This window comes from Magallana gigas, chromosome 9 (genome assembly GCF_963853765.1).
Source record: "Magallana gigas chromosome 9, xbMagGiga1.1, whole genome shotgun sequence".
NCBI classification, from domain to species: Eukaryota; Metazoa; Mollusca; class Bivalvia; order Ostreida; family Ostreidae; genus Magallana; species Magallana gigas.
Genome location: NC_088861.1, coordinates 5,018,094 through 5,132,424, shown reverse-complemented (window position 1 = coordinate 5,132,424; position 114,331 = coordinate 5,018,094). Strand labels below are relative to the sequence as shown.

Here is a 114,331-nt window from a genome sequence, read left to right as displayed (position 1 = left end):
CAATTGATCTAACTTTCCTATTAATGATTGTTCCTTTTTTTTTGATTTTTTCCCAAATTAAGTGTCGCCCCATGCCAGTAGAGGCCAGTGAGAATGGCTGACCATACCAATGTCGTGTTTGACATACGTGCATTATATCTTTAGAGAGCAAACTCAATTTCGTTAATAATGATGTAATGTGATATTATCTTGTTTTTGTTATTACAAGGTGTACATGAAAATTAAATACTGTTTGTTTTATATTTGGACATACAATTTTCCATGGCTTGGCAGATTGTCCGGTTGGTTACTATGGGATACACTGTTCGAGATCATGCAGATATCCAAACTATGGGATAAATTACCAACAGGATTGTTCAGGGTGTGACCGGGAAGATTACAGTTAGAGCTTTGGTTGTATGACAAGTGGTAAAGAAACTCAGAGTGGTACAATTAAGATTTTATATATGCACTGACTGTCAATTTAATCTTCCCTATCGCCAATGAGAACAATTCTGACATGCATATTAAAATATCAAAATACTCTATACCATATCAACTTGAAATAGACGAAAGTCTCCATTCATTTAGTTGTTATTTGTCTGTCCCAGCACACAAAAAAAATTGTATACTTTTTTTTCATTATTCATCATCACAATGTCTTATCCTAGATAAATTATATGGCAATTGACAATAATCAAAAGGATATTATTGATTAAAAGAGTGAATTTTTTTTGTAAATCTTAGTCAGTATTATTTACGCATGTAATGTTTTAAAAGATTTGTAATTCCGATTCCCTATACTGTTAAATCCGTCCGCTGTCTAGGAAATGTCAGTTGTCTTGAAAACGTTCTGATTTTATCTCTCACCGGTCCAATATGCATAAAAAAATCTATATATTACTTGAATATACAAAATTAAAAAAAAACTATTTCACAGATAAAGGCTTTTGCAAATCTCTGTGTAATACTATGTCTAGAAGTTGTGTCTTTCTTCGTTGACACTATCTTACCTAAAAGAATCTGACGAGAATACCACAAGCTTAAGCTCAAAATGTATCTAACTGAGATCATTTTATTGCAAAAATAAACCATTTTTTGCTGTTTTGCAAAGGAAGCATATAGACATTAACAGAAAATGATAGGTTTGATGTAATGATCATAGCAGATTTGTTAAGACCATAACTAAGTCGTCTACTCCTGCTCAAATCCGGATCATATTTGTCAAAAACTCAAATACTCTGGAATCATCATTGTTCATGGGAGACCAATGTTTGTAGCTTTTGTGGGTAACCATTGCACGCGAATTAACATCCCGACGAAGATATACATGTGTATGCAAGCATTTCTTTAGTATTTGTTTATAAATGGAACTTGCTACATACGAAATTACGTCCCCACGAACTAGGTAAATTTTGGCTACCGAAAAGCATTGACCCGAATAAAAATGATTCCTCAGTAAAAGTATCCGCTGTTTCTCTTCGTAATACTCATACATTTCAAAAGAATTATAAGGTTTTCTCAAAAGAGAAGTCTTACATACCCTTTATTTAAAGCGAACCCCGCGTGTTGTTACGTTATCCTAATATAATATTGAGCTCGACCATGGGATTTGCCCTTTTTATTATTTTAACAGATTGTCCAGATGGCTTCTATGGAATAAACTGTTCAAGACAATGCAGGTATCCAAACTATGGGAAAAATTGTCAACAGAACTGTTCACATTGTAACCGGGTGATGTGCAATTCAACTGATGGTTGTCTGACACAGGATGGAACAATCGACAGAGGTATATATATATATATATATATATATATATATATATATATATATATATATATATATATATATATATATATATGAGTTATAGCATACCAAATGAAACATGTATAAAAGTATAAAAGCACCAAATGGTATACCCTATCATCCACAAGGCGAAACTTTTTTCAAATTGAAAAAAAAAGAAAAACACCATATATTCTTTCTTCACTTGTTTAAACGTTTATGATAAAGCGATACGTTGCTTGCTAATAACTAAGTATCCACAAGCACGTAGTCCGTTACCGTAGAATTTGATATTTTTTATCATTAGGGATGTTTCAATTTTCTAACATATTTACAAGCTTGAATAAAAAAATCAAATAATTCAAATAAACCAAGAAGTATTTATATTTTTTATGTTTATATACCCTATTACTATTTGTCTTTAATATCTTTCAGAAAATGTTACTACAGTCTAAAGATGAGCAACTGCGCTAAAATCAAACATAAGTCAAAATATTTTTTTATCCATATGCGATCTGTTTTTATTCAGAATCACAGAATATGATACAAGGTTTGAATCTCCCATTGGTTATCGGAGTTTTCGTTGGGGTTGCAGCTGTAATTGTGATTGCAGTCCTCTTGGTCATATCTTTTGCAAACAGAAGATTCTACTCGAGACAAATAAGAGAAAACGCCTATTACATGTATGTTGGATCTGCCGTGTCAGAACACGTCACTACCACACTGTGTAGAGTACCTGAACAACGCAGTGACATTTGCGATGAGAATATACCTACTGACAACAACACATACATGCTAGCGAGCTCATTGCGATACGAGAACATGTAATTTTAGTACTTGTAAATATGCATTTTTTTGTAAAACCCTTATTAAACCAAGCGCAGCGAGAGGCGGGCGAAGCCTGCCTCGCGAAGCGAGGATTAATGGTAACACGTATATATAAGAAAATCAGTGAAAAATGAATGTTGAATCCGGGGTACTAAGGCCCAAAAAAATTTCTTCCAGCACTGGTCGCCGCCATATTGGCAGCCATTTTGTTTTTAAAAAGTTAGTTCGATCATTGATTGACTGGTACCTATCGATGTTTATTGTCCCTAAACTCGATTAAAATGTTCCAGTGTTTCAATAAAAGGTAATTTGAATCAAAAGAACTAAAAGAGGACACCAGATAAGTTTCAATAGTGCTTCAATCAAGAAATACGACTAGTTCTATGTATGTCTTATCAAATTATCAGATGGCAAATAAAAACGTTAACATCAAGGAACTGATCTTTTAGATACTGAATAAAGTATTCAATTTTATTACCGCGGCATTTATCACCACGTATAACACAACATGCGGGGTGTATGTTATGTTGTTCACGGGGTGTATGCTTCCGAAGCGAGAAAACGGTGTCGAAGGTCCGATATTTGTCCAATTATTCAATTAAAGGACTTATTTTGCCAAAAAGAGTATGCTTACGGAAGAAAGCATGAATTACGGAATGCATAGACACTTTTTATTCCATTGTACATGTTCTAGTTTTCTCAAACACCTCAACACAATTGCGACTGTCAGGGTGAGTTTGACCCTGACGTACGTTAATGATCAAATATCTGGACAAATGTTCCGTTTATCATCACTGTTTTGTTACTAACAATTACATACCATCAGTGTTTGATTATTCATAAATTTTCTGTGAATAAAATCAATCTAATACAGAAATATTTGCGAAAAAGTGATGTTGTACACGGGGTGTATACAACGTGTTGTACAAGGGGTGTATACAATCGGTTTTTATAACGAGTTAACGACATTCTAGAGTCTTGACAAGTATATTAGAAAATATCTGTAAATGAAATTATTAAACTAACTGCTTAACAAAATTGTCAAATTCCCATTTAATAATTTCGAGTTCTTATTCTGTTGTAGAACACAACAAAAATACAGGTTCTGATATGAGGATTAATCTAGTCAAAATACTCAAATACCAGACCTTGAACACGCCTTCTTATGTCTGTTGAGAGAGGACCTGTATTTAAACAATTTCCCACCACAGCAAGGATATGCAGGAGTGGTTTCATGGGTTTTTTTTATGTGCACTTTCAGCCATCTTCTCAATGCATATTTTTTGTCGCAATGATGGCAAGAATACCTCTGTTCTGATTTCTCCTTTGTGCAATGTTTCGAATGTTCTTTTAAATTTTTTTTAAGTTTTTATTGCAAATGGAGCAGTGCTGTGCCTTTTCTTCATGAGATGACAAATGTCGTTTTAAACCGTAATTGTCTTTGAATTTAAGTTCACATATGCTACATTCATTACCCCCACCCTTACGCTTAAACCTTATATGGTTTGACAATGCACATGAAGTGTGGTATGCTCGACCACAATGGGGACAGAGGAGGTTTCTTGGCTCTGTATGGACATTGCTAATATGAAGATTCAAGTAATGTCGCGTGGCAAATGTTTTTGGACATTGATTGTATTTAAGGAAGGAGTCTTTTCTGGTTTTCGACTTGTCAAACGTAAATTTGATTAATTGTGCATTAAATCAAGATAAAAGGAAATTAAAATGGTATATTTTTCTTACATTTTTACTATCATACAACTTGGCATAGAAAAGGTAATCAATGTTTAGAATCTAACAAGGACTATATTTTTGGCGTAATATTGGCGTAAGAAAATATCACATGTTTTGCAATTCGGAATTGCTGCAGATTAATGAGTCTGTTTTAGCATTTAAAAAACAATCACATTAATGTTGGATTTTTTTTTTTACTAATGTGAAATAATGATATGATACTTGGGTTTCAGAATATGTTTTTAAAATACGATTTGCCTATCAAATTACATTTTTATAAGCTTTATAAAGCGCCCATTCTATACATTAATTTTTGTGAAAAAATCACTAAAATCAGATTTTCTCTCTTATTAAATGGTCAATATATTAGCTTTTCTGTCAATTCATATCTTTATATAAAGTCGTCATTTTACATAAAAATCAGAAATATTTTATAATTTGAATCATAAAAAAAATAATCAACATTTTTTTCAAAATGTAAGAAAATTAGAGGAAATGCGGGCTACGCAATATCAATTTTAGTATAAATATTTATTCCAATTTAGTAGTATAAGCTGATAGACCTTCTGATATTCTATCATTTCATAGAAGAATAGAATCTTCAAATCTTAAATAAATGTCTACAGAACTACAAAGAGCTACACTTATTTTTATCATCCTTTACGTTGAGGAAAAAGGTAGTGACCTTGACCTTACCTTTATGCGAAAACAAAAAGGTCAAATTTGATTAAATTGATAGAATCATTTGGTAATATGATCCGTTTGACTGTGTAAAAATTTCATGAATTTCTTATGATAAGAAATATGTTTGATAACGAGAAGACTCCTTCTTTAAACAGTTAATTTTTGTGAGCTTCCAGGTGTCTATACAAGGACGACCTGTGTTTAAATGACTTTGAGCAAAATTCGCATATTAAGGATTCTTCTTCATCATGAACTTCCTCTGAATGATCAATTTCTATCTCCATCTACAAAGCAGTTTTGGACTAATTTAAAACATTTGATCAAAAGATTTATCAATATACACTGTTGAAAGTCTGTACCTACCGTGTGCTGTGCTAACCAAGCTCTATACATGATAATCTAGAATCCAAGACAATATAAAGAGCTACATTATCAAAATAAATAAGCATTAAACATTTTCCATTGATATTATGCACTAGTTTCTGCAAGAAATACCGATTGTATACACCCCTTGTACAACACGTTGTTTACACCCCGTGTACAACATCACTTTTTCGCAAATATTTCTGTATTCGATTGATTTTATTCACAGAAAATTTATGAATAATCAAACACTGATGGTATGTAATTGTTAGTAACAAAACAGTGATGATAAACGGAACATTTGTCCAGATATTTGATCATTAACGTACGTCAGGGTCAAACTCACCCTGACAGTCGCAATTGTGTTGAGGTGTTTGAGAAAACTAGAACATGTACAATGGAATAAAACGTGTCTATGCATTCCGTAATTCATGCTTTCTTCCGTAAGCATACTCTTTTTGGCAAAATAAGTCCTTTAATTGAATAATTGGACAAATATCGGACCTTTGACACCGTTTTCTCGCTTCGGAAGCATACACCCCGTGTACAACATAGCATACACCCCGCATGTTGTGTTATACGTGGTGAATTAAATTGATAAACAATGAAAGAACAAATAAAAAAAAGTTCGGAACAACGTAACTCTCTTCGGCTATTTCCGAAGACAAAACGTGTACGTTTTACGTCTGAAACATGACGTCATAATGTACACTGAGCACGCGATGTTTAGTTAAGCTTTGGCTAATGATTTGAGTAGGCAACTAGGCGGATCCTACTGTGTACGTTTCAGATAAATTTTGTTCTACAAAAATCAAACTGCATTGTGTAAAATCTGCGCTCGGTCCAACGGTCACACCGTTTAGATATTATATACATTTCTAATTATTGCATGAGTACAAAAATTATGTCGAAAGCAATGTGAAATAAATCTTCGATTATGTAAAGGCTTTTTTTCCTGCTAAATATTACAGATTTTTTTTCTTCAACATTTTGAAAAATTGTTTCTTAAGTTCAACAAATTTCAAAGCTCTCGTACACAGTATATTTGTCGAAAGGTTTTACATGTGTATATCAAATTTTACAATTTATTAAATATTTCAAGTTTTGCTTTTATGATTTAATTTTGATTACACATCGTACATTTAATACTCTATTACCGTATATGTTTGAGAGGATAATAAAAAGGCATAAAGACGAGTATTAGGAAATTTTAAAATTTATTTAATGACTTATTTCGCTATTACCACAGCATATTTTATATAGTATTTGCGACTTGCGCTGTTTTCTTCACTTTTAGAAATTTCACCAAGCTTGCACATTATTTGTTCACCATCATTAAAGAATAAAGGTACTTTCAAATTGGCACACGGACACTTAAAAAAACTTTGCTATTGAATTATTTTAGCTTCGCACGAACTCTCGCATACGTTGCACGATGTTTCACATTCGTTGCATGCACTTTAGTGGTCGCATCAGGTCTCCCCAAAATAGTGGACATGCACACTATTCAGTCGCGACCGAATGCGATCCAAATTATCACAATTCAACGCACAGACATTGGTACAAACGTCTTTTAATGTTTTTGTAGTCACAAAAATGATGCATCGTCTGTAAGGGTCGTAAGATGAATTGCAGATGTCTTTGCATGTGTTTTTAACATTAGAAGTTGTTTCACGTGTCTCATGTAATCTTGCAACGTTTTATTATCATTGCACGTTTTATCACCTTCAAGTTACCATGTTTTGCCCATTGTATATATACCCTGTATAAGTATCCCTGTTTCAGACCACAATTGGCCATGGCCTTTAGGTATAACAATTTGTTTGGATAAAATTGATGTTGCCCGATCGAATTTATTAACTATTAGAAGTCAAACTTCATGATTTCAAACTACCATTTTGATGAAGACATTAACAATTTCGCCAATATATTTATAAAATATATAGTTTGAGGGTTATATAGATTTGCAACCATGACGTCACCGTTTGTCTTGTGATTAGTTTTCATTTATCTCTAAGGAATAATTCTTTAGTAGGCTACATGTAAAAGTGGACACAAGTCAACATCTCGGACTTCTATCATTTAAGATAAAAAAAAACCCAGACAAACAAACTTCTCCAAATACTACGATTTCGTTAAAAAATGATTTTATTATTTGACGAGTAACATGGTGTCTTTTTTAAAAAGCTACATGAAACATACGATATTGAGTCCCATTTTATCGAAATTGATAAGTGCGTGATATTTACAAAATCTCATGATTAAACATGACTGTTGATGCATTGAAAATACCGTGGATAGTGTTTTAACTGCGATTGTACATCTAGCAGTGATGCTCAATGAAAAATTAAAACATGACACTGTTTGCCACTTTTTCCGTCCGCATGTATATAAATCATTCACGAATTACATCGATTTGTTCAGCTGCATATAGAACACAGTTGATTTTAATTTCCGTTACGTATAAATCTTCCGGCTTTAAATATAATCAGAGAATGATAAAGTCTAGGAGAAAAAACCAGTTTTCATAATTAGAAACCGGAAAAATATTGTTTCAAGACCATAAGCGATCAAATATATAATTTAGCAGAATGAGACTCCAGAATTATGTTGTAGTCTTGCTGTTGTGTATTTCAACTTTGCACGCATCTTCAAATTGCGAAAGGTAAGAATAACAAGTTTGTAATAATATATTTAGGAAAAAATGTATTTGTAGAAAAAGATATAGCATCTGCATCTGGACATGTAAATGAGAGACGATCAATAAACATAGTCCATTTCTTGGCAATATATATATATATATATATATATATATATATATATATATATATATATATATATATATATATATATATATATATATATATATATATATATATATATATATATAAGTTTAGGTTTAAATTTATTTATGAAATATTGTTCTTTTGCAAGTCGCAGCTGATCACTTTCCTCGCGTACTTTGTAAAATGGAAAACTTTCAAACCGGCCTCTCCCGCACACATCAAAATGTTCACTACACGGCATGTTACGAACAGAAGGATCCCTTATCTGCTGCTTATGTACCCTCACACGGTCGGCTAATTTAGTCCCTGTTTGGCCAATGTAATTTTCTCCGCATCCATCGCAGGTCATGCAAAAAATGATGTTTTTGGATTTGCAGTTCATATTGGAGTTGACTTTGAAAATTGTACCGTTTTTGAATGAAATTGTTTGTCCTGTCTGAATATAGGCGCAAGTCCCACATCAAGAATCCTCGCATTTAGAAACCCGAAACATTTCTTTTGTCGAAGTAAAGTTGGCTCTGGTAAGAAGTTTTTTAAGGTTAGGGGGCTGTCTTCTGCTGTAGATAAGATTGTTTTCCTTTATGATATCCTTTAAAATATTGGACTGATGTAAAACCGGTAAACAATACCTAGTGGTATTGAAAATATTATGATTTCTAGGATTGTAGGTTACAACAAAACATCATTTATTGCATGACCTGCGATGGATGCGGAGAAAATTACATTGGCCAAACAGGGACCAAATTAGCCGACCGTGTGAGGGTACATAAGCAGCAGATAAGGGATCCTTCTGTTCGTAACACTCCGTGTAGTGAACATTTTGATGTGTGCGGGAGAGGCCGGTTTGAAATTTTTCCATTTTACAAAGTACGCGAGGAAAGTGATCAGCTGCGACTTGCAAAAGAACAATATTTCATAAATAAATTTAAACCTAAACCTAATAGATAATTGCATTATTTATTCTGCATTGACTTCATTCAGCTTTCATTTAAATAACCTCTTATTTTAAAACAATATCATCTGTACATATTTTATTACGTTTACATGTGTTTGTAAAAAATAATTTGCCGTCATCTCCAAACATTGTTTACACTGTTCGTGACGTTGTCTACTTTATGACGTCATAATAACGACGTCAACGTTTGTTATTTCTGTTACAATTTGAAATCCACTGAAGAGCCGATCAGGCGAAAGCGCTCTGGATTAAATTAGAGAGAAATGGATTATTGTGTTATCGTCTACTGAAAACCTTTTTCTATGTCGTTAACTATACCAAGGACTTATTCGTTTATATATATATATATATATATATATATATATATATATATATATATATATATATATATATATATATATATATATATATATATATATATAATTAATCATCAAATGAATATACATTTCTCTGCAAAGTATCAAGTTAATTACAGTGAAATCATCATTGTTCGTGAGGGACCAATGTTCAAGGCGTTCGTGGGAAACCAATACCCACGATTTTACATTCCCCAAAACTTATACACAAGCACCTGTTTTATATTTATTAAATTTATCCCGATTACACTACCAAGGAACTTACATCCCCTCAAACCAGGAAAATTTGGCTTCCCATGAACATTGATCACAACGAATTAAAATGATTCCACAGTATCTATTTTATTTTTGACTAGGTTTTCTGAATTTCATTGCCGAGAAGATTGCCAATGGAGTAAGGAACTTAACCAATGTCATGGTCAGTTTAACATAATATATAGCCTATCAATCGGTAGTTTATTAACATATTCCAGTGTCTAGATCTTTTTCTGTGATAACAATACGAATAAGGTTTGTGACACATAGTTCAATACCATTCATAAGTATCGAAAATGATGATGGCAGGGTTTGTATAGCTATACAAATTAAAAATCAAAGTACTGAAGAACTGACGGGAGTTGATTTTGTCAATGTTTATTTTAAAATCAATGATATGTTATTTTGTATGACAAGTACATGTAGTTTCTAATTTGAATTACGCACATTTTTATAATATGAATTTTTAGACTTTTTCGACAAGAATGTCGAGAAACCCCCATATGAATCATGTTAAATAAAATTTAAAGATAAGATAAATTCAATCAAGCTATGTATCAGTAAAAGAAATATTTCTCGAAAATTGTATGGATGCAAGCAATATTGAACTCTAATCTCGTTCAACCAAACGCTCGGCTGACACCGTAAATCTCCGACAAGGATTTACGGAGACAGTCGAGCGTCGAGTTGAACTCTGGCGTAGGAATACATACGACTACAAATTTTTTTTTAATTGTTCGTACCATTTAAAATCTGACTCTTTTCTAGGTATTTATAAAAAAGTTTCCTTGAAAAACAATGCTTTAGCATACATTACATCGAATTGATCGATTATTTTCAAGAACTAAAATTTGTCAGTAGCAATGGTCTGTGCTGGTGTCCAAACACTGTTTCACTTTCGGTTTGTTTGAGTAACTGCATAGGAGAGTTGAATAAAATCAACTCCCAATAACGTACAAATATCAACAATTTCATATTTTATTGGATTATTTGTTTAAAAGTATATAGATATAAGTAATAAGGAATCATTTAAAAAATATTATTAATTGATCAACTACGGTTGAGCAGTTGAGCATGTTCAAATCTATCATTAAGCCCTTTGTTCGCTCCCGACCATGCTTGATCCCTCATAATACTAAATGATTCCCTATTCCTCGAATAAAACAGTTGTTTATTTTATCAAATACAACCAAAAATAAAAAGCAATAAGGGTACATATTTTAAAGGAAAATCAACAATATATATCAAATATCTTTTTTTGCATCTCAATATATTTTTTATATACATATGTCGTTCTTGTTGATCCTAATGATTACATAGCTTTTCATTTAATGATAGACTGTCCGACTGGTTTTTATGGAACTAATTGTTCAAGACCATGCAGGTATCCAAATTATGGAACAAACTGTCAACAGGATTGTTCACACTGTGATCGTCTTCAGTGCAATGCAACATTCGGCTGTTTGACAACTAGTACTGATGCACCATTTCATCAGGGTACATTTAATCTATATCGAAAACAATGTATTGATGTATGACTTATTCATGATTCCTTAATAATGGTCCTCAACCAACAGAAAATCATTCAATTATAAGGTACCCGATGTAGAAGGAGTAAACAGGTCAAAGAGGCTAAAAATATGTACGTTAGATTTAAAAGAGTTAAAAAATGAAATATGAATAAAAGTAGATATAAACAAATGCTGATTAGAAATCGCGATCTGCGGTTCACAAGTTCTATACTTAACCAATTATCAACCAAATCGATACATTCAGGCAGATTAACAAAACATCTAAATCGCTATTTTATGACGTAGGTTCATTAAAAGTGAAAGCCTTAGAGTAGTGAGCTACATTAACTGACCGATTGTTTCTTTTCAGGCTCCTTTGGCCTTGATTTTGTCATTATTGGATTAATAACGTCTGGGTTTTTTGTCATATTTGTTTCCATGACTTGCATATTCCTTGGAAGAAGGTTAAAAAAGTAATCGAGTTTTTATCTTTTATATTCTTTTTCAAATAAGAGTTTGATTGAAATAAGTTGTATCAAGAAGGTTAAATATAATTTGGAAAACATTCATTTCGAAAACTAAACTTTAATTGTAAAAAGTAATAAAAATGTGATAAAGTTGCTTGTTTACAATTCTTTATATGTATACGTTTTAATTTACAAAATTTTAATGTAATGTTAGTACACCTATGTGTACTCTATCCATCAGTGTAATGATTAGGTTTTGCTATTGCAGAATTTGAAATATACAAATTATTTTATGTAGTTAAATATTGAATAGGTAAATCTACAACAAACATTAGAATCAGAAAACATTCTTAAAAAAGACACTTATTCCGACTTTTCTAAAGAGTACTATGTCTCTCCTGAATTTCATGTTCTTTGTTAAACGAGTAAATATATTTCAGTTCCTGCAACATTGTTAAATGTGGAAAACCCTTGTCAACAAACTTTATAGTAACTGATTGAAAAGAAAATGTTTATTTTTGCCTGTTCAAAGACATCAATGTAAACTTAAACAAACTTAGACTAATCTTTAATTGAAATAAATATTTCTTTTGACTTGAAACGTTCATCAGCGAAATTGTTTTTTAAGGTGACATCGAACCTTCTAAAACTTAACCAAGATAAGAAAAAATGAATCATCTTTACAAGGCTGCATCAAATGCGTCTTCAAAATAACAGCTGAAAAAATGGAATCATTTTTATTATAAGAACACTGTTAAATAATGTGTAGATGCATGGGTATTTTGAATATCCTTTGAAAATCAACCATTGCTACATACACAAGTGATAAAATATTACCTAAGGACACTTTTGATACATTGTTTTGTTTTGTTCTTTAAATTAGGGATATTTGTTTTAAGTCAAAGAAAAAGTAGTTCAATCAGACAGAGTTAAGGGGGAACAATGCGCGGATCCAGATTTTTTTTGGGGGGTGGGGGGGTGGACGGGGGCTAAGGATTATCCGTGTTGCCTGAGTTTGATTTATAGCAATTTGAATTTTGCAGTAGGGGAGGGTGGGGGGGGGGGGGTTCCGGGCACCTGCTTTCAGATCCATATATGCTATTGAACGAAAATAATGTGACGTTAGACTGGTACATGTATACAAGTGATTGTTACTGTAGTACATATAAGTTCTGAAATGCGTTTGCCTTTTCCCCACACGTCCGCAAAATTAGGAAAAAAGTAAATGTAAATCACAAACAGAATATGTCCAAACCAAAAGTTATGATGTGGTGTTAACCAGCACTTTCATTGCAATCTTTCTGTTTAATACAAGATTATATGTATTTGAAATACAAAATGTAAGGTTGTTAAATGTCATGTTAGCTGATCACAATTTTTTTTACCTCTTAAAATGTCTAGATAAACATTGAGGTATCCTTTATTGTTATAACAGTTCGTATTAAATAGTATTTAGTGAGAACAACTACAGCATTTTTTTAAAATTCAGTCCATCCAAATATTCTTCTTTTTTAAAGCAAATGAGGGCAAGCTAATTAGACTTCAAACGGTGACTGGAGAAGATGAAACTCCACTGATGACTTAAGCATCAGTGTTTGCCGAACGTATGTTCATGTGTACTGTGCGATTATATTTCTTAAGTGATTAGGTGACGTCGTTGACCTGGTATGTTACTATACGATTATAACAACAAACGTTGTAAATTCGAATTAATCGTATATTTTTCAATTTACTAAACACTATCATTGGTTATGTTACACATTCAGGAATTTATCAGACTACAAATAAATCATGTAAATAGAAGAGGACATTCAATATTCTTGCACCTCAATATGATTATTCTATATAACGCGTCATCTGATTGGTCTAGAAAGTCATGTGACTGGGCGAAAAAAACGTCGTGTCTCCCGGGAAATAAATATCGTGTCTCACCTCTTCTCAGTATTTTCTTATCCAAAAGGTATGAAAAAGCCAATTTGAGCATACCATATTGACAAAAATGATAAAATCAAAAATGTTCTCTTTATGCTGCAAAAATCAATTTTACTATATTTGATTCAAATTTATGAACACAAAGAGAAACAATCTGAAAAAAAAAACCAAAATCACGACGTTTTTAATTTCGGCAAGTCGAAAAATTTGAGAGGTTTAGGAGACCAACGGGTACGCTTACTTGCACCTGTAGGTTACAAGTTAGAACTACGCGTACCTACAGATGAATAAAATAACAGAGTCATTGCATGTTTTGGAGAAAGAGATACGTGTATTAAAACTCCAATGACATACTACATTTTAAAAAAAAAAATTTATGTTTGGTGATATCAGTATTCGCATTAAATATTAAGGCTTACGACAAATAAACATATTTGTTAAAAAAATAGCCAACAGGGAAACAGAGGCCACAAGCTTGACTTTATTGGTACTTTGCAATTTACACGTATGTTCATTCGGATACATACGTGTAGAAATTCGTCATTTCACAAACTGATGACGTAATGCACATATTTTCCTTTCTACACGTACACGTACGCGTACACGTTTGTTTGCTAAACCTCTCTATTAATACAGATTGACTATTTTGTATAATCATTTGTTGTAAGGTATAATAAAACTTTTATTGCACGAATGTTTGGGAAATATGAAAGCTTTTTACTCCAAGAAAAATCATATTTATATATGATTTTTCTTGGGGGAATAAATCTTCATAATAAACTCATCATTACACAATAAATGTATAAAGTTGTTCAGTAGATATCACATGCTTAATTTCCATCACGCATTTAATTATATATCTGAGAATCATAATGACTGTAATCCGAACAATAAGAATGTTAAAACGCTTATTACCAGAATCATAATTTGATATAAAGGCTTTAAAATTCAAGATTCCCCGAGATACGATTTACTCTAAAAAGCGCAACAATAAAGTCACACCACAGTACAGATGGTCTATGCCACTCTCAGATCCATTGCGCTTATTTAGGTCCGTCACTTTGAGAAGCTAAGCAAGGAAGATATATAACCAAATCCGACTGTATTTTTTAACCGAGTAAAGCGGTAAAATTGTTAAATGACAACTTGTTCTTTTCTAGTCGATGAATTTAGCATTAGAATATTCTGATAACACCCAAGAACGATGTTCCTGTCATTTAATAATGGAGAGCTGTGGTAATTCTATCATTTTACTGTTAAACTCTTTTTCCTTGTTTCAAACTAAAATTGAAACATGCCCTAGTTAATAAAAAAAAAAAGGAAATGTGAATCACATTCTGAAACATCAGAATGTATCAACCATGCAGTACAGGGGGATACAATACCAGACGTATGTCGCAGTCACTACGGTTTGCTGCACCATGTTATGTGCGTCTTTAAACTGTGAAAGGTAAAATTCTTAGAAATGAAAAACCTAAACGTATAAAAAATACTTATCTTTGTATATTCATTTATGACACATATATAAGTTTTGTGTCCAATGATTGGGTTGAAGAAGATGCTTTTGCTCTTCTTCGTGTTTTAATAAACTATTCCCTCTTAGAATGTATTTTTAGTACCAATATTATCAATTTGACATACACTGTTTACACTGTATATTTCTTAAAACAATGATTGTTTTTTTTATTTATATAAAACAATTAATTTTATTGTCAAAAAGGAAATCAAAAGAAAACTGTCTTGAGGATTGCCAATGGAGCAAGGTGGACAAGTGCATTGGTCAGTAGATGTATATTCTTTGTAATGTTTTGTTATCGTATTGTTACGTTTTAAATGTTCGTTATACAGAGATACATTAACAAAAATATATGGTTATGTTAAAACTATTTTGTGTTACTTATCATAGTACGACACAAAAATATTGTTTGATTTTTATCTAGTTACCCAATGAAAAATTTATTTTCTATGATTTGACAGATTGTCCGGTTGGTTACTATGGAATAAATTGTTCAAGACCATGCAGATATCCAAACTATGGAATAAATTGTCAGTATGATTGTTCATTGTGTGGTCAGGAAACTTGCAGTTTGGCTTTTGGTTGTATGACAACTGGTAAACAACCTCAGAGTAGTACAAGTAAGATTCTACATTTGCACTAACTGTCATTTTAATCTTTCTAATACTAAAACAGAACAATTTTCTAACAGATGCAAATTAAACTATCATAATTCTCTCTATTTTATGAACTTAAAGGGGAAAACGTATCCATTTATTTAAATGTTATTTGAACTTTTAAAGTTGATGTATACACTTTTTTTAGAATAAAATTAATGATAATATATTTTTTCAGTTAGAGATTATCACATTGTTTGATCCTAGTTTATTAATGTGGCAATTTACTAAAATGAATAGAAGAGCTTATATCAAATGAGATTTGTTATATTTATTTTAGTTAGCAATATCAATATGTGTATTGTTTTTTAAAAATCTGTTTTCCGATTTGCTATTTTGTTTTATCCGTCCGCTTGTCTTTGAACTGTAACTTTTCTAGAAAGTTTTCTGTTTTTATCTCTCGTCGGTTCAATGTAAACTATAATGCAAATCTTTGTGTGAATCTATTTCTTCAAGTATAGTTTTCTTATTTTACACTGAAGACGTTACCATGAATAAATCTGTAACTCAAAATCTACCTGTCTGATATCATTTTTTTTGCTATCGCCTAATTTATTTCTACAATTTATAACGTTAGTTATATTCTGCTTATACTCTGCTCCTGATCTTTATTTTTCCTTAGGACTTTTGATTTAGAACACTGCTTGTAATTTCTACATTTCATTCTTTAGTGAGATCGTTTGATGACTTTAAAACAAGTTTTACACTAATAAACCAGTCTCGTATATTCTTGCTTAAAACATATTTTACCCCCTTGTCCCTTGTCCGTCGCTGGTTTTTGCTTAATTCAAATAGTGCTCTTTTTGTAAAAGATGCACAGATACACGGAAAGAAGCTGATAAATTGGATGTAATGATTATTGCAGATTTTAAAAGAATCCGGTTAAGGATCGCATGTCGTCTCCCCTTAGTCATATGTTGTTCATTCTTAACCAAAAAAATTGTTTTCGGACATAGATCAAAATAAAAGGTCTCTTCTTTATTTATCCTTAACACCAACTCATTTGTAAAGGATAAAGTGGTTCTCTCAAAAGAAATCAATCTCGTTCTTCATCCTTTATATTAAGCGGACCCTTTCAGTTGTTGCCTTATTATAAAGTATTTTTAAAACTGATCATTAGTTCAGGATTGTTCACATTGTAACCGGGAAATATGTAATTCAACCGTTGGGTGTCTGACACAGGACGGGACAATTGACAGAGGTATATATGAGCTATAGCGTACTATAGTCTGTTCCAAGATATTTATTCCGCACATTTTCTTAAATTGTTCAACATTTTGTTTATTTTTAAGTACATATTTCCCTTTTGAAACGCTTCCTTTAGCTTGTCATGATTCAATATACGGATGCAAATATATAAAAAAAAAATCCACGGGGATTTTCCAATCCAAAAGAATTGAAAGTATCCGGACGAAAACGTTTAAAAAATTAAGCGAGGTATTCCTTGTGACTTCGAAATGGAGAAAATATATTTGCATTTTCCTTCGTAATATATAGTACCGATCAGACCCAACCTAACACCAGAGTAAACCCCAACTAAACCCCGGGTTTACTTTCTGGGTTTACTTTGGGTTTACTATTTGAAAATTTGTGTCCACTCGGGATTTACTTTGGGTTTACTAGGGATTTACTTCGGGTTTACTCGAGAATTGATTTTGGAGTCAACTATATGCACTGAAGTGTGAAGCAGACCCGTCTTTATCTTACCATCCTACTGCCTGTGATTCCTGCCCTTTGTATATTCCGAATACACATGTAGCGTCTGCTTTCAGGGTATACTTCTGATCGGGGTTTACTATCTGTGTCCACTCTGGGTTTACTTGGGGTTTGCTTGTGGTTTACTCTGAGTCTATTCTAGTAAACCCAGAAAGTAATCCCAGGGTTTAGTTGGGGTTTACTTTCTGTTAGGTTGGGTCTGATCGGTACTGTAGATAATCAGTTTTCGTTCCTGTGATATTTTGTGAGTAAAAAACTATAAAGTGTCAATGAAGATAAAATTTTCCGTTTTGTCGACTTCAATTGCACTTTTCTCACAGGTATTTTTAAAATGTTTTTTTTTTAAATCGTCTTACTATAAATGTGCGACATAATTATCTAGGGGCAGACTATAAATAAAACATTTGGGAAATTATTATTTATTAAAGCACAAATATATTTTAGATCTCCACAAGGCAAACAATGAGCAATTTTATATTACACAGGATGAATGACTATCTTTAAATTCTCCATAGAGATAGCTCAAAGGTGCTTGATTGTAGCTTAAAGACGATTTTTAAGCCACCTTTAAGCTATATTTGGTGTTTAAAGGTGGCTTAAAGAAAGCATAAAGATGGCTTAAAGGTGCTTAAAGGCAGCTTAAAGACTATCTTTAAGGCACATTTAAGCCACCTTTAAGGACAACTTATAGGTCCTTAATGTCCAAACTTTTTATAGCAACCTTTAGGGCACCTTTACGCCATCTTACGCCAAGTCAATAAAAGTCTTTTAATTCAATATTGTGCTTAATTTATTTTATCAACAAAATGTATTAACTTTATGACAGAAAGGGTATTAAAAACGGTTTTTGCTATAGAAAAAAGAATGAAAAAAATTAAAAACGCCAAAGACGAGGATTACACCCGGGACCCTTCGTTTACTGGCATCACCTCACTCCCTCTGCGCCACAGCAACTTATATCTAATAGGAGGTTTTTATATCCTATAAATTGGTGGCTATTGAATCAATGTAATGAGTGTGTATTTTTTACTTGAAAAGATTTTGACTTCCATTAGGTTTGTACCAATCAATTATATTCAATTTATCCATAATTGATTTCCGTATGAAAGGGCTTTAACTTATGTAATTTACTTTACGTATGACCATCACCTCTATATTTTGATTCATAATACAATGTACATGTACAATGTATATAAACAAAACAAGACATGGTATATGTTGCTCTTTGCCACCTGCATGACTTTAATTGTTACATAACATTGTAACACATTGCGTAAAATTATATAAAATTATATTACGTAACACTACAACAGATGTACAATTGAATTTTAATTGAATTATGTCACAGTCATGCATTTGATCTTAATATGATGTAACTATAATTAATTTCCGAGTAGTGATTAATAATAATATACAAATATGAATAAGGTTTCATATATCACATACCCGGCCGGGTACATCATTATCTACAAAAAAATACATGCATGAAAAAAGAAAAGGTGAAAAAAAAGAAAAATAAAGAAAATGATATAAAATATTTAACACTGGAAAGGTGGAGGGGAGGTGGTGGATTTTTTAAGAAGTGGTCCGAAGGAACAGAATCAGTATTCAAAGATGTTACCCGTGCGGCGTCATGAAAGAAAGTGAATTAGCGCGTCTTTCTAAACAAAGAGAGTCGCTAAAATTTCCGCGTTTAATTTCATTGGTCAAATGATGACACCAACATTACGTGACCAAATAGAGCATTCTCTTCTTCTTGATAATGCACATTTAAAAGTGCGATAACTCGTAGTGCGAAAAATTGTAAAATCAATATATATATCTAAAGCATTTTAAGTAAACTTAAAATTCCTTTATAAATTACATGCATGCATGTAGAATGAAAAACGGTACTTAGTCTTCAGTGAAAAAAAAAATAGATTATACCTGAATGGAAACTGTTAGGCTTACTAGTACTTAGTTAATAAATTTTTACCAAGTTGATATACGTTCACCAAATGAAACTATTTTTAAATGCATTGAACCTCTTATAGTATTAGTTCTACGCAAATTCCCGGTTTTCATGATCACGGCGCCGTTCCAGCATGTGCAATTTAAATAATATTGATTGTTATACATTTACAACAGATCTAGAATAACAGATTAAATGATATATGTTTAAATATTTAAATGTATACATGATTTTTAAACTATCAATTCTATAACAAACAATATTACTAATAACCGGTGGCGTATTTACTGCATGTGGCAATTGCAAATGATGTATACATATATATGTACATGCAAGTGTATGATGTACCCGGCCGGGTATGTGACATATGAACCCTGATACATATTTTAAAATAATTAACCCAATTTATGATCACCAATACAGTAATTAATTAGCTTCTAGATTTCACTCTTACTTACTTGTATCTTTAATTTGTAGACGTAACATTTTTAAAACCCAGAATTAGGAAATAATACTTTGAGAATGAATTACAAATGTAAATAAACTTTCATTTACTGGATTTATCGTACTAAGATTTCAACGCCTATAGAAACCTTGACGTGCATCTCAGCACACGACAAACCTGTTGTGTATATCTTGTAAATTCTGTGTTTGTTTCAGAAGTTTTCCTAAGTTGGACAAACAATAGATTCTAACTAGATTTACAAAAACGAAGAAAACTATGTCTAGACAAACAAAGCAGTATACTGCCCGATATAACAAAGGCAGTTGAGAGTCTTTTCATCTTTAACATGGATCTAGCAGATCTGGAATAAGAGCTTTCACCGGTTAATTAATAATAGGAAACAAACATACCTAATATATAATTTCATGCGCAGATTTAGATACAGAGACTGCGCTCAGCCCTACAATAATTTTGAAACTAAAAAAATAATAATAATAAAGAATTCTATAATTGCAATCTGTGTCCATTTGAGCGGTGTTGATGATAGCAACCTTCATGCGATGTTCAACTGAGCGACAATTAAAACCGCCTGGAACACCAGCCCCCCCCCCCCCCCCCCCCTTGAAAATTATGTCATCACTCGGAACACCCCTTCCCATCCCTATAAAAGAGCTTTGGCATTTAATGTATGTTTTTAAGATGAATATGTTCAGTTTGATCAACTTGAGTTAAAGGGAACTTAAAGAAGGTGTAAAGACAACTTAATGGGAGTGTAAATGCCACTGAAAGATGACTTAAGCTTAAAGGTGAATTAAAGGTGGCTTATAGATTGTATATTCTTTAAGCCACCTTTACGCCACCTTTAAGTCATCTTTACGGACTTGCTTAAAGATTGTATTTCGCCCTGTGTTAGAATAAAAAAGAAAACAAACAAGGCATCTACAATACACTCTTTTTTACTTGCCTTCAACGTTTTTCATCACGAAGCTGCGTTGCTTTTAAATAAGAAAGACGTTTTTTAGATAATTGTTTCACTTTTGCTACAGTGTAAAAAATTGACAAATATGTGATCTAAAGTTGGAATAAAAGCCACATAATTTTAATAAACCAAACAATACAAATATTTGTTTTTTTTTTATCACAACCCGATATAATTAAGTATGCCTTGCAGATATGCAGTTATTCTTATCTAAAATGTTTGTAAACAAATATATGCTGTCAACGGATTTCGTGTTTGGCCTTTATACAAGATAAAATACTCTTAGAATTAAAAACAATCCAAAAGGTTAACTGTAGCCGTCTATTCTTCAAAACAATGGATTAAAAAATATCCATTCTTAAACATAAAGGACAGAGACAGGTAAAAACTGCTCACTTATTGGACGGCTACAAGTAAGATGAAAACAAGAAAATCAGCATCACCTTTGCACATAAACAAACATATTCAATGTTTAACACCTTGGGAATTAGACAGGCACTAGCATGATACAGGAAGAAATATTTAAAACTTGACTGTGAATAGTATCCAGACTTATATAAATGTAAATCTACTCCATTTTTCGGAATCACGAATCAAAACTTATCCACTTTATCACATTAATAACTTGTAACCCCAAATCCATTTAGATATGATCAGAACTTTGACAAAGAAAAAGGTACATTTTCTTTCATTATATAAATACGATCTGGAACACAGGCGAGTATTGTAAAAGTACCATGTTATGCATTTTGATTATGTTTTCAAAAGAGAATATTAATTACGACATTATCTCATAATTCTAAGATGTAGTCAATAATGATGAGAAAAGCTCAATTTCACATAGTAAAACTTGACCAACAACCTCCTTAACACTTCTAAAACAATTTCTGCATCAAAGCCGGTTGATGTATTTTTTTGTTTTGCTGGCTTAAGCATTTCATGAAATGATCTTGTAATTATATTAAAATTTGACCCAACATTAACCCTTCATATCCAAAATATCACTTCAAACACTGTCATCATATACTTTAAATATGAAATGCTCTCCCCAAAGAAAATGAGATGGTGTTGCTTAGTAGAATAGGGAATGAAGATAATATTTTTTTACCCTTTGCATATCTTAATCTTCTTTGTCTCTTCTTAGAATATCAGAAATTGCCAGGTGATTCAAATCTCCCAATGGTTATCGGAATTGTCGTCGGGGTTTCAGCTGTACTGGTCATTGCAACTCTTCTTATCATTGAATTAGTAAACAGACGATTCTACTCAAGACAAATAAAACTAAACGCCCATTACGTTGGATCTGTCATGTCAGAACACATCACTAGCACCCTTTGGAGACCAACTGAACAACGCATTGATATTTGCGATGTAGATATATCTACTGACAACAGTATCTACATGCTAGCAGACTCACGTCGATATGAAAACATGTAACTCCAAGGAATATGTATATCTTTTTTTAAATGCCAAATTTTTACTTTTTGAATGAGTAAAAAATGATGATCGTGTTTCGAAACCAATGTGAAATACATTGTAGACTATCTAATGTATGTTTTTCTATAAGATATAACAGGTGTTATATTTTGTATCTGTACTATTTCTTATTTTTCATTTAGTTCAATGCTTTTCCTCATGATCAGCTCTCGAGTACAGTATAATATAAAAAAAACCTTTTTAGTAACATTTTTGCATATAGTTACAATTGATAATTCACGTTTCGTTCGCTTTTATGATTTTGTAATTGTATTTGCATACTCAAAGGAATATGTATATATTTTGTTAAATGCCAAATTTTATATATATTACTGGTGTTTTATTTGGTATCTCTACTTTTGCTTTTTTTTTCATTTAGCTTATAGTTTAATACTTTTTCTCATGATTAACTCTCTTATACAATGTAATATAAAAAGACTTTGTAGTAAAATTTTTGCATATAATTTCAAATTCATATTTCACGTTTCACTTTTATGATTTGTATTGAACAAGTGCTTTGTTAGAGATATCAAAGTATGTTAGAGAGGAAAAAAATAATGCAATAGACAGATATTAAGTTTTAAATCGATTTATTGACTCAGTTAACTGGTATTACAGTATAATTAGGCTAAGACTTCTGACTTGCATTTTTTTTTTATTTTAAGAAATTGCATCAAACTAAAAATTTTCAACTATAAAAGATCAAACTTACATTACCTTACCTTACTACACGTACCTTGTGTGAATATATTATTTTCGATCAATACCTTACTATAAAGAACATACATACCCCATCGCCATGCCTAATCATATCATTTCCAGATAAGCAAAATTGGGTGTATATGGTGCTTTCCTGCAAAAGAAGTAGCTAGGTCGCGGTTATCACTGCCAGATCCGATTTTTTTTAACTATCTATTTACAATCAAAATGAGATCAGTCCATCCGACTGCGCATTCGCAAAGAATAATAGGATATTCATGTGCGGATCCATAACATTTTTCCTAGGAGAGGCGTTGAAGGTTATCTATGTTTGCCAGATGGGTGCAAGGCGTATTTCAGATAATTTTGTGATGCCTTCTAGATCCGCTCAAGGTTTCGTATATTTATTAGCTTGATGTAATATTGTGATTTACACAATGTAAATTTAGATTGTTAAACAAGTTATCGTTAATCTATTTATAGATGTTCTGATTGCTCTTGCTTGTTATCCCCACAAGTAGGCAAAATTTAAAAAAAAAAGTAGAATCAACCTGTCCATAATGTGTAACACCAACATAATATGTCTAACACAACAAGTGTTATGATACAGTGTTTACCAGCACTTTCAATCCTTCTGTTCTATACAAAATTACATATACACAGACCGCTACTGTAAATCATATGGTATGCAGGATTTCTGATTAAAAAATATATTCAATGACGTTTTTTATGCTGCAAGATTCCACTGTACAGACCACTTTCTGTTTTGTGTCCTGAAGAACTACTGTAACATCAATGACTGGTCGATAATTACATTAAGTCTTTATAAATGAGAAGTCACAATTAAAGCACCATTGAACAAATCACATGTTGGCTAGTAATTCTTTGTTTAGTTCGAGTTTAACGTTTACGTCCTGAAACATTTAATGACCAAATCAATTGCAAAAAATTTGAAACCATCGATCATACAATTTTTTCTCCGACGCGTGCCTACGGGTGTATTTTGGTTAAAAAGTTTAAAACTGTTACTTGTAATATGTGTCCACACGAAAAACAAGTCAAGCTAAAACTATTTAAAATTGCTCTTTATTTTCTGTGGGTTTTTTTTTTATTTTAATTTCAACATGCACTATTAATTGCAATAAATATTTTGTTTCTGTTAGGTGTTATTATTTAAAATGCTGTTTCTATTCTCTGGAGAGAACAATTCTTCAAAGGGAACTCAAATTTCCTCTCTAAATGTTAACTACATTTTAATACAGTAGATTCGTTTAGTTTTTTTTTTCAGTTTTACAATAAAAGAAAATGTTAATGGTCACTAATTGGCTTGTCCGAAACGGTGGCCTCGTTGGGCTCCCCAACCATCCGTCCAAGTATGACAGGCCAAAGTTGGTGTACTGTTGGATAGTTGAATGAATATTTAAGATTAGGATGTTTCAATTGTTCTTGAAAAAATGGGTTCCCAGAATACTAGTTCTTTGTTTAGGTAATACTGGGATACTGCAAACTGGGATCTCTTAAATAGTATACATATCATAACGGTATATATCAAACATTGGGATTGCAATGCATTACTTTACATGTACTTTACATGTATTTACTAAATTATACATGCATATTTTTACTCGTTTTTTTTTTTACTTATATAGTTTTAGTTTTGCATGTATACAGTACTTATCCTTTTACACATACTATACATATTACCCAAAAAGCTAATTACATATACACCAAATTCACATTATTACTGACACACTTTTTACAATGCTTTCATAGCTTTTTTACTCTACGATTACCTTGTCTACACTATGAGCATTGCCAATTTTCATGTTTCCAAAAAATATGTTAATTTTACGACATCTTTAGGAAACAAGTCAACAAAACACAAAAGAGAACTTGACTGTCATTGCAATTGAAAATTAACAATAATCTATCTTACCTCAGAAGGGAGAAGAACCTGTTAGGTTTTGCTCATATCAAATACTTAACTCAGGCACGTGGCATGGGGGGGGGGGGGCAAGGGGGCCTCCCCCCTCCCCACTTTTCTTGCAGCAACAAATTTTCTTAAATTTACATATAAAAAATTGGAGTTGCCCCCCCCCCCCCTCTACTTTTTTGGGAGCATGTAAAAAATTGGAATGAAAATAAGGAAATGAAGTGTGAAATTAAAATCATAGATAGACGACGCCACAGATTAGGATTTTGAAGAATTTGGAGGGTTTTTGTTGTTGCTTTTTTGTTTGCTTGTCAAGATTTTTTTGTAAGACTTTGACCCGTGCGTGTACGGGTTGACATTGCGTATGATATTGGACATTTAAGAAATAGATACATCGATACACCGTATTGCTGACATTTACATAACCAAGGTTTAAGCCAACAAAAACGTTTTTAGTTACACTACACTCTGCCTAGTTAGAATAATTTTACAGTTCCTCGGGACAGGCCTTCGCCACATTTAAAATATCTCCCATATACCTGTACCCGTAATGTAGCTGAAAATTGAAAAATCGCTCTGAAACGATTTTGGAAAAAAAATAATAAAGCTGCATTGAAAATAACAGTCAAATTATTCATAACAAACCAATTTGAGGCTGTAAATACCTTTCATTTAAAACTTTAATTCATATTTTTTAAGAATTCAACACTTTTTCACAATTTTTTTTTTTACTCGCTTCGAATTTATTTTCGGGATTTTTTTTATATTAAATGCACCGAGCTATTGTAAAATCCGAAAAATCCACATGATTTCCAGATTTTTAAAGGAATTCTTATTGATTATTGATTAGCGAAGCTTGAATGAGAAAAAACAAAACAAATTGGTAATCTTCAAGTACCAATAATGTTTAAAATATAGAAAACAAAAGACAGTACTCTTTCCGATTTCTCGGTATTAAAGCCCAAAATTCGAGTCTACTATCTTAATAAAGTAGAATATATGAGTCTTGCCCCAGACTTTCAAAAACGATGCTACGCCTGTTACTTTAAGATGAACAAACTCTAGCACAAGAAAGCATGTCCTTATTAGGTGCCTGCTACGCCCAAACCTACAAAACCATCACGGGTATTTAAAAACATTTCTAGTTGGGTGAGTGTAAAGGTACTGATTCAGAAATAAGATTTATAGACACCTGATATGGATTAAAATATATGCACAGGTGAAAACTATGGGAAACAATTTGGACATTAAATTAAATGTGACATCTAAATGTAAATAATTCATGCATTTATTTCTTGCCAATTCAGTTGACGTCTTTACTTGTTCTTCAGTTACATACATGTATCTGTCGTACAGTTCTTCCAATATTATACAGCTGAGCATTCGATTTCATAATTAGATGCTACTTTTTAGTTTATCGTGCTTGCTTACTTTGTATTTACGGAATCAAATAACATATATATATATAATTACGTTATATTACAAACAGGAAACAAATGTAACCGAGCAGTGAAGATGGAGATGGTGTATCTGATGGTTTCACACAGATAAATATTCAGCTTGTACGTAATTAGTCAGTATCAACCGCCTCATCTATATTTCATGTCCTCTTTTAACTTCCGCTTGTATTAACTTTCCTTGTAACATTCTCCGCCAACCCATTCTCAGATAAGCAAAACAAATCTTTAAACAATATTATATATATTGGTATTATTAGAATAAATCGGCGCAATGAAGTATCAGCTTTATGTTGTCCTCTGTTTGTATTGCAGTACTACATGCGCATCTTTGAACTGCGAAAGGTAAGTTTCACACGCTGAGTGAGTAAATTATTTTGTTTCCGTTTACAACAGCTAGCGATTTTAAAAAGAAATATTTAAACTGACTTTATATTTCATTAGTTATTTGATGAAATTCTTGTAGATTTGTTGTAAATTTTAAATACCTTCTGATATATTCGATCACTAGTGATTTTAATTTAAAAATTAATATTCTTGAAAGGAACTCGGATGAAAATTGTCTTGAAGATTGCCAATGGAACGAGATTTTAAACAAATGCGTTGGTCAGTTTTTATTTATGAAATAAAACCATATGCTTTTTGTATTGCGACAGTATATTTTTTCAAAGTCAATATAACTTAATGTTCACCTAAACTTGCCTTTTGTATCGTTGTTTAATATTTCTGTCACATGACAGATTGTAACGTTGGATCATATGGGAAAAACTGTTCCAGTCTATGCAGGTATCCGAATTATGGAAGAGATTGTGAACAAGATTGTTCGTACTGCAACCAAGAATTGTGCGATTCTACATTAGGTTGTCCGAAAAATTATGGAACAACTCAAAGGGGTACACAACTTAAAGATAATATGTAGAAAAGATATAATTAATTTCATTAGGGACAATATACTGTGGAATCATTTAATTTCATGGGGGGGGCAATTTTCGTTGATTGTGGTTTTTTTTTGCTGATTCGTGGGGATGTGATTTCGTAAATGCGTCGGATTTCAGTTTCAGTATGTAAACTAAATCTTTAATAATTAGTTTTGTTGAGGATGTTAATTGTGGGAGAGGGCTACCCACAAATACCACGAAAATTAAGCCACCACGAATTATAATGATGCCACAGAATTGTAAGGGCCTAAATTATCCCCATTATGAAAGTCACAGTGTTAACTTATATATTATGTGCTTAAATTAAGCAAATGGTATGTCGCCTTATCTAAGAAATTCTTTTTTAAACTACCATAACATTTTGATATTTTTATTTGTTTCATCTTTTAATGAAAAATTTAGGTTCAAAAGCAACAAAGAAAATATCTTTTGGTTCAGTTCAACTTGATTACGTCATCATCGGAGTAATGGCATCCGGGTTTTTAGTTACTTTTATAGCCATTACCTATTTGTTTAGAAGAAAACAACAATGGGTCCTAAATATCAGAAGATCATCTTTTGTCGACAGACTTATTTACCTCTGAGAATGACTTTGATTCGAAATCTCACAAAAAGAAAAGAAAATTGCTTTTATGTTTTACTCATTGGTTGGTTGAAATTGAAGGACAAGTGCGGAAAGTGGAGGATGATGTCAAATCGATGTGTTGATATAAAATTACTTAATTGATTGTTGGTTTAAGCAAACTGGTATTGATAATTATGTAATGAGTTGTTCAAAATCATTGTATTACTTATGAATGTAATGTTGTATATATTATTAGATGTACATGATTGTATGTTTGTAAATAATCATTAAATGGAATAAACAGTGATTTTTGTCTTGCTAATATATTCAACTGAGATAGATATAAATTTAATAGATAGATAACAATACAATACAAATCAATATTACGATAATAGAAATAAAACCAACTTAGCTGTAAGCAGTATTGCAGTATCAACGTATTACTGCATATACATGTAATCTTAATTTTAACGTACTTAGCTCTACTGTAGTCACATATATTTTCTCTTTCTTGAAGTCAATAATATATTTATGTTTGTAAACAAAAATTATGTTCATCAACTCTTGATTCTAAGGTCTTTTTGCTGGTTAAATGTGTTGCATTTATCATAAACAGGGCTTACAGTAAAGTTTAAATGATATATTGTGTATTTATGGCGCAATCAGTATGAATGGCAAACGTTACTTACATCATCAAATGGACCGGACACATCCCCGAATGTATTGTGTGTTGATCACATTATAATTACATCTACCGAGTATGATTCCCCCTATTTCTTAGATAACTTATGGTTAATTCATAGCTCTATTGAAACGGACAGGACTGGTATATGCACACCCTGTAAAATGATTAGTCTAAACCTATAGCGATCTAGGAAATATCGCGGACTGCAGGGCCTAATACTGATGTAAACCTCGAAATTCCGTAGGAGAGATCTTGACTGTTTCTTTTACCTAATAGACTGATGTACATTAACAATAATTTAGTGAATTTAATTTATTTTTAACAATCAGTTAACACTCAGTTAATTAATTTGTTAAAAAAGATGGAAATATAAAAAAATGAAAAAATGCTTTCTTTTGTGATTCATGAGGGTTATAAAGGTAGCGATCTTTGCAGGACAAATTAACCTAACCCGCTAATGCAGATTATATATTTTTGCTGCAATGTCCCAACTTCATATCCCCAATCAATCTCCAAGCAAAAGATTTTTTTTTTTGTTCAAATATGTTACCTTTAAAATTGTCTAGATAGATTTCGTATAACAGATATTTATTGAAACCGACAACTGCTTTAAAATGATTTCGGTCGTTCAAAGTGTTGTTTTGACGGTGGAGATAAGTTTTGTCGATTATCATTTGCCATCATATCAAGGGCCGTCCTTCAAAGTCCTTAAGTCAAACAAGACTAAAAAGAGTTTGCAAAAGATCCGGGTATTTTTTGTCAGTTATCTTTAAATTCATATCTAGGGGTATATTTTATTAATACGTTAAGCAAAACACCAGATTCGAAAACCAGTAATGAGCAATTAATAGCAGGAACCTAGGAATATATTGTTTAAATTATCCGCGTTTATGTTCAACTGTATTGCTCAAGTAGTTGACATCTGTAATGGTGAGTATTAGCAGTTTGAGCGTTGTATTTGAACGACCTGGGTAAAGGTAACGCTATAACAAACACTATAAATATACAGTTTACGATTAAATACACATACACAGATTAAATACAAAAATCGTAATTTGCTGTGTATTCTATAATGTACATATGTGATGAAATCTAATAACATAAGCTATTTGTACCACCTAGGTTATTATTTTTCTAAACGACGTATATACAATTACTAATAGTTGGTATAACAAACAATCTGAAAAAATGATACTGCTTTTTTATTTATAGCTGTTCACGATTTAACAAATCGAAATGGTCTAATGTTTCAACATGGAATTTGTAAACAATTAGGCATAATCCGTTGTGATTTTTGCGATTTCTGTAAAATAAAGTCATAGGCACACACTTAACAGATATATTAAATTATTATGGCTCACTAGCTTTGTCTTTCCTTATACGTATTTAAAGCATCAAATCATTTTAGTGGCGTGCTAACAGTAAACGGAAAAAGGAAACTCATGTATTTTGAGATAGGTTCCAATTACTATTTTCTGCAAATAACATTTTGTTGCAATGGTATTCCAACTCTTTGTTTGTTTTCATTTGCTCTGCAACATCACATCATTTGCAAAAGGTAAGCCTTATAAGTTTCATACGCTTCTTTTTCTATGAACAAAACAATGACATGTTATTTCACTAGCATTTTAAGAAGGCAGAAAAGCACAGTTTTGTCTAATGGTAATTCTTTCCATATTGTAGACAATTTCCTTCTTGAACGTGTAATATTGTAGTAAAAATTAACAGTATCGTGATTAATAAAGAATGATGCAGAATGGTAAAGATTTAAGGAAATGTTATTATAAAAAGTAAATTAAATTATCCATTATAGACATGTATCGGTTTTTAAACGTGCAATTTATCCTGCTCTGTTTTGATAGAATGTAAAATCGGATATATCGGAAGTAACTGCTCGAGTCCATGCAGATATCCAAGTTATGGAAAAGGTTGTCGATATGAATGTTCGAATTGTTTGAAGGAAATGTGTGATGCAAGATTTGGCTGTTTGATTCCTGATGTATCAATAGACAAAGGTAGTAACTACATTAAAAAAAATGTTGAGTTTTTGCTTTAATCTATTTCATATAATTTTTATATTATATATATTATTGTAAAATCATATAAGTATAAAATCATAAATCCTATTTAATTTAACCATAGCTGGTTGAATACAGGTTTAAGCAAATTTTAATTAATCAAACCAGGTTGTATTCAGGTTTTACCAAATTTAGTAAATCACCTATTTTATATTTAATCTCTAAATTTATATTATCATCATCATTTTTTACTATGATTTATTATGATTTTAATTTTGATTTTTGATATGACCTCGCTTATATGCTTCCGGCCACTGAAACAATAATAAAACCACTGTCACCAGACTTGGTACACCGGTGGTCCATTATTCATTTATATTTATTTATTCTTAAACTGCAGGACAACCCATACGTCCTGTACGGAGCATGTAAGTGTACCTCATCACATCTTAATTTTACTGTGTCAGTGCATTTGAGAGGTGGAGTAGGTATGGACGCCGGATCGTATCGAGATGGAAGTACTATGGTATACCATAATACGTTCGCCATAGGTTAACAAAATTAGTTAACCGCTATACTATACTATATACAAACAAACAGTCATATTTCCAAGGTGATCCATCGAGATACGACGGTTTCTCTGCAGACTGATGACTTACTGTAGACATTTTTAGTTTATTTTCAAATTTTAATTTTTTTATTTCTAAAAATAATTTTTAAAAATTACATCATAAATATGTTTTGTTTATCATTATTTAAATTAAATTCTTTAAGCTCCGGAGGCATCATATTTCAGGATATTATTCATCGCCGATCTGGTTTGCCATAACGGTTATTGTACCAGATGTCGGGCAACCAAAGATAAAATTGCACGCTTTCTTCTCCCAATGAGAGCAATATTGTTGGCAATCTCTTCCATCATTTGGATATCTGCATTGACTTTACAATTTATTTCATAGTAACCAATCGGACAACCTATTAATAAACAATAATCATTTTTACTGACAATTAATACTTTGCGTGTAGGATGATTAAAGGGAGAAGAAGATCGTCTACTCTTAAAAGTTATTACATAGAATATTTCTTAAAGAAAATCATATAATATACTTACATTAAATATTTGAAATGAGATAATTTTAAATTGATAAAAATTAAAAACTTTAGCCGATGCCTTAGTCCAAGAAAATATTTACTAACCTATGAAATCGCCATTCCGCAAAATGCAATTAATAAAAAATATTATGCCTTTAATAGATCTAAGTGTTTATTTAAATCTACATTCTTATTTCACTTCCCTTATTTTATTTTCACTATATTATTTTGAATATCAATGTTATTTTGATAAAGTCTCTATTTTTCTCACTGGGGGCTCTGCAGTTGTAACTTTTACAGATTGTTATGTAGCAAAAAGGAAAAATAAACCGAACGCATTGATACTGCATTGCATCCATGAGAAAATTAGTTTCCCTATAGCCATGTGTTTCTGCAATGCACACATGTGTATGGAAACGAGGAAGAAACTTGGTATAACACAATTTTCAACTAAAAAGTTTTACTCCATTCTTTGATGATTCATACGGATAAATGCATTTTAAATGCCATTTAATTTGCATTAGTTTATACGTATGTACAAAAGGTATAAATTGATGAAAACAGAACAATACATGATTGGTTGTAAGACTGTATGTTATACCAAGTATATTATGTGCGAATGCGGCGATCCAACTGCACAGAGTAGTAAACAAAGGCATCATGTATTGGAGAATCCGGTAGTATAGAACTAAATGTTTCTTTCAAAAATTTGAATTTTTTTTCATTCTTTAATAATTTAATTCTGGTTGAAACGCTCTTTCTGATTTGCTAAAAAAATTTTTGATATCGTATAAAGAATGTTGCCTACGTCATTGTAAGACTAACGTCATAAACGTATCAATACGCGTGACGTTATGTTTGAATTTTGTACAATTTTACGTCTTTGAAAGGTCAAACGCCCGTTTTTATCTACAATGAAGAGTAAAAAGAGTAAACAATTTAAATTATAAGCAATGAATTCAATATTTATTTGTTTTATACGACATAAAATGGTTTAGAGCAGTTCACGCTTTATAAACCGCGATGTATTGGAAAATCAAGTAGTATAGAACTAAATGTTTCTTTCAAAAATTTGAATTTTTTGTTTGTTCATTCTTTATTCACTTTAAGATTTACATCAAATCAGTATTCATATAGATACATTATATAATCAATACATATAAGCATTTAAATTGAGCAGGAGAATAGACAAAGTACTCAAACTAAGCAAACAAATTATTTCGTAATTTTAAACTATTTTTAATATTCGTTCCAAGATTGTTCATGATCTGATATTTTCTGAGCCTAAAAGTTGAACAAGTTTGACAATTAAAGGTCATTTACTAAGGCAAGGCACGGCAGGTTGTATCGCCGCATCTTGTTTCTTGGTTTCTTGACTCGATATTATGGAAGAGAATATTGTTGAAACGATATTAATATTCAATGTTACGGAGGCTATACTGTATGTGATTATGGAAGAGTTCATTTTCCAAAAAAGATCTTTTAAATGTTTATCGGGACGCAGTTCTTGTTTGAGGTCCTCTTAATTCCATGAATTCTGTAATAAAGATGTTAGATTGTCTTTTCGGTATTAATACTATGACGTATCTCGTTGATGTCTGTTATATGACATGTACAGTTGTAGCCCTAACACAGTTTGGTAGAATGTCTTAAAATATCTTTGTCATCGCCTTCATCCGTAGTGCTTTTGTGCTCTCGGAAACTTATTTCATCGGCGATCTCGTGATTTGAACTGCCTTTACATATACATACATTTTATTTCACGTGGGACAGATGGACGGACCTTCAATAGGTTAGTTATTGTTAACATATGGCAAAAGATACACAAATTTAAATAACACAAAACATACCATTACAATATTGAACATAGTTTTGATTTTAAACACTGAAAGACTGGGTCGTCAACGGAGTCGTACTTATACCACTTGATCTATAGTTAGCATTGAGGAACATGTTGGATATGAAAATGATTATGTGCGCAAAGTAAAGATGCTTTAGAAATTGTGATTTATTTCAAAAACTACATAAATGCTTTTCTAGTCGATAGATAAGTTACACGTAGATAAGCTTAAAACAAGGCATCTGATACGTGTGCACAGGTAAATATTTGATTTGCAAAACCTATTACGTAAAAGAATTTTGTGAACGAATGTTATATCAATGAATTTTTTTGCGGCAAGTCGTCATAATGTAACACTATGTGTAACACTATGTCTACCACAGGTTAGAATGGATATTAACAAATTTATAAGAAATTATATAAAGATGTGAGACACATCTATTTTCTTCCTTTGTGAAAACATTCATTAACTTCGACTTGTAAGGAAAATAACTTTTAGAATAGAACACGTGATAATAATTAAATATAAAATGAGGAAATGTAAAACGGGAAGAGGCAGTGCAAAATTAGTGGAATGAAACATTAGCCCTCTCTAGCAGTTCGCGTCCTTTGCTGCATCTTATTTTGTTCATCTTAAGACTGCATAATGTGTCAAGCATAAATTTTCAATAAATAAATAGTTCTATGCACAAATAAAGATAATGTATTTAGAGAAAAGCAGCTGCTGCGTCAATATATAAGGCTGAGTTCGATGAATTAAATACAATTTGAGATTGTCTTTCCCATTGTCACCTGATTTGCTCATTTTAACTTATTTCTGTTAGCTAATGTATATATCAATGATTTACCCTATTTTGAAAACTTCTTTAATTATACTTTTTCTAAAATTATATTATTTCTGAAAAGGAACGACAAGGAAAATTGCCAAGAAGATTGTCATTGGAGTGAGATAGACAATAGATATATTGGTTTGTAGTAAATAATGCATTTTTCATGTGTGCGAGCATATACGTAGTACTATACCCTATACAGTTAAGTTAGTTTAAAAAAAACCAACCCATTATGAACCTCAATTGTATAGTTTGTTAAGAATACGTTTCTTGTTAATATAATTTTACAAACTGTCCGCTTGGCTTTTTCGGAATAAATTGCTCAACATAGGATGAAGCTCTGCCATTCAGTCAACTGAATGATAACTGAATGGTCTGGAAAGTGGCTGAATGGCATAGCTATGCCATTCAGTAATTTTTCAGTTACCTTTCAGTCACCTTTCAATTGACTGAATGGCAGAGATTCATCATGTGCAAGTCCATGCAGATATCCAAATTTTGGAAAAGATTGCCAACAGGAATGCTCCCACTGTGAGCAGGAAGTGTGTAATGCATCGTTTGGCTGTTTAAGTAATGTAATGATATACAAAGGTACCCTTGATTGATGTTATGTCTAATTTGCAGATATACAATAAATTAAATGTATGCAATTAAATCAATTTGACAGAAAATAAAGCCTGATGCTAGGTACCCACTGTAATGCGATTTGTCGTCTAACACTACGATTGACAACTCGTACCTGATCGTGGAACTTCACTAAAATGATTGACCTACGTACGAGGTGATGCGAGGCGATACCACCTTATGCGTTTTGTTGAGCGTTGAAAAGGTAAGGTCACGATAAGCGTATTTCAGGTGACGCGATCTGTCACAATTTCATTGCCCGTTTAGATACGACAAAATTGGTTCTGATAATTTGTCTTACATAGAATTTCCGATTGAATCTCGATCTGATCCGAACATCACGACATGATTCTCCGACTCTTAAATACTTGCAGATACGTTAGTAAACGTTACGATAAGTTAATCATGAGCCAATGTGCTCTGTTGCGATGGGACATGATCATGATTACGATTTTTCACGATCAAGATGGAAGATGAGCTACGATTTGACCCCGACAGATATATCTATTTCGTACGACTGGCTATATTGACAGATCGCATCTGATCGTAGCGCAGTGTGTTGTTTGACTCCTCTAAGATTTCTTCAGATCATCACAATTAGGACAGCACTATTAAATACGACATGCAGCGCTCAGAAACGATACAATGCAATCGGATACAATGATAATGAAAATTCACCGTTGAAAATGATCATGTTGATAGTGGAAAATGTTTTGACGGTCAAATTATTTTCTACGAATACCACGATTGCACGACACACCGTAAGAGCCAGTGAGATTTAATCAATTACGAACAATTTAAAGACCACAATTTCAGCCGCGCTGCGAATGGTGATGATGGGTACGTATCAGTGACAAATAAAACCTTCGTCTAGGGATTGCTTCAAACAAATGGCTTTGGTCGCGTTTTTCGATCGAACAAGAAAGGCAAGGATCCATAATCCTTCCCCCGAAGGAACTTTTTAAAACTATTACATGTATCTGAAATTTATAGTACAAGTATAATTCATTTCTCATAACCTTTGAATTCTAAAATTGATAAAATAGGTTTTTTTTTTAGAAAGCGAGAAGGAGGTTTGGATTCAGATCTTGCTTTTATTATTGGTTGTTCTGTCGGATTTGGAGTCGTGGTGCTGATTGAAGCTTTCTTAATTATAACAATAACAAACAGAAGGTTTTTCACGAGATTTTTAAGAGAAAACGCACACTGTGTTGGGTCTGTGGTAACAGAACACACTTTTTCCACGAATCGTAGATCTCCAGAGCAATATACTATAATTTGTGATTATAACGACCCTACGGACGGCGGAATTTACATGCTAGGAAGTACACTTCAAGTCTGAAAAAAATTTAATGTATTCCGTTGATGATACTATCGATAAAGTATTCAAAGAGCAATTTGATGCTTTAAATAAGAGTAAGGTTTTCTAAGATAATGAAAACTAATGTAACATTTCCTATTATCATTATACTACCTAAACGAAAATAGCTCGATTTTTATGTGGTTTTTAAATACCTTAAAGCTGAACAATAATACAGATTTGAGTCTTACATTTTAATAATTTTCTTCATAGTCTTAAAACTACTCAGTACATGGAACTATCCAGTCTGATATTACTGAATTACAATGTATATCTAAATATAGCATTACATTAGATTTCATTCCGTATATGTTTTATAAATAGAGCTTCAGTGTAATTATACCAGGTATATATCTGCTATTTTGTACTATTATATTAAGTATATTTAAATAAAAAGAATATTAATGCTCTTTAAAATGAATGATGTTTTTGTTCATAGAGAAATGCGAGGTGTGTCCGAAAATAGCGTATACAAGTGGCGTTATTCAGTTTAACGAAGACACAGGAAGATGAAACTTCTGCCACAAAGGGTTCACGTAATTTGCGTTATATGCTTTGATATCAAATATTGTATGAAATTAAATTAGTAAAATGAAAGCATGTTTGTTCTTAATTTTGACACGCGGCGCAATGTCATATTAAAATGAAAAGTTAAAATCAGCATATAGAAATGAAAATCGCGATGACGAATACTTTTCGAATAAAAATTCAAATAAAAAGGGATTTTGATTTGTTAATTATTCTATCACATGTATTAGGATATGTATAAAGGATTTTGCTTATAACGAAATGTTTGAAGATTTTATATCGCGTTTAGTGACAAGTTAAAGTGTGAACTCGTATTAAAATGACGACATCAGCGTTTGAGGCAGCGCACCCATAAATACTAAAAGTTTGAAAAGACCTTGAATAAAATCTTAAGAAAGTATCTTTATCTTGAAAGTAAATAAAATTATAATATAATAGTATAATGACATCAAATGAAATTGAAACCCCGACCGATAAAAAAGGATGACAAAATGCTGAGCGATACATTTCAGGAAGAAAGATGTTATACAACAAGTAATACAGGGCAAGTTGGAAGTCGAAAGATCGTTTTTTCTTAGGAAATTTTTTAAAAACAAAGCTAGAAATGCATAGTGAATGTAGACTCAGAGTACATGTTCAAAAAATATTATTTTCTAATATATTTTCGGAAAAAGAACGTGAATGTTCCCGTAAACGATGTGATGGGTTTAACAACGACGGCTGACGTTTTTTCTACGTCACACATTGCGCTGCTTGGCAAAACCTGCTGATATAAATTATTTTGTTTCCTCCAAAAATTATTATTGAGCATGCAATTGGAGTTTGAGGTACTGTTTGTCAAAGGGTCTTTGATCAAAATACTGTTGAAATTATAGTGAACAGAACCTAAAAATTGCCCTCGTAACATTTTTCAATTTTAAAGAATGACGTTTTGTGTTACATAGGATACAGTATGTCAACAGTTTATGACCACGAAACTCCTCAGAGGGACTTTGGACTAAAATGAAAATATAAAGTATAAAAAAATATATAGAATCATTTTAACAAGTGCTTGGACTGTGGGTAATTGTATGAAACAGCAATTTAACGTAGGCCTGTCTATTTCATTGTTGGCCACTCAGCCATGGCTCTTAAAAATCAATAAATTTTTTCTGGTTTTTAAGCTAAGACTTACGCATTCTATGAATAGATCATTAGACCAGCGCCCTTTTTACCTTGTTTTGATGCAAGAAATAAACATTTACGTCCTACCAAAAGTCCAAGGTCTTGTTAAAATGGACCCGTAACTAAAGAAATATAACATTAGTAACGTCAAAAACTTTCGCCATAGATAAAAATCATGTTTTCCTTTTAAAATAGTAAAGTTTCTAAATGTATCTAACAACACTTAGTTTCAAAATGCTTCGTAATTTAGAACAACTATTCTATTTTGAGGGTTGAGGCTTTTTGCACAGATTAAATACAGGAAACAGGAAACATTGACAATTTCCTTATTTGTTATATGATCTGCTGTACAAATGCATTTTTATCGAAGCAAAGATGCTTGTAAAACAATTTTGAAGTCTTAGATATTTAGTATTGTAAACGGTTTTGAATTTTCATAATATCCACAAAAATGATAAACAACGCATATTCTCTATATCACAAGGTAGGAAAAAAGTAAAAAAAAAAAAAGGTAAACATTATGAAAATTAAATAAACCAGATTTTCTTGTAAGTTGCCTTGGAGTATTTTTTTAATAATATAATACTAAAAAATATTTTCTGATTGATTTCTAATGATATTCAAATAAATCATGATGTAATTACAACGTTGTTTAATAGATTACTAGATACCCTCTCCCTTGTCTCCAAATTGTCCATCCATTTGGGATAAACTAAAACCTAAATATTGGAAACAGCCTTGATTATCTAAGCCACAAAGTATGTATGTTGTCCTCATTCTTCTGGAATTAGAATAGTAAGACCAAGTCATGAGCAAGTTAACCGCTGTCCTGTAATTGCCTTTGTTTAGATCTCCTATGTTTGTCATTGTACGCCATAAACATACCTTAGACAATACAATATAGATATATGATATAGATATATAACAGAAAATTTAAGCAAATATCATAGACTCAACAATACTTTTGTTAAAATATAATTACAATTTTGGTGTGTGTCAATGAAAAGTTCTCTGTACTAGAATATATATAAATATTTACAAACATTGGCTAATTTATGTACAAAGAACTGTTTTTATTGTTAGGCCATGTATTCTACAGTTACAATGTATCTTGAGTAAATTTGATTCTGTATACTGTATACTTGCTACTGATATATGGAAAGTAGGAACATGATTTTTGCATATAGTTAAGATAATAAAGAGAACAAAATATAAGAACATAGATAAGAACATAGATACACGTAAATGAGAATTGTAAAGGAGAAGTGGTGTTTTAAATCAGTTTATTAATTGATGTCTACGATGTACATTCAGTAAAAAAATGACTTTGAAAAAAATAATTTGCTAAAAGAATAAGATATGTTTATTTCTAGAAGATCTATTGCACTAGCAATTAAATATTAGATAATCAGTTCTTAATGAGACTTCTTTTCTTTACCACAGGAAACCAAAAAAATTACATTATTTTGTATCATACATTCTGTACGTGTTGTACTCCTCTTCCGGCATATGGTGTCACATACCACGATCTTTTTCATTCGGCCGCGTAGTAGAAGATTGACCTGTGATGAGTCCTTTGGTTATTCAATTTTAGTCAACATAAAATACATGTATGCTATGAATTGCTCGTATAGACCAAGACCACAGCAAGTAGACAACATTAGTAACGTTAAACGAAGGAACAGGTTATTTATGATTAACCCAATGGTTGCTGAATCAATATGCATATGTATTAAGAATTGATATTCTTACTTCATGTACTTTTACAAGATAAGAGAGTAATAATGTTGGTATATATATTTGATAGAATTAAACATTTTTGAAGATAAAGATCCAGCTAGAGAGTCATGTCTGACTTCCTCTTTTGATAATATATTTTACGCCATATATTTGGTGTCAGTTGGATGTAACCATTTGTGGAAATGACGAATGTCATTATGATTATAGGGAAGAAATGTTTATCAAATGTTATAAATACAAGAAATATCAGAAATGTTTAACAGCGTCATGGTATACCAGCTTTCTCTTGCCATTTCTCTGTTTTGCTGTACCATATTCTGTGCATCTTTTAATTGCGAAAGGTAATGCTTTCTTACATTGTGTCAAATATTTATATTTTTGTGATATGTTTGGTAAAGATATGGAAATTAATTGAAACGAAATGGCCGCAATTGAAGTAATGATGATTCAAAGAGATAATTCTGATATTTTGTTCTAATTTCCTTGTATTTTAATTGAAGTACTATTTGTACATGCATCACATAATATACTGAAACAACAAATTAAAATGAAAGTACATTGATTTTATAAAGGTCACATTCTAAATTCAAACACGATTAGATGTGAAACTTGTAAACTGTTTATGAATTTTGTAAAATTAAAAGGAGTTTTACTTTTCATTCCTTTTTGTTCACATTATGTGATTTAAAATCTCTATGTTATTACATTTAAAATAATATTCTAATTTTAAAAAATTAAAATTTATTTAAAAGAATATGACACGTTATCGTCTTTAGTTGTGTTACATATAATCCTGATTACTGGCGTCGGAAGCAAATTGAAAGGGGGGGGGGCTAGTATGCCTTTTACTCCAACGTCTCAATCCTTTAAGGTGAACAATTACATTTCCGACGAGAAAAAGTGGGGGGGGGGGGCTAAACCCTCTATGCTGCTATGTGCCTAACGGTTAGGTCCAACTTTGCAACCCCCCTAGCCCCCCAGGTTCCGACGCCTATGTTGATAGGGCAAGTAGGTGGTCCTATCCGGAATCCATTGTAATATCATTGACATTTTTTATATAAGTACGCTGCTTGTACAAAAATATTTATAAAAAGATTGTAATTTAAATGTTTGTGGGGTGAAGTTCTCTGGTTGCTCTATACTGCCAGGTTCTCTATTGTGTTCAAATAATTATATTTTAACAAAATATATTTCTCCCGTCTTAAAAAACCATTGACATAAATTTCTTTTCGACATTAAAAGATCTTTATGAGATGAGACGTATGTAATTAATCAAGCCCCGACGTTTAAAAAGAAAACAACTTTTACGTTTTTACAAAATTAATTTAATTTTTAATTTTTGGTTAAATCTTGGGTCGATTTGAGCTTGATCTCCCCTATCACATATCACATAACTATCATTCTAGCTAACGTAAGCCAAATAAATACAAAAATGTAAAAACAATTCGAAGATATTGGGACTTAAATCTTAAGAACAGGAATGTCGTCATAAATAGTTTAGTCAAATTTTCCCGAGAAAAACGAAATATTGAAAGATTCAGAATAAAAAACATTGACCGATAACATATATATGAAGTTCAAAACCAAACGATTTACATTGTTTTATAACATTTTTTGTTAATTTTACACGAAAGGACAACCTCAGAACAAACCTATTTACCTACTTATTATACATGTGTAAATGTATATCTGGAAAATCGCAATGTCTTTGCAAATACGTGTTTATACCATATATGAAATCTATTTATAAAAATGTTTTTGCAGAGATTGTGAAATCATAATGAAACAAAACGTAATAAGTTTTGCTAATGAAATAAATAAAGTAACCTTATTAAAAGTGTGACGTAAATTCATTGTTAAAGTTAATTTTTCAAATAGATTTTCAGAACAGAAATGTTATAAAGACTGCCAGTGGAACGAAGCATTCAACAAGTGTATTGGTCAGTTAAATTTTCAAAATTCATTTTCGTAGCGTTGTGTATTCATTTCACCGATTAACAGGACGTACTTATAACAATATAAAATGATATTTGATTTTGCTTTGTTCATATTCGTATTTTTTTTATCGTTGGTAAAATGAATGCTCATGGCTAATGTTTATCCTTCCTCTCACTTAAAAGACTGTGAAACTGGTTTTTATGGAGAAAACTGTTCAAGTCCATGCAGATATCCTAATTATGGAAAATATTGTCAACATGATTGCTCACACTGTAACCTAGACGAGTGCGATTCAAAACTTGGTTGTATGTCATCCGATATTCCAACTAGTCAAGGTATACTTAATTAAGATATTGGTAATTGCTAATATTATTGTTAAGCACGTTTCATATGCCAGATTTATTAAACTTAGAAATATTTGTTTTTAAGATTATAATACATCAAAGGAAAAATCCATTCAACTGAAATACATCATCATTGGATTAATAACATTTGGATTTTTTGCTACTTCCATTATTATTGCTTATGTGTACAAAATGAAAAGATGATCTTTTGAAAATGAAAGGAATTGGTCCTCATTTGTGCAGAGACTTCGTTATTATTAACTTTGTTTTTGCAAAACTAAAACAATTTGCTATTTTTAAAATCATTTCATATAATAAAAGTGTCAAAACAAATATGGCACAGAGGAGAAATTTAATCTTCCAATGCACGTATGTTTTTATGTTCTATTCATTTGTTATAACTTACAACTTATTGGCTACAAAAAGACTAGAGAGTAAGTGACAATTTTTTTAAAGATTAATTGTCTTTAATATAATAGTTATCACGTTTCCTCCATGTGTTATTGGTATGAAAGATCCCTTATTTATTGATACACATATATAATTCATTTTTATGACTGCATCATACCCTTTGATAAGTTTTCATGCAGGCAATTACTTCTTGTCCTACGTCGTAATGAATTGATATAATGATCCATTTAACAATGTTGTAAACTCTTTATGAATTTTGTTACAAAATTCTACTTGAAATTGCATTTGGGACTTATTGATAGAAACTTAATAGTATAAATATACCTTAAACCAAACAAATATTTTCCTGGTTGTAACAGGTGGCTCTTAAAAAAAGCTTGTCGGTTAAGAACGTTTAAAAAAAGGCCACAAGTATACTTTCAACTAAATTTTAGTTAAGTGTTTTTAAGAAACCAGATTGTTATTGTTACATAACTCCTTCCCTGTTCAATTAAATTCTTTTAAAATATTTTTTTTAGTATTTTTATAACACAACTACATGTATTATCGAACTTAAATTACCAAATTTTAGCGCGTAATATTTGGTATAGAAGAAATAGCGACATATATTGAAATGGTAATCCATTGTCGTCCAGACAATATGGTAAATGCTGTGTTTCAATTAATTAGCATTAACATTTATAAGAAAATATTACGGTTGGTATTGTTTCAAAATTATTTTTGAAAATCGGTACTGTGTGATCCCACACATAAAGAAAATGAGTGACAATTTGATTTTCATTTTTTGCATGCGTTTTAGTGATCGAATCGAATCTTCTCTAAATAGTTGACATTAAGACTTCAAAGACTGCGATCCAACCTATGAGAATGCACTGCACGATCATAAATACGAACATCTTACAACGTTTTCTTGTACTTGCAAAAAAGATGCACGATTTCTAAAGATTGTAAGATGAATCGCAACTGTCTATGCGTGTGGTTTTTTTTGCAACCATGCGACTGTTGCTTAACGTGTGTCATGTAAATTGCAACGTTTTATTATTATTGCACGATTTATAATGCAGCTTCAATATGCCATGCTTTTGTCCCAAAGTATATATACCATGATTAATCATCTATGTTGCACAGTTAACCATGGATGCTGCTGCATCAAGTACCTAGCTTCTTGCCGTCTGTTGTGTTTATACATGTATATACCTCTTATATATCAGCGCCCATATCAATCGGTGCATACTCTATCGTCTGATCATCTGATCACTCGTGCTACCCTATCGCATTATCATTTTACAGTCGCATTCATTATAAAACAATCGCATGTAGACCTGAGATTTATCGCAAGATTTAATCATTTGTATAACATAATAGTCGCTTTAGATCGTGTGAATTTCGTACGAAGCTTCTTCTTATGCTATTTTTTGGCATAAATTGACCATGACAAGAAGTGATATCGAAACGTGTACAATAATTTAAAGTCTAAACGAAAATTTTAATGGCGTCAATATCTATACATGGCATGCTGGTCACTGTGTGATGAAAATATCTCCTTCCAAACTCAAGGACGCTGAAACGGTTGATATTAAAGTGACAACAGGAGCAGAGCAAACACGGACCTCTAAAAAATAGGAGAAGGATCAGGTGTTATGGAGGAGTGAGCAATCTCTGCAGACCGGTCACAACCGCCGTGTGCTTTTTGTTATAATAGGGTAAAACAGAAAAATCAGTAGACAACTACATTATAGGTGATTAATTATGGTCTAACAATAAGTATGAAAAACGCCAGTCAGGTGCGACCCAATAGAAGATTGTATTTGCTGACTGTATCGTTAATCTAAATCTAAATTTTTCGGTTGCATGGATATTTTGTAGCTTCTGGTTTTGCTCCAGTTGTGAAAGGGCCTTTATGAAATGTCATACATCATAAACTATCATAAATTCAATTTAATATAGAACATTTGAGAATGCTTGTACATGTTATGTAATGCTCATCTCTCTCAAAACATAAACCTTTTAAATTACGTTCTGTATTACAATTCAAGCTTAATTTGGTCATGACTCATTAACTAAGTAAAAAAACCAATAACAGTATTCTTGTGTGACCCAAGAAAATTGCATTATATGACACATACAATTTTAGTCTTTTATTGAAGCAGCCGTTAATAGGGGATGGCTAATTAGATTGCCAACCGTAAACACCCATTGTTTCCAATACCATTGTTAACCGGAAATGTGTTAAAACACAAAGTCCGTATGTGTAGTCTGGTTACAGCGCGAAAAATTATAAATTTAAGTGGGAAAGTGACATAGTTGACTTGGAGTATCATTAGATGATTTAAACTATAAACAATTGATGGAAAATAGAGGGGAGCATCAATATATAGAGTTGTTCTTTAGAGGACATATCATTAATTTGTATCACGTTTCTCATTATATAACTGAGTACATGTATTAACATGACTTGTCTTAAATCCTAGAAATATAGATGTTGAAGTAATTATTATCGGAATCATTATTTTCATTTCATATAAATGCTTTACATTACAAGGTTCTTGCTGTAAACAAGCGCAATAGTAAATAAATTTTATTTATGTCTATTCGACATATTCAAGACATCGTGCCTCATTATCATTATACTATTAACCAGAAGGGTTTTGTTAGGAAGGTAGGGTAACTTTTCGTTTGGATAGATAAATAACACATAGATCTTTTTTTTTAAACAAAACGTAACCAGTAAAATGTTTTTATGCCAACATTGTCTTCTACAAACAGCTGAATTGCATATGTCCAATCAAACATCATACATTGTTTTTGTCTGATGACCCTCAAGAACAATGTACACGCCATTTAATGACGAAGAACTGCAATATCAATGTTTCTATTATTTTACTATCGAATTGTTTTCACCTTTTCAAACTTATAATCATATACCAAATTAATTTGCCTATAGATACTACAAATACTGTTATTTCAAGCATTCATATATCCTCATTAACACAAAACTATGGATGAATATAGCATATTATGACAAGAAATATACTCAAATGCCATCGTTGCAGATAACAGTTTGAACAGGCTTGCTTATATTCAATTTTGTATTTGCCTATACTATCTAATTATAATATCGTATTCATTACCATGTAATAAAAGCTGTAATATGATTATCTTTAGTTTTATTTTCAAATATCAAAAAATGTAGTGCAAGTAACAATATACAATCTATTCTAAGTTAACTTTATTTCACTCATATTAAACAACTGAGTCAAGCGATTGGTGGTATTTGACTGGTAGGAACTACTCTTTTGAAATTAAAATTTGCACATGCCATAATTAAACACGAGGAAATGTAAATCACATGCTCAAGCATCAGAAAGTATCAAAAATTCACTACAGAGAAATGATGTTCCATAATTCTGTCGCAGTTTTTGTGATCTACAGCACCACATTATGCACGTCTTTAAACTGCGAAAGGTAAAACTTTTAGATATTAAAGAATGATGTAGAAAAAAAGAAATCTATGTATTTTCATTAATAATCCACATAAATGTTATGTCCAAAGATTAAGCTTAAAAACGGATGCTTCTTACTCTCCATTTTTAATCGATTTAAATGCATTTATTGCTTTTATTGTCAATTTAACATATACCGTTTACTTCTTTAAATTGCATGTTCTTAATTTTTTCCAAACAATTGCTCTTAATGTCAAAAAGGAAATCAGAAGAAAACTGTATCGAGGAATGCCAATGGAAAAAGGTGGACAATAAATGCATTGGTCAGTGGAAATATTTTTTTTTTCATTTTTGTTTACTGTTGAATCATTTTTATTCGTTGGAATCAATGTTCGTGGGTAGCAAAAGTTTTCCTGGTTCGAGGGGATGTTATTTCCTTGGTAGTGTAATCGGGATAAATTTAATAAATATAAAACAGGTGAATGTAAATAGGTTTGTGGGGATGTAAATTCGTGGGTATGAGTTACCCACGAACGCCTCGTACATTGGTCCCCCATGAATAATGATGATTTCACAGTATTTTAGTGGTACGTTTTAAATCTTCACAATGGAGAGAAGCAATTACAAAATTGTATAGTGACGTTAAATAATTTTGCTTTCCCTATTACAATCTGTACATGAAAATTCAATATTGTTTGTTTAATATTTGGACATAGATTTGTTATTAATTTTCTATGACTTGGCAGATTGTCCGGTTGGTTACTATGGAAGACACTGTTCGAGATCATGCAGATATCCAAGCTATGGGATAAATTGCCAACAGGATTGTTCAGAGTGTGGTCAGGAAGCTTGCAGTGTGATCTTTGGTTGTATGACAAGTGGTAAACAAACTCAGAGTGGTACAATTATGATTTTACAAATACACTGACTGCCAATTCATTCTTCCCTATCGTTATACTGAACAATTCTAGAATAGATGCAGATTAAACTATTAAAATAGTCTATACTGTATCAACTTGAAATTGACGAAAGTTTCCATTCATTTATTTTTTATTTGTTTGCACCAAAAAAAAAAATTGTATACCTTTTTTCATTCATTATCATCATCATGTTGTCTTATTCTAAATAAATAATATGTCAATTGACAATAATCAAAAGGAAAGCATGGATTTAATGAGTGAATTTATTCGTAAATCTTAGTCAGTACTATTTATGTATGTATTGTTTTGGAAAGATTTGTTCTTCCGATTCCCTGTAATGTTTTTATTCGTCCGCTGTCTAAGAAATGTCATTTGACTTGCAATGTTCTGATTTTATTTCTCACCGGTCCAATATGGATCAAATAAAATCCATACATTACTTGTATATAATACAAAATTTAAAAAACCTGTTTCATATAAAGGCTTTAGCAAATCTCTGTGTAAAACCATATCCAGAAGTCTTGTGTTTCTTCGTTGCCACTATCTTACTCAAACCAATCAGGAGAAAACCATAAGCTTAAGCTCGAAATATATCTGGGTGATATCATTTTATTGTAATTGCATAGATTATTTCTACAATTCTAAACTTTACTGATGTTCAAGGACATTTGGTGACATTAATCAATGTCAAATATTTATGCATAAACCATTTGTCTAACCATACCTGGTATTCAATTCACTCACAGAGTGCGCTTTTGCAAAGGAAGCACATTAATACTGAGAAAAAAAATGATAGGTTGGATGAAATGATCATAGCAAATTTTAATAGAATCCTTATTTAGACCATAATTAAGTCGTCTACTCCTGCTCAAATCTGGATCATACTTTGTCAAAAACTCAAATACTGTGGAATTATCAATGTTCATAAGGGACCAATGTTCGTGGCATTCGTGAGTTACCATTGCACACAAATTAACATCCCAACGAATGTATGTGCAAGCATTTATTTAGTACTTGTTTGCAAAATTGAACCTGCTACCTACGAAATTACGTCCCCACGAACTAAAAAAATTTTGTCTCACGACAAGCATTCACCCGAATAAAACTGATTCCACAGTAAAAGTATCCATGCACTATTTGTCTTCGTAATACTTACACATTTCAAAAGAATTAAAAGGTTTTCTAAAAACAGTAGTCGTATTTACCCTTTATTTAAAACGAACCCCGTGTGCTGTTACGTTATCATTATATAATTATATTTAGCTCGACCATGGGATTGGCCCTTTTTATTATTTTGACAGATTGTCCGGATGGCTACTATGGAATAAACTGTTCAAGACAATGCAGGTATCCAAACTATGGGAAACATTGTCAACAGGACTGTTCACATTGTAACCGGGAGATGTGCAATTCAACTGTTGGTTGTCGAACACAAAATGGAACAATTGACAGAGGTACATAAAAACATGAGTTATAGCATACCAAATGAAACATTTCTAAAATATAAAAGCACCAAAAAATATACTTTATCATCCACAAGGCAACAATTGAGCAACTGTATTTTAAATTAAAAAAGAAAAACACAATATATTCTTTCTTCACTTGCTGAAACGTGTATAACAAAGCGATACATTGCATGCTAATAACTAAGTATCCACAAGCTCGTAGTCCGTTACCGTAGACTTTGATTTTTTTATTATTTGAGATGTTTCAATTTACTAATATATTTACAAGCTTGAATAAAAAAATCAAATAATTCCTGTCTTTATACAGAATCTCAGAATATGATACAAGGTTTGAATCTCCCATTGGTTATCGGAGTTTTCGTTGGAGTTGCAGCTGTAATTGTGATTGCAGTCCTCTTGGTCATATCTTTTGCAAACAGAAGATTCTACTCGAGACAAATAAGAGAAAACGCCTATTATGTTGGATCTGTCGTGTCAGAACACGTCACTACCACACTGTGTAGAGTACCTGAAAAACGCAGCGATATTTGCGATGAAAATATACCTACTGACAACAACACATACATGCTAGCGAGCTCATTGCGATACGAGAACATTTAATTTTAGTACTTGTAAATATGCATTCTTTTGTTAAATACTAATTATATATAAATTTCTAATTATTGCATGAGTACAAAAATGATGTCGAAAGCAATGTGAAATAAATCTTCGATTATGTAAAGGCTTTTATTCCTGCTAAATATTACATATTTTTTTTTCTTTCACATTTTGAAAAATTGTTTCTTAAGTTCAACAATTTCCAAAGCTCTCGTATACAGTATATTTGTCGAAAGATTTTTCATGTGTATATTAAATTTTACATTTTATTAAATATTTCAAGTTTTGCTTTTATGATTTAATTTTGATTACACCACGTACATTTAATACGCTAATAACGTATATGTTTGAGAGGAAAATAAAAAGGCATAAAGACGAGTTTTAGGACATTTTTAAATTTATTCATTGACTTATTTCGCTATTACCACAGCATATTTTATGTAAGGTTTGCGACCTGCGCTGTTTTCTTCACTGTAAGAAATTTCACCAAACTTACACATTATTTATTCACCATGCCAAAGAATAAAGGTACTTTCAAATTGGCACACGGACACTTAACAATACTTTGCTATTGAATTATTTTAGCTTCGCACGAGCTCTCGCATACGTTGCGCGATGTTTCACATTCGTTGCATGCACTTTAGTGGTAGCATTAGGTTTCCTCAAAATAGTGGACATGCACACTATTCAGTCGCAACCGAACGCGATCCAAATTATCACAATGCAACGCACAGACATTGGAACAAACGTCTTTTAATGTTTTTGTTGTCATGGAAATTATGCATGGTCTGTAAGGGTCGTAAGATAAATTACAGATGTCTTTGCATGTGTTTTTATCCTAAGAAGTTGCTTCACGTGTCTCATGTAATCTTGCAACGTTTTATTATCATTGCACGATTTATCACCTTCAAGTTGCCATGTTTTGCCAATAGTATATATACCCTTTATGAGTATCCCTGTTTCAGACCACAATTTGCCATGGCCTTTAGGTATGAAAATTTGTTTGGATAAAATTGATGTTGCCCGATCTAATTTATTAACTATTAGAAGTCAAATTTCATGATTTCAAACTACCATTTTGATGAAGACATTAAAAATTTCGCCAAAATATTTATAAAATATATAGTTTGAGGGTTATATAGATTTGCAACCATGACGTCACCGTTTGTCTTGTGATTAGTTTTCATTTATCTCTAAGGAATAATTCTTTAGTAGGCTACATGTAAAAGTGGACACAAGTCAACATCTCGGACTTCTACCATTTAAGATAAAAAAACAGACAAACAAACTTCTCCAATGATATGATTGCGTGAAAAAATGATTTTATTATTTGACGAGTAACATGGTGTCTTTTTTTAAAAAGCTACATGTAACATACAGTATTAAGTCCCATTTTATCGAAATTGATAAGTGCATGATTTTTACTAAATCTCATGATTAAACATGACTGTTGATGCATAGAAAATACCGTGTATAATTGTACATCTAGCAGTGATGCTCAATGAAAAATTAAAACATGACACTGTTTGCCACTTTTTCCGTCCGCATGTATATAATTCATTAACGAATTACATCGATTTGTGCGATATATCAGCTGCATATAAAACACAGTTGATTTTAATTTCCGTTACGTATAAATCTTCCAGCTTTAAATATAATCAGAGAATGATAAAGTCTAGGAGAAAAAAAAACCAGTTTTCATAATTAGGAACCGGAAAAAGCTGTTTCAAGACCATAAGCGATCAAATATATAATTTAGCAGAATGAGTCTCCAGAATTATGTTGTAGTCTTGCTGTTGTGTATTTCAACTTTGCACGCATCTTCAAATTGCGAAAGGTAAGAATAACAAGTTTGTAATGATATATTTAGGAAAAAATGTATATGTAGAAAAAGATATAGTATCTGCATCTGGACATGTAAATGAGGCACGATCAATAAACATAGTCCATTTCTTGGCAATATATATATATATATATATATATATATATATATATATATATATATATATATATATATATATATATATATATATATATATATATATATATATATATATATATATATATATATATATATATATATATATATATATATATATATATATATATAAAATTAATCATCAAATGAATATACATTTCTCTGCAAAGTATCAAGTTAATTACAGTGAAATCTTCATTGCTCGTGAGGGACCAATGTTCAAGGCGTTCGTGGGAAACCAATACCCACGAATTTACATTCCCCCAAACTTATACACAATCACCTGTTTTTATTTATTAAATTTTTCCCGATTACACTACCAAGGAAGCTAGCCATGAACATTGATCCCAACGAATAAAAATGATTCCACAGTATCTATTTTATTCTTGACTAGGTTTTCTGAATTTCATTGCCGAGAAGATTGCCAATGGAGTAAGGAACTTAACCAATGTCATGGTCAGTTTAACATAATATATAGCCTATCAATAGGTAGTTTATTAACATATTCCAATGTCTTTTTAACATATTCCAGTGATCTTTTTCTGTAATAACAATACGAATAAGGTTTGTGACACATAGTTCAATTCCTTTCATCAATATCGAAAATGATGATGGCAGGGTTTGTATAGCTATACAAATTAAAAATCAAAGTACTGAAGAACTGACGGGAGTTGATTTTGTCAATGTTTATTTATTTTAAAATCAGTGTTATGTTATTTTGCATGGCAAGTACATGTAGTTTCTAATTTGAATTACGCACATTTTTATAAGTTGAATTTTTGGACTTTTTCGACAAGAATGTCGAGAAACCCCCATGTGAATCATGTTAAATAACATTTAAAGATAAGATAAATTCAATCAAGTTATGCATCAGTAATAGAAATATTTCTCGAAAATTGTATGGATGCAAGCAATATTGAACTCTAATCTCGTTAAACCAAACGCTCAGCTGACACCGTAAATCTCCGACAAGGATTTACGGAGACAGCCGAGCGTCGAGTTGAACGAGACTATCTTGAACTCTGGCGTAGGAATACATACGACTACAAAAAATATTTAAATTGTTCGTACCATTTAAAATCTGACTATTTTCAAGGTATTTATAAATACGTTTCCTTGAAAAACAATGCTTTAGCATACACTACATCAAATTGATCGATTATTTTCAAGAACTAAGTTTTGTCAGCAGCAATGATTTGTGCTGAGGTCCAAACACTGTTTCACTTTCGGTTTGTCTGAGTAACTGCATGTGAGTTTATTGGATTATTTGTTGAAAAGATATAAGTAATAAGGAATCATTTAAAAAATATTCTAAATTGATCAACTAAGGTTGAGCATGTTCAAATCTATCATTAAGCCCTTCGATCGCTCCCGACCATGCTTGATCCCTCATAATACTAAATGATTCCCTATTCCTAGAATAAAACGGTTGTTTATTTTATCAATGACAACCAAAATAAAAAGCAATAAGGGTACATATTCTAAAGGAAAATCAACAATATATATCAAATATCTTGTTTTGCATCTCAGTATATTTTTTATTTACATATGTCGTTCTTATTGACCCTAATGATTACATAGCTTTTCATTTAGTGAGAGACTGTCCGACTGGTTTTTATGGAACCAATTGTTCAAGACCATGCAGGTATCCAAATTATGGAACAAACTGTCAACAGGATTGTTCACACTGTGAACGTCTTCAGTGCAATGCAACATTCGGCTGTTTGACAACTAGTACTGATGCACCATTTCATCAGGGTACATTTAATCTATATCGAAAACAATGTATTGATGTATGACTTATTCATGATTCCTTAATGATGGTCGTCCTCACCGTGAAATAGTTTTTTCAACCAACAAAAAATCACTCAATTATAAAGTACCCGATGTAGGAGAAGTAAACAGGTCAAAGAGGCTAAAAATATGTACGTTAAAAGAGTTAAAAAATGAAATATGAATAAAAGTAAATATAAACAAATACCGATTGGAAATCGTGATCTGCAGTTCACAAGTCCGATACTTAACCAATTATCAACCATATCGATACATTCAGGCAGATTAACAAAACATCTAAATCGCTTTTTTATGACGTAGGTTCATTAAAAGTGAAAGCCTTAGAGTAGTGAGCTACATTAACTGACCGATTGTTTCTTTTCAGGCTCCTTTGGCCTTGATTTTGTCATTATTGGATTAATATCGTCTGGGTTTTTTGTCACATTTGTTTCCATGACTTGCATATTCCTTGGAAGAAGGTTAAAAAAGTAATGAAGTGTTTACATATCAATTTGTCAAATTAGAGTTTGATTGAAATAAGTTGTATCAGGAAGGTTAAATAAAATTGGGAAAACATTCATTGTGAAAACCAAAGTTAAATTGTAAAAAGTTAAAAAATTGTGATAAAGTTGCTTGTTTACAATTACTTCTTTATATGTATACGTTTAATCTAACAAGTGTAATGCTAGTTCACCTATGTTTACTCTTTCCATCCGTGTAATGATTAGGTCTTGCTATTGTAGAATTTGAAATGTACATATTATTTTAAGGAGTTAAATATTGAATAGGCAATTCAACTACAAACAATAGAATTAGATAACATTCTTAAAAAAGACACTTTTTATGACTTTTCTAAAGAGTTCTATGTCTTTAATGGATTTCCTTAAGATGACATCGGACCTTCTAAAACTGAATCAAGATGAGAAAGAATCAATAGTCTTCACAAGCGGCTGTTTATCATGTTTATCATAAGAACACTGTTACATAAACAATTTGTAGATGCATGGGTATTTTGAATATTCTTTGAAATCAATCATTGTTACATACAAAAGTGATAAAATATGACCTAATTACATTTTTGATACATTGTTTTTTTTGTTTTTTTTTTTTAAATAAGGGATATTTGTTGTAATTCAAAGAAAAAGTAGTTCAATCAGACAGAGTTATGGAGAAACAATGCGCGGATCCAGATTTTTTTTGGAAGGGGCTAAGGATTATCCGTGCTGCCTGAGTTTGTTATATTGTGTGAATTCAAGAAATTTGAATTTTGCAGTAGTGGAGGGTAGGGGGGTTCCAAACCCCTGCCTTCAGATCCTAGACTGGTACATGTATACAAGTGATTGTTACTGTAGTACATATAAGTTCTGAAATGCGCTTGCGTTTGGTTTGCCCCACAAGTCCGCAAAATTAGAAAAAAGTAAAACCTACTTGTCTAACATGTAAATCACCAACATAATATGTCTAAAACAAAAGTTATGATGCAGTGTTAACCAGCACTTTCATTGCAATCTTTCTGTTCAATACAAGATTATATCTATTTAAAATACAAAATCTAATGTTGTTAAATGTCCTGTTAGCTGATCACAATTTATTTTACCTCTTAAAATGTCTAGATAAACATTGAGGTATCCTTTATATTTATAACAGTTCGTATTAAATAGTATTTAGTGAGAACAACTACAGCATTTTTTAAAAATTCAGTTCATCCAAATATTCTTCTTTTTTAAAGCTAATAAGGGAAAGCTATTTAGATTTCAAGCTGTGACTGGAGAAGATGAAACTCCACTGCTGACTTAAGCATCAGTGTTTGCCCAACGTATATTCATATGTACTGTGCGATTATATTTCTAAAGTAATTAGGTGACATCGTTGACCTGGTATGTTATTATACGATTATAACAAACTTTGTAAATTCAAACTAATCGTATTTTTTTTCAATTTACTTCATACTATAATTGAATATGCTACACATTCAAGAACTTATCAGACTACAACCATCTTATGGAAATAGAAGAGGACATCTTATGTTATTTTACCTCAATATGATGATTCTATATAACACGTCATCTGATTGGTCTAGAAAGTTACGTGACCGGGCGACAAAACGTCGTGTCTCCCGGGAATAAATATCGTGTCTCACCTCTTCGGAAATCTCGGGATTTTCTTATCCAAAAGGTATAAAAAAGCCAATATGAGCACACCATGTTGACAAATATGATGAAATTAAAAATATTCTCTTTATGCTGCAAAAAATCAATTTTACTATACATTGTGTGTATTTGATTCAAATTTATGAAAACAAAGAGAGACAATCTGAAAAAAAAACCAAAATCACTACGTTATTGCTTTCGACAAGTCGAAAAATTGGAGAAGTTTAGCAGACCAACAGGTACGCGTACTTGTACGTGTAGGTTACAAGTTAGAACTACGCGTACTTACAGATGAATAAAATAACAAAAGTCATTGCATGTTTTGGAGGAAGAGAAACGTGTATTAAAACTTCAATAACATATTCAATTTTAATGAAAATCTATGTTTGGTGATATCAATATTTGCTTTAAATATTCAGGCTTAAGCCAAATAAACATATTTGTTAAAATAAATCGCCAACAGGGAAACAGAAGCTACAAGTTTAACTTTTCGGGAACTTAGCAATTTACACACATGCTCATTCGGATACATACGTGTAGAAATTCGTCATACACAAACTGATGACGTAAGGCACATATTCTCCTTTCTACACGTACACGTACGCGTACACGTTGGTTTGCTAAACCTCTCTATTAATACAAGTTGACGTATTTTGTGTAATCATTTGTTGTTAGGTATAATAAAACTTTTATTGCATGAATGTTCTGAAAATATGAAAATATGAAGGCTTTTACTCTCAGAAAAATCCTTAATATGATTTTTCTTGGGGGAATATATCTTCATATTTGCCTCATCATCACGCAATAAATGTATAAGATTGTTTAGTACAGAGCACGTGCTTAATTTCCAGCACGTATTTAAGTATATATCTGAGAATTATAATGACTTTAATCCGAACAATAAGAATGTTGAAACGCTTATTACCAGAATCATATTTGATATTTAATAAAGGGTTTAAAATTCAAAGGCTTTTAAAGTTCTCTGAGATACGTTTAACTGTAAAAAAAAAAAGGCGCAACAATAAAGTCGCACTACAGTAAAGAAGATCTATGCCACTCTCAGATTCATTGCTCTTATTTAGGTCCGTCACAGTGAGACGGATAATATCATGATATAAAGAGAAGGAAATTTATCATATAGGTACATTTATAACCAAATAAGACTCTGTATTTTTTAACCTAATAAAACGGTAAAATTGTTAAATGAAAACTGGTTCTTTTCTAGTCGATGAATTTAACATTCGAATATTCTGATAACCTCCAAGAACGATGTTCACGTCATCTAATAATAGAGAGCTGTGGTAATTTTATCATTTTACTATTAAACTCTTTTTCCTTGTTTCAAACTAAAAATGAAACATGTCCTAGTTAATCAAAAAAGGGAATGTGAAACACATTCTGAAACATTAGGAAATATCAACCATGCAGTACAGGGGGATAAAATACCAGACGTATGTCGCAGTCACTACGGTTTGCTGCACCATGTTGTGTGCGTCTTTAAACTGTGAAAGGTAAAATTCTTAGAAATGAAAAACCTAAACGTATGGAAAAAACTAATCTTTGTATATTCATTTATGACACATATATAAGCTTTGTGTCCAATGATTGGGTTGAAGAAGATGCTTTTGCTCTTCTTCGTTTTTTAATAAACTATTCCCTCTTAGAATGTATTGCTAGTACCAATATTATCAATTTTACATACATTGTTTACACTGTATATTTCTTAAAACAATGATTGTTTTTTTTTATTTATATAAAACAATTAATTTTATTGTCAAAAAGGAAATCAAAAGAAAACTGTCTTGAGGATTGCCAATGGAGCAAGGTGGACAAGTGCATTGGTCAGTAAATGTATATTCTTTGTAATGTTTTGTTATCGTATTGTTACGTTTTAAATGTTCGTTATACAGAGATACATTAACAAAAATGTATGGTAATGTTAAAACTATTTTGTGTTACTTATCATAGTACGACACAAAAATATTGTTGACTGCCTCAAGATTTGAACTTTTAAAAGTTGATGTATACACTTTTTAAAAATAAAATTAATGATAATAAATTTTTCAATTAGAGATTATCACATTGTTTGATCCTTATTAATGTGGCAATTTACTGAAATGAATAGAAGGGCTTAAATCAAATCAGAGAATTGTTATATCTATTTTAGTTAGCAATATCAATATGTGTATTGTTTTTTAAAAATCTGTTTTCCGGTTTGCTATTTTGTTTTATCCGTCCGCTTGTCTTTGAACTGTAACTTTTCTAGAAAGTTTTCTGCTTTTATCTTTCATCGGTTCAATGTAAACTATAATGCAAATATTTGTGCAAATCCATTTCTTAAAGTATAGTTTTCTTATTTTACACTGAAGACGTTACCATAAATAAATCTGTGACTCAAAATCTACCTGTTAGATATCAATTTTTTTTGCTATCGCTTAATTTATTTCTACAATTTTTAACGTTAGTTATATTTTGCTTATACTCTGCTCCTGATCTTTATTTTTCCTTTGGACTTTTGATTTAGAACACTGTTTGTAATTTCTACGTTTCATTCTTTGGTGAGATCGTTTGATGACTTTAAAACACGTTTTACACTAATAAACCAGTCTCGTATATTCTTGCGTAAAACATATTTTACCCCCTTGTCCCTTGTCCGTCGCTGGTTTTTGCTTCATTCAAATAGTGCTCTTTTTGTAAAAGATGCACAGAAACACGGAAAGAAGCTGATAAATTGGATGTAATGATTATTGCAGATTTTAAAAGAATCCGGTTAAGGATTGCTTGTCGTCTCTTCTTAGTCATATGTTGTTCATTCTTAACCTAAAAATTGTTTTCGGACATGGATAAAATAAAAGGTCTCTTCTATATTTATCCTTAACACCAACTCATTTGTAAAGGATAAAGTGGTTCTCTCAAAACAAATTCATCTCGTTCTTTATCCTTTATATTTAGCGGACCCTTTAAGTTGTTGCCTTATTATAAAGTATTTTTAAAACTGATCATCAGTTTGTCCTTTTTAAATATTTTATAGCTTGTCCGGATGGCTTCTATGGAATAAACTGTTCAAGACAATGCAGGTATCCAAACTATGGGAAAGATTGTCAACAGGATTGTTCACATTGTAACCGGGAAATATGTAATTCAACCGTTGGGTGTCTGACGCAGGACGGGACAATTGACAGAGGTACATATGAGCTATAGCGTACTATAGTCTGTTCCAAGGTATTTATTCCGCACATTTTCTTAAATTGTTCAAAATTTTGTTTATTTTTAAGTACATATTTCCCTTTTGAAACGCTTCCTCTAGCTTGTCATGATTCAATATACGGATGCAAATATAAAAAAAAACCCACTGGGATTTTCCATTCCAAAAGAGATACAAGTATCCGGACGAAAACGTTTAAAAAATTAAGCGAGGTATTCCTAGTGACTTCCAAATAGAGAAGAAATATATGCATTCCCCTTCGTAATATACAGAACCGATCAGAACCAACCTAATATAAGAGTATACCCCAACTAAACCCCGGGTTTATTTTCTTTGTGGTTTACTCTGGGTTTACTTTTTGAAAATTTGGGTCCATTTGGGGTTTACTTTGGGTTTACTCGGGGTTTACTTCGGGTTTTCTCGAGAATTGCTTTTGGAGTCAACTATATGCACTGAAGTGTGAAGCAGACCCGTCTTTATCTTATCATCCTACTGCCTGTGATTCCTGCACCTTGTATATTCCGAATACACATGTAGCGTCTGCTTTCAGGGTATACTTCTGATCGGGGTGTACTCTCTGTGTCCACTCTGGGTTTACTTGTGGTTAACACTGGGTCCACTCTACTTAACCCAGAAAGTAATACCAGGGTTTAGTTGGTGTTTACTTTCTGTTAGGTTGGGTCTGATCGGTACTGTAGATAATCAGTTTTCGTTCCTGTGATATTTTGTGAGTAAAAAACTATAAAGTGTTAATGAAGATAAAAGTTCGTTTTCAATTGCTTTTTTCTCACAGGTATTTTTAATTTTTTTTAATCATCTTATTATAAAAATGCGACATAATTATCTTGAGGCAGACTATAAATAAAACATTTGGGAAATTATTATTAATTAAAGCACAAAAATATACTTTATATCTCCACAAGGCAAACAATGAGCAATTTTATATTACACAAAATGAATGACCATCTTTAAATTCTGCTTAAAGATGGCTCAAAGGTGCTTGATGGTAGCTTAAAGACGATTTTTAAGCCACTTTTAAGCTATATGTGGTGTTTAAAGGTGGCTTAAAGGGAGCTTAAAGAAAGCGTAAAGATGGTTTAAAGGTGCTTAAAGGCAGCTTAAAGACTATCGTTAAAGCACCTTTAAGCCATCTTTAAGGAAAACTTATAGGTCCTTAATGTCCAAACTTTTTAAAGCCACCTTTAAGCCACCTTTATGCCATCTTACGCCAAGCCATTGAAAGTCTTTTAATTCAATATTGTGCTTAATTTACCAGCAAAATGTATTAACTCTATGACAGAAAAGGTATTAAAAACGGTTTTTTCTAGAAAAAAGAATGAAAAAATTAAAAACGCCAAAGATGAGGATTACACCCGTGACCCTTCGTTTACTGGCATCACCTCACTCCCTCTGCGCCATGGCAACTAATATATAATAGGTGGTTTTTATATCCTATAAATTGGTGGCTATTGGATCAATGTAATGGGTGTGTAATTTTTACTTGAAAAGATTTTGACTTCCATTCAGTTTGTAACAATCAATTATATCTAATTTATCCATAATTGATTTCCGTATGAAAGGGCTTTAACTTATGTAGTTTATTTTACGTATGACCATCACCTTCATCTTTCGATACATAATACAATGTATATAAACAAAACAAGACCTGGTATATGTTGCTCTTTGCCACCTGCATGACTTTAATTGTTACATACATTGTAACACATTGCGTAAGATTATATAAAATTATATTACATAACACTACAACAGATGTAGAATTGAATTTTAATTGAATTATGTCACAGTCATGTATTTGATCTTAATATGATGTAACTATAATTAATTTCCGAATAGTGATTAATAAAAATATACAAATATGAATAAGGTCTCATATGTCACATACCCGGCCGTGTACATCATTATCTACAAAAAAATACATGCATGAAAAAAGAAAAGGTGAAAAAAAAATGAAAAATAAAGAAAATGATATAAAATATTTAACACTGGAAAGGTGGAGGGGAGGTGGTGGATTTTTTAAGAAGTGGTCCGAAGGAACAGAATCAGTATTCAAAGGTGTTACACGTGCGGCGTCCTGAAAGAAAGTGAATTAGCGCGTCTTTCTAAACAAAGAGAGTCGCTAGAATTCGCGCGTTTAATTTCATTGGTCAAATGATGACACCAACATTACGTGACCAATTAGAGCACTCTCTTTTTCTTGATAATACACATTTAAAGTGCGATAACTCGTAGTGCGAAAAATTGTAAAATCAAAATATATATAATGCATTTTAAGTAAACTTAAAATTCTTTTAAAAATTACATGCATGCATGTAGAATGAAATACGGTACTTGGTCTTTAGTGAAAAAAATAGCTTATACCTGAATGGAAACTGTTAGGCTTACTAGTACTTAGTTAATAAATTTTTACCAAGTTGATATACGTTCACCAAATGAAACTATTTTATTAAATGCATGGAACCTCTTATAGTATTAGTTCTACGCAAATTCCCGGTTTTCATGATAACGGCGCCGTTCCAGCATGTGCAATTTTGATAATATTGGTTGTTATACATTTACAACAGATCTAGAATAACAGATTAAATGATATATGTTTAAATATTTATTTGTATACATGATTTTTAAACTATCAATTCTATAACAAACAATATTACCAATAACCGGGGCGTATTTACTGCTTGTGGCAATTGCAAATGATGTATACATATACATGTACATGCAAGTGTATGATGTACCCGGCCGAACATGTGACATATGTACCCTTATACATATTTTTAAATAATTAACCCCAATTTATTATCACCAATATAGTAATTAATTAGCCTCTAGATTTCACTCTTACTTACTTGTATCTTTAATTTGTAGACGTAACATTTTTAAAACCCAGAATTAGGAAATAATACTTTGAGAATGATTTACAAATAAACTTTCATTTACTGGACTTATCGTATACAAGTACCTACTAAGATTTTAACGCCTATAGAAACCTTGATGTGCACCTCGGCACACGACAAACCTGTTGTGTATATCTTGTAAATTCTGTGATAGTTTTAGAAGTTTTCCTAAGTTGGACAAACAATAGATTCTTATTAGATTAACAAAAACGAAGAAAACTATGTCTAGACAAACAAAGCAGTAATATACTGCCCGATATAACAAAGGCAGTTGAGAGTCTTTTCATCTTTAACATGGATCTAGCAGATCTAGAATAAGAGCTTTCACCGGTTAATTAATAATAGGAAACAAACATACGTAATATATAATTTCATGCGCAGATTTAGATACAGAGACTGCGCTAACCCCTACAATAATTTTGAAACAAAAAAAAAAATAATAAAGAATTATATAATTACAATCTGTGTCCATTTGAGCGGTGTTGATGATAGCAATCTTCATGCGATGTTCAACTGAGCGACAATCAAAACCGCCTGGAACACCAGCCCCCCCCCCCCCCTTCCTTGAAAATTATGTCATCACTCGGAACACCCCTTCCCATCCCTATAAACGAGCTTTTGCATTTAATTAATGTATTTAAGATGAATATGTTCAGTTTGATCAACTCGAGTTAAAGGGAACTTAAAAAAGGTGTAAATACAACTTAATGGGAGTGTAATTGCCACTGAAAGATGACTTAAAGGTGAAAGTTTGGACATTAAGGATCTATAAGCTGATCTTGAAGGTGACTTAAAGGTGGCTTATAGGTTGTATATTCTTTAAACCAACTTTACGCCACCTTATATCATCTTTACGGACTTGCTTAAAGATTGTATTTCGCCCTGTGTTAGAATAAAAAAGAAAACAAACAAGACATCTACAATACTCTCTTTTTTACTTTCCTTCAACGTTATTCATCACGAAGCTGCGTTGCTTATAAATAACAAAGACGGTTTTTAGATAATTGTTTCACTTTTGCTACAGTGTAAAAAATTGACAAATATGTGATCTAAAAATGGAATAAAAACCACATAATTTTAATAAACCAAGCAATACAAAAATTATTTTTTTATTACAACCCGATATAATTTAGTATGCCTTGCAGATATGCAGTTATTCTAATCTAAAATGTTTGTAAACAAATATATGCTGTCAACGGATTTCGTGTTTGGCCTTTATACAAGATAAAATACTCTTAGAATTAAAAACAATCCAAAAGGTTAACTGTAGCCGTCTATTCTTCAAAACAATGGATTAAAAAATATCCATTCTTAAACATAAAGGACAGAAACAGGTAAAAACTGCTCACTTATTGGACGGCTACATGTAAGATGAAAACAAGAAAATCAGCATCACCTTTGCACATAAACAAACATATTCAATGTTTAACACCTTGGGAATTAGACAGGCACTAGCATGATACAGGAAGAAATATTTAAAACTTGACTGTGGATAGTATTCAGACTGATATACATGTATATCTACTCCATTTTTCGGAATCACGAATCAAAACTAATCCACTTTATCACATTAATAACTTGTAACCCCAAATCCATTCAGATATGATCAGAACTTAGACAAAGAAAAAGGTACAGTTTCTTTCATTATATAAATACGATCTGGGACACAGGCGAGTATTAAGTACCATGTTATGCATTTTAATTATGTTTTCAAAAGAGAATATTATTTACGACATTACTCATAATTCTAAGATGTAGTCAATAATGATGAGAAAAGCTCATTTTCCCATAGTAAAACTTGACCAACAACCTCCTTAACACTTCTAAAACAATTTCTGCATCAATGCCGGTTGATGTATTTTTTGTTTTGTTGGCTTAAGCATTTCATGAAATGATCTTGTAATTATATTAAAAATTGACACAACATTCCCATCCTTCATATCCAAAATATCACTTCGAACACTGTCAATATATATTTCAAATATGAAATGCTCTCCCCAAAGAAAATGAGATGGTGTTGCTTAGTAGAATAGTAAATGAAGATAATATTTTTTTTTACCTTTTGCATATCTTAATCTTGTTTGTCTCTTCTTAAAATATCAGAAATTTCCAGGTGATTCAAATCTCCCAATGGTTATCGGAATTGTCGTCGGGGTTTCAGCTGTACTGGTCATTGCAACTCTTCTTATCATTGAATTAGTAAACAGACTACTCAAGACAAATAAAACTAAACGCCCATTACGTTGGATCTGTCATGTCAGAACGTATCACTAGCACTCTTTGGAGACCAACTGAACAATGCATTGATATTTGCGATGTAGATATATCTACTGACAACAGTATCTACATGCTAGCAGACTCACGTCGATATGAAAGCATGTAACTCCAAGGAATATGTATATCTTCTTTTAAATGCCAAATTTTTACTTTTTGAATGAGTAAAAACTGATGATCGTGTTTCGAAACCAATGTGAAATACATTGTAGACTATCAAATGTATGTTTTTCTATAAGATATAACAGGTGTTATATTTTGTATCTGTACTTTTTCTTATTTTTCATTTAGTTCAATGCTTTTCCTCATGATCAGCTCTCGAGTACAGTATAATATAAAAAAAAACCTTTTTAGTAACATTTTTGCATATAGTTACAATTGATAATTCACGTTTCGTTCGCTTTTATGATTTTGTAATTGTATTTGCATACTCCAAGGAATATGTATATCTTTTGTTAAATGCCAAATTTTATAGATATTACTGGTGTTTTATTTGGTATCTCCACTTTTGCTTTTTTTTCATTTAGCTTATAGTTTAATACTTTTTCTCATGATTAACTCTCCAATACAATGTAATATCAAAAGACTTTGTAGTAAAATTTTTGCATATAATTTCAAATTCATATTTCACGTTTCACTTTTATGATTTGTATTGAACAAGTGCTTTGTTAGAGATATCAAAGTATGTTAGAGAGGAAAAAAATAATGCAATAGACAGGTATTAAGTTTTAAATCGATTTACTGACTCAGTTCACTGGTATTACAGTATAATTAGGCTAAGACTTCTGATTTGCAATTTTTTTTTTTTAAGAAATTGCATCAAACTAAAAATTTTCAACTATAAAAGATCAAACTTACATTACCTTACCTTACTACACGTACCTTGTGTGAATATATTAATTTCGATCAATACCTTACTATAAAGAACATACATACCCCATCGCCATGCCTAATCATTTCATTTCCAGATAGGCAAAATTGGGTGTATACGGTGCTTTCCTGCAAAAGAAGTAGCTAGGTCGCGGTTATCACTGCCAGATCCGATTTTTTTAAACTATCTATTTACAATCAAAATGAGATCAGTCCATCCGACTGCGCATTCGCAAAGAATAATAGGATATTCATGTGCGGATCCATAACATTTTTCCTAGGAGAGGCGTTGAGGGTTATCTATGTTTGCCAGATGGGTGCAAGGCGTATTTCAGATAATTTTGTAATGCCTTCTAGATCCGCTCAAGGTTTCGTATATTTATTAGCTTGATGTAATATTGTGATTTACACAATGTAAATTTAGATTGTTAAACAAGTTATCGTTATTCTATTTATATATGTTCTGATTGTTCTTGCTTGTTATCCCCACAAGTAGGCAAAATTAAAAAAAAAGTAGAATCTACTTGTCCAAAATGTGTAACACCAACATAATATGTCTAAAACAACAAGTGTTATGATACAGTGTTTACCAGCACTTTCAATCCTTCTGTTCTATACAATATTACATATACATAGATCGCTACTGTAAATCATGTGGTATGCCTGTATTTCTGATTAAAAATATTTTCAATGACGTTTTTAATGTTGCAAGATTCCACTGACAGACCACTTTCTGGTTTGTGTCCTGAAGAACTACTGTAACATCAATGACTGGTCGATAATTACATTAAGTCTTTATAAATGAGAAGTCACAATTAAAGCACCATTGAACAAATCACATGTTGGCTTGTAATTCTTTGTTTAGTTCGGGTTTAACGTTGACGTCCTGAAACATTTAATGACCAAATCAATTGCTAAAACATTTGCAACCATCGATCATACAATTTTTTTTTCTCCGACGCGTGCCTACAGGGTGTATTTTGGTTAAAAAGTTTAAAACTGATACTTGTAATATGTGTCCACACGAAAAACAAGTCAACCTAAAACTTTTTAAAACTGCTCTTTATTTTCTGATGGTTTTTTATTTTTATTTCAACATGCACTATTAATTGCAATAAATAATTTGTTTCTGTTAGGTGTTATTATTTAAAATGCTGTTTCTATTCTCTGGAAAGAACAATTCTTCAAAGGGAACTCAAATTTCCTCTCTAAATGTTAAATACATTTTAATACAGTAGATTCGTTTAGTTTTTTTTTTCAGTTTTACAATAAAAGAAACATGTTTATGGTCACTAATTGGCTTGTCCGTAACGGCAGCCTCGTTGGGCTCCCCCACCATCCGTCCAAGTATGACAGGCCAAAGTTGGTGTACTGTTGGATAGTTGAATGAATATTTAGGATTCGGATGGTTCTATTGTTCTTGAAAAAATGAGTTCCCAGAATACTAGTTCTTTGTTAAGGGAATACCGGGATACTGCAAACTGGGATCTGGGACCTGCCCCCCTCCCCACGTTTTTTTTTCTACACTCTGCTTAGTTAGAATAATTTTACAGTAACTGTGTCTCGGGACAGGCCTTTGCAACATTTAAAACATCTCCCATATACCCGTACTCGTAATGTAGCCGAAAAATGAAAAATCGCTCTGAAACGATTTTTGAAAAATTTAATGAAGCTGCATTGAAAAGTAACAGTCAAATTATTCATAACAAACCAATTTGAGGCTGTAAATACCTTTCACCTAAAAATTTAATTCATATTAATTAAGAATTCAACACTTTTTCACCAACTTATTTTTACTCGCTTCGAATTTCAGACCATAGTGACATTCGGAACTCTTGAGATTTTTCATATTTAAGACTCTGAGTTAGAGTTATCTCCCATATTTCGTTTGATGAACAGAATATATGACAAATTTTAAATGAAAATTCACACGTATTTGTAATCTCGTTTCTGAGTTTATCCATTGAAATGTGATATCATTTAACATTAACTAAAGAGACTCCCGTGGTTTAGCGTGAATGTAATGCGCATCCGCAAGATTGTAAAATCCGAAAAATCATCATGATTTCCGGATTTTTAAAGGAATGCTTATTGATTATTGATTAGCTAAGCTTGATTGTTGATTGAGAAAAAAAAAACAAATTGGTAATCTTCAAGTATTAAAAATGCTCTTTCCAATTTCTCGGTATTAAAGCCCAAAATTCGAATCTACTATTTTAATAAAGTAGTATAGATGAGTCTGGCCCCAAACTGCTACGTGCCTGTTACCTTAAGATGAACAAACTCTAGTACAGGAATGCATGTCCTTATTAGGTGCCTGCTACGCCCAAACCTACAAAACCATCACGGGTATTTAAATACATTACCAGTTGGGTGAGTGTAAAGGTACTGAAATAAGATTTATGAACACCTGATATGGATTAAAATATATGGACAGGTGAAAACTATGGCAAACAGTTTGGACATTAAATGTGACATTTAAATGTAAAAAATTCATGCATTTATTTCTTGCCAATTCAATTGATGTCTTTACTTGATCCTCAGCTACATACATGTATCTGTCGTACAGTTCTGTCAATATTATACAGCTGAGCATTCGATTTCATAATTAGATGCTACTTTTTAGTTTCTCGAGCTTGTTTACTTTGTAAACAATACATTCGGGGATGTGTCCGGTCCATTTGATGATGTTAGTAACGTTTGCCATTCATACTTCTTGCGCCATAAATACACAATATATCATTTAAACTTAACTGTAAGCCCTGTTTATTATAAATGCAACGCATTTAACCAGCAAAAAGACCTTAGAATCAAGAGTTCATGAACATAATTTTTGTTTACAAACATAAACATATTATTCACTTCAAGAAAGAGAAAATATGTGTGACTACAGTAGAGCTAAGTACGTTAAAATTAAGATTACATGTATACATGTATGCGGTAATACATTGATACAGCAAAACTGCTTACAGCTAAGTTGGTTTTATTTCTATTATCGTAATATTGAATTGTATTGTATTGTTATTTATCTATTATTCATGTCAATTTATATCTATTTCAGTTGAATATATTAGCAAGACAAAAATCACTGTTTATTCCATTTAATGATTTTTTACAAACAAACAATCATGGACATCTAATAATATATACAAAATTACATTCATAAGTAACACAATGATTTTGAACAACTCATTACATAATTATCAATACCAGTTTGCTTAAACCAACAATCAATTAAGTAATCTTATATCAACACATCGATTTGACATCATCTTCCACTTTCCGCACTTGTCCTTCAATTTCAACCAACCAACTAGTAAAACATAAAAGCGCATCTTTTCTTTTTGTGAGAGTTCGAAACAAACTCATTCTCAGTGGTAACTAAGTCTGTCGACAAAAGATGAAGTTCTGTTATTTCGGACCCATTGTTTTTTTCTTCTAAACAAATAGGCAATGGCTATAAAAGTAACTAAAAATCCGGATGCCATTACTCCGATGATGACGTAATCAAGTTGAACTGAACCAAAAGAGATTTCCTTTGATGCTTTTGAACCTAAATTTTTCATTAAAAGATGAAACGAATAAAAGTATCATAATGTTATGGTAGTTTAAAAAAGAATTTCTTAGATAAGGCCACATAACATTTGCTTAATTTATTCACATAAGATATGAGTTAACACTATGACTTCCATAATGGGGCTAATTTAGGCCCTTACAATACTGTATATTGTCCCTAATGAAATTAATTATATCTTTTCTACATAATACCTTTAAGTTGTGTACCGCTTTGAGTTGTTCCATATTTTTTCGGACAACCTAATGTAGAATCGCACAATTCTTGAATGCAGTGCGAACAATCTTGTTGACAATCTCTTCCATAATTCGGATATCTGCATGGACTAGAACAGTTTTTCCCATATGATCCAACATTACAATCTGTCGTGTGACAGAAACATTAAACAACGATACAAAAAGCAACATTAGGTGAACATTAAGTTATATTGATTTTGAAAAATACACTGTCCCAATACAAAAGCATATGGTTTTATTTCAATAAATAGGAACTGACCAACGCATTTGTTTAAAGCATCGTTCCATTGGCAATCTTCAAGACAATTTTCATCCGAGTTCCTTTCAAGAATATTAATTTTTAAATTAAAATCACTAGTGATCGAAGATATTAGAAGGTATTTAAAATTTACAACGAATTTACAAGACTTTCATCATATAACTAATGAAAATATATTTTTTTTTTAAATCGCAGGCTGTTGTAAACGAAAACAAAATAGTTTACTTACTGAGCGTGTGAGCTTACCTTTCGCAGTTCAAAGATGCGCAAAATGTAGTACTGCAATAAAAACAGAGGACAACATAAAGCTGATACTTCATTGCGCCGATGTATTCTAAAATATCAACATGTATAATATTGTTTAAAGGGTTGTTTTGCTAATCTTTTTTTCCTCCAAAATCCAACTTGTTGTCAGAGAATGGGTTGGCAGAGAATGTTACAAAGGAAAGTTAATACAAGCGGAAGTTAAAACAGGACAAAAATATAGATGAGGCGGTTGATACTAATTACGTACAAGCTGAATATTTATCTGTGTGATACCATCAAGTACACAATCTCCACCTTCACTGCTCGGTTATATTTGTTTCCTGTTAGTAATATAACGTGATTATATATACATTTAAATGTTATTGTTTACATCTACCGAGTATGATTCCCTCTATTTCTTAGATAACTTATGGTTAATTCAAAGCTCTATTGAAAGACTGAACTGGCATCTGCACACCCTGTAAATTGATTGGTCTAAACCTATAGCGATCTAGGAAATATCGCGGACTGCACGGCCTAATACTGATGTAAACCTCGAAATTCCGTAGGAGAGATCTTGGCTGTTTCTTTTACCTAACGGACTGATGTACATTAACAATAATTTAGGGAATTTAATTTAATTTAATTTATTTTTAACAATCAGTTAACAATCAGTTGATTAATTTGTTAAAAAAGATGCAAATATAAAAAAATGACAAAATGCTTTCTTTTGTGATTCATGAGGGTTATAAAAGTAGCGATCATTGCAGGACAAATTAACCTAACCCGCTTACACAGATTATATATTTTTGCTGCAATGTCCCAACTTCATATCCCCCATCAATCTCCAAGCAAAAAGAATTTGTTTTGTTTAAATATGAAAATTGTCTAGATAGATTTCGTGTAACAGATATTTATTGAAACTGACAACTGCTTTAAAATGATGTCGGTCGTTGAAAGTGTTGTTTTGACGGTGGAGATAAGTTTTGTCGATTATCATTTGCCGTCATATCAAGGGCCGTCCTACAAAGTCCTTAAGTCAAACAAGACTAAAAAGAGTTTGCAAAAGATCCGGGTATTTTTTTTTTATCTTAAAATTCATACCTAGGGGTATATTTGTATTAATACGTTAAGCAAAACACAGATTCGGAAACAAGTAATGAGCAATATATATCAGGAACCTAGGAATATATTGTTGAAATTTTACGCGTTTATGTTCAACTGTATTGCTCAAGTAGTTGACATCCGTAATGGTGAGTATTAGCAGTTTGGGCGTTGTATTTCAACGACCTGGGTAAAGGTAACGCTATAACAAACACTATGAATATATAGTTTACGATTAAATACACATTCACAGATTAAATACGACTAAACAAAAATCGTAATTTGCTGTGTATTCTATAATGTACCTATGTGATGAAATCTAATAACATAAGCTATTTGTACCAGCTAGGTTATTATTTTTCTAAACGACGTATATACAATTACTAATAGTTGGTATAACAAAAAATCTGAAAAAATGATACTGCTTTTTATAGCTGTTCACGATTTAACAAATCGAAATGTTCTAATGTTTAACGAAAGAGACAATCCTTCAACATGGAATTTGTAAACATTTAGTCATAATCCGTTGTGCTTTTTGTGATTTCTGTATAATAAAGTAATAGGCATACACTTACCAGATATATTAAATTATTTTGGCTCACTAGCTTTGTCTTTCCTTATACGTATTTATAGCATCAACTCATTTTTAGTGGCGTGCTAACAGTAAACGGAAAAAGGAAACTCATGTATTTTGAGATAGGTTCCAATTACTATTGTCTGCAAATAACATTTTGTTGCAATGGTATTCCAACTCTTTGTTTGTTTTCATTTGCTCTGCAACATCACATCATTTGCGAAAGGTAAGCCTTATAAGTTTCATACAATTATTTTTCTTTGAACAAAACATGGACATGTAATTTCACTAGCATTTTAAGGAAGCAGAAAAGCACAGTTTTCTGGCGCTGATAATACTGATAATTCTTTCAATATTGTAGACAATTTCCTTCTTGAACGTGTAATATTGTAGTCAAAATTAACAGTATCGTGATTAATAAAGAATGATGCAGATTGGTAAAGATTTAAGGAAATGTTATTATAAAAAGTAAATTAAATTATTCATTACAGACATGTATCTGTTTTTAAACGTGTGATTTATCCTGCTCTGTTTTGATAGAATGTAAAATTGGATATATCGGGAGCAACTGCTCGAGTCCATGCAGATATCCAAGTTATGGAAAAGGTTGTCAATTTGAATGTTCGAATTGCTCGAAGGAAATGTGTGATGCAAGATTTGGCTGTTTGATTCCCGATGAATCAATAGACAAAGGTAGTAACTGCATTAAAAATAAATAATGATTTTTTGCATTCAAAGGATTACATGCATCAATCATGGTTTATATTGTTCTCATTAATCTTTATTACGCATCACTTTTTCTTTTAGATAATACTACACTGAGCGAGGATTCAATTCAACTGATTTATGTGACTATAGGATTGATTTCATCCGGGTTTTTCATTATATTTACTTCTGTTGCCTGTATGTTTCTGATTAGAGGTCGATCGGCCAGACATGAGAGATCGCAGTACTAACCTGTAGAAATATCGTGTGAAAACTGTACCTTTTCCGCCCAATGGAAACAATCTAATAATTTTGTATTTATTCGATATATCTAGGAATAAAACTGCATAAGAAGACTGTATACATTGGTTTCCGTTATTCTTAAATAATATTTACCTTTATAATCAGACGAAAAATCTGTATAAATCTACATGTGTAAGAAAAGGTTCAAATTTTGAAGCTAGGATATTTGATTTCCTGCCTCTTCTGTAAAAATAATAGCTGATGGCCAAAATTATCAAAATAAAGAGTTTAAGCATATCTAATCGGTATATTGTTGACAATCCATCCTTCTTAAGGTAATCATATTTTGAAATACAAACCTGTCTTCACAATTAGGAAAAAACTTATATGTCGTTTAATCTAACTTACTTTGTACAAGCATTTGATTTTGTGGTAGCCAATTAAATTTAGTAAATTTAGTAAATAAGTTTTTTGTTTCAATTTCTTACTTAGTCTGTTTATATTATAATAATTACAATATGTTACATTTAGATAGTTTTACTGTCTTTTCTTTACTTATATATCTATGAACATCTTGTAAATTTCGAAATGTGGACAAAGACTGAAGTTAATTGTACAAATTGAATTTTTGTAAACAAATCAGTTAAATACATATGCTTTATATATATATATATATATATATATATATATATATATATATATATATATATATATATATATATATATATATATCTGAGTAGTTTAGTTTTAAATTTTGTACTATCATTATTCATTTTTACTTGGTTTGATGTGCATAGTTTTGATGATAATAGTTTTAATCATTGTTATCGTAAAAGCACTTTATCCGCTAACAACTCCTCAAACCCCTTTTTTAGATTTAAATTTAAAGCAGAAGCAACTTTTTTAATCATGTCTTACAATTTGAAAATTCACCATCTAAGCTACATGCATTTGCATTATTTAATCTAAGATAATGTGGGATAGAAGGCAGATATCCAAAAGCCAGGACAGCCTTTGAAAAAAAAATGTTTTCTTCCGACTGCCTGTTTTAAACTTTAGTCAATACAGTACCGATCACACCCAACCTAACACCAGAGTAAACCCCAACCAAACCCTGGGTTTTTTTTTTTGGGGGGGGGGGGTTTACTCTGGGTTTACTTTATGAAAATGTGGGTCAACTCAGTGTTTACTTTGGGTTTACTTTAAGTTTACTTGGAAATTGCTTTTGTGGTCATCTGTATGCACTGAAGTGTAAAGCAGATCCGTTTTTTATCTTACCATCCTACTGCCTGTAATTCCTGCCCCTTGTGTATTCCAAATACACAGTTAGTGTCTGCTCTCAGGGGTATACTACTGATCGGGGTTTACATACTGTGTCCACTCTGGGTTTACTTTGAGTATACTCTGGGTTCACTCTATTAAACCCAAAGTAAACCCAGAGTAAACCCAGAAAGTAAACCCACGGTTAAGTTGGGGTGTACTTTCTGTTAGGTTTAGTCTGATCTGTACCTAAAAGAACTACACTGTACAATATTGTTAAGTTTGTTCTTTTGATGAAAATTCAACATTGTCTTTTTTTAATAATTAAGCAGCAGTTGTTTTTTGGTTTTTTTTATAATAAACATTTTTGTCATCTTTTGATGGTAAACTATCATTTTTTTCTGTTTTTAACTGGTTGTTACTTCCGTCTGTTTTTCCGGGTGGTGTGTAGTTGTTATGAAGGAAATTTTGTAAATAGTTGCAAATATCCTCTCTCAACAAATTTGTCAGTTGTCATTATTTTATTTATTCTTTCAATAGCAAAATTAAAAACAAAACAATTTGTCAAAGCTAAAACATATAAAATAAATTAACTACTTGCAGCGACTAGCAACACAATACACACCGAAGATTATAATCAAATAAACATCAAAATCATATTCTGATTTTACAAGGATAAAGTAAAAAAAAGTTACTAACGATCGATAGTTTGAGTTGTCATTCCTTTTATGTGCTTGCATGCAAAGACTGTAAGATAGATACATAATAAATTTTGATATAATTTTGATACTGTGGAATTATTAGATTTCGAGGTGGCTCAAATTGTTGGTATTTTCGGTAAGCCCCCCCCCCTTCCCGACAAATTCAAATCCTCGACGAAAACAAATTTGGAAAGAATTTTCTTTCTGAAACTAAAAATCGATGAAACCACGAAATTACATCCCCATCAATAAGCAAAAATCACACAATCCACAAAAATTAGCTACAACGAATTTAAATGATTTAACAGTATGTTTGGAAGATGATTGAATATGTACGTAAAATGAATTCAAAACACGCCATCCGATACATGGTAGGTCAATTCGTCATCGTTTTTAAATGTCATTCAAATGGTACTTTCAGAATTCTGCGTTAAAGAATTGTCATTCGGTGTTTGATACAAAAATTAGATTTGAAAGAAATATTTTTAAATCAACTGGCAAATCTTATATCTACACATTGACAATATATACAGTCATTTGAAATATTTAAGCGAGTTTATGAAAAAAGTTATATATCTGAGTATAGGGTTTCATAGCAAACACGTGGAGCATAATTAACTGCACTCTCACGCGATGAAGCCCTGTCCTCACGCATGATGCATTCAACCACGAAGGAGTCAATATTTCTTTCAGTTGTTAAGATTCTTCTGGAAAAGTGTCTTTTAAGGAGCTTAGTAACAACTATGATTGAGACAATGACGAGCAAAAACCCTGTTGTCAGCGTTGCCACAATTACAATGGTGTTATTTTCAGATGTTTGTCTTCTTTTGTCATCTGTATTTGAAAAATAGTAAATAAAACATGCGTTTGCTTAAAACTCCTGAAATTTCAATATGAAGTATATTTGTTAAATGTTGACCCCATCTAAGGTGGTTTGAATCAATAATATGATGTCGATAATATATAATTACCTCCTTTTGAAGATTCCGTTATTGCATTTAAGATTTCTATGGGACATCCAATCTTATTGTCGCAGGCTCTTGCAGAGCAATTGCACTGGTTTTGACACTCATGGCCATAATTTGGAAACCGACACGGCTCTGAACAATTGATTCCATAAAATCCAACATCACATTCTTAAAAAGATATTTTTGATAAAGATGGTAAAAAGACATGTTTCAAAATAACATTAATTTTTTACCCTTAAATAGTTTTAAAACTAAAACTAGTGTATGCGGTTTTAGAACTCCACTGTCTTTTATCTTAAAGAGTTGGTCTATGCTCTAATTTTTTTTAGATTGTCTTTTTGATTTCTTCCGGAAAGCAAACTTGATTTAATCAACAAAGTTATGACCCACATTAGAAATATCAGATTGCAACCGATCAGCCGCATGTTTTAGGAAAATAACAGAAGACCCTTCTCCCAATTAAATTAAAAAAACAAAATCACGTCTCTGAAATGACTAAGTAGTTAGAGTAACAGGCTATAGGCTATAGATACATAACAGTATAAAACTGGTCTTTTTAGGTTAAGGGTTTTATACGTAAACTTGAGAATTATTTTTTCGGTCTATACAAAGTGACAATGCTTTGAAATCATGCTTTTGCAGACTTGGAGTAGAATATTTTTTTGAATCCTGTTTTAAAAACTGAACTGTGTTTAACAATAAACCATGGGTGTTTTTGTCACCTTAATAAACCTTTTATTCTTTTTTCAGTTAATTAACACATAACACTTTAAATGCAAACACGAAGTTCAAGTCTGTTTTCTTAATTTTTTTTATTGATTTAAGAAGAACAGTTTCAATTGTAAGTGAAAAACCAGTATAGGTCAATCTAAAGAATATTTATTTATTATTATAATAGAAATATGCAACGCCCAAAATGAAACAGCTGTTTATATAATATTTTAATATGTGAATTATTGTAAACTAATTGGCTGTATTGTCCAAGGTTAAATTTATGAATAAATAATAGTTTATTACGACTTTTACATCGCTATAAGTAAAGGTCTTGATGTTCAGGCAAATTAAAAAAAAATACAAATGGTGCAAAAATACTAATTGTTTGATGATATATTTCAGTTCTTACATATCACCAAGAGGAAGCACAAACGGAATTAAATATTGTTTCCTCTTTTTAATTAAGGAATCTAAAATGTTATTTTTGTTGCTGTATATCACGAAACATATCTTTGTATAATGCGTTCATTTCATAAATAGGCAATTGTATTGCAATCGTTAAAATTTGTTACGTTCATTTTTTCGGTATTAAATGAACTAATTTTCTTAAGAAAAAATGAAACTTTTCTTTTTTTTTAAATGTTTGAAATTTATATAAGAAAAATGTTAAAAAGGTCGCAAAGTGTAAATTATGATGTGAATGTATATTCAAATTTTAACTTCATTGGAATATCATTAAGCGAAAAAGAAATCGGACGCTGAAATTATGTTGACAATTAAGTTCCGAAGAAAAGGTTTTTATGTAGAATAATCCTAATTATCATAATTGCTTTTTATCACACATGATTAATTTTATACAACATTTAAGCAGACAAACCACGTCTAACACAGTGTTGTTATAATTTTATCACCTTTAACAGATGAATAGAATTTAATTAGGCAACGGGCACGGTAATCAAATATATCCCACCCCTTTTACATGTAAAAAAGAATGAATACCTACTCATTGATATAAAACAGAGCATTATCTATCAAAAGTATATATATAAACGGAGAAATATGTTCTAAAAGTATATATAATTTTTATTGTATAGTGTACATATATATTTATATTTTCATATTATGTTGTTTTTTGATATTGCACTTTCATTATTACCTTTGCACACTGATTTCTTTGAATCCCAAAGATGATCTGTAGAACACAATGCAGAAGTTTCACTGAAATGTTTTAAAAGAAAGAAAGAATGAAAAATATATTTTACAAATAACTGTCATCTCTAATAAAAAATAAAAATACTCACTTTGTTGGTAAATTTTCTAAGCCCATCAAGTTGGACAATGAAAAATAAATAATGAAAATGAGATTTGATATTCTCGACATTTTTATTATAAATTTACTCTCTATGAAAACAAAAGCTCCAGTGCAGTTTGGCAACAACTAAATGAGGAAATTCTGCAATGGGAAGCAAGGAGCTAATAATACATATAAACAACACATAAACCTCGTGCAGTGATACAGACAGTTTACTCAGCTTTCCACTATAATCATGCAAATTGCATTTTTGCAAATTCATACTAGAGAAAGTGTATGAGCTATTTAACTCTTTACATCAATTGATAAGAACACAGTTTACTCTTTAAAACATCGTTTTTTAAGTATATTATACCTTATTGATTAAGCTGAAATCGATCTAAAATTGTTTTTCTTTTCTTTTTTTTGTGTATAAGCTCTGATAAACCAACTTGCCAAACATCTGCCAAAAGGAATCTACAATTACAGAAATATAATGTAAAAAGATTAACCTCCACTACAAAATTCAATTTAATTAAGCTATGGATTTGGCACTGTATTTCCGGGATTCGGGAAATGTCTATAAGAATTGATATGTAGTGGACTGATTTCCTTGATAAATTTTCGAAAAATACGTCCTTTATCTAACGTTAATTACAAAAAAGACAGGAAGATATCTTGTACACTTTTTTTGAAAGTCACAAACATATTGATTCGCTTCATTAACTACAATCTATTTGAAGCAGAAGTCTAGGTCTTGCTTATTATTAAGTTCAAATTTATTTTCGGTTCAAATATCGAAATGTTTGACTTGTGTTTGCTAAAAACTAATTAATGCAAATAGGAAACAAATATTTTTTCAAGTAACGTGTTTATAATACATGTATCTAAAATACTTTACATTTCTTTTCCAATTTACCGGTACTAAATACACTTAAAATATTTACAATATAGACGTTGAATAATATTCACATCTGTTCTCATTTATATATTAGAGGTAATGTAAAATCACTTCAAATTGAGTTAGGATGTGAAAAAAATCATTGCGTGCATTTTAAAGATCTTGAAGTTTTTTTTAAAGCAATATATTCTAATGCATAATAAATTTTCAAATTTGTAACCTTATTGATGGAGATTTTTTTTTAACTTGATAATGACACTTACACGTAGGAGTTATATACGCATTGCAAAAAATGAGGAACATAAAACTTAGGTTTTAAATGATAATCATGCTAAAAACCAATACAATTTGCTAAATGTGAGGCAAAACAATGAGATAAATGATTGTTTTTATCAAGTTTTATTTATTCTATGAATTAAAAATACAATGGTTCAAAAACACTTATCATTAAGTCTATTATCTGATTGAAAAGAAAAGACGTTTAGGTTGGTGGGGTATGTTCAGTGTTGTTCAGTGGAGTATAGAAAAAGACAGTAAGTACTCATTAAGTCCATAAAATCCAACGTACATTCTGAAATGAGGGACTATGCGAATATATGTATTATTTAAACATACATTTCATACATTACAATCTACCCAAGATCTTCTACAATCGTATGATTTTCATGTAATTACATGTAACACAGCCGTTCTAACACAAATGCAAACACAACGAATCTGGTTTCCATTAACTCACGTTGCTTCAAATTTCATTTAAGTCCAAAGTGCAAAGATTATTGTAAAGGGCCAAATACCCGTTTGATTTTTAAATATTATGTCGTATCATACGTTTGTCTTATTGATTTTGAGCAAATTGTAAAAATAACTATATTATTATTGAATAAATATAAAATATAAATATTGAATATAAAATAGATTTGTTAAATGTTGACCCCATCTAAAGTGGTTTGAATCAATTATATAATGTCGATAATATATAATAACCTTCTTTTGAAGATTCCGTTATTGCGTTTAAGATTTCAATGGGACATCCAATCTTATGGTCGGAGGCTGTATTAGAGCAATCGCACTGGGTTTGACACTCATGGCCATAATTTGGATACCGACTCGGCTCTGAACAATTGATTGCATAAAATCCAGCATCACATTCTTAAAAAGATATTTTTGATTATTTTTAATCGAAGGTCGACCTAGACAAAGATTGCATTTAAAAAGTTGTACAGAAATGCGCGCTTGAATACCAATCAGCCTTGTTTATTAAAAAAAATATTCATTAAAAATTGTAGAAGGCCTTTTTTAATGAATCTGAAGATTTAATGATTAAAGCAGATAAAATACCTATGTAATGATGAATAAGATGGTAAAAGGACATGTTTCAAAATGACATTGATTTTTTTACCCTTAAATAGTTTTAAAACTAAAACTAGTATATGCAGTTTTAGAACTTCACTGTCTTTTATCTTAAAGAGTTGACCTGTCCTTTTTTTAAAATTGTCTTTTTGATGTCTTCTATAAAGCAAAACTTGATTTAATCAACAAAGTTATGACCCACATTAGAAATATCAGATTGCAACCGATCAGTCGAATGTTTTAGGAAAATAATAGAAGCCCCTTCTCCAAATTAAATTAAAAAAAAACATATTCACGTCTCTGAAATGACAAATATTTAGCGTAACAGGCTATAAATACATAATAGTATAAAACTGGTCTTTTTAGGTGAAGAAATTTATCATAGGTAAACTTGAGAATTAAATTTTCGGTTTATACAAAGTGACAATACTTTGAAATCAAGCTTTTGAAGACTTGTAGTAGAATATTTTTTTGAATCCTGTTTTAAAAACTGAATTGTGTTTAACAATGTTACCATGGGTATTTTTGTCACTAAATTAACCACTTTTATTCTTTTTTCAGTTATTTAATACATTTAACAGTTTACTTTAAATGCAAACAAGAAATTCTGTATTCTTAATAATTTGTTTACTGTTTGGAGGCATTTTTTTCATTGTTTTAATTAGAAAAGATTTGTCTGTAAGTGAAAAACTAGTATAATGTAATGTAAAGTATTGTTATATATTATTATAATAGAAATATGCAACGCCCAAAATGAAACAGCTGTTACAACAGGTGCAAAAATACAAATTGTTTGAAGATATATTACAGTTCTTACATATCACCAAGAGGAAACACAAACGGAATTAAATATTGGTTCCTCTCTTTAATTAAGGAATCTAAAATGTTGTAAACTTTGTAACTGTATATCACGAAACATATCTTTGTTTAATGCGTTCATTTCATAAATAGACAATTACATGTATATTGCTATCGTTAAAATTTGTTACGTTCATTTTTACGGTATTAAATGTACTAAATGTCTTAAGAAAAAATGAAACTTTTCTTTTTTAAATGTTTGAAATTTATATAAGATGAAATGTTTGAAAGGTCGCAAAGTGTCATTTACGATGTGAATGTATATTCAAATCTTAACTTCATTGGAATATCATTAAGCGAAAAAGAAATCGGACGTTGACATTATGTTGACAAGTACCGAAGAAAAGGTTTTTATGTACAATAATCCTAATTATCATAATTGCTTTTTATCGCACATGATTAATTTTATACAACATTTAAGCAGACAAACCACGTCTACCACAGTGTGGTTATAATTTTTTTATCTTTAATAGATGAATAGAATTCAAATGGGCAATGTGCACAGTGATCAAATATATCCTACTCCTTTTTAAAAAGTATGAATTACTACTTATTTTATATAAAACAGACAATTATCTATCAAAAGTATATATAAACGGAGAAATATGTATAAAAATGATATATAATTTTTATTGTATAGTGTACAAATATATTTATATTTTCATATTATGTTGTGTTTTTGACATAACACTTTAATTACATGTATTACCTTTGCACACCGATATCTTTGAATCCCAAAGATGATCTGTAGAACACAAATCAGAAGTTTCTCTAAAATATTTTAAAAGAAAGAATGAAAAAAAATATTTTTCAAATAACTGTCATCTCAAATAATTAAAAAAAAAATCACTTTGTTGGTAAATTTTCTGAGCCCATCAAGTTGGACAATGAAAAATAAATAATGAAAATGAGATTTGATATTCTCGACATTTGTATTATAAAATTACTCTCTATGAAAACAAAAGCTCCAGTGCAGTTTGGCAACAACTAAATGAGGAAATTTTGCAGTGGGAAGCAAGGAGCTAATTTTATATAGAATCAATATATAAACCACGTGCAGTGATATAAACAGTTCATTCAGCTTTCCATAATAATCATGCATATTGCATGTATGCGTTCATTCAGCTTTCCATAATAATCATGCATATTGCATTTATGCAAATTCATACTAGAGAAAGTGTATGAGACATTTCACTCTTTACAACTAATAATAAGAACAAAGTTAAGTGTTTAAAAGCCGGGATTTTTAAAAAGTAATTTATACTTTATTGAACTGATATTGGTCAAAAACTGTGTTTCTTTTCTATGTGTATAGGTAAACAACTTGCCCGACGTCTTCAAAAACAGATCAACAATATCGGAAACATAATGTTTAAAGATTTACCTAATTAAGATATGGTTTAAGCGCTCTATGTCCGAGATTCGGGAAATAACTGTAAGAATTGATATGTAGTTGACTAAGTTCCTTGATAAAACTTTCAAAAATTACGTCCTGTATCTAACATAAATTTAAAAAAAGGACAGGAAGAAACATTGCACACTGCTTTGAAAGTCACAAACATATTGATCCGCTCAATTAACAACAATCTATGTGAAGTGAAAGTCTGGGTCTTGGCAATTTTCAAGTTCAAAAGTATTTTTGGTTCAAATTTCGAAATTTTTGACTCGTGTGAACTAAAATTAAATCAATGCAAATGGGAAACAAATACTTCCTAATGGAATAATTTTGTAAAGTAACGTGTTTATAATATATAGAATATTTGAGATTTCTTTCTCAATTTGCCGGTACTAAATCACTACAAATATTCGAGTTCATTTTAATATGGACGTTGAACAATATTTACATCTGTTTTCATTTATTAATTTGAGAGAACGTAAAATCACATCAAGTGGAGTTGAAATGTGAAAAACGTTTTCGTGAATTTTCAAGAATTTTGAAGGTTTAAAAAAAAAAAGAAAAGAATATATACTAAAACATAATAAAATTGCTCCATTATACCCTAATTAATGGATATGTTTTTTTTTCTAAACTTGATCATGACAATTACACCTAGGATTATACACGCATTGCAAAAAATTGAAGAACATAATGATTAGGTTTAAAAAGATAATCATGGTAAAACAAATACAATGGGTAAACGTGAGACAAAAACAATGAGGTGAATGGTTGTTTATATCAAATTTTATTCATTCTATGAATTGAAGAACAATGGTTCAGAAAACACTTCTAATAAAATCGATCATCTGAATAAAATGGTATTTTGGCTTGTGGGGTATGTTCAGTGTTGTTCAGTGGAGTATTAAAACGACAGTAACTATGTCAAGTAGAACGCAGTGGTTCTTCTTTTTAGATGCCTTAACAATGGAATAATATATGCTTGTGACTTTGTTTTTAAAACAAGAGGCCCATGGGCCACATTGCTCACCTGAGCAACAATAGACATTATTAAATCAGCTTTACGGAGTAATATACCAAAAAGGTATGGGCATGTAGTCTACAGATCCTGTATATAAATCAAAGGCCGAAACAGCCATAAAGTCGTCAAGCTGACATTTTCTTTTATATAGCACGATATTCATAATTTGAATTTCTGAAATGATAGTCGTAAATTATTTGATATTAGAATTAAAAAGTAAATGAATTATGCTTTGTGCTGCTTTAAAAACAAAAATCAGTATATTTCCTTATAAATTAGGTAGTGATGCGTTTATAACACGATAACTCATCATGGTTACAAAAATCGAAGAGATTTCAAAGATCAAAAATAAATTATTTTCTTCCTGCTTTAAATAGTCTTTGAACAATTGTCACAGGTTCATAATTTGAATACATTAACAGTGTGTCCAAAATTGTAATAATAAAACATACTTTTTTCATTTATATTCCCGTTTGAAATAAGTTTACCAATGGTATGGTTGTTTACAAACAAATCCACAACACATGCTATCTGAAATGCTCGACCAAACCATCTGCATTATCGTGTTTATTTCTTGCAACGAAATCACTAGATACGATTATCGCTTACATTTATTTTGGAGACCGGGCCCGATAACATCAATTTTTTTTTCTATCGGGCACGATCTCCAATTAAAATGTAAGCGATTAACTAAAACAATTTTTAGTGAATGTTTACCTTAGACCTTATTGTATTCATCCGCCATTTCTTGATTAGGCAAATTCATACTGATGCAATGAGTTGTCAATAACCAAGAAGGCAAAGTTGGGTTTTTGTACACAATGTAGTTGAATAAATGGAATACAAATCTTAATACGTTTAATACTTTGAGGAACTTATTTTTTATGCGCATTTAAAAGGCAATGAAGAGCATGAATGTTTGGGCGATTGCAAATCCAGACGATTGCTAGAAGGCCGCCGAGCATTAGCTCGACGTCTGAAAAAGTCAATTTTTTCACTAAATATTCTGTTTATCATTGATCCTTTTTTGTCACAGTATAGTCATTTCATAGATTGAGCATTACAGTTCTCAGGAAGATCTAAATCAAATGGGATACATCAAACTTCTGAAGCCCAAGAATTGTCCAGAGGCCAAAGTCTAAACAATTTTAAAGAATCAAAAATATGTTTAAATGCTTTCATATAAGATAAACCATATATAATTACATTTGAATTTAGGTAAATTTAAACTGTTTTCTTTTGTAAAATTGGAGCGCCCCCCCCCCCCCCCCCCATCCCAGGTGGCTCCATCCTATTCCTTAAAAATATGATTTGGACAAATTTAAATCTTCACTATCTAAGGGTGCACCTTTTCTAAGAAAATGTTTTTTTTTATAGAAACAGATTTTTCTCAATATATTCCTTTGTTAAGATTTAACCGGTCCCCATTGTGCCCCTACCCTACCCCCGGGGATCATTATTTGACCAAACCTGAATTTACCATACCTGACGATACTTCACACAAGTTACAGCTTTTCTGACCAGTCGTGTTCTGAGTGGAAGATTTAGAATAGAGTTTCTCCTTATATTCTTATGTAAAAATTTGACACCCCCCCCCATTGCTGACCCACTTGACCCCCAGGGACCATAATTTGAACAAACTTAAATCTACACTATCTGATGATGCTTCCACACAAGTTTCAGCTTTTCTGGCCAAATGGTTTTTGAGAAGAAGATTTTTAAAGATTAACTCTATATACTCCTATGTAAAACTTCTGTCCCCCATTGTGGTCCCACCTTACCCTCAGTGACCGTGATTTGAACAAACATGAATTTTCACCATCTGAGGATGCTTCCACACAAGTTTCAGCTTTTCTGGCCAAATGGCTTTTGAGAAGAAGATAAATTCTGTATACTCCTATGTAAAACTTCGACCCCCCCCCTCCCATTGTGGCCCCACCTTACCCCCAGGGACCATGATTTGAACACAATGATGCTTTGTGCTAAGTTTGGTTGAAATTGGCCAAGTGGTTCAGAAGAAGGAGTCGAAAATGTAAAAAGTTTACAGACAGACTGACGGACAAACTGACACCGGACAAAAAGTGATCAGAAAAGCTCACTTGATCTTTCAGCTTAGGTGAGCTAAAATGATTTAATTTTTTATCAGTATATTCTGACGTCAGAAGTACATAGATGTGATATAAACATCAGTTTAGTGTAAACTATTAATTTGCACTCATTTAAAATTAACCAAGACCCATCTCATAAATGAACCTTTAAAAAGTTTATACATGTATAGTACATAGATTTCATCTGTCGAATGAAACGTTTGCTTCAACTTCTGTAAAGGTGGCACTAGTGATGTATGACATTATGGATAAAAAAAACCGACTTGAAAACATTTTCCGATCGGGTTCGGTAATTTTGTACTACTCATGAATGTATAAACTTTCAGAAAATTACAAAGTTCTCCATTTAATAAATCTAATTATTTCATTAAAATTAATAATTACGTGTAGCCAATCACATAAATACATAGCAACGTGTTACGGGGTCAGCCTTCTATACTATTAAGCATGCGTATTTATTGTAAACAAAGCACATGTAGGGCTCGCGAAGATTCTCCTGTACATGTTTTTTGATAAAAACATGTCTTTTCTACTTCTCCTAGGTAATAGTTGTTAAGAGTTTTTAAAATAACCACAATTATTATTTTGTAAGCATGTATTTTGCGTGCTTATCATAAGAGTAGACTACAAACTAAATTCATTTTTGTAACTGAGGCCCCTTAAAGAGGTTTTTGAACTCATCATTTATGTATGTTCATTTTAAAACGAACCGAAATTGGAAAACCATTTATAGATTATCGAGAAAAAGATAATGTTTTTCGTTTAGAGAGTTCTTTTTACCTCGTATACCACAATGATCGGACTCTTAAATTTCCGGAAGCTCATAATTACATTACATTAATTGGGTACGTGAAAGGGATTTTTATCTATTTCAACTGTTACAATCAACGTTATTTCTTATTTCCTAACGAAACAATGGGTAAATCTGAAGTTATTCACACGTGTTGTCAGCTGTACTGTCTCTTTAAGATTTATAACGAACTATCATATGTTTAAGTGTAAAATATCATAGCGCCCACGACGAACGTTATTTGCTCTCTCACGTGATGTAGAGGTGTTTCCACTCATAATGCACTCTACAACGAAAGAATCAATGTTTTTTTCAGTTGTTAGAATTCGACGAGAAAAGTGTCTTTTGAGAAGCATGGTTACGACTATGATGGACATGATGACAACAAAAAATCCGCTTATCAGCGTTGCTATGATCACAATGGTTTTATCCGAAGTTGAATGTTTATTGACATCATCTGAATTTAAAAAAAACCCACAAATTACATCTTCGGCTGTGATAGGTTTAAAATATTATTTAAGAATATTTTGCAAATTTTTTGTCCTATGAATTCGATACATACACATAATTATACTATTTGTTTTAATCAAAGAAACATTCATATTAAAAGTATAAGGTAATACCATGATTTGTAGATTCTGTCACTACTTTCGAATAATAGTCCCGGCATCCAAATTTAATGTTACAGTGCGTTTTTCTGCAATCACATTCGTGTTGACATTGGAAACCATAGTTTGGATAACGACATGGCTTGGAGCAGTTAAATCCATAAAATCCAACACCACATGCTACAATGAAGACGTATTTCAAATTAAGTTAGATAAAAGCAAAAGTTACATTTATTTACATTCAGTTTGTTTATACTTATGTTTTTTTCAAAGGCATTAGAAACTACTCAATATACCCTACAATCGCATGTGTTTATGTTATCAATACAGCCATGTTCATGTAAAACGAATAAAACAATAATGTTTTTTCAATAAAGGAACCTGGACACGATTTGATTTCTATTTTTTTTCAACATTAATATTTAGAATGTGTAAAGCAGGTATTTTTATGCCCTATCAGAGTTTAATGTATCAATTTACTTAAAAAATACAGCGTTAGGAATTCTTTGTCATGTAAACAAAGCTCAAGACACAATAATTTCAATCTCAAAAATTGTCTAGGTTCTTTCAACAAAATGTTCTTCAATTTTGTTTATTTAGAAATTGCAGTGTCTTCAGCTTTCATAACACCCCAGATCAGTTTTATATTTCATAGCCCAATAGTTAAATGACGTATTGTTGGGAGAAAGCTGGATTTGCATATTTCAAGAAATAAAATATTATATAATATGTTGTTACTGTAATCGTACAATTGCTGAACATACTAATAGAAGTACAAGCTTATCTTTTAAAAAGATTGGTGAGCCAGCACTGTAGCCATCGTAAAACACAGAAGCAGATTTATAAAACATTGGTTCATATTTCTGAATCGATTAATTAACAATAGGAAGGCACAGTGGTGTAGCCTACTGGAATTGTGCTGGAGTGGGGTCTCAATTTAGAATTGTGAATCTAGAGTGGACGTCACATCGGCAATGGCATAGCTTATTGCCTTAATTATTATGTAGTTACTGTAATTTCAATTTCCATGTGAAAATTTTCAAGAACCATTGGTACTGTTTTGTAGCAATCGTATCTTCTCGGGCCTTTCCGGCAAGCTCGGAAAACATATCCGAAGTTGTTTTCCGAGCTTGAAGGAATTTAAGATAAAGTAAGCTACCTATTATAATATTGAATATAACGTATAAGACCTATGGCTATTGTTACTTTTTGACTTTTACAATAAAACACAAAACTTCATGTGGATATGATAAAACGAAATTCAAATGGTACAGTTTATCTACAGTAGTAAAGTTTTCCCAGAATCCCCCACTATGGAGTCGAGCATGCGTATTCCAGTGAAAAGCTCGAGAGCGCTAGCAAATATATTCTCATTTTCTGATTTGATTAGGTGATAACTGCGTTCGGATCGTGATCAAATCTTTCATAAAGCCCTTTGTGTTGTATTTGACCACGGTCCGACCAAAATAATTTCTTCAAAATACTCCAAGAATGATTTCTTATTCCTTAAATTATAGGACAAAAGACTACATTTAAGCTAGCACAAATCTATTCTTTGAACCATCATGAAGTTTAGTAAAAAAAAAGATCGTTTCGAAGTGTATGTTACTAGCTAATTGCAACAGTTAGACACAGACAACACAAATTATTCATTGAGTTATTTTACCACAGTCAACAACTTGTAAAAATACGATTTTTGTTTAAATTCTTAAAGTTTTTTTTTAGAAAATTCCCAAATCAATAAACATTTATCATTTCATGGTATTAAAACAAATGGTGCACCTAATCTGAAAATGCATGTGGAACACTCTATAAAACACATGTAATTATATAACATTATATGCCTTAATCATATTCCGCCCAAATAGAAAAAAAATTATCAATTAAATTTAGTCAAATGTTTATTTTTCTGCTTTGATGAAAGAAAGAGAAGTAATCATGCAGAAACACTTCCCACTTCCCTGTTATAATCACACAGCTTTTAAAATTCCCACATATCAATCATCTTCAGAACTTCGACCTCGGGCAACAATTGTGTATCCATTTTTAAAAAGTATTTACTTTACTATAGTGTTCACTCGGTGTAATGTTTCTACTGTAAGAATTTAAACTATCTTGCCGTCAGGGTGACTGATTTCCGTTTAAATTTCATACGTTTGAGAAGATGTCTTGACCTTGAATACTGATTGTAACCAGGAACGTTAACCTTCGATAGATATCACTAGTATTTCCTTTCTTTTCTTTGGCTTTTTCAAAGAGCTTTCCTATTGTTTTAGGTGGCCAATTAAAATGGCCATACACTGGTAGAAGAGAAAAATTAAGCTTAATTAACCTTCTCTCCGGGCTAACTTATATTCAAAACAATGTCAAGAATAAAGTCAACAAGAGATTTAAAGTGAGTACAACCTGTCTTAATAACTATACATACACCAACATTTTAACGGCCCTGCATCTATCCTCAGCAATCACTTTACCTATTTTAAGCTTTTTCTTTTAAACCTATCGATAAACAGTACATGTTATACCAATCACATAAAGTGTTAGTTATCTTAAGCACGTGCAGAAAAATTATAGTTTTCCAATTTTTGTTTTCACGATTTGACAAGAATAATTGACTTCAATTGGCATTGTTTTATTTTATCTATGCTGTTGAATAACAGACATATCAGCTCCAAAATGTTAAACATTTTCACATTACTTTTCTTTCTTTGTTTCAAAATCATTTTATCTATCTGAGAAAGAACTTGGAAGAAAACTCTGTTTCAAATTTTGCTTAATTACTCGAAATTCATAAATACCTCAAAGGTTCACACAATGTCGATTCAAAGTAATGTACAAATTTCAAGGTTTCTACTTTGACACGCCCCATCTGCTCATCAGATTTTATTACACAGCTTAAAAATATAACGTCCACTGGGATTTTTTTTTAAACAGACCTGGACAAAAACGTTGTGCAAGGTATTCCTAGTAACTTTCGAATAAAGAAAAGATGTCAACGATGCCCATTATGAATCTATGTAAGATATCATCAGTCGTTCTGTGAATTTTTCCATGATAATGTTTAAATAATATTAGCTTGGATATGTTCCCTTTTGTCTATTTCTTTGTGCGTAGTTTACCGGTATATGTATTTGTATTAAAAAATCGCCAAAATATTCTGCATAAATATATTGGGCAGACGATAAGTGTATACCAACGCTTCCATCATGCCCATCCAATACATGTAACTGAACAATGTGCCATAAGGAAGGATGTTTAAACAATGAAGTGTATTGTTTATCTAATTGTCATATTCAGAGCCGATCAGACCCAACATTACATCAGAGAAGACCCCACTAAATTCCGGGTTTACATTCGGGGTTTATTTGGTGTTTACTAGGAATCTGCTTTTTTTTTTTACATAATTGCCTCCAATCGGGCTTTACTTTGAGTCTACCTAGGGTTTACTTTGGGTTTATTCGGGGTTTGCTGTAGGGTCCACTTTAAACACTAAAGTGTGAAGCAGAACCTCTTTTATCCTACCGTATTACCGTCTGTGACTCCCACCCCTTGTATATTCCAAATACACATGCATTGTCTGCATTCAGGGCTCTACTTCTGATCGAAGTTAACTATCTGTGACCATTGTAGATTTTCTTTTTTCTTTACTCTGGGTTAACTCTGGATCAACTTAGCTAGGTAAACTAGGAGTAAATCTCAAGTAAACCCCCAAGGTTTAAGTTGGGGTCTAGTTTCTGTCAGCAGGTAGCATATCTATAGCATAACATTTCAGTATCTGCTAGTTACCTTTGCAATCGTTCGTCATATCATCCCGGTATTTATCATCAGGACAGTAGGTTTCATTCCTGAAAAGAAATTACAGACTGATGACAATTGTATAAAGCCTGTTTAAATAGAATTTAAAAAAACCCACCATACTTACAAGGATTGTAGAAACACAAAATCGATCGAGTTTGATAATACTAAATAAATTTTAAAGACAATTTCACAGAACTGTAACATTTCAATAATGAATCCAGTTTGATGACATGCACAAATTATCTTGAAATTGAATTATTTCCCGAATAATGAGTACTTAAATGTCATAACATAATTAGATCATATGCTTTAAGCAGACAATCAAAACAAGGATGAAATATAATTTTCAAAATCACCTCATATTCGAAAAAAATAAATACAATATAAGGAAATAATTTTCAAACTGAATTTATTCATTTTAGATAAACGGAAAGGAAAATATCGGAAGAGTGCGCTAATGATCTACACCACACGGAATACAAATGTAGAATTAAAAAATGTTAACAATCTTTTTCAGCAAACATCTATCTAGTTTTTTTTTTCCTTTTTTTTTTATTCCTGAATATGATTTTTTTAAAGTAAATTATTTCAAAGCTGGGTCAAAATTGTTATGTAGTGCCTGCCCGTAACAAATATGTTTCAATCATGGCTTTCGAATTGTCAATATTTATTGTATAATTAATTAAATTCATCAATTTATAATTTGTAAAATGTGTTATCTTTGGAAGAGACATGAACCAGTTTTAATTATTCAGTCACTTTTTCTTAAAAAAAAATAAAATAAAAGCATTCTAATAAAAATGCGTAAATATGTTTCTGTATTATAAATACATAGTTAGGGTTTTTTAAACTTGTGTTTGTTAAGTAAATGCTTTTCTTAAAGGGATTTGATACTGATAAATATTCATTACCCCTAAATCCACTTTAAAAGCTTTCTGTCTCCAACATTCTCCCATCATTTAATTATAATAAGTGATTTTTATGAATGAAATATTGAAAAAGATACCATTTTACATGGATTATTCAAGGTCCTGTTTTAATATTCTTACAGAAATTACAAAAAAGCAAAATATTAGGTTAGTATATCACATATCGAATCAACGATACATGTGTTGTATATGTTGAATAAAACTGATAACAAAAATTCACGACGGAGCATGTTAAAATACATATTTAAAAAGGCTATTTGATATACTTTTGGCACATGTTAGGTATATGTATCACTCGAGACCAGTTGCTTTAAATTTGTGTTGTAGCAGTGTTTCTATTTTAAAAAGTAATAAATAAAAATAAATTAGTAAATAAATAAAATGTTGTCAAAATAAAATTCTTTCTACTACCAGCAAGGTATTTAGTTAAAGCTTTCCATCCTTTTATATCCACACACACACACACATCGAAACATTTTACATTTATTGATCGGTATTATATATTCTCGGGTATTATTGGTCAAGAATATTCATTTTCTTGTGAACAGAGAAGTAGATATTTTCACCATTTTTTCAAACAATTATTTCTAACGACTTAAAGACAACCAGACAATGTGAGTTTCTATTTTAACCATTTACTAACACTAAAGAAAGACGAGTTTATAAAATGAACTATCCGGATTAAGAATTTTGACAAAATTACCTTGTGAATATTGTATATTCTAATATTTTATTGTAAAAGTAAGGGTTTTTTCCTTAATTGTGTTTTTGTGATTTCGGACAGAATGTAAATTATATTATGTATGTAGGAATAATGAAATGTGTATATTTCAATGGAAAAGTTGTCAAAGATAATTCTATCGTAATAGTGTATAAATGTATTTTATGACTTGGTGTTATACAATTATCTTATATTTATTTTGTCATATTATATCACAAAGTCTAAAAATCTACATCATTAAAAGAAATCTGGTAAAAATGATTTCTTTATTTATTGCCGGGAAATCCCGTTATAAATGCCCTTGTGTTTTATTATATCTCAATCATCAATGGTTATGAATCAATTGGTACTATGTGATACAGTAGTGAAAGGGTTTTCCGTCTTACACTGTACGTTATATTCCTCGATTGTTGGCAACAAAACCCCCAAAAATAAATATAGTAAAGTGAACCCCAAAAAAATACAATAATAAAAAAAAATTAAATAAAATTAGGAATTTTAAGTTTAGTTCAAATGCTTTACATATATATTGATTTTACAATTGTTTGCCCTACGAGTTATCGCACTTTTTAATGTGTATTATCAAGAAGTAGAGAGTGCTCTATTTGGTCACGTAATGTTGGTGTCATCATTTGACCAATGAAATTAAACGCGGGAATTCTAGCGACTCTCTTTGTTTAGAAAGACGCGCTAATTCACTTTCTTTCAGGACGCTACAAGGGTAACACCTTTTAATACTGATTCTGTTCCCTCGGACCATTTCTTTAAATATTCAATCGGTAAGAGTTGTATATACTATAAGTCTTATGTTTGTATGTTCGTCACTGATCTATTACAAACAATTCTATTATCTTATACGCTAACAATGAATTCAACCAAAGTTTTGATTCTCGGACACTCTATTGTCCGTCGTTTCCATCATTTTCTTATTGACGATGAAGATTTAAGGTACTAAGTATGTTGATGATCTGGGTATTAACTCACATGAAATAAGGTACAAAGGAATAGGGGGTCGAACTATTGATGGCATTTTACGTCACGATGTACCTTTCATTAAAACATTCCAGCCGGATCATATCAGATTCTTTCGGTTGGGGGCAATGACGTAAGACGATTATATTCACCTGAGGAACTTGCTTGCAAACTCTTAGCTGTTGTATCAGTTTTGCATAAAAGGTTTAGTGTTTCATAGATTCATGTATGTAAATTACTTCCAAGATTTAGGCAGTCATTTGATTATAATCAATCTGTCGATGCAGCCAACGCTTTTATCAAGAAGGACATAACCAATTTGGATTATGCGTACTTCTGGGAGCATAATGGACTGTTTCCTTCACCAGCATCAGCAGATGGCGTCCATTTAAACAAGCAGGGCAATGTTCATCTGTATCGCAGCTTGTGCAGTCTCATTCTTTCAAGGGAACGCTAAGTTAATTGGTCGCATTATGTCATCACCGACACTTCAGAATTTTTCTACAAACTCAAGTATATTTTCACATTTGCAGAGCAATAGATAGGAAAATAAAAATCTAAAAAAAAATACTAAAAACAAAATACTAAAAAAAAATCATCCGTTTAACTACTGCTCATACTATCTATGTTTTTTCTCTACATGAGTTCTTTTTATGTCATCCAATAATATTTCGGGTCCTCTAAACGAGACCGCACTGGTCCTCTTAACAAGGGGTTTTTGGTTCTCTTAACGAGGCCGTTTAGGTTCTCTTGACGAGGCCGTTTTGGGTTCTCTTAACGAGACCGCAACTGGTTCTCTTGACGGGAGCGCATTTGGGTCCTTTTAACGAGGCCTTGTTTTGGTCCTCTTAACGAGGCCGTTCTTGGTTCTCTTAACGAGACCGCATTTGGTTCTCTTGACGAGACCGCATTCGGGTCCTCTAAACGAGGCCTTGTTTTGATCCTCTTAACGAGGCCTTGTTTTGGTCCTCTTAACGAGGCCTTGTTTTGGTCCCCTTAACGAGGCTGTTCTTGGTTCTCTTAACGAGCCTGCATTTGGCTCTCTTGATAAGACCGCATTCTGGTCCTCTAAACGAGGCATTGTTTTTGGTTCTCTTAACGAGACCGTATTTGGTCCTCTTAACGAGGCCGTTTTTTTGTTCTTTTATCAAGACTGCAATTGATTTGTGTTCATTCATACAACACCATTCTATCTTATCTTGTAATAATTACGTTGCACTTATGCTGTATGATTAAAGACATATTTGTTCAATTAATTTAGCAAAAAAGAAAACAAAATCCATTATTATCACCTTTTAAAGGTGTATTCAAATACCATTTGCTAATACCAACACTGTTAGTTTACTTAATATGCAATGACAAGAGAAGTAACTCTTGTTTATGTTTTACTTATCTCCCCATAAGGGAGCTCTTCATCCTGTAAAGTTACCTTTAGTGATCGAGTTGAATAAAGCACATGGTCTAACAATGGTAGCAGAGCGTGGTTGAAAGAAAATTGGTGATTCCTAGTGTTAGAAACAGTGTAAGCGAGGTGTGACAATTAATTACTTGTTATTCAGAGTTTGATAAATGTAAAAATCAGTGGTGTTAGCTAGTGGACTGAGAAAATGTCAACAAAAATCAACCCCCCTTTGTACAATCCTAAAATCAAAAGTTATGAACTCTTCAAGCAAGAACTTTTAGCATGGAAAGAGGTCACTGAGTTAGATAAAAAGAAACAAGGTGTTGCTATAGCATTGTCTCTTCCTGAAAATGATGAGTCCCAGATAAGAGAAAAAGTGTTTGATCAGCTGAATTTGGAGGATCTCAAAAAAGAGACAGGTTTGAAAACATTGATAGAATTTTTGGACAAACATTTGGCCAAAGATGATTTAGCAGATAGCTTAGAGAAATTTGAAGACTTTGAAGATTTTAAGAGGTCTGATGGACAATCTGTCAATGAATACATTTCCATTTTTGATGCTAAATACAGAAAAATTGAGAAGAAAAATTTGAAATTACCTCCAGAGATTTTAGCATTCAAATTACTCAAAAGGTCACAAATTAGCAAAGAAGAAAGAATGATTGTTTTGACAGGAATGAATTTTGAAAATAAAGAAACTCTGTATGAGGAAGCTAAGAAATCCCTTAAAAAATTCAAAGGTGAAACTTGTGAAGGACATTCTTCTACTACACCAATGTCCATTAAACTTGAACCAGCATTCCTTGCAGAGAACGAAGAAGCGCTGATGGCAGCTGGATATGCTAGAATGAGGAACAACAAATTTTATCGAGGAGGGGGAAGAAGTGAGCAGATGCGGGGCAGAGGATTTCAAAGTGGCCAAAGTAGAGGCTTTTATCGAGGTCAGCATGGGGGACAATCACGAGCAGGCAGTTCAGCAGTTAAAAAGAGTATGAATCCATCAGGACCAGATGGAAATGTGTTGACATGCAAGTCTTGTGGGTCATGTAGACATCTGATGGCAGCATGTCCTCATAGTTGGGAAAATATGGCAAAAGTAAATGCATGTTCAACTGAAGAAGAAGAATTCGTACTGTTTACAGGTTACCAACCAAAGGAAATAAGACACCTGGGGATGGAAGCTAGAAATTGTGCAGTCCTAGACAGTGCCTGCAGTAGTACTGTGTGTGGTAGTGCATGGATCAACACATACATCGATTCACTCAATGATTTGGACAAAAATAGAGTTAAGAAAACTGAAGGCAGAAAAATGTTTAAGTTTGGAGGGGGGACTCGTCTGAAATCTGAAGGAGAATTTGCAATTCCAGCTCGTATAGCAGGGAAGGATGTGACCATAATAACTGATGTTGTAGATTCAGACATTCCGTTGCTGTTGTCAAGAACGGCTATGAAAACTGCTGGTGTGAAGTTGAACTTAGAGGATGACACAGCGGAGATTTTAGGGAAAACAATGAACCTTAATGTGACCTCTTCTGGACATTATTGTATTCCCATAGATAAAGCAGAAATGATACCTGTTGAGGAAGTTTGCTCAGTCAGGGTTGATGATGTAGACCCAAAAAAGAGATACTCAACCCTGTTTAAACTGTACCGACAGTTTGCGCACCCACCAAAGAAACGACTAGTATCCCTCTTACAGAATGCGGGTGCTTGGCGAGACAACTTTGACGAGGATCTTGAAAAAATAGAAGAGAGATGTGATGTGTGCAAGACCTATGCAAGAACCCCTTCACGGCCTGTTGTGTCATTTCCAATGGCGACTTACTTTAATGAGAAGGTGGCCATGGATCTGAAGTACTGGAGAGGAAAGTGGATCTTACATTTGATTGACATGTGGTCCAGATACACAATTTCCATTTTTATACAGAGGAAAAAGACAATTGATGTCATTGATAAAATCATGTCTCACTGGATAGGGATATTTGGTGTTATGGGTGCAATTATGACAGATAATGGAGGAGAATTTAACTCTGACGAAATGCGAGAAGTGGCATCAATTTTGAACGTCAAAGTGTGCACATCCGCAGGTGAAAGCCCATTTCAGAACGGCTTGTGTGAACGAGTGCACTCCGTAACAGATATGATGCTAACAAAATTGGAACAGGACTACAAAGATGTAAATGAGCAGAGCTTGTTGTGCTGGGCTAACATGGCAAGGCATGTATTACAGATGTGGAACGGCTTTAGTAGCCACCAGCTTGTGTTTGGATGGAACCCCAATCTACCCAACATTATGACAGACAAGTTACCAGCTTTAGAAGGCCGTACAGTGAGTGAGACTTTTGCTAAACATCTGAATTTACTGCACAGCACCAGACAAGCATACATAGAGGCAGAAGCTGATGAGAGAATCAGACGGGCATTACTGAACAAAGTGAGGGCAGCTGAACAATGTTATGAAAATGGAGATTTGGTGTACTACAAGCGTGAGGGTAGAGACAGATGGCTTGGACCTGGTAGAGTTGTGTTTCAGGATGGAAAAGTTGTTTTTGTTCGCCATGGGGGAGTTTTTGTTCGAGTGTCCCCTAACAGATTACAAAAAGCAACCGCAGGCTGTACTCAAGTAGAAGAGAAGATATCAGACACTGAAACTACAGGCACAAATAAAGAAAGAACACCACACCAAGGAAAAGCAAGTGAAAAGCAACTTAAAAAGTGTACAGTTTCTGAATACCTGTCAGAGAACAAAGAGGAACAGAAGTTACCTTTACCTCCTCAACGCAATTTTGCACTAAAACAAATGACAACATTCAGTATAAGATGGGATCGGAGGATGAAAATTGGATAAAGGCAACAATTCTTGGCAGAGCAGGCAAAGCTTCTGGTAATAATAGAAATTGGTATAATGTAAAAGATGTTGAGAGTGAAGAACAAAAGAGCATAGACCTAAGTAGGCTCCCTTGGGAAAGAATCAGCGATGAATGTGTTAATTCTACAACATGTGAAAGTACAAGCTGTGACAATATATCCCTAGCTAAACAAAATGAACTAGAGAAGCTCAAAAACTTTGACACATACACTGAAGTTCTGGATGAAGGACAAAATAGACTATCTACAAGATGGGTTATCACTTCAAAAGAAGAACAAGTAAGAGCAAGACTTGTAGCACGTGGATTTGAGGAGGAATTTGATATTCCAAAAGACAGTCCGACAGTTGGAAAAGGGGGTCTAAGATATTTTTGACAATAACAGCAAGTAAATTCTGGGATGTCAAAACCACAGACATTAAGTCAGCTTTTTTAAAAGGAAAAAAACTTGATAGAGATGTTTATCTTCAACCTCCAAAGGAAAGTATCACTCCTGTAGAAATGATATGGAAGTTAAAACACTGTCTTTATGGACTGAAAGATGGTGCCAGACAGTTTTACTTAAGTGTTAAAGAAGAACTTGATAAACTCGGCTTTGAACAGTGTAGCGTAGACCCGGCTCTCTTCTGCTATAGAAAGGATGGAAGGCTTCATGGAATCATCTGCTCTCATGTTGATGATTTTCTCCATGCTGGGGACGAAATCTTTGAGGGGCAGATTTGCAGGTTTCGAGAGAGGTTTTCAGCAGGAAAAGTTGCTGAATGCCAATTTCCATATATTGGTTTCTACGTTAAGCAAACTCAGGAAGGGATAGAACTGGATCACACTAGTTACATGGAGAAGTTACAAAGTATAGAGATTGATCCCCTGAGAGCATATCAGAAGGACAGTCAGCTAAGTACTGAAGAACAGACTGCATACAGACAGATCATAGGGCAGATCAATTGGGCAGTGCAGGGGTCAAGACCAGACCTTGCATTTGAAATGATAGACATGAGCACTAAACTGAGAAGTGGAACCATGGCAGACTTAATCAGAGCAACAAAAACCATAAATAGGCTTAAAGACTTCAAAAGTATTCTGAGATTTCCAGCTTTAGATCTCACTTCAGTGAAGATAATGACATTTACCGATGCATCTCTAGGAAACCTGAATGATGGAGTGGGAAGTACTCAAGGAGTCATTATCTGGATTATGGATAGACAAGGGAAATGCTGTCCCCTTTTCTGGCAGGCTAAAAAGATAAGAAGAGTTGTCCGCTCCACGCTAGCAGCAGAGGCGCTTAGTCTACAAGAAGGACTGGAGGCAAGTTTTTACTATCGACACATGTTAGAGGAGATTTTAGGAGTCCCCAGCAAATCCATTGAAATTTATGCATTTGTAGATAATAAGAGTGTGATAGAATCTGTGCATTCGACAAAACTGGTGGAGGACAGGAGACTTCGTATAGATATCGCTGCATTGACTGAAGCAGTTACTCAAGGAGATGTGAGGAAAATTCAGTGGTGTTCTGGACAAAAACAGCTCGCAAATTGCCTAACAAAAGCAGGAGCAAATGGTTTATGTGTTTTGAAGATTCTTCAGACAGGACGGATGTTGCCAGACTTTGTGTTTTAAATGGAAAGAATTACTGTTATTCTTAAACCAGACACATTCTAATTAATTCTGAACTTTTGTCATTTTTAGTTTTGTTTACCTGTACATTATGCTCAAAAAAAGAGAAAAGTATAATTAATGTTAGTTTACTTAATATGCAATGACAAGAGAAGTAACTCTTGTTTATGTTTTACTTATCTCCCCCTAAGGGAGCTCTTCATCCTGTAAAGTTACCTTTAGTGATCGAGTTGAATAAAGCACATGGTCTAACAAACACAGCAATTATTTTCAACAGTGTTTATCATGGCACCTGACAATTAATAAAATTCATATAACTAGGGCTATTTTGCACAAACTCCTTGATTCTGTACAATAAACTATATCCAATTTATATGAAAATATGCTATTTCAAGCAATGTTTTTGTTAGCCTTTTATGGTTTTTTGAGAATCGGCGAAATTACGTCCAGACGTCCAGCTTAACCGTGCCAAATAAAAATCTGCTACATTTTAACCAAATTTCTATCGTAAATGACACAATATTGATTAAATTTGTTTCATATAAGCATAGCCTGGGAAAACCTTTCTTTCTTACAATACATGGGGCTAAGGACTCAGATTATTGCCCAGTGCAATGCTTTAAGATAGAATTATATTAATAAAAGGGGAGTGTATATATATGGTCCTTTATTTTGCTACGTACCATGCACACCTGTGACGAGGATCAAATTTTCGGTGATATTGAAGAATTGTTTATCTTTCGCTAATATCCAGATGGGGAAAATTACTAGCCATTCATTTCGAATTGGCATGGCTTCTCACTGCGCAGACTGCGGAATGAGCGACGGTAAAATTAGACTCCTGGGACGTTGAAAATTGGATGCCTTTAAATCGTACATCAGACCGGTTTTTTCGTGTAATTAGATGCAATTTCCCAGTCTAGTCAACACTGTGTTTACTTTGTTTACACTGTAACCAGAGCATATGTTTATCTCTGTTGACATTATTGTTGGGCTACGGAAGGGCATATGTTTATCCCTCCAGTTATAATTTTGTACGTTATTGTTTTGTTGCATTAAATATATGTTTATTTCACAGTATGTTTAGGTAATCAATTTGTAGTTCTAATATTGAAATAGCAAGGGTATATGTTTATCCCATTAGCCATGAGGTTGCTCTTTCCTACCAGTATTTCTTCCTCCTTTTGTTTTTCCTTGGGGTCTGAACTTGATTAATACGTTTAATCAAGTCCTTGGCGTTTTCAGAAAACAAGGAATTTGTTTGACGATATTACGTAACCAATTTTCGATTTCAGTTTCTCAATACAGCCAATTAATAAAATTCATATTTGTATAGTATTATTAATCACTATTCGGAAATTAATCATAGTTACATCATATTAAGATCAAATGAAGAATTGTGACATAATTCAATTAAATTTCCATTGTAGTATTTTGTAATATAATTTTATATAATTTTACGCAATGTGTTACAATGTTATGTAACAATTAAAGTCACGCTGGTGGCAAAGAGCAACATATACAATGTCTTGTTTTGTTTATATACATTGTATTATGTATCGAAAGATGGAGGTGATGGTCATACGTCAAGTAAACTACATAAGGTATAGCCCCTTCATACGGAAATTATGGATACATAATAATACCTAAAGAGATATGGTTGACGAATCAAATATTATTTTCATAGAAAATATTTTTGTACCTCGACAAGCAGGGTGATTGATATTGTGCAAAAAAACCCAGATTAAATAAATGCTTTTTTTTTTTTCATTTTTACAATCTTTAAAATGATTCAAAATGAGGAAAACGTTGCCTTCCTAAAACAAGTTTTTTATTTTGTAGTTTTAACACGTCTGTCATTTTGTGAATTTTGAATTTACCGGGTGGCAGTAAATACAAAATTCACAACATGACAGTTGTCATGTTGTGAATTGTGTATTTACTCGCCTATCTCACTTAGACATACATTTATAAGTTGTGTATTCATTTTTTTTTTGTAGAACCTGAAATAATATATTAAAACTCTAACTGGCGAATGTAGTCAAATCCTGTATTTGTGTTATAAAGGGAACACAGAATTTATTTATCCAAAATTTGTCATATACCGGAAATTTTCATAATGTTTCAGTATGTATCTTATGATGTTGAATAGAAATAAGAGTTATCTTTCATTCTAAATTATTATTATACAACAGCAACACGGAAAGAGGAAAATCATTTGAAAAGTACGTTGAACTTCATTTTAAAGTTCTTTAAGTTCCTCGAACAATAACCATTCAAATAAAAATAAGTTGAGTCTATCTATATTGATAAATGCACATGTATTTAGTGGCTGCATTGAATTTAATTTCATTTAAGAATTTTAAACATATAAAAAGAAATAATTACTATACACATGATATTCGTGACTTTAATATACAATACAAATATAATTAATATACATACAAAAAGGAATTTCCATAACACAAAATGAAAATGTTTGTAACTCGTAACACTAATTGATGTTATAGTTTTTGAACTATGCAACCATTAAGTCGCGGAAAGAGGAAATTTTATATTTGTAAACGTAAAGTTATTTCAAGTGGTCAGTTACCTACTTATATTGCAATTTTCATTTGTAAAAAAAACTTCCTCCATGCTTAGACTGTATTTTAATGTTATACTTTTATTCACTTTTGTTTGTAATAAAAGTTTATATATTTATTACAAATCAGATCACTAAAAAGTTAAATTGTATATCTTATATGTATTTTAAAATATTGCAAATCTATAATACAATGTAAATACTTAATCATGAATTTACATCTGACATAATATATCGGATTGTGCTGATATCATTTCATTGATATTTATTAATTCAAAGGATTGTATATAACAAATGCATTTAAGAGTGAAGATCAGTTGTAGAGCTATATGAATATAGGTTGATCTGTAAACACATATAAAATTTCACTTCCTGACATATGTCAATTATGGATAGCAGAAAGCTTCAAATGATCTTAAATGACGTTGTATACAGTTACTAACATAATTCAGTACTTTTTCAGCACAATATCTTGTTCAAGATTATGGTCAAAAGTTCTTGATAACAGTCGTAACGGATTATTTATTCGAGATTTATGTGTTCATATCGAAGTGTCCCTGCTAACATGTATACACCACTGTCCGTAGCTTCACTTTCACTGCAATGACGAGAACATGGCTCCGAGGGGTTATACATATTAGTTGTCATGCTATGTTCAGTCACCACCGATCCAATGTAATGGGCATTTTCTCTGATTTGCCTAGTATAGAATCTTCTGTTTCTTGCAGTTATAATAAAGAAAGCGACAATTATCAGTGCAACTCCAATCCCTACCGAAAGACCGATGATCAGTAGGTGACCATTATTGTTGTCATGTTCTAAATATATAAAAATTAAAAGGATAAACGCAAATAAAAATTAGACATTTAAATCCTTGATATATAAATTGGAAATATAGATTACGGGGAATTCAAGAGGGGTAGAGAAAAATGTAGTTATTGAATAAGTGCTTAGACTATATCGATTTTCATATGAATTTATATCGTCATCCTTATTCTTTTAGATATTTTATTTGAAAAATCCTTTATACACATTGACTTTTGTATTGTTTTATTCTTCACGACTTTCTAAGGTTTGGGATTTTTTTCTCGGTATCTGTAGTATTTGGTATCTTAAATGATTGTAGTTTTCATATTCTTTGTTTTAACAATCTTAAAATACAGAAAACAATGTAAATCAAAGTGCTTTTAAATCCATTTTAAAAAGAATGAGTTTGATTAGAACCGAAATAATTCACGGTGCTCTTAGACCCTTAGATTTGGTATATAAAATACATATACATTTAACAACACATCTCTCTCTCTCTCTCTCTCTCTCTCTCTCTCTCTCTCTCTCTTTCTCTCATTTTACCATCTAAAGCATTGTCTAAACATCCAATAATGTGATTGCATGCTATCTTTGAGCAATTGCATCCTTTTTGACACTTGACACCGTAGTTTGGATATCGGCAAGATTCCCTGCAGTTAAGTCCATAGTATCCCGGAAGACAATCTACCAAAACAATAAGATGAAATTGATTCATGTCAATAACAAGATAATGAATGTTTTTTAAAAAATGCCATTGATTTCCATACAATTTTAAGCACTAGTACATAGCAAATCGTGTCAGGTAATTTCAAAGGGAAAAATCATGAATTTGAACCTTTATCAGGATATTTTCTTTTTGTAAATATATTCATTTGCATTGGTTTAATTGTTTAAAAAAATTAAATAAAGATGAGAATTACTATACTGCATATTTAAAACTGATATTTGAGATTGATGACAAGAAATATCAAATGTCTATTGAATGCTATGTCGAAACATGGCATACGTATAAATATGAATTTATAAAGCGTAAACAGAATCTTAAATATCATGTATGATTTTCCAGGTCTTGATACACTATCATTCGTATTAAATAATATTGAAAAAAAGTTAACGATATTTATAAGATAACACCTGATATGCGGTCTATTACAATTTTCCGACGTTTATAAATCAATTTCAATTTCTGTTTCAGTACTGTGGAGTTATCTATTTTTATTCGTGTGTAGCCAAAGTTTTTTTGGTTCGTAGGGACTTCATTTCGTTGGTAGCAAGTTCTATCTCGTAAATAAATATTAAACGCATGCTTGGCTATACGTTCGTTGGGGTGTAAATTCGTGGGCAAGGGTTACCCACGAAAGCCACGAAAACTAGTCCCCCATGAATAATGATGATTCCAAAGAATATAGAACAATGACTCTGTACAGTTCGTATTATATTTATGTATATTGAACGAAGATGATAATCAATTCTTTTAACTTTATTTGACCATACACATATTATAATTCCTAACTATATATACGTACCAGTACAGTTGTGTACCTTCGTATTGTAGTATTTATCGTATCTGCACTGTGTGGCTATGCTAGAAGAGAAAAATATATTATATACATATTTTCGATATCTTACGAGATGTTTAACAAGCATTATACTAAAATGTATTAATGTCAAAAAGTAAATCAGAGTAAACTTAAAAAAAGCAAAATAACTAACCTTACCTCAAGCTGAACAATCTAATTATTTCTGCATATAAATATAACATTTGAAATATATGCATGCCCGTATTTTTGATTGATCGTAGATAATCATCTATATACTCAAAAAAAGGAAAACATTAAACACGCATATTACAGTTTGTGCATTACACATAGCCAAGCACTAAAACACGGAAAGGAAATTGTTTATTATAAGCACTTTGAAAGGAAGTTAATTCAAATAAAATTATTATTTATGATATATTATCCAAATAGATTAGTAAATTAGAATAGATAGATGGATGGATAGATAGATAGATAGATAGATAGATAGATAGATAGATAGATAGATAGATAGATAGATAGATAGATAGATAGATAGATAGATAGATAGATGGATGGATGGATGGATGGATGGATGGATGGATGGATGGATGGATGGATGGATAGATAGATAGATAGATAGATAGATAGATAGATAGATAGATAGATAGAAAGATAGATAGATAAGATGCCTATCTTTAGCCCAAAGAATCAGAAAGCTATCCTGAATGAGAAATCTCGTTTGGAATACTGATACCAAGAATAATCCTAGTAGGTTTGCTATTTATACAAACATTGATTACAACTAAGGTATTTGGATTAGGATACATTGTGTAACAGATATAAAATTAAAGTACACTTTAAGGCAAAAATAAGAAGTGGTGTGGTTTAACATTATGATTATATTTACATTCAATGTATATTTCCAGTTATGTTTGCAGTGGAAATCTGCGACGTTCAAATTCCTGTAAATACACTTCAAACACTATTAACACAAATATAAACGCCATTACGCGTTCACCTCGTGATAGTTAAATTATTGTCATTGAATTAAAAATAACGCAAAATTATTTAACATTATAAACATAAACAAAAGTGGCTGGTTGATCCACAAACATTTGATTAGAAAACAAATTACAAAGTATACAGCAAAGGGGTCTCCAAGCCACAAAAGTGCTGTAACTTGTACGCATGCTAACAAGAGGCCCTTGGGCCACATCGCTCACTTGAACAGAAATTCACGTGTAAAATTCTATTTCGTAGCATAATTATGCTATTTCTATTTTAAAATTTGAACCCCTTTCTGGGGCCCCAATATTGGTCCGGTTTATGGTTTGCTTTAACAATTTAGAATATACACAATTTAAGGATCCGTGCATCGTAATCTTACAATTTGTAGCATTGTAGTCTTTCGATAAGAAGATTTTTAAACATTTTTCATATATATTTCTATGTTAAACTTTGAACCCCCTTTGGGCCCAATATTAGTCCGGTGGTCATAGCCTTTGAACCCTTTCTTGGGCCCCAGTATCAGATCGAGGGTCATGGCTTTTATAATATAGCATATACACTTTTTGAGGATGTTTACGAAGTAATCTGACAAATGTAAGAATGGTAGTTCTCGAGAATTTTTTTTTTGAATATTTTCCAGATATACTTCTATGTTATACTTTTAACCCATCCTGTGTCCCCAGAATTAGTCCAGGGGTCACAATTTAAAAAAATACTGAATCTACATTATCCAAGGTTGCACGCATAGCAATCTCACAAATTATAACATTATAGTTCTCGAACAAAGATTTTTAAACACTCCCTATTTACTTCTATGTTAAACTTTGAACCCCACACACTCCTTCTGAAAAGACATTTTATTAAACAGATACAATAGTAACTGACGGTATGACGAGCAAAGCAATCGTTATTGTTGATTCTAATTATTCATAGTTATTTTCTTGTTACATTTTTTGAACGGGCGCGGAAAAATAAAAGCATGTTTTTCTAAACATAATAGTTTTTGAATGGTTTCATGTCTTGTTATACTATGATATATATACATAGTAATATATTAGCCCTGATACACGTGTTTTGGACTAGGTGAGACAGCAACCAGAAGCTAGTGCTGTATCGCCCTCGGGGCTGATATTTCTCTGTCTCAGCCCGTCGTCAAGAGGATTTATATGTTATACTATTACAAAATATATATACTCAATTAAATACAATGATCAAAGCTCTTGAAAAAGATATCGGATAAAATAATATGATCTTTTACTTTATTTGACGTTTTTAAACGTTGAAATACAACTGCAGCGATGTGTACATATAGACCGCGTAAAGCGCGTTATATGAACTCGTCAATCTAACCTGTACATGTAAGTACCTTGTCTGTATTATAGTGTGATATAGCTTTCCATACAGTATATATGCAAACATATGTGAACTGTAAATATATACATGTAGTATATATACTAGTCAAGTTTGTCCATAGAACCGGTGAAAAGCGGAATAATGACCCAATATAATTAATAGGGGTAATTTCGACGTAAAATTATCGCTGTCGGTCATTATTTCACGTAGGAAAAATGACCCTTTTGTCCGGAAAAAAGTGTCATTTTAAAAAAATGAGCACACACTACGCCATACAAAATGATTCATATAGAATAACGTCCTCTTTATAAATTTAAGTATTTTGGTATCATTTCTTGCTATATGTCAAACAATTCTAAAACTAACAGAACGTAACAGTTATTATTCATATTCAAGTTAACTAGGGTGGAACGGGGCTTAAATGTTTGGTAAATACAATGAAAAACTTCTTTTATATTGTCATTTCAATGAAATATAAAAGAATTGAGGAACAAATTTCGGAGTTTTGTCCATTTTCGACTAATAGGATATATCAAGTATGCCTACGGTCTCCCCAAAAACGAAATTAAACACGTTCTTGACCTCCTCTTTAAAATGATGTCAAATTGAATATAGGTATCGGGATTACTTTTCCCATGATTTAACATAGAATGTCAAGAATAAAAATTATAGTTGAGTGACAAAGATAGAAAAAGTCGCCTATTTTTAACTTTAATGGATCGGCATACCTCACGGCTGATTTTTATTTCTCCTAAAGATATTTAACAGTTCAAACTTTTTTGTTCGGTCGTAGAAGTTTCTGAAGTTAATTAATTTTTTTAGAGGGAATTGAGCGGTTTTTTTTATGTTTTCTTTACTTTGTTAACAAATATTCTTGTTCTTGTTCTTTGTTATAAAAAAAAAGTAAGATATTTTCTTTATATAATATAGTTTTAAAATATTTTTCTCTTTCTAAATCGTGTTTGTTCCAGTGAAGAAAAAGTTTTTGTTAGATTTAAACGATTTATTCAACAAACTTGCGAATAAATTACAGTTTGAAACCTTTTATATACATGTTGGTCAATATGCTGATAAGATAATGTTTTAAAATGGCATGCTTATTCAAAAACTTTAATTTTACATGACGTATACGTTTATTTTGTACAGAATATTTTTTACATGTGCATACAAATATAATGCGTTATTTACAATTAGATAATGATAATTAAAAAAAAGCATTTAAAAATTAGCTGATTACATTTCAATGTTGTAAAACTCTCTTGTATATTCAATATTCTTGACATATAACATATATTTATAAATAATTTGCAAATTTTCTGTAATTATTCTAAATTTTGACCATAAAAGTTTCTACGATCGGGTGACAATCATTACTTGATATTATGTCTTCCCAAATCCCAAAATGTAAAAATTAGCATGAGTAAAGGTGGTGCATTAATATCAAATTTTTGATGGATTTGTCGACCTACAAAATGTAAAGCCGAGAGGGCACAAGAGAAAGAACACAAGAGAAAGAACATGAGTCTCAGAGTTCTTTACAATAAACATGTCACTTGAATTTGTTCTCTCTTATCTTGTCGAATTTAACCGAGGAATTTCTCTTTAAGTTTTACATCAATGAAAATGACCCCTGGGGTGTTATTTATAAAATTATCCAATTATTCTACAGCTAACATGACCCCAGTCATTATTCTAAGGTGATCATTATTCTTTTTTACATCTGAATACTACTTAACATTGGTTCTGTCCTTTAAATATATCTTTGAAGTCGGTATGGAGTTAACGATACCATTATAATTCGCTCATTACGGTCGAAAGAATCATTGGAGGTTTACATGCTCATATGGAAGTGTCCCTGCTAACATGTACACACCACTGTCCGTAGCTTCATTTTCAATGCCGTAATGATTACTTGACTCTGGGGGTTTATACATATCAGTTGTTATGCTATGTTCTGTCACCAACGATCCAATGTAATGGGCGTTGGCTCTGATATGCCTAGTGTAGAATCTTCTGTTTGCTTTATTGATAACAAGGAAAGCAGCAATAATCAGTACAGCTCCCATCCCTACCGAAAGACCGATGATCAGTTGGAGACCATTATCGTTGTGATGTCCTAGAAATGGAAAAAACAATATCATAAAAAAATAAAGGTAAGAAAATTAATTATTTTATAACTTACTCCTTAGCAAATGATTTGCAAACATTGAGTATATGGAACTTAATACTTGCCTACAGGCCTTGACGGACACCCGAATACTGAAACCCTTAGATTCACCTGTCATCGTGGAATTTTAAGCTAATGTTGAGGTCCAAACCCTTATCCAGATTTGACCTTTTGTTTGGAAAACATTTTTTTCAAAGTGGGAGGAGGAGGTGGGGGGGGGGGCAAGAGTAGGAAGAATTCTGGATTATCTATTTCCTAGCTCCAGGTTTCAATAACTGTAAGTTTTGGTAAAAAGAGACCCGCAGGCCTATATTAGTTTATCTAGTACAATATTCAATTTTATTTTAAATGCACATATGACATGCAATCTTTTTTAAATTAAAGCAGATTTAATGAAATATTACGGCTATAGGTAAATATGGTGACCAAAACCACATTAAATTACATACTCACGATTTGGCCTTATTTGTCATCTCTGTCCCAAAAAGAAGCTTCAAACCCTGTGCACCACGGGCAGTGAATTTCATAATCTAAGATACATTTTGACTACGTGGTCACCGGCAAAGAGATCATGAAGTAGATCACTTTGATCGAGAGCTTCATGAACATTAGAGTGACGGTTTACTATCCCCTGCAGTGGATAGAGAGAAGTAACTTTAAGATTTAAAGTTTTCTCTACACGGCCATACTAACCTTCCTTAATCTTAACCCCTGACACAGTGGCCATATTTTTTCGCAATTTTAGAGAAAAGCTTATTTAACAGATCAGATCAGATTTAGGCATTCCTTTCATCTTTCCCTGCTTTGGATAGAGGGAAACAGATATTTTTTTTGTAGATTTTCTATTGATCATGATTGGCATTGCCCTTGGGCCTATAAGTCCGAAACAGGGGTGTGAATTTTACCAATCTGGTAGAAGGCATTAATATGTGCATTCAGTTCATCTCTAAGAAATATAAGACTAGAGATTTTTTTCTGTTAAAATTTGTCTGCATTTGCATATTTAACCCGCTTATTAGCCTAATGGGGTGGTCTTGTCGAAAAATTTACAATTTATATTTCTTGTATTGTAGAAATTCTTCAAACCAAAACAGGTAATCATTGGCCCTAAAGTTTTCAAAATGAAATTACAAATTTGAAAAGTAAAAATGTTAATGCACGAATTAGGTGACGTGTAGTAATCATAAAATTATTTTTCAGAGCATGTAGATTAAAATAAAAAATAATGTTACAACTGAAATACCCTATCAAAACACAGTTTTTAATTCATTCTTTAGTCGTCATGACTCAAACTTTTAAGTTGTGGTATTTCTTTAAAGATATCTGTAGTTACCTTCAATCTTTGCACATCTTAACGTTTTTATTTCATATAAATGAAAATGCAGAGGATATGACAGCACTTTAATATTTTTTACTTTGGTTTGTTTTCAACATCCCTGTCCAAAAGAGAAGTTTCACCCCTGTGTACCATGACCACAGGCAGTGAATGTCATATTCTAAGATACATTTTCACTATGTGGTCAAACTGGCCCCGCCCTGTAACCTGAATAGAGGAAACCTTCTAACACGTTTAATGATTAAGGTATTTTTGAAAATAACAATGCAACATTAAAAAAACCCTCAACATATCCCCTTTTCTCTCTTTTTCTCAACTCCATATTTACCATTTAACTCATTGTTTGAACATCCACAGACGTGATCGCATGCTTTCTTTGGACAATGACATTCTTCCTGACACTCTACACCATAGTTTGGATAACGACAAGAATTCGAGCAATTTGATCCATAGTAACCCGAAGGACAACCTAGAAAAAGCAAATGCGCTGAAATGAATTTATGTTCATTATAAATTTTAAAAAATCGAATTTGATTCATAAGATAATATACGAAAAACATTATAGTATATCAAGGTTTTTCTTTCTTTAAAAAATTATCTGAATTGTATATTTCATAAAAATATCTAATAGTGGATAAAGATGAGAATTAATATAATGCATATTAAGAATTGATTGTTGACAAGTTGACCTAAATGCAATTATGGCAAATTGTCTTTACAAAAACATAAATATATAGATACAGTGAAGCGGAAACAAAACTTTAATTCTAAGTTATGTATTTATAGGTATTGATACACTTTCAGATATATTTAAGAAATAACCAGGATATTTTTCGCATACTTATAAACCATGGTTGGGAATGTCGATTTTCAACAGTAAACGACCTTCCAATTATTGATGAGCGTTCAATTAAGCATTAATTGCTTATTTTTGGATGTCGTCTGTCCTATAACACACTAACCGATGCAGACAAATAGAATACTACGCGTTAGCATTCAATGCTGATATTTATAGTCATAATGATGGCTATTTGTATGATATATGTGTATACCATTGATGTAGAGCGATAATATGCTCTCTTAATCCGGAATGTGACACATATATGGGACAGCAATATTACTGTTTTATTAAGTTTGCTTCCACGACTTAAAATAAAGTGTCAGAAACTTTTTAAAAAAAAATATTTTTAATAACGATTAAATATGATTAAATGACTATTTTTCAGAACATATCAAATTTGTTTTATAAAATTCAACGTTTCATTTAATCTTACAAAAATAAATGTACTTAAAACGCAGGGTGATGTTCATATTTGTGCTATTGGCGCATAAATTAGCTTAGTTTATTCAAAGGAAATTGAACGTCTCAGATTTTCAATGCAAACATAAGGACGATTTTACACTGGATGTAAATATCTGGTAATATCATCATTGTTACAGTAAAAAGTCAATTTTTAATAGTTACCTTTAAAATACTCTCTTTTAAGACCAAACATATTTTTAATCCAAGCATTGAATGCAATCATATAATGTTTTAGGGAAAGAGCATTCCTTGAAGAAATTTTCCCCGACGAGTACTTTTTTTTGATTTAGGAAAAAAATCACACGGAGAAATGTCGGTTGAATAGAGAGGATGGGGCAAAACATGAAATTTTTCTTTTTCAAAAAAATGATTTCACAATTTGGAATTTATGTGCCGGGGCGTTATCATGAAGAAATCGAATGATGCGAATTTCAGATATTGGTCTCTTCCTTTTGTAATGTTTCTTAATTTTCTTTAGCACATTATTTCTGTATACATACAGTGTATATATCCGGTGATTGATCTGCCTTTTAAACTAGCAACTTGAATAGCAGGACCTTCAATATTGAAGAACAAATTGCGTATGATACTTTTCTTTAAATTTTGATGTTTTTTTCTATAAGAAGGTAATTTGCCATTTTAGTCAATCTAATCTTGTAATCAATTTTCCTCTGAGGTTCAAAATAATGTATCTGTTTTTAATCAGCTGTAACAGTTTCCGATAAACCTCGGCAATTTCAATTTTTGTGGAAACTGAATGTGAAATTATTTATTGAACACCAATCGTATATCAGAAAGAAAATGTAACCAAAAATATGCATTTAGTAAGAAATTTGTCATTTCTTTGAATGTGACTTTTTACCATTCTACTCTTTTTTAAAATCAATATCTGTTTCATTGTATCACATTAATTATGTACAGTAAGTTGTAAATTTACATGTATATCTCATTTAGTGAATGATCAATTTGTTTGAACTGATTTAAGCATGGGTATAGCTGATATTTCAAACGTATCTATATACATACCAGTACAATTGTGAATCTTTGAATTATAGTATTTTTCCGGTGGGCACTGTTTGGCTGGGCTGCACGTAGACAGAAAATACCATGTACACATTTTCAAAATCATATCATGTATTTAACATGCATTAAACTAAAATGTTAAATACGTCAGTTTAAACCAAAATTAACCTTACCTCGAGCAGAATACCTCTGCATTGATATAAAACAGTAGACATATGCTCGTAAGTTGATTGAACATGGTTCACTATCTATATATTCAAAATAAGCAAAGGTTGAACACGTATACGATTGACATAACACATTGCCAAGCACTTAAACACGGAAAGGAAAGCGTTTGAGGGAAATTTTTATTATTAGAACGTTAAAGGGAAGTCGCACAATTGTTAATTAAGGTATACATGTACGATTCCCATAGACTGTAAACGTGAATAATTGAAAAAAAAATATAGATAAGTGGATAGATAGATAGATAGATAAATAGATAGATAGATAGATAGATAGATAGATAGATAGATTAAGTAAAAGATAAGATGCATATCTTAAACCCGAAGGACCCGAATGATATCTTGAATGAGAAATCTCGTTTGGAATACTTAAACAAAAAATAATCCTGGTAAGTTTGCTTAATAAACAAGCACTGTTTACAACTAATGTAATTAGGATAAAAATACACTGTGTAACAGTTGTACGATAAATTTACATTTTAACGCAAAAATAACAAGGGTTATGGTTTAGCATTATGATTATAAGTACAGTTATTTCAAGCGTATCTTTTTTTCATTTTTATGCTTTGCTATGGTATGCAAATTTAATGATACGCTCAGAGATTTCAATGCAATGATATGATATTTGTATGCTGTGCTATGAAATATTGAAATGAACGACTGAATGATACGGCCTGCTATGATTTGAACAAAAACGCCTCCATACACAGAAATGTTTCATACATTTCGAGGTAAAATTATGAGAAGGCAAAGCTTACCACCAGTATGTAATGTGAACATTTATTCTTTTCAATAAAAGCATTTCAAACCGAGTTAAAATCATGTTATATGCAATGCTATAGTATTATACAACGAATGAGAATATATAAGATTGTATGCTGTGGTATGAGATTCCAATGATATGGTATAGGATTCCAATGTTATGCTAAGAATTTCAATTCTACGCTATTGTGTATTTTGTATAGGATATGCTTGAACTCAGTGTATGATAACGTCAATCGATGTACTTAATTAATTAGTTTCAATTGTTTTGTAACTGAATGTCAGTTGATAGAAGTTTAATTGTTACAGTATACGGAAACTTTTTGTCAGATATGCATGCAACATAAGTTCAACAATAACGTTCAAATTTGATATTTCAACAGTGTTAAAACTAAATTTGATTTTTGTGAGTTAATCTTATTTCATAGATTTTCTTTGGAATTTTTCTAACTATCACGCATCGTGTTAAATGAAATTTTCCGTGCAGCCCCGCCCCATCTTGTATAAACAAAAGAATATATAATGCCGTGAGACTGCGCAGCCGTCTGATTGACCAATAGCTCAATGACCGACAAAAATAATGTACAGAGGTGGGGAAAAATTATATAAATCATTGTAGAAAATAAAGGAGTAAATTAGAAGAGATTACATTCAGAAAAAATATTAAACAAGTATCTATGTCTGAAATAAATAGCCTTATTCAAAGATACAGTAAACCCATTTGTTACCCTTTAGAAATGTTTCAAAGATATCTACTTATCTATAACAATGCTAGTTGTTAGTCCAAAAGCCTGTCCATCTAGTATCATTTTTGAGTGTTAAAGAGCAAGGCTTACATTATTTTTCACCATTATAACATTTGATAATAAACATATCATTAGTTTTTTTTTATTTGAACACATATCCCAATGTTTTGATAACAGCAAGTTTTTTTTGATATAAATGAAATAACAGAAGTACCAATTTAGAACATAAAAACTAAGATGTACAAACTATTTGTAAAAGTTTAATACAAATCATTTTGTTGAGCTATTTGTTTTTATTAGATGTTTCAAATCGTTGGAATGAGGAAATGAATTTTTATTAATATTCAGATAATGTAATTTAATGTCCAGGTAAATGTACAATGAATTAGCTCTAGCATTGACTCAAATGGCAACATGCAATATTATTGGTCAACAAATGTCGTAAAATATGAATATAGCTGAGTGTAGCAAAGTACCCCAACGGTTATACCAGGTTACATTTGCAATGCATTTATCTATTTGAAATAAAATTGCGTACGATTTTAGAGAAGTTACTTTCACTCGTTAAAGTTATAAATTTTTGTATTGTTTTTTTTCAAACCCGAACAGCATTTCTTTAAAAAGTACCTCTGCCGAAGCTCTTACATATATATTTAAAAGTATATATTTTCAGACATTTTAAATTGTTGGTCGGTCTTAACTACACGCCAACAGTTTTATGATAAATAGATTAACGTGGTTAAAGTGACTGGTACAAAAAAACAAACTCACCATGATAATCTGTTGAGTGTTTAACACAAATTCACAATTTTTTGAAAACAATATCACATTGACAATAGAAGCCTGACTAATTTTTGTTATAAATATTTCTGAGAGCCATAGATCATTTCAGAAAACCTCAGTATGTAGGCTAGTAAATGAATAAATCGTGCGCATTACAACATTTCTGACAGTCCTCAAGGTAAACAAAATTCTACTCAGCACGAATTTTTTTTACGATTTATAAGAATCACTTTCAAATGACAAAATAAATATACAGGGACAATGGGTTCAAATTTGTATAAGATAAGAATATTTTAAAGAACAATTTGTACAAATGATAACGTCGCAAAAGATAAAAATGTTCTTATTCACGTTTTTGAATGTATTCAGTACATGTAACTGGATGGTTTCAAAAAGTTTTATATGTTCAATGTCAAATGAAAAAAATAGTTTGACATTTTGTAAGTCAACATTATTAATATTTGATGGTTTATCATTTGGTTTTACCAATGCATTTATAATATATAGCCTACCAATACACTCAAGTAACATCCAAACAAAAATATGAATATATCAATAAGTATTAACAAAATTGTAATCAGTAATACTTTCTATGATGTGTTTATTAATGAAAACTAATCACAATATTTATAATGATTTACAATGTTTCAAAAATATTGAAAAATATGATCTTTTGCAATAACAATTTCAAAGTTCAATAATCTTTTACATTTCATTAAGCATTAAAGCATAAGAAAGCAATTTCAAGCATTTGTTACCAAAGTGTACATGTACCAGAAGTCCAATCGTTAACTATCATACAACCGAACTGATTGCAAAAAATGTGACACATTTTACATTTTACCTTGGCTCACATTTAGTTGGAAATTGTGTTTGTGCCAAAATGTTTTATAAGGAACCCCAAGAATAAACCAATCAAATAAAAATACATTAAACAAATCACGCTTTCTATATGATATTTTTATTGAATTTGTATGTACTTTAGGCTCTTTTAGCAAATAAAAATGATTGACAAAATATACTTTGTATTTCGTGTTTCAAAAGTAAAACAAACACTAAATAATTTCAATTATGTTACATTTGTTAAATGTAAATGTTGTTACAATTTAAAAAAAATGCAACCATACAGTTGTAGAAAAAAGAAAGCATATATTTGAAAATGGTTTTTTTGTTTAAACTTAATACAATTATATTTTGGTAATAAAAAGTTTTATTCATTACCGCGCTAACAAACCGTTAAACCATATTCTATATATGTACAATTTCATGACACCTTTGCAAAGCAAGAATAAGCATTGGTACTAAAACAAGAATTTTGCAGCTATAGTTATACATTCTAGTAGGATTTATTCATTCCATGGATTGAATACAACAATC

General features: G+C 31.6%; 1 protein-coding gene, 7 long non-coding RNA genes and 4 other non-coding genes across 16 annotated transcripts; 7 read left to right on the top strand and 5 right to left on the bottom strand.

The window, feature by feature from the left end:
* The first annotated feature begins 7,874 nt into the window (after positions 1–7,874).
* LOC136271647 (uncharacterized) lies at positions 7,875–12,659 on the top strand. The gene is made up of 4 exons (XR_010709582.1): positions 7,875–8,038; positions 9,827–9,888; positions 11,064–11,222; positions 11,607–12,659. It is a non-coding gene; the product is annotated as an uncharacterized lncRNA (long non-coding RNA).
* Positions 12,660–12,802: 143 nt separating this feature from the next.
* Positions 12,803–49,077, top strand: LOC117692162 (uncharacterized). Its single transcript, XR_010709692.1, has 4 exons — positions 12,803–15,085; positions 15,356–15,414; positions 48,205–48,357; positions 48,677–49,077. It is a non-coding gene; the product is annotated as an uncharacterized protein (transcript).
* LOC117692161 (uncharacterized) lies at positions 26,713–28,265 on the top strand. The gene is made up of 4 exons (XR_010709838.1): positions 26,713–26,808; positions 27,008–27,069; positions 27,204–27,356; positions 27,804–28,265. It is a non-coding gene; the product is annotated as an uncharacterized protein (transcript).
* Positions 30,073–42,459, top strand: LOC136271730 (uncharacterized). The gene is made up of 5 exons (XR_010709691.1): positions 30,073–30,209; positions 30,514–30,666; positions 41,726–41,787; positions 41,968–42,120; positions 42,215–42,459. It is a non-coding gene; the product is annotated as an uncharacterized lncRNA (long non-coding RNA).
* A 1,591-nt stretch (positions 49,078–50,668) lies between the features above and the next one.
* LOC105334223 (uncharacterized) lies at positions 50,669–54,371 on the top strand. 2 transcript variants are annotated; one of them, XR_010709646.1, is made up of 4 exons: positions 50,669–50,803; positions 51,339–51,400; positions 52,544–52,702; positions 53,103–54,371. It is a non-coding gene; the product is annotated as an uncharacterized protein (transcript). The 2 variants fall into 2 exon arrangements; XR_010709645.1 differs by having other exon boundaries at positions 52,538–52,702.
* Positions 54,372–54,480: 109 nt separating this feature from the next.
* LOC105334205 (uncharacterized) lies at positions 54,481–65,056 on the top strand. 2 transcript variants are annotated; one of them, XR_002200266.3, is made up of 4 exons: positions 54,481–56,378; positions 56,650–56,708; positions 57,899–58,089; positions 63,098–65,056. It is a non-coding gene; the product is annotated as an uncharacterized lncRNA (long non-coding RNA). The 2 variants fall into 2 exon arrangements; XR_010709866.1 differs by having other exon boundaries at positions 54,999–56,378; positions 57,899–58,051.
* A 2,200-nt stretch (positions 65,057–67,256) lies between these two features.
* On the bottom strand, positions 67,257–68,615 carry LOC136271632 (uncharacterized). Of its 2 annotated transcripts, none has more exons than XR_010709574.1 (4): positions 68,444–68,615; positions 68,198–68,259; positions 67,912–68,064; positions 67,257–67,681 (listed from the first exon to the last, which is right to left on the bottom strand). It is a non-coding gene; the product is annotated as an uncharacterized lncRNA (long non-coding RNA). The 2 variants fall into 2 exon arrangements; XR_010709573.1 differs by having other exon boundaries at positions 67,897–68,064; positions 68,444–68,614.
* A 1,633-nt stretch (positions 68,616–70,248) lies between these two features.
* Positions 70,249–71,169, top strand: LOC105334203 (uncharacterized). The gene is made up of 3 exons (XR_901080.4): positions 70,249–70,347; positions 70,662–70,814; positions 70,929–71,169. It is a non-coding gene; the product is annotated as an uncharacterized lncRNA (long non-coding RNA).
* Positions 71,170–72,757: 1,588 nt separating this feature from the next.
* LOC117685362 (uncharacterized) lies at positions 72,758–76,216 on the bottom strand. Its single transcript, XR_010709428.1, has 4 exons — positions 76,014–76,216; positions 75,869–75,930; positions 74,002–74,166; positions 72,758–73,864 (listed from the first exon to the last, which is right to left on the bottom strand). It is a non-coding gene; the product is annotated as an uncharacterized protein (transcript).
* Positions 76,217–84,572: 8,356 nt separating this feature from the next.
* LOC105334202 (uncharacterized) lies at positions 84,573–89,089 on the bottom strand. The gene is made up of 4 exons (XR_010709788.1): positions 88,958–89,089; positions 88,822–88,880; positions 85,051–85,215; positions 84,573–84,884 (listed from the first exon to the last, which is right to left on the bottom strand). It is a non-coding gene; the product is annotated as an uncharacterized lncRNA (long non-coding RNA).
* A 10,616-nt stretch (positions 89,090–99,705) lies between these two features.
* On the bottom strand, positions 99,706–102,586 carry LOC105330535 (uncharacterized). Of its 2 annotated transcripts, none has more exons than XR_010709776.1 (4): positions 102,443–102,586; positions 102,256–102,314; positions 101,273–101,413; positions 99,706–100,740 (listed from the first exon to the last, which is right to left on the bottom strand). It is a non-coding gene; the product is annotated as an uncharacterized lncRNA (long non-coding RNA). The 2 variants fall into 2 exon arrangements; XR_010709775.1 differs by having other exon boundaries at positions 99,708–100,740; positions 102,448–102,586.
* Positions 102,587–105,931: 3,345 nt separating this feature from the next.
* Positions 105,932–110,739, bottom strand: LOC105334222 (uncharacterized). Its single transcript, XM_066072283.1, has 4 exons — positions 110,613–110,739; positions 110,443–110,501; positions 108,442–108,582; positions 105,932–106,726 (listed from the first exon to the last, which is right to left on the bottom strand). Exons 1-4 carry the CDS (start codon positions 110,675–110,677, stop codon positions 106,431–106,433), a joined length of 561 nt encoding a protein of 186 aa, XP_065928355.1. The 5' UTR covers positions 110,678–110,739; the 3' UTR covers positions 105,932–106,430.
* Between the last annotated feature and the right edge of the window lie 3,592 nt (positions 110,740–114,331).

Bases quoted from the DNA above. Each gene is read 5' to 3' on its own strand.
- LOC105334222 (XM_066072283.1), bottom strand. From the start codon at position 110,677: ATGTTCAATCAACTTACGAGCATATGTCTACTGTTTTATATCAATGCA. The intron at 110,502-110,612 runs GTAAGGTTAATT...GTCTACGTGCAG, and splicing joins GCAGAGGTATTCTGCTCGAG to CCCAGCCAAACAGTGCCCAC. The intron at 108,583-110,442 runs GTATGTATATAG...TGCTTTTTCTAG, and splicing joins AAAGATTCACAATTGTACTG to GTTGTCCTTCGGGTTACTAT.